A 130,611-nucleotide genomic window follows, 5' to 3' on the forward strand; every position below is an offset into this window, starting at 1 on the left:
TTTGCCCCTCATTTTACTTTTGTATATTTCCATTTCCTTATTGATGTACCAAAAAATACAGTTAATGAAATCATTTACAACATATATCTATCAACTCCTTGAATGACTGTACTACAACATTTTACATCAATAACCTACATTAGTCGCCCACATTCTGCAGGTATAAATTTCTCTATATATACATATATGTGTACATGTGGTCTTTATATTTAAGTAGTTATGAGGAGATGATATGATATATCGTTATCCATGCTTTAAATGGCAGTTACCGTTAATTGTTTACGTATCGTTTCAAAGAAAAGAAGTTTCTCAAATGATATAATACGCCTTCCCCTGTATTAAAAGTAATATCCATTGGATGGATGTTGACGTGTATATAATTTCTTAAAATTTTCTTAGTATGGCTCAAATTGGCATCAATCTGCCGCCTATCGTCACTCATTCGGTTTAATAAATTATTTGAGATTGTAGCGCCAAAGGTTAATGAGTAATTTGTCGTCGCTCGGCCATGTGTTATATGGATATGAACTAATATGCACTAAAATAGATTTGCTATTTTCACACCTGCATTCTACATGGTTTAGAGAAAGAAGCAAAAACTTGCAGTTATTTACAAATTGTTCACACTTTCAAACGTGTAAAAGAACTGAATATACATAAGTCGTAAGAGAAACTTTGCACTGATAAGTGTAGAAAACAATGATCACACTTATAATATTTTTGACTTCCTGTATTATTTTGTATCGCTTATAAACGTAAGCATCTTTTACAAGTAACTACAAACAATATGTCAATATGAAAAAAGAAACCAACACGTATCACAAGCTGTGTAGAAAAGGTGTGTGCAAATCACATGGATAGACTTTTCTTCCCATGTTGTGATCTTGATCGTTTCTTCAAACCAAGTAATGTGGATTCCTTTCCAAAAAAAAAGATTGTTGATCAGGGGAGATTGTTGTTTCTATTCTTCAAGAAGCTGCAAACCAGTGATGTCAACCATGTTGGCAGAACTATAATGCCAAAGGTTAGGTTTAATTTTTTGATTTTCTTACCTTGAACAGAAGCTTCATTGTATGGTAATCAGTAAGCTTAAGAGATCGTTTACGTTTCATTCTATTTATTGCAGATACCAGTGGAGACTCATCTACCTAGGCTCTTAGACAACCAAAGTATAATTTTACATATGCTTGACATGGACGGTGTGGATGCATGGTCATTCAAGTTTAGGTTGGTCTAACTTGCTCGATTATGCTAAATATTTTGAATTAACAGGGGGAAGAAAAACAAGAAAACTTGAAGTAATTATGTTTGTGTACAATTTTGGAATCTTCTTTATCTGCATCCTTTTAACAGGTACTGGGCAAATAATCAGAGCCGCATGTATGTGCTTGAGGGCACAGGTATGTCATTTGTACACCTTTCCGATTTTATTTAATAGCTTAATCATAGCGGTGTCATTTTGCGACATGCTTACCTATAAATAAATCGATTATATTTAATACCAAATGGGTTAAATATAATACGGAGTAATTAGCTAAAAGGGAAACCGGATAAATAGGTTGAATGGGTCAATTTGGTTAGAACTCTCTCAAAAGGTAATTTAATTGTATACAACCTTCTAAACTGTTTAAATACGAGATTAATATTTGTTGTCTGTAATATTACTGACACAACAACGATATATCATAAATTCAGAGGAAAAAAAGCGGACAACTGTGTTTTTGGTTCAACAAGACCCGACTCAACTGGTTACCCGACCTCTATGACCCGCCCATCTAATACCTCTAGCAGGGGCGGAACTACATTTATTAAAGGGGTAGCCCGGGCTACGGGTCTACTAAATTCATGTAGTTAAAATTTTTCAAAAAAATATGTATTTTTTATTGGTGCTACGGGTCAAATAAATATGGGATACCGGTCTTGTAACCAACTTTAAACTTTTGAAACATTTTTCATCAATAAAACTTATAAAGATATATCTATACAACTAAATCATAAAAAAAAACTACTAAAAATGCCAAAATTTCTTAGAATTAATTAAAAATAGCCAAAAATCTGTTAAAAAAATGCTAAAAATCGTAACAATTTAGTCGTTATCATTACTTTATGCCGATAAAATGTTAGTGGAAAAAAATTTGTGCTAACAGTCACTTCCGGTTCTGGTTCTCTAGTAAATTCTTATGCGTTTTATCTTGTTTATACATTGATCTTCTTCAGGAGAATTTATCAAGAAGCATAGGCTGCAAAAGGGTGACTATATGCTAATGTACCTCGATTTGGTGAATCAGGAATATGTATGCATGTTAATCCAAATCCTTAAAAAGTTGAAAGTGTCTTCATCTTAATTAGCTTAATATATTCATGTTTTTGCTTTATAATCAGGTGATTCGAGCTGTTAAAGCTTGTGAATTTGAAGGATGTGTGAACCAAGAAGTGACTGCTCTCATAGAAAATAAAGCAGACGATATGCTACCAAATGATGCTGACTTTGATGCCTACACTACTGACTTTCCTAACATGGATGATCTGCTGGGTACGACTTTCTTGAATGATGACTACTACTTCAGTGACATTCTAAACTCATTTAGTTCGTGGGAAGGATTCATGTCGGGCTACCCAGCAACTCAACCGAGTATTTCCTTTGATAATCTGTCTGATGAGGATCTCTCCCAGTTAAAGGTGTGATGCTGATCCAGTTTATCTTGTCATATTGTGTATATTATCTATACTTAATACTATCTGTAACTGTATATTATAAAAATAAGCAGCATAAGACTATCATGTATGTTTTGGCTATATCTTTGTGACCATTATATACATGAGTGTGGATATTTTTTTTTCGCATGTACTTCAATAAGTGACATTTGTGTGGATGCATATAAGGCAAGGTAGAATGATATAAATAGCGAATCTTGAGGTTATTCCTTGAGGATTTTGCTGGTTCCATGTGTGTGTTTGTGTGTTTTGAACATTCACTTTTAAAATAACGAAACTAGCGAGAAGCTAGGATACAAGAGTGTAAGAAAATACATTACAGGGAAGGATCTATATTAAAACAATTCCATTTATTCCATTACAAGTAGAGTTCTGTCAATCGATTGAAGTGCCAGGAGAAAACTTAATGTCTTGATTTCCTTGAAAGCAAACCGGATTGATGGAGCTCTATCGGAGAATATTGAGTCATTTTTGCACTTCCAGATTGTCCAACAATTAGATGATAAGATCAGGTTAGATAGCTTTCTTTTCTTCGTGTGTAGCTTAAGTAGTTCTCGACAGTTGGTTGGCTTAGGTAACGGAATGTTGAACCAAGACAGAATAAGTTGCCATAGTGAATCCACAATGGGGCAGTGGATCAACAGATGATTCGCGTTCTTGTTATGGTGTTGGCATAGAGAACAGGTTGGTCGGATTTGGGGGACATGCCTGAGAATCAATTTATCTGCTGTAGGTAGTCTATTCATCTCATGTCTTCATCCAAGAACATTCACTTTTAGCGATGCGAATGTTGCACCAAGACAGAATATGTTTTATGTTATTCTATTATTCTACTGATGATTTCTGGACATTTACTTGGCAGATTGTGCTCTGGTTTTTTTCGTTTGGTAACATGTAAACACGGAAAAAAAAAAGTATGACGAGTAATATGTAAAGACCATTATGTAATGACTTCTACAGTTCTACATGGTTGCTCATTTTACTAGTTCTAATATTGAGAAATTAATTAGCAATCGCCATCAGAGACATTTTGGAGTGAAACTCCAGACGAAAGGTTCAACTAAATGCAAAAGTTGTACATCAACCTGAGTTCACAGTTCTAGTTATAGCAACAAAAACAATCATTTACCATATTTATAGTCAATTTGTGCATCATAAAAAAAATGGTTAATATCCAATCTATAGTTAGCAAAAGCCTTTATAATGGTCGTATATCGTTCATATCATTTTTGTACCATTTCACAGCCCCTACAGCCTACTTGGTAGTTACAAGTTACAACAAACCACCTCACCAAGACAATCACTAAGAGTCTAAGATCATTCACCCCTGGCAATTTATTAAGCCACACCCTGTCTTTAGCATAAACGGCCATAGCCCATCAGTTACCACAACAGACATGCCATTAAACACAAGATCAATAGAAAATAGCCACCTTATAGTCTTAACTTAGACGTCATAGTAGGCCTGGTCTACTCAAATTTAGAAACTGTAAACATGTGTATTAATCAAAGAACATCACCATTTACCACCATAGAACAAAAAAGCTTGGTATTGTTCACAACCTAAGATGTGGATATGGAACCTACCAAGCTACCAATTTACCCATGCATGCATCAGTTTACCTTAAGAGAATAAGAGCACACAAACAAAAATTACAGAAACAAAAGAGCTTCTCACATTCATCAAGGGGTGATGCAAATAGTAAAATTCTGAACCCTTTATTTCCAAAAGGGTATCCCGCCTTTCAATCACAACAAAAATTTCTCGCCTGATAAAACAGAGGACAACATGATCCTCTTGAATACCAAAAGAATCCATTAGCGGTATGATAGAGAGAAATATAGAGATAGGAGAAATGTATTGTATTGATTAAAAACTGAAAATGAATTACAGAGATATATCGTTTATATAATCCAAATCAACAACTTCGTAACTAACTTCTAACAGACATTCAAACTATTTCTAATTGTGACACTTTCAGTCCCTGTACTTCCGAGTTTCTCCATTTCTTCCTTAATTTGGATAATATGTGTAACATTAGCTCCCCCTTTAAGCATTTTTGCCCTCAAAAATGAAATTGTGGAAACCTCAACTGCATGTCTTCCAAGAATTCCCAAGAAGCATCTGAAACATCCAAGCTTTCCCAGTGAACTAGAATTTGAACAGCCACTTTACCACCTCTCTTGACCATTTTTTTTATCCAAAATGGCTCTGGGTTGTAATGTGAATCTGTGACCTTGATGGTGATGGAGTTGGTAATGGTCCTACAGCCCTCTTTAACAATGATACATGAAATGTATGATGGATCTGGGTTTCAGCTGGTAAGTCCAATTGATAAGCAACCTTACCAATTCTTTTTATGATAAGAAATGGTCCAAAATACTTAGGACTCAACTTCCTGTTATGATGTGCCTTCAAAGATTGTTGTGCAAAAGGATGTAATTTCACATAAACTCAATCCCCTATTGCAAACTCTCTATCACTTCTATTTGCATCTGCAAACTGTTTCATACGATTCCTTGCCATTCCCAAATTAGATTTAAGCTTTTGTATCATTGCCTCCCTTTCTCTATGTAAATCTTCCACTGCTGCAATATCAGTATCTCCAGGGATAAAAGGAATATGCAAACTGGGTTTGATTCCAAAAAGAGCTTCAAAAGGTGTCATTTTTATGCTTGAATGCCAAGAAGTATTATACCACCACTGAGCTTCAAAGGTACCCAATTTAAGGGTGCATCTAAACACATGCTCCTCAAATAAGCTTCCAAGCATCTATTTAAAACCTCAGTTTGACCATCAGATTGTGGATGATAAGCACTGGACATAGACAACTGAATACCTTGCAGTTTCATGAATTCTTGCCAAAATTTGCTGAGAAATATAGGATCTCTATCTGATATAATTCTGACAGGATTGCCATGGATTTTGAAAATGTTATCCAAGAAAAGCTTTGCTACAGTCAACGCTGTAAATGGATGACTTAGAACTAAGAAGTGACCAAACTTTGTGAGCCTGTCAACAACCACCAAAATAGTATCTTTACCCTGTATTTTGGGTAATCCTGAGATAAAATCGATTGATATATCTGTGAAAATAGAGGTTGGTGTAGGCAATGGTTGCAGTAAGCCTGGGTAAGGTACTCTTTCATATTTAGTTCTTTGGCATGTAGAACACTCCTTAATAAACCTTTGCACATCTTTATGGCATCCCTTCCAATAAAACATTTCTTTAAGTCTAGCCAAAGTGGGAGTAATACCTGAATGCCCTCCTGCAGTAGAGGCATGTACTAATTGCAGAATTTCAGTCCTCAAATTTGGATCCTTTGGAATTAGTAGTTTGGATTTCCTTTTTAATAACTCACCATTCCAAGATTTATTTGGAATGGTACAACCCTGCTCCAATTGAGTGATCAGTTCTTTGGTTTGCTGGTCTTCCTGCCAAGCCACTTTTAATTTCTCCAATAATGCAGGATTAAGGGTGCTAATTCCCATTTGCAATAATGTCATTCCCTGAATTCTGGACAAAGCATCTGCAGCTACATTTTCTTTCCCATGTTTGTAGCAAATTTCATAACTGTAACCCATCAATTTACATAACCATTTTTGCTGCAGAGGGGTCACTATTTTCTGTTCCATGAGAAATTTGAGACTTTGGTGGTCTGTTCTGATAATGAAATGATTTGTGATCAAATAATGGTGCCAATGTTTGACTGCCAAAATAATGGCCAACAATTCCTTTTCATAAACTGACCAACTCTGTTGCCTGGCAGATAATGCTTTGCTGATAAATGCCAAGGGATGATTATCTTGCATTAATACAGCACCCAATCCTTTAGAAGAGGCATCTGTTTCAATGACAAAAGTCTTTGAGAAGTCTGGTAGGCTTAAAACAGGTGGAGAACTTAAAGCTTTTTTCAGATTATCAAAAGCTATTTTTGCTTCTGATGACCACTTAAAACTGTCTTTCCTTAGCAATTCATGCAATGGCTTTGCTAAAATTCCAAAGTTCTTGATGAATCTCCTATAGTAGCCTGCAATTCCCAAAAATCCTCTTAATTTCTTCACATTATTTGGTTCTGGCCACTCTTGTATGGCTGCTATTTTGGCAGGGTCAGTGGAAACACCCTGCTTGCTGATAACATGGCCTAAATATTCCACTTGATTGCTTCCAAATGAACATTTAGATCTTTTTGCCTTCAATGTATTCACCCTCATTAACTCCAGATGTTGCTTCCAACTGCTACTATATACCAATATATCATCAAAGAAAACAAGTGCAGATTTCCTCAAAACCTCCTTAAATGTAGTGTTCATTAAAGATTGGAAGGTAACAGGTGCATTAGTAAGGCCAAAGGGGAGTACCAAAAATTCATAATGACCCTCATGAGTTTTAAAAGTTGTTTTATGGATATCCCCTTCATACATTCTCACTTGATGATAGCCTGACCTCAAATCCAACTTTGAAAAAATTTCTGCCCCTTGCAATTCATCTAACAATTCTTCTATTAATGGAATTGGAAAAACATCTTTTTTGGTGGCATCATTGAGTTTTCTATAATCTACACACATACGCCAAGACCCATCTTTCTTTCTCACCAACACTACTGGTGCAGCAAGTGAACTATTACTCTGCCTTATTACTCCTGAATCCAATAATTCTTGGGTCATTTTCTCAATGATATCTTTCTGTGTACCTTGATACCTATAAGGTTTCAGATTTAAATTCACCTTTTCATCCTTCAATTCAATCTTGTGATCACATGGTCTAGGTGGTGGTAATCCAGTTGGTACCTCAAATATATCTCCATATTTTTCCAATAAGAATTCCAAGTCTTTATTTCCTTTACTTTCTCCCAAAACTGGTTGCATTCCATTATTGCTTGACCCATCATTTTGCAACAAATATAACTCTGCTTGAGTTATGCTGCCTGCATTATCCATCATGTTGGACAACTTTTCCATTGAACACAAACTGACACTTTGTTGTTTCATTCCTTTCAATTCAAAATGCTTGCCATTTAATTGGAACTTCATAGTTAAATCCTTGAAATTCCATATGATATCATTCAAGGTTTCCAACCATTGAATGCCCAATACAATATCATAGTTAACTAACTCCAATAACAACATATCCGCTTCAAACCAATCTCCTTGCATCATCCACTTAAATTTCTCACATAATGCTCCAGTAGCCATATTATTTCCCCCTGCTACTGCTACCTTAACATTTGGAATGTCCAATAGGAAACACCTCAGTTTAATTCCTAATGTTTGACTCATGAAATTGTGTGTTGAACCACTATCTACCAAAATATGCAACCTCCTTGTTCCTATAGTTCCCACAATTTGCATTGTTGAATAAGAAGGAATTCCTCTAAGAGCATTTAGACTTATTTGTGGTTCACAATGCATCACAGACCTTTCTACCACTCCTAATTCCTCTTCTCCTTCTTCTTCTTCCACTTCAATTACAAACAATTGTTTTTTACCCTTACAAACCTTACTGTGGCCAGCAGTGAATTTTTCATCACAGTAAAAACACTCATTCTTGGCCCTTTTTTCCTCCATAAACTTGGTATTTACCCTCCTTAGAACCAATGCAGTAGAAGTTGTACTATTAATGGGAGTAGCCAATAGTGGTGGTTTTGTGGCATTGGGCAATTGATTAGTTTTATACCCAGACCCCTTGTAACCATTGTTGCTGCTAGTACCCACCCCCACAGTATGATGAAGCATTTTATTAGATTGATTTTGTAATTTTGCTAGAGAATAAGTGTCTTTCAAAGTCTTGGGTTGAAACATCTTTAATGGACACTTAATTTCGGGTTTTAATCCCTCAATATACAAACTGATTGTATATTCCTCACACAAATTTACTTTATTCAAAAGTTTATCAAATTCATCATTGTATACCTCCAATTCACCAGTCTGAGTTAGTGCCTTCAAGGCTCCCATAGCATCCTCCATCGAAGAATCTCCAAATCTGGCCATAGCTGATCTTGAATATTCGTCCCATTTAATCTGATCAATTGTTTTCCCACCCGATTTGATGTATCCTTGATGCCAAGAAAGTGCTCTCCCATCCATATGAACTGCTGCATACCTCACCTTCCTGTCTTCTGGTGTATCATCAATGGTGAAGAAGTGATCACACTTGTATAGCCATCCTTCCACATCATCGCCTTCGAATCTTGGAAAATCTAATTTTGCCAAACGGTTATTGCTGAATCTTTCCCCACCTTCTGTTCTAGTCACCATTGTTGTTCGTTGTTTCTCCATTTCCGCTATTTGTGCTAACAAGGTTTGCACCGTTGATCGAAGAGAAATCATTTCATTTTGCGTAATTGTAACTTCTTTTGTTAATCTTTCGTTGTCTTTAGCCAGTTTTTCCATTTCTTGGCTTTGATTTCTGGTTCCCATGGTGGAATTGTTGTGAAAAATGGTGGATTTTTGTGTTTTAAATTGTGGAATTTGCTTCACCGGAAAACAGAGCTTGCCGGAGAAGATGATCGGAATCTAACCGCCGAGGAACGGACGGCTCTGATACCAATTGATAGAGAGAAATATAGAGATAGGAGAAATGTATTGTATTGATTAAAAACTGAAAATGAATTACAGAGATATATCGTTTATATAATTCAAATCAACAACTTCGTAACTAACTTCTAACAGACATTCAAACTATTTCTAATTGTGACACTTTCAGTCCCTGTACTTCCGAGTTTCTCCATTTCTTCCTTAATTTGGATAATATGTGTAACACGGTAGAATAGTACACAAAACTGCACCCTTTCCAGTGTTCCAAAAGAAAAAAGTTAACCCTCCAAAACTACTGTTGCTACTAAGATAGATCATCTCCTATATTTATTGACTCATTCAAGTATCTCCTCTATAGGATTGGGCCGCTTGGCAGCCTCAATAGCAGCAGGAAGTGCAGCACCACCGGTTGTTGGTCTGTACAACAAAGAGTTCAGTTTTAGATTCAGAATCAAGTGAGCGGGTCAAGAACGGAGGTGAAAATTTCGACCCTCTACTTATGAAGGGGTTGATTTTGGAATTGTTTTATCTCAAACAGATCAAAGTTATAAAAAAGACAGCTAAGCAAAAATGGGGCAAGATACATGTGGTGCACTGGTGCAACGTGCAAGAGTAAATGGCAGATAAACTTACAGTCCAACAAACACTTTAAAAGCATCATAGATTCCCCATTGAGCCCCAGTGAGAGTTCCGATCATGACAATACGCAGGGGAAGCCCACGGGTGAAAAGACCCATTAATCCAAACTTCTTCAAGGCCTGACATAAAAATGAAAAGAAATATGCATTATACACTAAAGCAATCTTAAGAAGGATAAATGGGACTAGACAATGTTAAAGTAGAAACACGCACATCTCCAACACTTGCTCCCTTGGCATTATTAAGGAAAGAGACAAGATTGTCAGCAGGATGACACAATGGCGCATAGAACACCAGCCACATATCCACCAGCAAAACTAACTCCAAGTTGCAGGGATTTGCTGCACTCGTTCTTGGGTGTAGGGATAACATACTTGTACATAATCTCAACAATAGTCTCAAATGAAGCAAACTTCATCATAGTATCTGTGAGAGCAATCAGTCAGAACAATATTATAATGCATATACAGTGATAAAGCCCAGCTTTGCACTACCAGCTAATAATATGTTGTCACTTATTTTATATTATACATTGTACAACTTCCACAAAGATGTCCTAGCGAAAGTGTGGCTATAATCAAACCCCTTGCAATTTTTCAATTTTTCCTCAAATTACACTTTGACCCAACCAAAACCTATGCAACCACTTTCTGGAACTTAAAGAAGGCGGATTATAAAATATTTTTGATAAATCTACATAACATTTTTACTACATATCCATCACATCCTTGACTTCTTCATAACATTTTTATAAAACTCGGAGGAATTACAAGTTAATTGATTGTCCCCACATAAGAAAGGTAACATCCTCGCCACATAAGAAAGCTAACATCCTCCCACAACTATTTCACTTAGGGGAGTCAAGTGACAAATCTACAACAATATTTAATCATCCACAACACATGCTTTATATACTTGTACAATGTGCAGTATAACATATACATTTGTTGTGGATGGCCAAAAAGTATTGTAGATTTCTCACTACCCTTTCACTTTTGAGCCCACAATGAAGGATGGCTTTTGATATCCTAAGGAAGGCTCTCACCTCGGTAACTTCATTTGATATTGTTCAGTCATTTCCTTCCAGCAGTACACAGAGAAGGGCACAGAACCAAACAGAAGACCAAAAAGTAGATCTGACCATATGACCTCAAGTTGTGGGCATAAGCCAAGTAACCATGCATAAGCAAAGAATGATTCCTAATTCAAACTATACAAAGTTGATATGATTAATATTCATTGTTCTTTATACAAATCAAATGATCTTGCCTCTTTATTAGTCGGTAAGAAACGAGGGAGTAAAAGATTACTGAAAAACCTTGCATCTCAAACAACTTACATGGTATCTGGCGTCCCCAAAGTGGTATCAATCCCTTGTACAACCTACATGAATATACCAAACTCGATGAGGAAATCTAATGTGGCTCCAAAGAAGAACAAAACAATAAGTTGAAAATATGTATACCCAAGTACGCCTTCGGATATGACAAACTTTGGTAGTCCATCTCCCAAACCCCTGGCAAAGCCAGGTTGTGTCTGGACACGGACCTTCACTGCCTCCATTGGACAAAGAGCAACGTCAGCAATTAACTCAGCAGAAGCTGAACCAGCAAGATATATCAAAGTCTTGTACTTGGCTGCATATTCTGGACCAGCAATGTCAGAGTAATATTTCTTGAAGAACTCATAGAAGCCAAACTTGCAGGCACCCTGAGCACTGTAACCAAGCAGAGTAGGAACCCATCCCCTAAAGAACCCTCTGAAACCCTGCTCCCTCATCAGTACCCCAAAACCAGATGAGATGCTCTTGTATTTAGCAGGGTTAATCTGAGTAATGAATAAACATGAGTTAATAAATATGTTCTCACAAGAAGTAATGACTATGAGATTTTTTAATACGCAAAAAAGACCATTGCAAGAAATACATGCGAACAAAAATTTAATGTAGCTCCAAACGCTAAAGCTTGGAACCAAATCATCTACAACAATACATGCACGTATTTAGTTCAGCATATGTACAGGTCTTATTTTATTTGTAAGACTGGATTGTTTAAATAAAGTAGATACTAAATGACATTATGATACCAAGTCGCAGCCCGATAATTACTAAGTAACTTGAATGAACATGCGCTTCTTTTTAGCATCATGTAAAAGTAAAGTTTCCTGTTAAACAACCAAAATTCATCTTACAAAGAGACAATGTTGGACGTTGACTTTTACATAAATTTGAATCTCATAAGATATTTAGCAGGTACAATATGTCGAAGAAGGTAAGTGAATCTAAACATCTTTGATCAAACTCTTTATAGGTGTGGTGTCTCCTAAAATGTTATCATGTAAGTCATTGCAAATACCTAAATGCAAACTAATGAAACTCAAGCCCAGCTTAAGTAAGCTAGACAAACTACCAAGATTGAGTGTTTCAAATCTATCTATCATGTTCATTTAGCACAAGAGAGTTTAACAAAGTTTTCCATGCTTCATCTTAGTAAAATTTGATAACTGCACAGGTTTCAGCATTGAGTACCAAACTACCAACTACGCATGAATAACACACACTTTATTCAAATATTCCATGGAGGATGGTAAACCAAATTAGATAACAGCAGTTGTTGGCAGTTCACTTCTAGGATTGCAGAAATTATTGATTAATTCGAAATTTCCAATCAGTGTAAACCAAAACGCCTAAATAGATGTATGATATTGAAATATTATGATATTGAAATATTAGGTTACCTAAAACAGCTCAAATTCTCAAGTCTCAACAAAGTTACCTTTACTTGATTAATCTTTCAATCCAGTATGGATCTGGTTGTTTAGATCAAAAATCACATCCGCATGAAAAGCAATTGAAATATAATGACGAGTTTAAAAGATATTTATGTTGTACCAACTCAAAGCTATCATAAACTTCTTGTAAAATAGTAGTAACATCTGATCCTCAGAAGCCAGCAGTAAAGACTTATACATAGAGAGAAATAACATGATAATAACATACAATCAATAATTAACTATTGGGCATATAATATGGAACAAATCTAGCTAAGTAATGACCAACTATACTGTCACCCATCCACTAAAATGAGCAAAAACTTTTCATATATGAATAGATAGACAATAATAATAACACTTGAGCATTTGATAAGAAATTAACTTAGTGATTAAATGACCTACTATACCACAAAATATCCACAGAAACGAACCTAAAATTGTGCTATATACATAACAGTTAACAGATGAGCATAATATAAAAAATAAACGTTACCTAGCATAATAATATGTAATTATGACACAACTGATACACATGAACGAATAAAAAATAGTGTTATATACAAAGTTACAAACGCCCTAGCATAGAAGTAGAACCTCTAAAATTTAATACTCGATAAATTAATAACCTCGATATAACTAATAATTTGTCCGGTCCCAACTTGGGACCAGTACAAAATCGGACCCCAATCAATAAAATAATAAGATAATAACTTTTTTGAAACCCTAATGTAAATATATTAGTCCCAATAAAACTATAAATTAATAATTTCTTAAATATTTCAAAGTTTTAACATTGTCTAGTAAAATAATGAAGCTATAGTCACTTGTTGTTTTTGAAACTTGGAATCTAAATTGAGTTCATCTTTAAACTTTCTCATCGCATGTAAGAGTTGACGCATTATCTTCTCGTATTGTAACAAAAAGTTGCGAAGTGTTCAATGATCTTTTGAGAGTGTTTTATATTGTAGTTTGACTAACTTTCAGATCAAAAGTTTTGTCAACTCACTGCACTAAATTTTGTTTGGTACACCCTTGATGATCTATCTTATACTTGTATAACAATTTTTGTTGTTGATTCGTCATGGACTCATGGTTGATTTTTTTAACACCTTTTAGTTTAGAAGTCATAGTTGATGTGATTTTAAAACTTATCCTTGGGCATTTTATAGTGAGAAATCTAGAATCATGTATATTGAACTATCTTTAATTCAAAACAATGCACTTGACAAGTTCATTTAGTTTAATGTGTCAACATAAATTAAAAATGGAAATTAAAAACGGAAATTTTGAAGGTAATATATGAATATCTTTAAATTAATAATTTATTAATTTATCAATATAATAATATCTCGATAAATTTATAAAAAACCCCGGTCCCGACATTATTAATTTATAGAGGTTTTACTGTATGACATAACATCAAATCCAAGTAAACAAACAGACAACTGTTATATATATATATATATATATATAACTCTCAGTCATATGGATTGAAATTACTCTAGTGATGACAATAACCGACTATATATTCTGAGGAGCGATCAGAACACAAGCTACAAAAATAACAAAACAAATCCTAAAAAACAAACAGTAAATCATTTATATATACATATATAAAACATTATAAAAACACACAAGCATAAGAAATGAAAATACTCTACAGATATGAGCCTTAAACGGCAACATACACATATCTAAACAAACTAACTAACATACAGGCATAAAACACACACACAAAAAAATGAAATTGTTATACATATGAAAGTCACTATTATATATACATAACATTATAGATTAAGACGAAAATGATGACAAAATAGAAAATGTACCTGCATGTTACACTTAACAAGATCAAGAGGAGTGACAGCCATATGAGTCAAACCACAGCTAAGAATACCTCCAGCAGTACACGCAACATAAAATGGAGACGTATACATTTCAATTTTTCCAGACGACGGCTCACTAGGCGCCGGAATCACAAACTTATTATCATTTTGCGCAGCTGCATTTGAAAAGCTAGGGTTTAAAACGCTGTTATTATTGTTGTTGTTTTTTAATAATAAGCTGTTTGTTGAAGAAACAGATGAATAGTAGAGGAAATTAGGGATGACTGATTGACGATTAACGTTTTCAGTTAGTGCCATTTTTGATCGGAGAAAGAAGATTGAGGTGAGTTGAGTGACAGAGACTCAAATCGCTCCGATTTCTTTCTTTTTGCATGAGGGCGTGGGGACTGATGGGGTGTGGTATGCTCTTTATATTTAAGTAAATGAAAATGATTGATCAAATCTAAAAAAACAAACTAATATTATAATGACATTTGCCATAATCAAAAGGAAAGTGAAAAATCCATATTTGTCATGTGATAAATATTTTAAGTTGATTATTAGGTTGATTTATCAGATTAATATATACAACTAGTTGGTGCTCCCCTAATTTTTTTATTGGCCAATGGTGCATTGGTGTGTCTGATTCGCGATGCCATGTCATTTTGACTTTTGAGTCTCAATGGCTCCATGCTACAAGATTTGTCTCTGGAAATGAGAAAATATAAAACGATAACAATTGCGAGTATTACGTATTAATTATTAGGAACGGATTATTCTGATTTTACTTATTACTCCTTCTGTCCCAATTTAAATGTCCTATTTTGACTTTTGAAATCTTTCTTTCACAACTTTGACCATAAATTGTTTCGTGTGTGTTATACAATAGTTGATGTAAAATATATGAATAGATTGAGTTTTACATGTATTTTTCATTAATATAACTTTCATTAAATTCGGACGGGGGGAATATAAGTTAATCCAAAACCCGAACTATATAAGGTTTCGAATACTTGGATTGATTATTCCGATTTTAGTCTATCATAAACTCATCCAAAGTTATGCATATATATGTATATTAGAGTTATGTCTGCACGATACGGCGGTGGTGACGGGCTGTGGTGGCGCACAAAGGTAGTGGTGGTGAGGACGAGTAGTTGTGACCAAGTTGGTGGCGAGTAGTTTAGGTTATTGATTTAATGTTGTTTTGATGAATTGTTGAAACTTAAAATACATATTGAAATTTAAGTTCAATGTTGAAATTTAAAAGGAGATTTGCTTTATAATATATAATAGTATAATATACGAGTAGTATAGATATAGATATATACTAAAAAGCAAGTTTGGTTTGTGAGAGGAAAAGTACGGTAGCTAAAAGTACAAGCAGAGCACCATGCAGTACAACCCCTCCAAAGCATATTACCCTATAGCGGTACTGTTACTGTAACAACACTGTAGCAGTAGCGGTACTCAGTACTGTAGCGTAGCAGTACCGTTATCGTAGCTTTTTTTTTTCTGGTAGTTTCTTTGTTTTCTTATCCTTATTTTTATAATGTCTTAAATTTAGTTTTAATTTTAATCTATTTGTGAGTGTAGATCTTTAGACTGTAAAAGTTGTAACTCAATTTTCTCTCATGAGCTATTTGTGTCAATGGATTAGTTCGATTCAAAACGAGATAACCAATTAATCGGCTTATGTTTATTCCTAGATTAACACTGTTAAATATGATAATAAGCGTTTCTCACAACAATGTGCGGGTAGAATTGCTCGTTAAATCTAATATGGTTTGATTGTTGAGCTGTGAAATGATTCAGATTAAATACAACAAACTATTCAAATAAGTTATAAATAGAGCTTTCGAACTTGTCATAAATAGTATTTCAAGAACTAACATAAAAATTTCAAATTATGAGATGTTTTACAATGAGTTTTAACAATTTTTAAATTTTAAGAAAAAACTCATATTTTCGTAAGACGAGCTAGTAAGGTGCTTGATTTCAAAAAGTCTTATCTAATTAAAGGAGTTTTTTTTCTAATTTGAACAATACAAGTTTTAATCTAGGAGTTACATAAACAAGCTTCTAGCTTTCAGTTTCTCGTTTTTAGCTTTTAGAAATCAAATTACATTAATACCTTTCTTAATTCAAATAACTACCAATTAATTCCATTATTATTTATTTTTTTACGGCAAAAATGAGATTTATAAATAACAACAAACTAGTAAGGTGCTAGAAGAACCGAATACAAACTCCAATTTCATACACAATTTCAATAGTTTATGGACCTTAACTGCTAAGGTTGAAAAAGAGATGAAAAACTTATGATGATTACAAATAGTCTCGAGACATAAGAAAAAAAAAACACTGTCAAAGTCTGAGCCATCGATTTTTACTCCGCGGTTGTTATGGTAGAAGCTCCAGAAACCAGATTACAAAGACACCGACCACCAAAAACATCGAAAACCAGTAGCACGCAAGCTATAATGACAACAAAAATAGCTAAAAAACACCGAGCAGGAAGTAAAATTAGTGGAAACCCCTTTGGATCTCCAAGATAATTGAGAATAAAACTTGATCTCAGCCATAACCAATTTAGTTTTATATGGTTAAAAAGAAGCCTATTTTTAGCCAAATGCACCAAATGGTAGTTAGAATGACAATATGATGGATCACTTTCTTTTTCTTACCGCATCCTTTATGAATCTCAAATAAGTCTCGGAAGGAAATGCGAAAATAGAGAAAATATTGCACTGATACTAACCTTACCTCATATCTCGCTTGCCAAGGAAATGTAACAAACGCACGCTCTAAAGCTTAGAGGTTAGATTTACAGCTCAAACACAAGTTATTTCTAATGTTTATGCCTTTTATTTCAACTCAACTCCCGTCGCAATCCTGTCTAAAGCTACTCGCAAACCAAAATGTTCATATTTTTGGGGACCTGATTATTCCAAGTAAAGTTGTTATCGAAGGTAAGCCCTTGGATCTCAGAAAGCTCATTCATAGAGCCACAAGACCAACGCCAAGTATCCAGGGAATTAACAGTGGTTACTTGAGAGACCTTAGAGCACAGTTGATGTAACTGGGATATACTTCCACACCCCCTGGCCGCCTCAACTGGTCCTGCGCCAATTCCACTTGAAAGTAGGGTCGTTCCACCTATCACCAACTTGGATATGTTTATTTAATTCAAAAGCATACAAACACGGATACTCAGAAGCAAGGGAGGAATTGTCAATCCAAATATGATGCCAGAATGATGTCATTTTACCAGCACCAACCTTCTTATTCATAGCTGAAAACAGGATGTTACCATTACTATGAAGGTCATGTAAGATGCACCCTATTTTATACCAAGGTCCGGTTTTATGAGAACTGCGACTTGAATATCGATAAAGGCCTCAAAATACCATGAATCTGATTGATGAATTTAACCCACATAGCTTCAGGATAGTTATGATACCGCCACCGCCATTTATATAAAATTGCCAAATTGAATGCCTTTAAACTTCCAAAGCCAAGACCACCTTTCTCCTTGTTTGCAAGAATCGAGTCCCAATTTATCCAATGAATCTTATCTTCACTTGAATCAACACCCACAAAAATGTAACTTAATCCCATCCCCGACGAGGATGGAAATTATAAGTGGGAACCCCTCCCATTACCATCGCTAGACTCACCAATTTTGCAGCTAAATGAAGAAGTTCATAAATATATACTTGCAAAGTTGCAAGACAAATTGATTCCATTGGCTTATGTAAGAGAATTAAGAATTTACACAATAACATATACTACCACTTGATTGGAAACATATCTATATCCAACACGTATCAATATGACCAACATTAGTTCATTACTATATCCAAAACCCACCTGATCTAAACATATTTGCCTAAAATTTGAGAAAGTGTTGATGACATAAGAATGGGAAAAGTAGATGGAAAACTGTCAAAAAGAAGCTACACCATATATACTGAATTGACTACTACCATTGCTCCTTTGATTATATGCCAGCAAGTCAGCAACAACATATCTTGGATCCTTAAAGTTGTTTTGAAGTTGTTAATGATTCATCTGCTACAAGATCCTGATGGACGACTCTTCACCTCCAAATCATTATCTTTCCTTCCTAATAATGCACATAACATAATCATTGTTGACTCCCTTTTTTTTCATCGAAAATAAAGAAATCCATAAATATATTAATATTGATGCACCGACCTATTCTTCTCACGTCTCGGCAGTACGGAGCGCCACAATGACATTCAAATGCTTTTATAGGGTGATCTTCGTCTGCAAAGTCAATCCCATAATCCTGGAGTTTTTGACACATAAAACTTAATATGCTAACTTTAAAGGGAAAATTTTGAGCAAGGTACAGTTCTTTATGAGTTTAGGTGAAGGAATGTTTTGGGTAACAGCTTTGTTTTTACCTATATAAATGTAATATTGTAATGTACTTCCATAAACCTCAAATTATGGTAGGCTGCTTTCAATAAAAATTGTTTTAGCCAGGAAAATGAGTCAGGTAATCCGTCAAACTGATCAAGTAAAGGCTAACAGCCTAACAAGTAGTTGACCCTTAGTACATGTAGTATTTAAAACTATTAAACTTACAAAATCTGTTGCCATAACAAAAATCTGCATAAACTACAGTCCTCTTTATGCATTTTCCCTTTAAGTAAATCACAAATTAAAGACTCGTAGTCAGTGGATCAAACCACAACCATTTTAGAACAATGGTGAACCATATAATAAGAGAGCTGCACATACCCAAGTCAGCTCTTCGCATGCATCAACCTCCCTTTTGGTGAAAAAAGCAACCTGCATAAAACCCAAATCAGATATCTTGACTACACTTATCAAAATCTCTCCAAAATTGAGTGTTTCACAAGTTGACCTTTATATAAACACTATATATCAAAACCCAATACATACATGATAGTAGTGATGATCAGGTGTTTCCACTTCAACAGGGATCTCAATTAGATTGGAATCATAGCATCTGAAATTAATACAAAGAACATGAAATAAAGTTACTTTCAAGAGGTTGAAGAAAAACCCAACCATCTCAAATAGCATATTGAACTCCCACGTTCCATAACCGACCAATCAAAAACGTGCAAACTAACAACGTGGCATTGGACGTTGCAGCTTATATGGTTCCCACATATACCCGGGTACATCCAACAACCGAGATTTGAAAGTTCATTACATACAATGAACACCCAAGTAGTTCATTACACAACCTAAACATTCGTGTATAGTTCATTACATTCCGAGAGCCTAAATCCTTATAGTATGTTACAGATAAAAACGCTCCGTGTATTAGAAAGAAGCATTAACATAACACTTGTGTATGCAAGTGTAGAGAGTGTACCAAATAGGTCTTTACATTTTTAGTGTAAACAAGTTTTTTTCTATTTTTGAATGCTAATAAGTGCCAACAATTTTTTTCCTACAACTGTTAGCTCAAAAAATAATATCATTATTATATTATATATATCTATATCTGGGCTTATGCACATATCTTCTATACATTTACAAGGGTCAACAAATGAGCAAAATATTGCATACCTGTGATTGATAAACCTTGCTACATTCCCGTAATAAGTTGCATCTAGGCACAAAGCTTCTTCATCCTTTAGTACTTGTTCAGAACCCCAATCTGCATCCAAGTATATTGGATATGTATGTCTCTCATTCTTTGGACCTTGCCTGTTGCGTTCCCATAACTCAGTATTCGTCAATATCTCTCCAACATATTCACATATAAAAGAACCCTTTGGCAAGCATTCAAGTGTTCGAACACCCCAACCTTTAGCCTCAGTAGAGAACACCTGAAATTTGCATACACACAATAATTAACTTCCAATGTACAGATTAGATATTTACCAGACAACACAACCTTTCAAAGGAAAATATGACATCAATTTAAGTAACAAGCAATTAAGATTGGTGTCTTTTCATATGAATATATATAACCGTATAAAATCATTTGTAGAGGCATGACTTAGACTGCCAGTTATAGTGAATGTCAGTTTGGCTCGTATTTAACTAATCAGTGACAATTGCTTAAATTTAGAATTATTAAACAAAAATCAAATGGGTCAAATGGCTAAATAGGTGAAACTCAAAAGTCAAAAATGCTTTCGATTTTCTTAATCATTTTACTTAAAAAAATTCGTCCATAAAACAAAATATTGACATAAAAAAAGTGTTGTCTTTACCTGCAACTTGTTCCCAACCCACCAATGTTACCACCTCTATACTTTTACGGGCCAACCCGACCCACGTAGAAATTATACAAGTTAACTTGTTACCCAACCAACCAATGTTATCACCTCTATACAGTTACAATGTCTTACAATGTCGTTGGACACTCTGGATATATATATATATATATATATTAACCTGTTGTCTTACCTGCAACTTGCAAGTAATGCCTCTCTGTACCACACGGTTCCCACAATCCATTGAGCAACCACATTTTCTCCAACATTCTTTAATAAACTTCCTCAATAGGTGTCCTTTGCATGCTGGGTTGTGACCATTCATTGCTCTTTCCAATGGGCAATCTTGACAATGGAAGAGGTGATGGTTTTCTGGATCATGATTCATGGACACACAAGCATCTAAAAATTTGTCTTTGAGCAGGCCTTCTGGAGTATAGGCGAATTCACCCCCTGTCTCACTAGAACACACACAAGGTACTCTAGAAGAAAGACAATCACCCTTACACTTTATGCAACAACCATCCTCGGCAATCCGAGCTAAGGAGAACGATACATAAGCATCTTGATATTTTGTATTTTGTTGTATGTATACAAACTTTGGCAGTTCTATACCAACTTCGTCTATCAAAGAAATCCTGATTGTCTCGGTACCTTTCGCTATGTCCTCGACTTTATGGAATTTCTTTTTATGATTCTCCCTTTTTGTGAGTGGGCGCTTCAATTTGGCTACAGGTGTCACATCATCATCCAGCTCGGTATTTTGATGCCGCTTTTTGTAAATAACAGAATTCATCCTTGAAGTTGTGGAGCCAAGCACATTACGGTCGCGTGTCGTGGATGTACCCTGATCTTCACATTTTAATGACCCTTTGGATTTTTCATGCTCCGTTACACCTTCAATCTTCTGCTCGGTATTTTGATGCCGCTTTTCATGAATAAAAGAATTCATCCTTGAAGTTGTGGAGCCAAGCACATTACGGTCACGTGTCGTGGATGTACCCTGATCTTCACATTTTAATGATCCTTTGGATTTTTCATGCTCCGTTACACCTTCAATCTTCTGTTTCCATCGAGATTCATAACACCAAAGAAAGGAACATCAGAATTTAAAACAGAAAACTTATCCCCAAGCAGCTGTAACTTTATAAAGCAGTACTAAAAGTATATGCAATTCCACTATGGATTTATAGAGAGCCACATTTTACAGCACACGAAACCACCCAAAATGTTGTATAGATTAAAGGACATACCTTGTCATCCATGGATGTAAGTATAGCATCAGCAAGGTTTTGATAGTTGTCTTCTTCAATGAGCTCCCATCTTCCATCATACAATTTCAAAAGATTTTTCAGCACAGGCTTGACTTTTTCAGGAGGAAATCCTATTTCCTTCATCGCTTCATAAGCCGCCGAAACTTTTTGATGATCTTGAACTGGAGGTCTTGGATCTGGCGCTTTTAGAGCTCTTTTTGTTGGCGCCATTTACCAAATAGAGATTACAACTACTTTTCTCTCAATCTGAAAAGGCAAATTCAAATCATGCATGTCATAAGATAGACATTCCCACTAGCAAGTGCTTACAATAAATACAAGTTCAAATTCTAAAATGGTATAACAATGAGAGCAGGAAATAGTCAACCTGACGAATTATGTTTTAAAGAAATTTGAGCAACCAGTTAATCTTGTAAGCAGATCATTTAATCGCATAAAGTTAAACGTTCCAACAATATTTTTAGCAGAAAGGGGGATGGAAAACACATACAAGATTCATGTACAAAAAGCATAGAACATATATATGTATAACAGTATAAGGTATACATATAAATATATACACATTTATTCTACCCTAGATAGTATATCTCATATACTGTAACAGATAATTAATCAGAGTAAAAAGTAATAGAAAACAGTGGACTGGCAACTAAATGTGAAATGCTCATAAACTCCAAATTCAGGGCACACTTAGCTTAAGGAACATAGTGGTAGATTGAAATATTCTAACTATATGAAATGACATAAATTAAAAAGATATATGATCTATGTATAGTTGCTTTTCAAACTTTTTCTGCAGTGATGATGAATAAAATCACCAAATACTCACAAGATTTGATTAAATTCAACTCAAAGATATACGGGTTTATTGCTAACTTTTGGACTACCAAATGAGTATAACAATACTCGAGTTGAATTGGTTGACTTGCAATTGTAAACGGTGCCAATGTGGGGTTACCCCACTGGTAGAGGCTTTTGCCTCTTGGGGAGAAGACCATGTTTTTTGATGTTTATTGGATTAATATAAGGTCAATGTAGATTTTCTGATCAAAAGATAAATGTGAATGGCGATTACGGTGGAGATGAAGTGGTGGAACCGAAATGAAGAGACTAGCTCTGCTACCAAGTTGAACTTGGTAACTGTATCTTGTATCATTGTATCAGTAATATAGAACACATGGAGTATATATTGACTACATAATTACAATTTGTATCCTTCTAATTCTATATTATAAAGTTAACTGTCTAATATCAAAACATATACAAGTTCATATATTCTATAATGGTAAAACCATAAGATTTGGGTAAGGTCAATCAGTTAAGTTAAATGTAAGAATTTTGAGCAAATTGGGTAAATCACATTCAGTTTTAAAGCAGATCATCTAATGCAGAAAGTCAAGTGTTGCAATAATTATATTAGAACGAAAGAAATCATAACAATACATCAAGATTTATGTATAGGAAGCATAGAACTTAGACATTGTTTAGGTTTTGCATATTTAAAAGTGCTTATTGCATTCAAATAAGCCCCCTCTGAGATGCTTTCAGAAAATGCAGATTTTCTTCTTAATATAAATTTAAAAAGCACAAGTTGATTTTCATATCCAAACACTTTTTCTTACGTTTTAAGAAACGCAATAAGCCATTAGCACTTAAAACTATGCAATGTTAAACAGCTTATTGTATCTATCTATACTAAACTATTATATAAAAATATATAAAAAAAAATGGTTATCCTTCCCATTTAAGATTAAACACCATCAATCAAATTCAGCTCATCCTTTCTTATATATACCTATGTAACCAAACAGAAACAACCTCCTCTCATTTCTTTATATATATAATTAAACACTCTCCTTCATCCTTCTTAATTTGGATACATGCTACTAAACACCCTGTGTTCCCTATATTACCATCACCACTTATAACTTCCGGAAACCACCATAAACCGCCTGGTAAGCGTCAAAAAAATAAAGAAACCGCTAGAAAGCCGCATAGTACCGCTACCATACTACTTACCCTTTAAATAAGTAGAGTGTTCAAATGAGTACAGTAAGAACACTCAAAGTTAATGCTTTTGCATCTAAAATTCACAAAATTAATGTGTTTGCATCTCAAATATACACTAATACATGGACGCACCAATGGGGAATTTCATCATTTGTCGAAAAATGATACTTACAAAGGTGGTGTATGTAGATGCACAGTAAAATCAAATATTAATAATAACTGAGTACTCCATATAAAATATGGACTCATCATGCATCTAACTTGAAATTTTTCGGAAAACAATATATCTCAAACACCTTTATGTTTATGTATATATATACACATATACATACATTCTACCACCAACAACAGTTATTAGGTTCAAAATCATCTAGGATGGCCAACAGAAGGTTCGTAAATGGTCCGGAATTACATCCAAGTCAAAAACCTCCCTTCCTTAATCCAAACACAAAAATCCTCTTCCATTTACACATACATTCATAAAAATAGGGTGAAATTTTCAATAATAAATAGATAAAGGAAAAATCAATAGCATTATCGATTGTTATATGCAATAAAAGTCATAAATCACATTAAATACAACAATAACAGAAATATAGATATAAGTATAGAACGTTTAAATACCCAAATTATATGTAGACGATGATGAATGTAGTCCCTTTCAAGCTCCTTTTGTAGATACTATGAATGTATAAAATGACTATATATATTTACTCCGTATAAAATTTGACGAAATTCAGCTCCGAGTAGAAAAAATAAGAAAAAGGGCGAAATTCAGCTCAAAAGTAGAAAAAAGGGTTTATGAAAGGAAAAAAAAGGGGGTTGTCAAAAATAGAAACAGAGTGAGGAGAAATATAGGGAGAGTCAGAGAGTATCATGTATATATATCTGTATCTGTCTATATATATATATATAGAGAGAGAGAGAGAGAGAGAGAGAGAAAAGAAGGAATATTACTCGCATTTATTATGATTATTATGAAAATGAGGGATTGGTGAAATTGCGAGGGAGAGCACCAATGGTGGCTCGGGGAAGTGAGTCGTGTTTCTGCATGTTTGTGACCGGGCAATGCAGAGTGAGTGAGTGAGTAAAGCAGGAGAAAATCGTAGTGAATCGTTTTTTTCACATATATGGACCCTGGAGGCCTGGACTTCGTGTCTATTACTCCATTTAACAACCTAAGAGCATCTCTTTTAAAAGCTTTTTTTAAAGTTTTTTATTATTTAAAAAAGCTTTTGTATCACTTTTTTTCCATTGGAGTGAAAAGTTTTTTACTAATAGCTTGACCATCTTCAAGTCTTTGGAGAACTATGACACTCTCTTTCTTCTTAGTTTTATTATTAAACAGTCTTTGAAAGACTTTTTTATAGTTTTTACCATTAGAGTAATAATTTAATCAAAAACTTTTTTATAAAAAGCTTTTAAGAAAAAGCTTGACCATTGGAGATGCTCTAATAAAAGAAAATTCACATTTAATTCCAGGCAGTTAGATATTAAAAAAAAAAATCCATAAACATACCACCTGATAAATTTATCAGTGAATGAAGCTTACTTTTCATTAAAAAAATATAAATATATATATATATATAACTTTTTTTTATAAAATTTGTACTGATAATTTATTATAATTGATGGTAACAATATGGAGACTTATATTTTAAAAAAAAATACATATATAATTACATATAGACTTTTATTTTTATTTTTCAATGTACCATATGATATACTATAATTGTTTTACTCCGTATCAAATAATATAAGTACATTAGCAACGGTAGGTGAAACTCATAGTTGAAATGACTAAACAAGAATAGTGAATGGTTATAGAGAATAGGCGAAAGCTAAAGTGAAAGAAGATAAGTGAAACTTTTCACCTAAGGTGAGTGAAAAGTGTATAATCATTTTTATTTTATTTTTTTGTATATTAGATATTTTATTTTAAACCACTCCTTAAATCCAGTGGCCAGTGGTATCTTCTAAATCCACTATGTGGGTCCGGGATGAGTTTACCCAAGGTCTCAAGTTCGAGTATTGGGGTTCTCATCTCAAAGGAATTTTCCATGAGGAGAGGTTGGGGTCCTACAATTCTCTGGTTAAAATTGTCTCCAATACATCTGAATCGAAACTCACTTTATAAAAAAAAAAAAAAAAAAAGATATTTTGTAGCTTGTATGGCATTGTGGGGTACAATGAGATATTAGATTTAAAGGAAATGATCAATCCTTTTAAAATAATAGCCTAAAAATCCTCCTAACTATTAGATTAAGACATGTGGCAAAATTAAGAGTGAGATTAGAAAAAATAATTATCAGTGAATGAAGCTTACTTTTCATTAAAAAATAATAATAATAAACATATATATATATATATATAACTTTTTTTTATAAAATTTGTACTGATAATTTATTATAATTGATGGTAACATTATGGAGACTTATATCTTTTTTTAAAAAGAAATACATATATAATTACATATAGACTTTTTATTTTTATTTTTCAATGTACAATATAATATACTGTAATTGTTTTACTCCGTATCAAATAATATAAGTACATTAGTAAGGATAGGTGAAACTCATAGTTCAAATGACTAAACAAGAATAGTGAATGGTTATAGAGGATAGGTGAAAGCCTAAAGACTGTATTGTTAAGATTTTTTTAATGAATAAAGAAAAATATTGTGAAGAAAAAATTTATAAAATGCATTCTTAAGATTTTTTAAAAGGTGGAAAGGAGAGGCGAGGAGAGGAGAAGGATGGGAAGTTACAGTATAAATTGTTCTACCATTTTTCCTCTGAAAATTGGGTTGATTTGTTTCCCTCCCCTTTCCTTTCTTTTCTTCGTTAACCAAAACTAAATAATACATTGAAAGTGAAAGAAGATAAGTGAAACTTTTCACCTAAGGTGAGTGAAAAGTGTACAATCGTTTTTATTTTATTTTTTTGTATACTCCGTATTAGATATTTTATTTTGAACCACTGCTTAAACCCAGTGGTCAGGGGTATCTTCTAAATCTACTATGTGGGCCCGAGATGAGTTTACCCAAGGTCTCAAGTTCGAGTCTTGGGGTTCTCATCTCAAAGAAATTTTCCATGAGGAGAGGTTGTAGGTCCAACAATTCTCTGGTTAAAATTACCTCCAACACGTCTGAATCAAAACGCACTTAAAAAAAAGACATTTTGTAGCTTGTATGGCATTGTGGGGTACAGTGAGATAGATTTAAGGGAAATGATCAATCTTTTTAAAACAATAGTCTAAAAATCCTCCTAACTATTAGATTAAGACATATGCCAAAATCAGGGGTGAGATTAGGAAAAATAATTAGTGGATAACACTTGTCATATTTTATAGCTTTTAGGAGAATCTTTAAGCTAATTTTTAGGAGAATTAATCATTTTTTTAAATTTAAAGATGAATGATTAAAAAGAAAAATAGAAGATGAAAGTGAAGGTGACAAGAAAGTGATGTGATGTGACAACAAAAAATATAAGTAAAATGATAAATATTAGACTGGATTAATGACAGACAAATTCAGTTTTTAAACTGAATTTATAAACAGAAAGTAATTTTGTTGATTTTTAAATACACTTTAAGTTCATAAATTAGACACTAGCTATTTAAAACTTTTTTAGTTTATCATACTTTACATAGTTACATACGTTGTCATATTTTTTCATTTACTAGCATGGTACCCGCGTGTTGCAGCGGATACCATTGACAATGCGTTCGATGTCGTGATTACCAAAAACAGTATCAGTGAACAATTAATTAAGCGAGATACCACGATGATACCGTATCTTCAATATCAGCCAACATTAACAAAAAATACATGTATTTTCAATATAAGTGGATATTCAATTGAAGTAAGAATGTGAAAATAGTTTAAATAGGAATTCATTTGAATTGAAATAAAGGAAGGACACTTTCTCGCATGGTTACATTTCAACATTTGATGAGAGAGAGTGTTATTTCTTTTATATAATAGTATAGATGTACTAACTACTAATTATAAATATAACATGTTATCTATACTTCATGTATCGTCAACGTCAAAAACTTCCAAAAACTCTTCATAAAAAGTTCGTAAATAATTTAAAATATCAAGAAATTATCATAGTGTTATACATACCCGGCTACCTCCAATACTTTTACCTTTAATGATCACCTAATTCATCAAAACATCTTTTTTTTTAACATTCATCAAAACATCTACCGCAACCATACGCAACTTCACAATAACTCCGGTCAATATTCACAGAAGCTTTAATTACCTGGTAGTAGATCATAGAATGGGCTAATGCCACTTACACTAGCCATAGCATTGATTAACTTGTTTTTAACATCAAATATTAATAATAAATTAACTTACTAATAAAGTGCCTCTCAACAAAAATAAAAATAAACTTACTAATAAAGTCATAAAACATCAATCCAGTTAAATGGGTAAGCCTAAAAATAAGTCTATAATATAATATGACATCAAATAATCATCAATAGTAAAAACAAACTAACTTTAAAAAAAATAAAAATTAAAAATAAATGGAAAACTTATAATACAAGTTAGGGGGAAAGGAGTGGGACCGGGTTGGAGCGTGGGCTGCTCAACCCTTTGGGGGAACACCGGCACCATGACCTAGGTTGGGAGCGGGTTGAATGTGGGTGAGTTAAAAGCCAGCGGCGGGTTGGAAAAGGGGAAGAGAATCTGACAATTGGGAACGTGTATCTTGAAGGTGGGGACCCCCTTTTGGACCGTTACATCAATTTAAAAAAATCATCTTGTGAACTTGAAGGTGGTGGCGGCTCAACTTGTGGGTTTTCAAATGAGGAAAACGATGTGCAAATCTATTCTTTTATTTTTCGCACCCATTTATACCAAAGCCCCTTGTACTTACGCATGGTTATAGTTTAAACCTCCAACTTTATAAACAATCTTAAATATGTAGTTTAGTATCCATTTTTGTAAACTTTTTATCAAGCTGTTTTAAAATACTTCATGATTATTATATAAAATTATTAACAAATGAAAATAATATTTAATTTAATTATGAAAAAAAAATAATTTGGGAGGGTTGAAAAAATGATGAATGCCATGGAAAATAGTTGGGAGGGTTGAAAAGGAAAAATGAGTTGTAGGTATTTAATTGGTGGTATTTGGGAAGGTTGAGAATTTAAGCTACATGACTCCCTTCCCCCTTATACATAGGTGTAATTATGGAATTATAGTTGGATTGGAATCCTTTAAAGTTAATCCAAGTTAACTTTAGCTTTGAATTAAAGGCTATTTATTTGGAAAGTACTTCAACTTGTCACGAATGCCTTTTTTAGGACCAAACTTTTAAAATATATATTCAGGGGATTCAAACCGGTAAAAACTTCTATTAAGGGTCTTTACCGAATAAAGACTTATGTGTATCCGGTTATATGCCACTTCACCATCCACATCCCCATAAATCACGTGCCTCGTACACTTTGACAAAAAGTTTCTGCATTTAAGTCTTACAATAATAATAATAAGGGGAAAATGATTCATGTGGCTCAAATTCTCATCCTTCCCAAATTCCACCAATCAAATACCTCCAACTCAATTTTTCTTTTCATCCCTCCCAATTATTTTTAATGGCATTCATGACTTTCCCATCTCTCCCAAAAAAAATTTTTTCTTTTTCATTTAATTTAATCAAACACTTTCTTTTTTAATAAAAACTTCAAATATTTCATTCAAATTAAACTAAACATTACATATACATAAACATAAATTTAAATTCTAAATTTCTAACATAAAGACAACTAAATCAAACTCGCAACTGATGGTGGTTGCATCGCTGGATCGTCAAGGAATGATAAGTCTAAAGCCGATACATGCGCCGTGAGATCGTATCAGAGCCGATGATGCACGTTCTCGTCCATTATCTCCCGGTTTGCTTCCGGGTTATAAACTCTTGGCACCGGTGGATCCATAATATGAACCGGTGATATCGCCCGCCCGTTGTCTTTGATGATCATGTTGTGAAGTATCGTACACGCAACGACGACTTTTTTGATCTTCTCCTTTGTCCATAGCCGGAGGGGACGGTCCAAGATCTTCCATTTTCTCTTGAGAACACCAAAGGCTCGCTCAACATCCTTTCTTGCAGCCTCTTGTAGTCTTTTAAATTTCTTTTCATCTTGTTCCACTGGATGAGGATAAGCTTTAACAAACGCAGCCCACCTAGGATAGATTCCATCAGTAAGGTAGTAACCGCGCTTGTACTCATGTCCATTTACGCTAAATGAACTGTCTGGCGCGGATCCATTACGCTCGTTTTGAAACAACGGCGACTGCTGCAAAACATTGACATCGTTGTTCGATCCAGCGGGACCGAAAAACGAATGCCAAATCCACAAGTCATAAGAAGCAACACACTCAATCATAATAGTAGGTACCTTGTGATCACCCCTCGTGTATTGCCCCTTTAAGTGTTTAGGGCACATCCTCTATTCGATGTGTGTACAATCAAGACTACCAAGCATTCCTGGAATGTGGTGTCTTTCTTCATGAGCTTGTGTGATGAGAGCCAAGTCATGAGATGTAGGCCTACGTAAGAACTCCTTTTGATACAAATTGACGACCGCATCACAAAAGTACTCCATGCTCTCGCGTGAAGTTCTAGCAGCCATACATAAATACTCGTCATACGCGTCTGAAGGTTCACCCGTAGACAGTTGCTTGATCGCCGATGTGCACTTTTGAAGAGCGGTGCAACTTTATTTACCCCGTGCGTCGTACCCCTCTTGAAAGTAACTAAAGTTGGCTTCAATATCACCAACAATCTTCAAAAACAACCTCTTGCTCATGCGAAAACGATGACGAAAAAATGGTTCGTCAAACTTTGAGTCTTCAACGAAGTAGTCACGCATTAGTATGGCGTGAGCTTCTTCCCGGTCTCGATCGATATACCTACGAGTGTCGGTAGAGGTGCCGGTATCTTCAAGCTCGGCGTACACTTGGTTAAAGAACTCAAAAGTACTCCCCGTAGACGATTCGTCTAACTCCGGGGGAACACAAAATGAAGAAGATGAGGAAGAGGAATCCATTTTTTAGTAATGTGGTGTTTGTTTTGGTGAAAATGTGAAGATATGTTTTTTGTTTGGTGATTTTTTGGTTAAAAATGATGTATATTTATAGATAAAGATGTAGGGGAAATTTTATTTTATTTTTAATAGTGTTCAACGGTCAAACTTGCTGGACCCCAACCCCCACTCCGCTCCTCTCCAACGTTCAAATGTGCCATGACTTGTCGGGCTTTAATGTCGTTCACCACCATGTCGTCCTCATGCCGGAGGGATGACGGCGGTGTGCAGCCAGCGGCATGGGCATGCCACCATCCATGCCGTGACCACTCCTCTCCCCCTAAAACACATCCATAGATCTCATCATTATCATCATAAAAAAAAAAAACAACACATCCATAGATTTCACCTACTACCATTCTACCAATAATCTTCATGAAATTATACATACATATACTTGAACAAATCTCGGTCTATCATCATAAAACTCATATAAATCTAATATATTAAATAAAATATTAGTCATCATGAAATACATAAAAACCATTGGATTTGGGAAAAATATGTGTTTAGCACATCCACAACCGTAACCATCTTTTTCACTGGCCACATCCACCACCGTGACAATCTCCGATAGATACGTCCGACCATAGTGACTGCCAAACTCAACCACTCCAACGGTAGGGACCCCACTTGATTTCTTACACTAATCGAGGTCGGTGGCTGGTTATTGTATTGATTGGATCTCAGGGTTTTGAAAACCATAGTGCTGGTGGAGATGGTGAATGGACCGTTGATCCATGGTGCCGGTGATGGTTGGAACGTTAAAGCTTATTATTTTAGAACATCGGCAATGTCGTGCACTTTACTCGCATACATGACAGATCATATACACGATGGAGTGAAACCTTTGGGAATTTTTGAATAGAGGGGCTTTAAAAATTAATGTAAGTTAGTTTGGGAAATGAGGTATTTGGTTTTCATTCAGCATCAGTTTCTTTTGCTAATTATCAAGAAGATAAATAAAAGATATATATATATATAGGGGGGGAATATGAGGCTGTTAGGCATCTAAGTTGGATGAAAAACTTCTCACATACCTTTTTTTTAAACCATAAAAATCATGTGGGTCAAACATTTATTCAAAATATTAAAAAATTAGTATGTGAGGGATTTTTCACCCAAGGTGGGTGCATAACAGCCTCATACTCACTTTTCTCATATATATATATATGGGGGAAGGGAATATGAGGCTGTTAGGCACCCAAGTTGGGTGAAAAACCCCTCACATACCTTTTTTTAAAGGGTAAAAATCATGGGGGGCCATGTATTTATTTAAAATATTAAAATATTAGTATGTGAGGGGTTTTTCACCCAAGTTGGGTGCATAACAGCCTCATACTCACTTTTCCCTATATATATATATATGCACCTAACTTGGGTGAAAAACCCCTCACATACTAATATTTTAATATTTGGGTGCCTAACAGCCTCATATATATATGAATTAATAGAATGGAATACCCACATAAGCAATAATAAAAATAAAAAATGAAATTAAAAATAAAAGATAACCGGCTACTTGATCCCGGACCCCAAATAGAAGTTTTTACCGGTTTGAATCCCCTGAATAGACATTTTAAAAGTTTGGTCCTAAAAAAGACATTCGTGACAAGTTGAAGTACTTTCTAAACAAATAGCCCTTGAATTAAATCCAATTGTCAAGATTAAAGTTTGATATTTAAATTTTGGCAATCCATTGGTTAAAGTTGATTCAACTTTACCTATAAAGTTGAATTAACTTTATGTAACATCCCGAACTTTTAATTAACGGTTGACTTGAGTCGTTAAGTCAACACAACGTGTCCGTTAAGTCTCTAAGAAATTTAATGTTTATGTGTGATTAATGTGCATTATGTGTAAGGTTTTAAAGCCTTAATGATTCATGTGTTAATGTGTTTAAGATGATTAAATGTGATTAAAGTGTTAGTAAGTATTCCCGTTAAGTCGTTTAAGCTTTAGATGTGAAGATGTAAAGTTGAGGGGCTTAAGTGTAAGCTTTAGAAAGATTGGTCCAGCTGATTGGGGTTCCTTTAGCCCTAATCATAAACAAAAATATCAGTTGTTGGCCTCTCCAAACTATTCCCCCTCCTCTCCATTTGATTCTTTTGCAAAAGCCTTCAAAACGTGTGATTTCGGGTGTGTTTGATCAAGTCTTTTGCATCCTTCTTGTAATCTACATGTAGTAAAGGTATAACAAAATTGTTTTATGTTATTTCAATCATATAATCAGATCCATAACTGATTTAGGTCATTAGATGATCAATTGATGTCTTAAACGTTGATTCGTTGACCTGAAACGTTTAATTATGTGATGCAAATCAAGTAAGGATTAATCAATAATTTCATTGCATCATTAGGGTCTTAAAATGGTGAATTTTGAGGTACAAAATTCGTTCATAAGGTTATGGGTCGTTTGGGGTGTGTTTGGTTAAGTTTTGAAGGTTAAACAATGAGGTTTGTGCAAATTCGGGGCTAGCCGTGGCGCAGCTACTAAGCTGCTGCGCAACTAGAAAACAGTGACATATAGCTGCGACGCAACTTGGTAGTTGCGACGCAATAGCGACAGAATTTTCAAAAGGCCATAACTTTTGAACCGTAACTCCGTTTTTGACAAATAAGCTATCCACGGAATTGTGAGAGAGTCTACTTTCTAATGGTAATACTTTTAAAAGATGATGGTGATGTAAAGTTTCCAGAAAGGTTAATTTAGTGGGTGAATGTCGAGTTCCGTCGAGTTATGTAAGCCTTAAGTATTAAACGAACCTCCGATGCATCAAGCATTGTCATGAGTCATGTTTATAGGTATTTAGACTTGAGTCATGACCATAAGTGAGTGGGTACTTATTAGCTCATTATGTCGTTTAATGATTATAGGTAGTCGGGAATACTTGCAAAGCTCGGTAACTTACGTTATCATTTGTTGTGTGCTTCTACGAGGTAAGATACACTACTTTGACACGCTGAGGGTTCAACATAAACATAGTTTTCATATAATAACATCCCAAATGGTATCTTGTTTGCTTATGGGTATTCGGAATTATACGGGAGGTGGTATGGGCTATGTAAATGCATATAAAAGCCTGAAATGCTACCCCAATGATACGTATTCCTATGAGATGTTATGTATGCTTAATAGATGATATGATATGAAATGATGTACGATCTAAGATGATAAATGTTATGCAATGTTGTAATGATATACGATATGCAATGATATATGACGATGTACGTGATGTAACAATGTATGCGATGTGATGATATGAAATGAAATGCTATGAAATGTGATGTATGATGATGATATGTGAAATGTGCATGATTAAATGGCTTGTTCATCTAGTTCACTAGACTTATTAAGTTGTCATGACACGTGCACGTTTAAGGGCCCAAACGTAAATATGTATATATATGTGATGATTGTTTAGGTTGTGTAAACACCTAAACTATATGTAATGTGAAATCGAGCTCGTAAATTTAACGTGAAAGTGTTAAGCTTAACCCGTACTTTCCCTAGCCCGGTTAAGCGCGTTGATGTGGTTGCTCGGGTGGCTCTTTGCAACGAGGTACAACGTGAAGTGTAATACGGGAGGTCTTACCAGCCCCATTGTCATTGAACATACGGATTACTCCTGGATTGGCTTGCCATTCCTTAACGACATTGATGTACTACTGAATGGTGGTTCATCTAGTCGGGTGCGACTTATGTCACACTTAACGAGATGCTTATGTTATATGAGATGCGTGACTTTTGTCACAATTATAAAGATGTTCAAATGTGATATGTGATGATGCAAAAGATGACTAGGCACATTTAGGATGACCCATCCTGATATAAATGATGTTGATGATAAGATATGTAAGTGTGATGATATGTTTGAGGATATGTGCCTTAACGACTTAATATGACTTTTATATAATGTTTTAAATGGACAAACGTTTTATAACTTATGTGTTATCTTACTTAGCTAATTCGTGAGCTAACACTTGCTCTTTTAAATGTGTTGTGCCCCCAGGTCCAACAATAGTGAGCAGGTAGATGTGAGAAGATGTGAGGCATAGGTAGATGATCTTGAAGCTAGCTATAGTTTATCCATAGTGGCTGCTCGCTTTAGACATTTGCTTTATGTTTAAATATTAATGACTTGTATTGATAATGTACTCAGTTGTTTAATGTTGGGCAACCGATGGATTTCCATTTAGACTTATTTTGATGATATGGTTAGTAACACCATTTAATGAATAAACCAAACAGATTTTTTACTGATTTGGACTTTTAAAGTTAATTCCGCTTCTTTTAACGCCGTTAGGCAAAAGTTTTTGGAAATCCTTTTTTTTAAATGTTGGGTGTTACACTTTAAAAGATCAACTTTATCAATAAAGTTGATCAAATTTTTTTAAAAAGTAAAAAATTTAGTTGATTTAATGAGAAAGAGAAAAATGTATTTTGATTCTATATGAACCAATAATGCTCGGAAGCATCCGAAGTCTATAACTTTAAATAATTTTTAAAAATATTTTAAAGATTTTAAGAGGAAGGTTTTGAAAATGATCATAATATTATCCTTATTAGACTTTATATATTTTGAAAAATACTAAATGTTGTCTTCAGAGTTATATTTAACGTGCATAAAAAATTTTATATTTTATATCAAAAATATATCGCCTAAATTTTATGGTAAATGTATAATTAATTTATAACAAAACCATATATTTTAGTCAAAAACTCATCCTCTTGAGCAATCTTAATATGTGTAGGTACACAAGTACAAGAGGAAAGAAAACGAAAATTAAAAAGTCGTCAAAAGGATATCGAATTGGATCTCTAATGAAGGACGAAATTTTAAAACTACTCATGTTTTTTGTTTCGTCTAACGATTTACGGTTTGTGAGATAAAATATTTTGAATGATTTGGGTGAATTTTATTAATTAATTAAAGAAAGAAAGAATGTGTAATCCAGAATAGTTTCTGAGTTATTTTATTTTCATGAGTTCTCGAAATAACTTAACCCTGTAGTGTTGGTGCACATTTCGTCTTCCCTTTTCTATTGATGTAAAAAGTAATTTCCATGGCTTATTCCACACATCGCTACATCGGATGTGTTGAACTTAATATATTTACACAAAGAGAAACATAAGAGTGTGTATATTCCTTCATATTGGATAAATCGAATCACTTGTGTCCAAAATATTAGCTTTGAGACATAATCCATATATGGTGCAGAACAAAAAGGATCACCAATAATCCCCACAAGAACACAAGCCCTCACTAAAATGATGAAACCGCTTTGAATCTCTAACCACAATTCTCCGGTTAACAATCTTAGCTATTAACTTGATGGTTTCATGACAATCGCCACAAATCCTCAAATTCTTGATCACCTGAATAGTTGAACCGGGAACCGAGTTCATAATTGCATACGCAACAGCCAGCTTCTCACTATGAATCCTTAACGTCATTTCCTTCTCTTCCTTATCAATGTCATGTAAATCTGATGTCATATTCGGTATATACCCTGCTGCTTGTACCTTCTCACATAATTCATCCAAATATAAGTATATTTTCTCATGATCAGGATGTTCTTTATCCCCAACCAGAAATACATGTACCCTTCCTTTTAATTCAACCAAACTAAATCCTGGAGTTTTACTTAATTCATGGTTTTTCATATGAATTCGCATCTTAGCTACGTCTTCCCACCTTCCAGCTTCAGCATAAATGTTGGAAAGTAAAACATAATAACCACAATTCTGTGGGTCTAGTTCAAAAAGTTGTCTTGCAGAGATCTCCCCAAGCTCTACGTTTTTGTGCTTTCTACAAGCAGCAAGAAGAGAACCCCAAATAACAAAATCGGGCCTTACCTTCATGTTCTTGATTAGATCATAAGCCTTGTTAAGGTAACCGGCTCGCCCAAAAAGATCAACCATGCAGCTATAGTGCTCCACCCCTGGCTTGATACAATATTTATGTTCCATGGTTTGGAACCAGTGCCATCCTTCATCAACCAGACCAGCATGGCTACAGGCTGATAGGACTGATACAAATGTGATATAATTTGGCACTAGCTTAACCCGAATCATCTCATAAAAAACATCTAGAGCTTCTCGAGCATAACCATGCATGCCATAACCAGCAACCATGGCTGTCCATGACCTTACATTCTTGTTCTTTATGCGATCAAAGGCGATCCTTGCGGTTCTTACCTGCCCACACTTGCAATACATGTCCACAACTGATGTACCCACAACCACATCTTCCTCCAGGCCCATCTTTATAATCTATACAAAGAAAAGACGACGTCATGCTAACATGAAGTCCACACACAACTGCTTTATTGATTGTGGCCTTGTAAGGTTTATTGCATTTAAAAAATACTATGTAACAAACTCTCATCTGCTTTATATTTTAGGTAACAAACACTGTTTTTACTATAGCAAGGTTAAAACTTTTAAAAAGGTTTTCATCAGGGTAAACTTGTAAGCTAGCCAGTTTAGGCGTCACTTTAGATGGAAAAAAAAAAAAAAAGCTTGACTATAAAGTCAAAAGGCAAACATTCATGAACTGTATTATAAGTTTATAACACAATAAGCAAGTATTTTTCTTCTTTTCCAGTTTATCCATTAGACATCATTCTTAAGTACTTATTGCAGCTAAGGCAAGCATATGATTACAAAGATGCTAAAGTTACTTGCTTTTATAAGTTGACAATCCCATTTCAAAATCATGTTGTTTACATAGAGATAAAGATGATTGGAAAATAAGAGTCTGAATTACCTGATCATGTACACACTTTCCAATTTGTAGAGCACCTGAATGGGCACAAGCAAGAAGAACAGCAGACAATGTCACGGCATTGTAATTAACATAACTATCTCGCACCATCGCATGAAACAACTCCAACGCTTGTGTAGACATCCCATGTTGAGCACAAACCGCAATCATTGAATTCCAAGTCGTTACGTCCTTATCCATTATCTCATCAAACGCCTTCCTTGAAAAACCTAAAAGACCACATTTAGCATAAGCATCCACCAAAGTATTCCCAATTTTCGTATTTTCCTCAAACCCCTTTTTAACAACCACTCCATGAACCCCTTCAGTAACGTTCTTATTTGAAGTACTAGAACAAGCTGCAAGAACCGTAACCATAGCAACCGCATCAACACACGCTTCATTTTCATTCTGATTCTCACTTTCTTGTCTTAGAAAATCCTTAAACACGTACAAAGCATCATAAGGACGTCCATGTTGAACATACCCAGTAATCATGGAAGTCCAAGAAACCACATTTCTCACAGGCGTTTCATCAAACACGTTATATGCATCATCCAAATACCCACATTTAGAGTACATGTCAATCAAAGCAGACGAGACAAAAACATCATTATGAAACCCGAAAACAAAAGCTTGTAAATGGATTTGTTTTCCAGAGCAATGATCAAACAATGCTGCACATGATTTAATAGTGCAAGGGAATGTGGACCGGTTTGGGGTGAGGGAAAGTTTTCGCATTGCCGCGAATGCGAGTAGGGACTCGACTGAGTCCCCGGCTCGAGCCAGGTCTGCAATGACCGAGTTCCATGACCATACATCGGTTGTGTTTACGTATTTGTTGAAGAATGTTGTGAGGTTTGAATTTATGTTTAAGTTTTGGTTTATCGTGGGTGCTTTGGCTGCGTTCAGCAAAACTGATTTTGTGATCTTCATTAATTCATTATTTTTTTTCATTTCGTTGGACAATATGTATAAAAAATTAAAATTATTTATTTTTGGAGAATAAATAAAATCGTCACTTTGGGAGGATGACTCATTGAACTTTTTGAAGACTTTTGCACTCTGGCGTCAGATTCAGAAGATTATATGGTATGAACTTATAAATAACTATAAATTTTTTTTAGTACAGAAACAGTTTCCATAACAAAAATATTTCTCATTACAAGTATCATCCAGATCAAGATGTGAAAGTATACAAACAAGCCAACCATCATCATAAATAAATGTTTCATGCCATATTACACAATTGAAAGAATCACCTACTACATAAGTCTAAGGTGGGAAGTATCATTTAATCTTTTAATCTGCCAACCCGTTTTCCAAGAATGTTGCAATACCGTCACAGACGAATCATCTATGCACATCTTGTTCGCCATCATAGGGCTGCAGCCAAGAACACCAGTCAACAGACATTTAATAGGTACCGAGTGACTAAACACACCTACGCACGAAGATGCTACAAAACATGGACTACTGGTGATTCTGCCATTAAGCCCACCATGATGGTTAGGTGGGTCCCGTGGAGACATTTCATCATCTGCTTCAAGATCTCCGTTTGTCGTCACCATTTGTAATCTGCTTTTACCAGATTTCTTTCTTGCAAATATTTGTTTGGGTCTTTGCAACAGATCCCATGGAGGTCCCTCTACCGTGGGTGAATAACTAGATTGAAGCTTATCTGGCAAAGACACGAGTGTTCCATTTAAGAATTGGAGCATTCGGAATTCCACTTGGCGGAGAGATTCTCCGGAAGGTGGACAGAAATCAGGTTGGAGTCTTTCCTTTAAAGTTAATATTTCAGGGGTGTATACATCGGAACGCAGGCAGCCTTCCCACAGTCCATGACTCATCTCCTGTAACGCATCTGATGACTGTATCAAGTGTTCTGAGAAATTCATCTCCTGCAAGCATATCACCACAATTCAGACTTGCAGAAATTCTTGACTAATGAATGATACACAGTAATGCACAACTTAGCAGAGTCAAGCAAAACTTTCTCAAAGTCTATTGATGCAACATTCCCACCTAAAAATATTGTTTAACAAGTAAATTGCAATATTGTACTATGACACCTTTGACATGTGAAAGTGAAACATTCATAATAACACTACAAGGTGGTTTCCCGGTCAGCTGTCACTCCCAAGTCCTAGAAACTAATAAAAATTTACTATAAACCCAAGCTACTACTCAGTAATTAGAGAAATACTATGAAATAGCTAGCTGAAATGCATTAGACACTTCACATCTTGCACCAAATGGCATTCATTTTGCATAAGACTAGCAAATGAATCTGGCGTCATAAAGATGAATCAGAAAGTGAATTTGAGAACGTTTGAAAATGCTCATGTAACTTCAATAAATTGGTTGGATATGTGGTCAAGTAATTAAAATTCTCACCGAATTTAACAAACAAACTTCCTTTAAAGTCTTCTGGTCCAAGTGTGGACATTCTTAACTCTTACTACACCTGGTTCATAGAGTTTTTAATGTGTTCAGGGCACATTTTTGGAAACGAATTAAGGAAATGATTAACTTTAAGGAAAAATGAGACGCCAACTAGGTTCATTTTCTCTCTTACTGAAGAAAAGAATCGAAGGGAAACCTTTAGCTAAAATTCTCTCCAAATTTTCCTTCCAAATGTCAAAATTTGGTAAAAAGGGAAAGCAAAGGCTTTATAACCTTTTTGATGACCAACTTACCCTGAAGTCCTAAACTAAACTGTTTAAGGCTAATGGTATAATTGTGAGCTTACAAGCTTTCCTACCAATCCTCTACAAGTCGAGACATGATTAAAAAAACTTTAATTTCTTTTCCACTACATACTCAACACTAAGACATCACCACTATTAGATCTCCTATCCTGGAAACGATATAGAGAGGGCAGTGAAGTGAACAAGTCATTCAACACCAACACCAACGAGACTTTCAAACCACAAGCCCTACACCTAAGACAGGACTAGACAATTAACTGCTGTAATGTAAGAGAAACTAACATGAAACCTGCAGGCCTAAGACTTATTTTAACTAATCCCCTTATGCAACTTCCGCTACCCTAGTTCTAGTCTTCTATACACACAACATTCGTATTGCTTATAAAAGACGTATCCTAACAGATTTGCAATACTAGCTAAAACAATTACTAGAATGTGGTACCAATTCTAAAGACAATATAACAAACTTCAGAGGGTATATCGAAGACTACTAATTGATCATAGAGCTATTTTCAGTTTTCACCAATGTACACCACGAACCCCAAATAATACCAATATAGTCATTGAACTTGTTATTGTAATTAATATCAACTAAGCAACACTTTATTTTTCCCAAAAACATTTTGGCCAAAACCTACACAAGGCACATGTTTCGCCAACACTTCCAACTGTACAGGTTCTACCACAATGACCATATATACTAAGAGTACATTGTCAAATATTGTTACATAGCTTAAATCTCCTTGATGAAAATCTAAAGCTACTACCATGGTCATAATTCAAAGCATTTTGTCCAATGCCTAAGTAGCTGAGGCGTGGCACATGTTTCGCAGACAATTCCAACTGTACAAGTTCCAACACAATGACTATATACCGGAACAAGACTACAACTACATTGTCAAATTATTGTTACATAGCTTAAACCTCCCTGAACAAAATCTAAAGCTACTAATTCAAAACATTTAATTAAATTATAAATAAACTAAAGAAAAGCACCTGACAAATGGGAAGGGCAGTGGATCGAGCACGATCCAACGGAGAACAATAAACCGCGTTAAACCCAATCCCTTGAGATTTCAAAAACACAGCCAGAGCTCTCGCTTGCCTTCTCCCATTCACAGTCAAAAGAGCTTCTGGGCATCTCCCAGATACCAAATCAGGCCTTAAATTCACATCACATTCACCTTCACATATCAAATATACCTCAATCCTATTATTAGCATAATCATCAAACATGACGTCACTGAATTGGGGAGGTGGGGACAAAACATGGCATGGGTCCCACACCTTGATTGATGGGGGTAACCTGGGTGTGCCAAATGATGATGGTTGTGGTGATAATGGTGATGCGGATGCGTGACATGGCAGTAGCTCTGGTTCCTGTTCAACGTTTTTTTTCATTAAATTTTCGTTGCTACTATTGTTGTTGTTGCTAAGGATATGTCGGATGTTGTTTGTCTGTTGGTTTTGTGTGTGTGTTTGTAGTTGTTGGTGTTGTTCGTCTTCTTCTTCTTCTTCTTCATCATCATCTGCTGCTAATTGTACGGATTCTGAAGCGCCCATTTTGTATCGTGTAATATGTTGATTTTAGATCTAACCGGAATTGAGACTGTTGATAAAATTTGACATTGAAAAAAGTGGGGGGAATTGAAGTAGATCTGAAGTTGTGTGTGTGTGTGACTGATTGCGTGTGTTGATTTTTTTAGGGCGGAAAACAGAAATATAAAACAAGTGGGAGGTTTTTAGGACTGTCATTGTTTGGGTTTTTTTTTTTTTAAGAGAAATGATATAATTATAAACAAAGTTTAAAAACCCATGTGGACCAATAGTAAAAGAAAAGTGAATCAAGAAATATAAAATAAATTTAATTTTATTGATAGTTATTAATGTCGCATGTGTTTGTAAGTTTTGTTTGTAAACATTTGTTAGTGAATGTAGTATTACTCTTTTTTTTTAATTTACTATTCATTGCTACGTATCTGTTTGTATTGTATTCATACGGATGACAGTTAAAGTTTTTGTCTTAAGTTTTTTGCTTTTTTTGTTTTTTTTATTTTCCCTTTCATTTTTACTTATGCAACTCTAGTCTTGCAAGGTGCAAACATCTTTTTCATGCGAATGAATTAAAAATATAAGAAAATTTTGACCTATTTATTTTTACCTTTCTTGTCATGTACGAGTATAACTAGATAGACGAATATCTGCTCGATGCAACGGTAGTGGTGGTAGACTAGTAGTGACAGCCTGATGATGGCAATAATTATGACCGTAGTAGTGTAGGTTATAGATGTAAAATAACGGTGTAATCATTTTAGGATTTTGTAGATATATATTTTAAATTAATTTCATTAAAGGTATACTAGGTATTTAATATGTTTATGGATGATGTTAATCTATTATTAAAGGCATTTAAATATTTTTAATGTAAAAAGTTTGAATAAAATGGACTAGCTTGTTTTACATAGTAAAGATAAACATATTTCCTTTATCCAAGTTTTTTTGATTGCGCATAGATTTCAGAACCGTGAAATTTTTAATGCCAATGTTGTCATTTATCCAATGATACTAAGTCACGTATGTTCTTTTTTCAAATAAAAAAAAATCATGTAAAATGGTTACTTTTATGGAACTTGCCATTAATTTAATTATTATTAATTTATTATTGTACAAGTAGTAAAAAAAGTTTAGTGTTTATTTTAAAAGTAACTTTGTTTTTATTTTTCTCAAAATAGGGGAACGAAGATTTGGGAATTGGTTAGGTAGTGAAGAATGGCTGGGATTTAATGAAACTAGCTAGGGAACCAACTTTCCATATGCTTTTAATTTGTTTGTCTACTTTTGTATTAAAATTGAAACAAGGTAAAAATGCATTGGAAGGTTTTCCAATTTAGTTGCGGCCATATAGTTGGTATGGGGTTTAAATTGGATTGGTGGAAAAGTTGGGAGGTTTTATGATAAAAAAGGTGGTTGATTGGGACGTTACCTAACTAGTCGAGTTGTATGTCGCAATTTGATTTTACAAATTACATGTTGACTTCAGGTATATACCTTTAATTGTAGGATTGTATGTTGTCGCATTGGGATCTTCTTTCTTATTTTAGCAGTCGTTTTAATTTTTCGTCGTTAAAAATTTTATTATCTGTTCTAAATCAAATTGACTATTTTTTTTAGTTGGCTAGTTTCTTACTAACATTTTTAATATAATGTTATTCAAAAAATTGTTTAAAGACATATTACAAATAAAATTTTACAAACAGAACTTCCATTAATAAATGGATTGTGGATCATAATATCATGTTTAATATTGTATAAATTGTGGATCATACTTATGTTTTAATTTATAAAAATTACTAGAATGGTCAAATTTTAAGATGTATATCTAGATTTAGATACTTATAATTTTTTTTACACATTTGATTGATTGTTTATCTCTACTCCTTATAAAGTAAAAGGCTTCTTTTTTAATTTTAGTAATTTATGTATTTGAATTACCAGAATTGTCCTCGACATTTAAAAATTATCACACCCCCTATTTTTAAAAATAGTTACACAATAGTTACATATGAAATTACTAAATTATCATTAATAAAATATCATTATGGAAAGAATTAATTTACACTTTAAACTTTTATTTTAATAATTAGCACTTTATGCCATTATTTTTAAAAATTTTCACTATCACAATTACATCAACCCACACCACTTAATACCGCCACCATCACCAATAGTACCATTACCGACACCGTCACCGCATTGCGCAAGTACCATGCTCACTAAATAGGTCAACAAAACTCTTGCCATGTGTTGCATATGCGCTAAAAAATTGTACTTATCTTGTTTATAGACTATGTGATTTTGTCTAAAAGTTGTCACGTGTTGAAGAAAATGGGATTGTTGAACACAATATTTCTTGCAACGCTGGAAGCTTGCAATGACATCCAATGGCAAAATCAAAGCTTCACTAAATAGGTCAACAAAACAGTAATGTGTCACTGATTAAATAGCTTTTATAAAAAAAAAACTTTTAGGCGAAATAAAAGTGTTCCACTCTTTAAATTTTAAGCGGAAGTGACAAGCGCTCGAAAAGCACAACCTATCACTGAGGCCAGAGCGGAGGAGCAGGCCATCTTGCTAAAAAGGAGTGAGAGGGTTTGAACCCCTAAGAAGCCTGCTTTGCCGTAGGGGCCTCTACATGAGCTTCGGGTAACCAAATATGAACTGGTACCATAGGCACTTTGACTGCGAAAGATGTGAAAAAAGCAATCCATGGAAAGATTTAGCGCCACTCATTAAAATTCTAATGGCAAAATTGTTGATCCAAAAAATCAAAAAGGTTCTTAGGCCTCATGTTGAATTCAATTCAAGGTTAATCAATACAAATAGGAGGTTCTTAGGCCTTGACCTCAAATTAGGCCTAACGCCGAATGACCGAATCGATTATCACATACGGAATTCACCATCATATGGTAATCGACCCAACGCACATAAAATGCAAAGTTACTCACCTTCCCCGCGAAAAACAACAATCAAGATAGCCACAACACAATTGACAGAGCTTTCAACCTAACAAATCATCACAATGTACAAATAAAATTATATTCACAATCTTGGTTAAATCAACTTAACCATACTAATAATTTATTAATATTTCCTAACTCACGTCAAAACTCACTATCTTTGTTTGCTTATTTCCAAATCTCATTTTACAAAATTCCTTCTTTTCATAATCATCGATCTCAATCTATTTATCATTATGCTAGAAATCTCATTTTACACAAAACCATGTGGTCATTCCATTTAATTACTCAAAATCACCAAATTCTCGTTTTAACCATATGGTCAAACAACTTTAATCAAAACATTTATGCAACACTATAACCATATACCAAATTACAAATAGAAAATGGGGAAATGGTAGCAAAAAATCATCCAACCCTAAACCCCAAAATTTAGTGAATGCATGAACCTTGATTGTAACACTCCGCCTTACCACAACATAATATTGTTCGCTTCGTCCGCAGGCTCTCGACTTTGTTTCTGGTTGCTTGGGAAAAATTCCAAGAAGGGTCACACATTTGACATTGCTGCACCTGAGCACGCTTAACTGTGGAGTTTTCCTAAGCATACATCGCTAACATACAAAGGAGTTCCTGACTATAATTAATATCATTGGTCTTACATAAAACAACGCATTTTGGGCGTATTGGTTGTGAATGAGGGGAGAACTTCACAGTTAAGTGTACTCGGGTGACAACAATGCCAAGTGGGTGAACCTTCTAGGAAGTTTGCTAAAGCAACCAGAAACAAAGCCGTGAGCATACGGGCAAAATGGACAATATTGTGTTGTGGTAAGACGGGGTGTTACACTAATTTTTTAAACAAAAATCAAAACTAGGTTAAAGGAATTCTTACCTCGAAGAACAATAATTAAGATGGAAAATCACAAACTTCTTATGCTTTTACTCACAATTTTTCTCAAATTAAATTTCTCACTATGATATGGTCATTGTTATTTTATTTGAAAGATTTTTGATTGAATTGAAGATTATAGTTAGTTAGAATGAAAACGAGGAAGAGGTCTGAGAATAAGAAGTGAATTGGAAAATGAGTCAAAAGTTTGGAGGATGGGTGAGTGCCACACCCCATATCTATTTTTAGTAGGTATTTTACCGCTATTCAGTAAAGTTTTAACTAAATTAACCTCGTTACTCAAAATTAAAAGCTAAGAAATTATTTTAATATCAAAATACAAAAAATGATTAAATATATCACTATATTATTAAAAAAGATACCCCGTATGTTGAAAGCTACATAAAGGTAATTGTCTAAAATACAATTAATGATTAAATTACACTATCAGTCATTTATTTTATAAAATATATCTATTAACCTTTTACATCAATTATTTATACCACTTGACGCTGCATGCACCATTAACAGTTGTCCCCACAACCACACCATCGCCGCTATGATCACCGTTGCATTGCGCGAATACCTTGCTAGTTTATCTTAAAAATCGTGAGATGTTATAGTAAGTGCTGAGAAGTAGGAAGAACAACATTTGAACATTTTTTTTTAAATGAATTTTTTTTAAATGAATTTTTTTAAATAACACTAATGGAAAAAATCTATATTTTATTTGTGTCGATTATTTTTGAACTTTTTATTGTCTACTTTAGACCCCCGAAATTTGGCGGGTAGTAAATCGCTAACTTCACAAACCCTAAACCCATTATTAGGGTTTTTTTTCTTTCCATTTTCTCCTCCAAAGCCATTCATTTTTAAACTTAAACCAAGAAATCCGCTAAAATGGGCGAAGCCAGCCAATCAGGAGAAAAGAAAGCTGCAGCAGACTTTCAAGAGGATTCAAGAGCCCCTTTAATCGAACTAAATTCCACAGATTCTACTGAGTTGTGGCTCATACAATGGCCTAAAGATCAAGTAATTATGTTTTGTTTTTGGGGTTTGTTTCGTTATATGATTATTTGAGCAAAGAATTTTGTTGGTTGGGGTTGCAGGTTCCTAATTTCGATGGGCAGCAGATACCGTTGGATCTTCTCCGTGATAAGGGGAAGCTGGGATCTTTTGAAGTTTCATCTGGTGAGACCATAATTAGTTGAAAAATAAAAGTTATTTGCTTATAAATAGCAGTTATCGACCCGCTTATTTTCAAGTGCTTACGCCTTGTACAATGATTAGAAAAACAGTTTTCGACAAGTGATTGTTATTGTTCATATAATTTAAAAATAAGCATTAAGCAAATAAACACTAGAGTAAGCAATTCCAAACACCCTTTTATATAGCTGGAGAAAGCTAGTTAAAAAAAGGTCACTCAGTTTCACAATTATAGAAGCGTTGACTTGGCATCCTTACTATATTATTGTTATTTAAATCCCTAGTTTACATCATAACTGCAATTGTGGAAGGAACATTTGGTGTTTTTTTCAAGTTCTTTAAGCTCTTAGGTTGAAACTTTAGGTGCCATTTTGTTTGTTAATGGGTATAGGCTGAAAGAAGTAAGGCAGAGAGAGAACCCGTCTCTCAAAATTTGGTGGAAACTCATATTTTTTGGGTTTTCTCCTACGGCTACAATCACCTTGATTTCTTCTTCTTACTGGCCATATTTTATGTTGCCAGGGAAGTCGTATGATGTTGTCAGTCATGCAGCAGATGAACCAGCCACGGTGTTTCTATCTTCTGCAGGGGATTCGAAAATAGGTATGCCACCATAAATTTATGTTAACTTTTATTAACCTTCTGATTGTATTGTTAAAAGTAAATGTATATATTTCGTAGTAAGATGCAAGTAGGTGTTGTCTACCTAAACATGCCTGTCAATAAAAGACATCCCTTATTTTATGGCTGGAATACGTTTCAGATCTAATAGACGATATACATTGTCAATTTGGCCTGTAATTGTAGCCATATGATATATGCGGCCATGCCACTAGACTATCTTGGTATTAACATATGAAATTTTCATTATAGTTTGGTGGACAAAATATCCAGGCACAAAAACAGTTACGTCTATGACTCCATTTAGAAAAACAGTCATGCACATGACTGAAATGATCGACCCAAAAAACTGAAATGATCAAAATGGAAGAAGTCTTGTTTGTTTTGTAATGTGGGTGTTAAGGGAACTTAAATGGTTTTTTATTTGAATAGAACAATCAATTTAGATTCCTTTTTTTGCTTAAAAAATTTATCCAGTGACGGAAAATAGGATATATATATAGATAATAAAATAATAAATTATAGATGACTAAATTCTACCAAATAATGTAGTGGCCAGTGCCGGGTTGTGTACTTAACTCTAATATTGACATCCATTTTCTTCAATTTAAGATGAAAGTTTATTTTTGAGTTCTGACATGTTTCGGATTTATTTTTTAAGCAGCTTATACTTATTCCTTTTTTCGGTATGACAAACACAGATAATAAATTGTTTCGATGAAGGGAAGTGCTTATGCTTATCTGTATATATTAAGGTGTTTGAAATTCAGTTTGAGATTTTGATGTAGGGAGAAAAAGAGATAAACAATTGAAACCTGTTGATTCAAAGAATACCCAGGAACAATTCTTCTAATAATCGTTCATTCAAAAGAATACCGATAGTTAGGTAATTTCACACACACTAACACACACTTGTGTATAGGGAGGAAAGAAAAGAACTTTTCATATCATCAAAAACTATTCATACAAAAACATTATCACCCAATATATATAGGCACACTTACATTTTACAATACTAACATTTCACCTTCCTAATTATTCAAAACCCCCAAAATTAATTATGAAAAAAAAACATCGAGTAATACAATTATAGAGCCCAAAAGATTATCTTCTTAAATTATGTTTCAGCTTTCAACTTCAAAGAGTTGATTCATATGATTGTAGAGAATTTTGTCTAACTTTCATGATGTCTAAAATCATCGAAAACTTGACCCTCGTCAGATTTCTTGTCTCAAACTGATTATTCTTGGCAAATACAAATTTACAAGTTTACCCTATATAAGCTGTTTGGATAAGCAATATGCTAGACCGTTTCTTATATTTGTATGTGCTTTCAAGAAAGTAAGTTATAATTTTTAATATCTTCTGTTTGAAGCTATGAAAAGGATCATCTTTTCACATAATGCCCTCTAAGTATACTAACTTTTCATGTATTCTGCATTAGTTGATTCAGCAACATAGGAAAAATAGAAGCTTGTCATGTGTATTTATTAAAGTGAATCAATCGCTCTTGACCGGATTCAGTTCAGTGGTCTAAAGTTAAAATGTTCTTGTTTTGTTGCTATCACGCAACGGGTTTGATTCAGTGTTATCTGTTATAAGACTTTGTATGTTTGGGGAATTTCTGTCATTATAAATTTTGCCTGAATTTTCAGGGGTACTTCTGTAAAAAGATGATCAACTATCTCTGATTTTTATTTTGGATAACCAGCTTGTTTAAGGCTAGAAAATGTTATTTACATGTTCAAAGTATCATGTTCAAGGTAATTACGTTAGAAAACTGGTTCTCAAATGCCACATTGAAGCCATGTTAGTAGAGCACCACATCAGGAAATAGCTACTAGCAAGGTCATCTGCCTTGCTATCGTATTGACAGTTTCTGAAGCTGCTTAATAAGTTTTGAAGTAGGATACCTGAAATCATTTTCTTTTTCTGCTTTAAACAGTTAGCTACATAAATATGGAAATTGGATCAAACTTTATTTTTAAAACCTTTTTATGCAAGTACCACTAATTTATAAGGGACCATCTCCATTGACTTTTATAATTTTGGTGACAGTTGGTAAGATCACAAGGCGGGTTTCTTTTGTTCATTATTTGGAGCCCAGTGAAGTTCCGAAAGATGATACCAAGAAGCTAAAGCAGCTTCATGAAAGGTCTGCTGCAACTTCATTGACAAATTCTGTTTATACCTATTCAACTCCTGCAAAGAGTAGAAGACCAGGACCATCAAGTGGCAGAGCCTCTACTCATAGTAGCGGGCATAAAAGCTCAATATCTGAAGAAAAACCCCGATCCAAGCATTCAAAGCGTAGGTCTAGTCAGGTGGACTCGGGAGGACATTCTGAAGAGAAGAAAGAAAAGAAGAGAAAGAAAGATGTTGCTTAAGATATGTTATTTGTGAGATCAGATTATTAATGTTTACTTGTAAGAGCTTTTTTGTGGGGGTTAGCTACCTAAAATTTTCGAGCGTTATCAGTTTCTTTGCCAGTTCTTGTTTTACATATACAAGTTTGATTTATGGAGAAGGCATATATATATATATATATATATACAAGAATTTAGTTAGATTCTAAATTTTCCTCTCACAAACTCCCCTTGTTTTTCACGCGTGTGAATATAAATCTCCCCCCACCCCTGAAAAAGTATGCTGTGCTAGCAGCATTTTTGTTACCACTGTATTCATGTAGTGATTGTAGTTAGTAACCAAATTTAGTGGGCTCGGTTGTTTGTTAAATTTTTATTAGCTTGGATGTATGCAAGTAATTGAATAATGATCAATCACCATTTAACAATAGTTGTATCAGTTAACTTTACTTGCTTGGAAAGACTACAAAATACTACTGTACATAAATATATGTATAAATTTATAAAACAAACAACTTGCAAATAATAAAAAAGAAAGGTAGATTAGCCTGTCACATTCACAATCATGTTGGAGAACATTAAAATCGAAATTATTGTATATCTCTTGCCCCAGTGTACAAGCAGCATAGTTGGATCAGTAGGAAACACCCTTGCCTCTAAAGACTGAGCTCATGGTTCGATCTCATCCATGCAAAGTTTGGAGTGTGAACTTACTTTTCTTGCCCCACTATCTATGATAGATGGAGATATATACGTTTTATTTTGTCAGTTAAAAGCTAAGAACTTTCACCACGTTTTTTCTTTGTTGGTTAAATAACATACTGCCAGGCTCCGTGACTCAAACCCCCAAACCTAAACCCTTGTTTTTACTCAGGTACGTCCTTCAATTTCATCATTTCTATCGATCTCTTTTCAATTGTCTAGGTTGTTGTGGGATTGAGTATCGTCGTTGTTGTTTACAAGATGTTAATATAAAACTTTAAAAATGTAACATTATAAATAGCTTGTTAAGAATGCTAATGTCCCCATAAGACCATCAATTCTCTGAAGTTAAATATTTTTGTCCGTGTTATATAATATTTGATGAAAGTTTATGATAATGCAAATACATCTAAAGTCCATTTCATTTATATATTTTGCATTACATAACACATACAACACAATCAAAGTTGAAAAGGAAAGACTTCAAAAGGTATTATTGTTGTGTTATTCAAGTGCATTTTTTACGTGTGTGTTTCTATCGATTCTGATTGTTCATATTTGTAACGTGCAGATCCTTTTTATTTTCGATAACAGTTCAATAAAAGAAATCTCAGGTTATCGGATTTAATAGTTAACTTTTGTTTGTAGTTGGGAGAGCTAAACTATTTAGTTATAGCTCTCTCATCCTGCTATTGTTATAATGGCAACATCCACACACATGTATGGAATCAAGGCCTCTTATTGCTTTTCAAAACTGACCAAATCTTTGTGTTCACGGGCGCAATTTAGTGTTGGCTCGCTTGTTGAAATGTGCGGAGAGATGAGGGTTATGTCTGTAAACAATGGAAAAGGTACGCGGGTCGTCTGTGATGCGAGAAAGAATGATGTTTTGGTACAAAGTGAACCCAAAATGCAAGGTTTAGAAGCGACGAGTAACCAATTATCGTGTGTGATGAAATTTGGTGGATCATCGGTAGCGTCTGCAGATAGGATGAAAGAAGTAGCTGAGCTTATTCTCAGCTTTCCGGAAGAGAATCCCGTGATTGTTCTGTCTGCTATGGGCAAAACTACTAACAAACTTATACTGGTTTGTGCAACTACCGGTTCTTTTTTATGTTGATCTTTTTGCTATTTTGTTAAAAACGGTTTATAGTTAGATATGCATTGTGTCATATAGGCTGGAGAAAAGGCTGCAAGCTGTGTTTCTACTGTGTCTGAGATCGAGGAGCTGAGTTTCGTGAAAGAACTGCATAACAGGTGAAAATCTGGATTGAGTTTTTCCGTCTTATAAAAAGATTATAGGCATTAGTTTATGCTGATTAGTAATTGCTGTAAATGCTCAGGACAGTGGATGAGCTTGGATTAGACAAATCACTCATTACAGGTAGGCCCTCTAATATTTATGATTGTTTAATCGTACAAACTTTCTTACTTTTTTATTAAAAAAAGTATTGAATAGGTAGGTTGCTAAAGCTTTTCCTGATTTCAACTTTTAAGCTATGTCCCTTATTGCTTGCTCACTCGTTCTGATGTTATTTTACATGTATGCATTTTCTTGTTTTTTAATTGGCTATGTGATTTCATATCTTATGAGGGATTTTTTGTAGACCACCTAGAAAAGTTAGAGAGACTTCTGAACGGGATTGAGGTACTTAAAGATATGACTCCACGTGCAAGAGATTATCTAGTCTCATTTGGAGAGTGCATGTCCACAAGAATATTTGCAGCGTACTTGAATAAGATCGGTGTCAAGGCTCGCCAAGTATGTGTCTTCTTGATTACTTGCATTACGCTTAGAATATCTAAATACTGGTTATATTTTTATCCAAATTAATAGGGTCTAATGTTAGTGTCACTCTGTGATCAATGAGAATTTTTTTTATCAACCTGCCATTGTTTCATACTTCAAATTATGTTTGATTGGATTAGTTCTGCAAAATGAAAACAATTGGCCTTTAGCAAATACTGATGTTTCCATCTTGTTTTTATCTTCTCTAAAAAAGTAGACAAAGTATGTTTAATGAACATTATTTATAAATATCTCTATTAGGTTAGATAAAGTTAATGCTCCGTGCTCTTAGGTTTAAATATTTAGAAACTTAATGCATTCATATATGAAGCTCTGATCTGACTTTGTACATCATCAACTGTTATTAGTGTGAAATATTCCCCTTGCTTTAGTGTAAAACTAAATGGACTGCAGAAACTTTACTTTCCATGAAACTATCAAAGCTTCTGTTGACAAACCATTGACTAGCTACATGCTTGAGCCCACCTTACAGTTACTTTCCACACCATAAGCGAGTCTATGGACTATAGGCAGATAGCATTCTTTTCTTTTTTCTTCTTTTTGATTTAGGTATCAGGTATCATGGTTGTCATTGTACCCTTAAGAATTAGGAGCATATGCATTCAGGAAATCTTCTCCATATATGATGAATTTCAAAGTTCATTTCTCCTGAATTCAAAAAGTTTTGACAATTATTCATTGAATTTATTGTCATTATTACTTATAAGTCATGATAAATTATGTTGGAATTGAACTAATTTTGCACAAACGAACTGAAAATCTTGAGGATTGAGAAATGATGAAGTTTGCTTGACATATAAGTGACCAAATACTTTTTAAATATTCATCAACTATAACATGAAATACTTATATCTATGCTGAGATAATGATGGACCTCAGAAGTCACATAGGGATCAGCTCCAAAGGGAATTCTTGGTATTAACATCATAGAGAGAAGGTAGTACGTGATTTGTGATGTTTGACTAACTGTCAATGGAAGAAAGATTCTCATTGTAGTTATCAATTACATTAAGAAACAAATGTACTTAATGACGTGCATATAGCCAAATATTCTTCCTAATATATACTAGTAAACAGTATTATGAACTTCAATATGACTATTATTTTAAGCATTACTCTCTGCTGAAATCTTGCTTTTGTTATTGCTTCTTCTTGCAGTATGATGCATTTGATATTGGTTTTATAACAACAGATGACTTTACTAATGCGGATATACTCGAAGCTACTTATCCAGCTGTGGCAAACAGACTTCATGGTGATTGGATAAGTGATCCTGCTATCCCTATTGTTACTGGCTTCCTTGGAAAGGTCTTCTATTCTTTTGCACCTTTAGAATATCTTCTGTGGTTCTACACATGTAAAAAGTGATTACTTAAATCCACATATTGATTTATAGGGTTGGAGAACTTGTGCAGTGACTACATTGGGCCGAGGTGGTAGTGATTTGACAGCCACAACCATTGGTAAAGGATTGGGCTTGCGAGAAATTCAGGTTGTTTAAGATATGAGAAATCAAATGCAAGCGTAATTAGTTATATGTTCCATTGAAATGAGAATTTATATCATTGTTGCCTGTTTGTTATAACTTATAACAGGTTTGGAAAGATGTGGACGGCGTTTTGACTTGTGACCCTAACATATATCAAGGTGCACAACCTGTGCCATATTTAACATTTGATGAAGCTGCTGAACTTGCATATTTTGGTGCTCAGGTATATACTTCATTTTTATGTTATCTGTATGGCATAAAAATGTTACATTTTATGTTACGATAAGTTGATAACCAAGCAGATGTCATTATCTTCATATGCACAATTACTTTTCAGTTATAAGATGACAAGTTTAAGGAAATTTGCTATTTTGGACATTTGACTGTCATATTACTTTTTCCCTCTTTTCTCTTTATGTAGGTGCTGCATCCACAGTCTATGAGGCCTGCAAGAGAAGGTGATATACCTGTTAGGGTTAAAAATTCTTACAACCGTAAAGCTCCAGGTACTCTAATCACTAAATCAAGGGATATGTCAAAGGTCAGTAGCACGATCTCACTAAAATCTAAATTAGTGGTGGCAAGATGCATGGGTTGGATGATGGGTCGACATAGTTCTAGGTTAAAACAGGTCATCTTTGATAGACGCTAAAATGAGCTGGGTCAGTTCGGTTGACCCACAAACCCATGTTTGTCCTATCTATAAATTTTTTTTATAGTTGATTAGTGCATTCATGATGGTTGCACAAGTTAGGAGGTTGTATTTATTAATTTAAGACCGTGGTCGACTTTCAACCTGTTCAATCCATTTGAATCATTCCTGCTGAAGTTAATTTATTGGTTTAACCCATTTGACCTGTTTAAGGCATAGCTTAAACTGGCCCGTTCATAAGTAAACGGGTCAAACTGCCACCACCAAAAGCTCTCATCAGCAGTTGAAGTCTGAATGTCTTCCAATTTAAATTTCAGGCAATACTGACTAGCATTGTTTTGAAGCGTAATGTAACCATGTTGGACATTGTTAGTACTCGCATGCTTGGGCAGTTTGGGTTCCTGGCCAAGGTAACAGGAATAAAATTGCTGCTTTCCTTCATTCTTTGAGCAGCCTGATGTGATTTTTAACAGTAATTTTTTGCATGAGTTAGGTATTTTCCACTTTTGAAGATTTGGGTATATCGGTGGATGTTGTAGCTACTAGTGAAGTTAGCATTTCCTTGACGCTGGATCCTTCCAAGTTTTGGAGCCGGGAATTGATTCAGCAGGCAAGTATATGATATCTTTCTGAATTTCTCCATGCATGTAATTAGTTGACAAATAAAGCTCCAAATGAGCTGTCACAGTTACTTCCCATTTTTTTAACTCATATTATTGCACAGCTTTAAATTGATAACGTTCGTGCACAACCTTTGAAAGCCACGAAGCAGTATCATATAGCTACTGAAGTATATTTTTTTCTTTTGGTAGCAACTAAGTTAGTGCAAGAAACTAGTATCTCATTTATTGGTATTTGTGGTATAAAGGTGTGGGTTTTTTTGTTATATGGAAAAAGATGTCACCGTTACACTCTGGACGTAGTTAGAGGTGGCAATTTGAACCCGTGTACGTATGTCTGAGCCAATAAATTTGGGCGATGTTGCATTTCTAACATTTGAACACCTGTACTTATATCTGTGTCAATAGACACATAGTACCAAAAATTTACCTCTTTTGACCTGTTTCCTGACCCATCTGTTTTGCCACTAGATATAATATATCTACTTCTGTGCCAATCATAGATCAGTAAATCACAAATGCGCATGTGTCCCAAGTGGTAGCGGTTAATGGTGTTGGTATTTTGACATGTAGGAACTTGATAATGTTGTGGAAGAACTTGAAAAAATTGCTAAAGTGAATCTCCTACAGCACCGATCAATCATTTCACTGATTGGGAATGTTCAGAGGTCATCACTAATATTGGAGAAGGTAGAGCGAGCCTCAAACCTACTTTATTAATAAAGTTTTTCTGCTGACACTAATGCCAATGAGTGCATGACCACCTTTCATGGTAGAACTTGCATCGTCGTTTTGTGTGTAAATTTTCTTGTATATGGCCTTTTTGATCTATACTGTAGGTGTTTCATGTTCTTCGCAAAAATGGAGTCAATGTTCAGATGATATCTCAAGGAGCATCCAAGGTATTCCACCCATCTCATAATGTTCAATGACTGCATGTGGTTATGGCTTAAGGTGTTGACTAGAGGTGGCAAATTAGTTGGATGGAACGGTTGGTCGGATAATATTTTGGTGTGGGATGCAACTTGCAAGTTGCAACACCTTAGATCAAATTGACCCGAAAGGTCTTTTGTCCTCTAATTTCATTTTGCTTTTATAAATGTTCAATGTCAGACTTTCTATCCATTTGATCCGTTTGACCGGCTAGAGATTAAAAAACAAACATACTTGACCCCCATTTCACCAGTAAATGGGTCAAATACTCAAATATACCATGTCATGTCATGATAGGCATGAGATTGTGTGTTAATGCGTTTTGATTGGTGCAGGTGAATATATCATTGATTGTTAATGACAGTGAATCAGAAAAATGTGTGAAGGCTCTTCATGAGGCTTTCTTTGAAAGTGATCTGGCTGACGTAGTCTTTGAAAATGGTTCACACCACCAAGTATAGGCTCTAATATTGATTGTTTCAAGTATCGAAATTTGTCAGGTTTCTTCTTTTTGGAATAATTTAGATTTGTGATATTTTATGTTATAGAGGTTAATGGTCTCAAGTTTCAACCTATAACTGCTAGTCCGGCATTTCAATCCATGAAAGCTATGTCTGGAATTTCTTAATGAACCATGCAATAAAAAATTTAAATTTTTTTCTCTAGTTGTATACTTGTATAGATTTCTTATTCAATCTTTTGATCGGTGAATTTTTAAGTAAAATTTTTTCCCCCCATCTTCCTTCCTTCAGTAAAGTTTCCTCTTCTCATTTGAAGTCGACTGTGGAGCAAGCTCAAATTGAATCGTGAAACTTTGAACTTTCAGTTTCGATGATGTTATGTAGCAAATTAAATATATATGTTTCTATTTTTGTTTACAGGTAGCATAGGCGCATAGCATATTTGTTTACCATTAATCTTTAATCGAAGTTTTATAAATCAAGTTCATTTTTAATACATAAGTCAAATCAGCATTGGAAGAAAAAAAACCCATAACCTGAACCAAATGAAAGAAATGATACACATAACTAATATTGTGACAGGTAAGATTTCTAAATGTATAATTGAAAAACAATGATAAAAAGTAATCTATGTATAGTATGATGTGACAAATTTTTATTTTTTTTTGGGTGGGGAGCGTCTCGCCACCCCTCCCCTAAAGCTAGGAGCACTTTGCCACCCTCCCCGCCCTTTCCACCTTTTTCTATTTAGTTTACTTTCTATTTATTTTTATTTTAAATAATAACTAACACTAATTTAAAATAGTAAAGTAATAATAATAATAATGTTTATAAAACAAAAACAAAAAAATAAATAAATAAAAGACTTTGGACCAATATTATAAATAACTTAAACTTCAGGGTATAAATTGTAAAACTAAATTTACTTAATATTATAAATAGATAGATATGTGGCCTATCTTCTTCCCACACTCCACCTGCAACCTATATATATATAAGTAAATATATGTATATGTATGGCGACTTAGTTAAAAAAAAAAAAAAAAGAAAGGGGACAACAGAGCCAACGGTCGCCAAATCGGCACCACAACCGGCACAGCCCTCCCCAAAACCCCACCCTACCGGTATCGGGGGGTCGGCGCGGTGTGCCAACCGGTACCCCTCCCCTCCCCAGGGCGCTCCGTCCAACCTTAGCAACATTAGTATGATGTAACAATTAAAACGGCGCGTATGTTCACATAATGTTTTTAGAATTAATTGAATTTGTCAAAGGAATTGTAATTTGATGAAATGGAATTTGACGGAATTTTTTCATTTTTTAAAGATTTAAGTGACATACAAAATGAGATTCATTCCACGGCCCGAAAGAATGGAGATTCCATTAAATGAGAGAATGTTTACATTCCAATGGAATGAGATTCCTTTTTAGTACACAATATATGTTTTTTTTTCGTCTTAAGTTTAATTATGCATAGTTTAAATAAGGGAAATGATTAATCCTCATAAATTAATAGCCTAAAAATCATCCTAACTATTAGATGATGACATGTTGAAAAATCAGAGGCCAAAATTAAAAAAGAGAATTAGTAGATACCACATATTATCTTCTTAAAACGCGTTTGGTTCAAAGAATGTTTTTATAATGAATGAAATCCTTCAATAGAATTTAAAGGAATGAAATTTGACAGAATGATTTTGATATTTTGAAGATTCAAGTGACGAAAGAAATGAAACTTCTTCCCCCACCCTCAAGGAATGTATATTCCATCAAATGAAGGAATGTTTACATTTCATTGGAATGAGATTCTTTCGTATTTGAACAACCAAACACACTAAGGAATGAAATCTCATTCTAATTCTATCATATTCCATCAAAATCTGTGAACTAAACGCGACCTTAGAGTTTTAGAATGATTTTTAGACCAATTTTTGAAAGAATTTATCATCTAATATCTAATAGTATCTTATAAAATATTTTGCTCTTTTTCAAATTCCCAATTAAGGATTTGGACTACTTAAATTACCCCTTTTATTTATTCACTAATTTAAACATTTCTACCTAATATACCTATAATACCCTTAAATCTTAACCAATTATTTTTTTCTCCCTCCTGAAGTTTTAACCACTCATTGTTTTTTCCTCTCATCCATAAATCAATTTTTTCTCTAATTCATTTAAAAATTTTTATCTCAAAAACCGTATATCAATAAATTATAAAAATTGCATGGGTGTTCTTAAAAATTCATTCTCTTTCATTAGAGATATCATTCGATATACTTTTGACAAAATTTTAAATACTCTATGACTTGACCTATCACCTCCACCATCTCACTGCCGCAACGCGCAGGCACTATCACTCGTTTTCTTTAATAATACTCCGTATTAAGTTAATACGAGTACCAATAATGTCTATCTTTTACTTTCAATATTGTGCAAGGACCAATTATGTAAACTTGAGCAAAAAATACATACATACAAAATATTTATAATAGAGAAATAATCCCTACACAACACAATTTTACTATACACAACAATATATGCATTAAAAGACTGTACAATACAACTTTCTGATGAGTGTGTATGGCAAAATTAATATATATAAATACAAAACCCTCGCCTATTTCTCTTACCCTTCCATTTCTAGGGTTTAGAAGAAACACACAAAAAAGCGGCGATCCTTACCATCAATCAATGGCGTGCACAATCGATTTCCGTCGCTTAGATGAAGGATTCGGCGGCAAGACCTTCAAGCGCAAGCGCGCCGAACAACAGCTCGAAATCGATGCCGCCATGGAAATCGAAACCGAACCAGAAATCGACACTCAATCTTCAGCAAAACGACAAGCGGTTTCATCAGCAGAAGATCCTAACCGTCCGATCTTCGGAAAACCGACATACGACGGCGTAATCGCCGGAAGAGTGTCAGGACGGAAGTGGAAGGAACCGAGAACGAAACGATCGTCGGCGGTTAGAGTTAGTTTGAAGAAATCGACGTTTGAAGAAAGAGCGAAAAATAAGGAGGTGAAAAAAGCGTACAAGGAGAGAATGACGGAATTGAAAGAAGAAATAAGGAAGAATAAAGTGGAGAAAAGAGAGAAGAAGAAGGAGAGAGAGAAAAGGAAGGAGGAGAATATATTAAAGAGTGGAATGAAGTTGCAGAAGATTACGAATCCGAAAACTTTGAAGAAGATTGCGCAGTCTAAGAATAAGAAGAAGCTTTTGAAAGTTGTTCCTGATACTTTGATTAAGAAATAGGCTGCTAATGAGAATTTGTTTGTTTGGCTATGTTTTAAGATCTTTTTATTTTTCTTAATGCTTTTTGTTTTGATATTTATGAGGTATTGAAATAGAAATGGATAATTTTTTGTTTTCAAGAATTTAGTGACATTCCCTACTGTATGTATGTTGGGATTGCAATGCTGCATTGTTGTTACTAGCTGAATGTTTGGATTGCGATGCTCGCCGGTCCATACATATTACATGTATGATATATTAGCAAAACACATGATACAAACTCCATATGTAAAAAAGGTTGATGGTAAATTATCAGTTATGCTGTAGGAAGTTGGTGTTCTTGTAACTATCAGGTAAAAAATAAGTCTCAAGACTTGGGTTGGCAACTTCTTTCAACAACATAGGTTCAGATTTTATAATAGGACTGGCAGCCGGGAATGATAACTGTGGTTTACAAAGGCTTTGAACTTTGAGACTCGAGTTGAGAGCAGTTACCATTGTCATAACTTGTTCATTCGGTGGCTTCAAATTTGCATCAGCGGAGTTATATTGTCAACAGGTTTTAAGACAGTCATGGAACATCCGAATTTTGTTGCTGAAGCTAGGCTGTATTGCGAAAGTTGTGTGTCTAAATCTCTAGTAGATGTCATATGCTGTGTTTTTCTTATTTGTGTCAATGTGTGGTCTATAGGTATGTTGCACATCAAAATTTAATCTCCTAATGTTATCAGATTCAGAAGGTACCTCAGGGGATTCTGTTTTAACTTCCTGAGGGGTACGGGAGGTTCTTCAGATTTCAGAGATTGAGCCCAGTTTATAAGTCTCTAGCATTCAGTTACAAATTGTGAGTAAATAGATGATGCAAAGGCAATGCTTTTCATTGTCAGTGTCAAACTGTCAATTTTAGTTTTAGTGTGATAGTCTTTTCTGTATATGTTGCTCTTTTACTTGGCATGTCAAACATTTCTTTTCTAATATTTAGCAAAAGGCTGCTGAATTTTTTATGACAATGTCTTGGATCAATTCTAGACCATTGTTGACAGAACTAGTAAGATGAACAGGTTATGTAAATAATCAGCACATATGATTCTTTGAATGACTTTATTTAAAATAAAATCAATAAAAACATTGACTCATATGATGACAAAAACTGTACATCAAAGTGTGTAACTGTGTATATATACTTTCCATGACGGGTTTTGGGAGGTCTTACATGTTGAGGATACAGTTCGGGCATGTTTGCTCATCCAAGTTTTTTTCCCCTTTTAAACCTCCTTTTTTGTTTTCCCACTTGACTCGTTAAAAACAGAAGTACAGAACACAAACTAAATTAACCAGTCACAAGTAAATGAGTCAAAATTCTAGTTGTTGGATGATATCCGTAACATCTATGATTCACAGATTATAACTCACCTATGTAAAAAAAAAAAATACAATGATATGGCATATACCTATATCATTCAGCAATAAATGTCAAAAGTAAAAGTCACTATATGTATGGAACAAGTATCTTGAAATTCTCTTCGGGTTTCTTTGCTCTGTTTACAGCATGTTCTTGAAAATTCTTGACCATGATGGAGGACTAAGAGTACACAGTTTCTGTTTCTTCTTAGGTAACTCCAATGGATATTTGCCTTTCATCTTGAATTCACACAAGTGGAAAAGAAGTACTAAGCATGCCCAACTGAATCATCCATCCTCGAAGTTATGGCCGTCAGCAGACGGCAAACGTACCCAAATAAATTACAACACCACAATGCACACAAAAACTACAGTTTGGCTATGCTTCAGAACTTAAGGGATGTTTAACGCACACTAGATCGTCTAATTTGTTACCATCCATTTTATACAGTGACACACCTTCCATCTGGTTATAATGTTCTTGCGCTTCTCGCCTAAGGCTCTTAAAAGGCATAACTTCCCATTTATTGTAATTCGAATTCCTCCTTGTGTCACTCATATCTTTAGACCCTGATACAGGTCCACTACCATAGGGACCTGCATTGCCCCATACCTTACAGTTGCCAAATTGTCCTACTTTATCATAAGCTCCTTCTTGCCTTCTCTTTAGGCGTGTGGCAGCTGCATGAGCACTGCCTATCTTCTCACGACTTGGTACATCAGACCAATCTTGTGCCCTTTTTGCTCTCATAGGAGAGTGTATCCTAATGACCTGAAAGATGAAATGTCAGATGTGCCAAAACAAACAATAAACATGTATACATTTTACTCCATCAAACAAGTGCAACACTATTGCAGGTATTATAAAGACGATGCTTGGATTGACATTTCAGAACTATCTTATACTAGTTTAAAGTTGTAATTCTTAGTTTTCTAGCGTTTGTAACTGATTATTTCAGGTTTGAAAAAGCAGTTTTATACGGACAGCAGTGAAACAAACTGATAATGTAAGGGTAAACTAAAACTACCGTTCTTTTAACATAACTTAACAACTTCGACTAACATTTCACACAAGTCTATCCTTTATCGCAAAAAATCACTTTTGGTCAACTACCCATTAATTTTTTAAATAATCAGAATCTGGCAAGCACTAAATTTTTTTTCCATGATCATCCGACCATTACAACTTCAAACAGCAAACACATATCTTAACATTATATTCTATATTTCAACTGAATGTTTGTCTACAGCTAATTATTCAAGGTCATACAAGCACTTCCACATCGCACATAGATACACCTCTAACGTATAAATGCCAACTATGTTTTATCAAGCCCTTATTCGAATATCTCTTGCAAAGCAAGTAGCCTATAAAAGGCTTCCAAAGCTTCCAGAAAATATAAGTTTAAAATGGACTCCCAAATTGGTATTGGATTGATAAAAATCAAGATATGGGTATCTGGTCAAACAATAGACTGTTGCCATCAATATGCGGGAAGAAGAATATTTGAATACAAGAAATAATTCTTTACTTACACCGAGGCATTCTAGGAGTTGGTAATACGCTCTTCCTTGAAGTGGATTGTGACCTTTCCGTGGTTCAGAGAAGTATCTGGTCCTACAGAAACATCAAGATTCACAGGCAAATAAAAGAGTGAGAAAGACATAGAGTTCCCCTGTCTGATTACATTTTAATTCTTTGTTCCTTAACATTACTTTGCAGGTGGTCGTCGGAGTTGTGAATGGTAATTCTAACACGAGATAGATATGCATATTGAGTATAATTATGTATGCGACACTATTTTTCCTCATATCAAACTATTATATTTATGTATTCTCAGATGGTAGATGCATGTGTGTGAGTGTGTGGAAGTGAGTAAACTTACCATTCAGTGTACCCAGGATCGACAGTGAAACCATATATGTCAACAATATCACACATAGAAAGCGCCAACTCAACTGATTTCATCCCAGTTCCTTTGGCACCTCTGCGTAATACAATACCCTGGAAGAGATAGACTGGATTTGGAATCGTCTGGAGAAAGAATTGGATAGAAGGATCTGTTAGTTTTTACCTAAAAAGGGATTCAGACTTACAATAACATCACATACAAACAAAAAATTTCCAATTACATTTCCTCTGATCAAGCGCACACCTAAGTTTGGTGGCTCATTGCTAATGTTTTACACAAGGGTCAGTCATCAACTTTCACCATACTAATATTAGCTGGATATTGTATAGCCAATCACGGAACCTAATTGGGCATCCTATGAAACTGCTCATGCAAGGAAACAGATATCAAAATAACACATATGATGCTACATAAATAAAAATAAGTGAGTATAAACAAGCAAGATACAGGGGAAGTTTTGGCAACATGCTATGTGATCTTTGGCGATCCACAGAAAAATGTGAGAAATGCATGCTATACAAACATCACATGATATCAAGAAGACCATTTCTCTCCCTCTCTCTCTATATGTGTGTGTGTGTGTGATGTTTCTACATTTGCATTTTACACTGATCATGTCCTAGAATTTTACTAACACCATGGGTTGTCTTAGATAATAGATCTCACATGCAACAAGTGACGTATCTCGTCTCCTGTCCCAGTTACAGTTCAGCCTTTTTTTAGCGTGTTCCAATGTTTTTACCTTGCAGAGGCTTGGGATCTTGATTATTTCCAACCATTGATATTTTTTCAAGGAGGGGGATATAAGGTACAATTTGAAGGCATATCTTTAACCATGTTAATTATTGTAGGGGGACAGTTTAGGAAAATGACTAGGAACATTTTCTGTATTTCTAATTTCTAGCCTCTGCTATCTTCCACAAAAGGCGGAACGTATAGAATGGGTTCATCTAATATACAGCAAATAGCATACTTCTTGTAATTAACACATGTGCGAGGAAAATAGGGACAAGTAAATGCCAAAATTTTCAAATATATCTGCATAACACTACTTACATCGATCATCTTGTTAAAGTCTCTGTGTGTCACACTTTTGATAACAAGCACCTCGGTATCTGCAGGAAATAAGAACAATGAACCTTGTAAGTAGCTTTAAGACAAATAATATCCTGAAAACTACATTCCCCCCACCCCTTTCCCTTCTCCAGTTTTTCCCTCTGTTCATTTACGATCTCCATAGAACCTGAGACGCCTTTCTACTTGGAAAGGGATGGAAAGACATACAACACATGTCCAACATTAGGGTGTACATAAATAACTAATAAATGGGCAACTGCATACATCCAGAATTCACTTTCAAAGACAAATGATGACTGATTATGATAGTTGTCTTGTAAATAATGTATACCTGATCCATTGAGGATGGTGACCATGTTACGAGCAGTTCCCCTAACTCCGAGACGAAAATCCCTCTTCAAACCAACATGCTTTGCATATTTCTGCAAGAAAACCGTAAATACAGCAGAGTAACGTAGACCATATAATATAGTAAATCTTCAACTAACTGATCTAAATGACTGGCAGCCACCATTAAGACGAATGAAAACTAACTTACCTCGTTGACAGGTGCCTCATTGTCTCTTATAACTGCATCATGACTGTCAATTTCTTCACCAAATTCAGTCTTTAGCAGATCACCTGAGTTTCCAACAACAGCACACTTGTGAAACTGACGAGGGTGAAATGGTGGTTTGGCTGGCAAAACTGGATTAAGGTGCTCCTCACAAAGCGACCGATTGCTGCAATCCTTAGCACCTCTATGATAATGAAAGCAGTCAAAGTGAAGAAACAATTAGTGCAACTCATCAGAGGTTTGAACCACTCAACCAAGTAGATAATACAAAAATGACAATAATTTCTCGAATCCAGATATCTTTCTTCGGTAACTAACACGAGAAAAAGAAAAAAACAGGCATACAGTTGTGCTATTCTTTTGGCTGCATAGTCCATCCAGCCATCAGGCCGTGCATCTAAATATTCTCTAGTCAAAACCGTGGTCATGTTACGGTACTGCATTTCATACAATAAAAAAGGATTACAAAATCCGTTGCATAACAATATACAAATAAATAACCCCAATAATCACTAACCTGTTCCCAAAGCAGAATTGCCTCACAAATATCATACGTGTATTCTAACGGCTCATAAGTCTTAAACTGTGGATTTAACTGCAAGCATATACCAACACAATGGTCAGTGTAAGAACACCTGATATCAATAGATCAATCAATCAATATCAATATCGATATATAGATACATAACGAGATAAAACGTACCCAGGTGCTATTAGTCCCTTCAGGAAACTTAAGAACCAACTTGCAGTGATCAATTACATGTGCAGTTAGTCCAAATCCTCTATTTGCCTACATAATAAACGATACGCATTCTAAATAAACCTCGTCGGATTTCAAATTCCTAACTGACGTTATATCGATAAACAACCATATACAACTATATATATATATATATCACACAGTGACTAATATTCATTCTCAAATGTGAGTGTATAATGATTGAGTCAAAAACACTAACCACGCATTGCTGAATATCGGATTGGAAATCGGATAAGATACGGACATCTTGTGTATTTAAGGTTTTGGTATCAGGACCTGAAATAAGAGGTAATGATTACAAAAAAATATTGACAATAATAAATGAAAAAGGTGATAAGTAGAATGGAGAAAGGTTACGAGTAAATATATAAGATTGAGTGGCGAAAACAACAAGAGAGAATATAGTGGCAGCACAAATGAGATGAATAAATGTTGGTCTTCTTGTTGAAGTTGTTAATGATGAGGGTTTCAGATGTCTGGTCATTTTTAATTGTGAAGTTGATGATTTGATTGCATCAGATTGATTTATTATAGATCGGGAGCACGCTGTGAAAGAATGAAATCCACTCCCAGTGTTCTTCTTGACTGTGCGAGATGTATCTTGCTGCAATAATAATAATAATAATAATAATAATAATAATAATAATAATAATAGTAAAATTGATAAATCAGAATACAAGTTTTTCTTTTTTTTGTATTTTTTTTCTTTTAAGAAATTACCCAAAATTCCACAATTGTCTTCCCACAATTGTCGCCACATCGTATGGATACCATACTCGTAAAATAAATAAAAAAATCACAATTTTATAAGACTTAGTTGCTAGTTTTTGTAGAGCTACTAGTGCTTAGACCCCGTGCGATGCACGGACAACCCTAAATATTTTTTCTTAAACTTTATTTTAAGATTGTATCAATGAATAAATATAACTGAGTTGGACATAATAAAAATATTCTTATGAGTTGATTAATTTAAAAAAAAAGAATGCTAAATATACCTTGGGATTTATTAATGATACACGAGGGCTTAAAATGCGTACATTGCACGCCGGAGAGAAATTATAAAATTGATTGCCCATAGTAGGCGCATATAAGAAGGATTATGTTGGTTACCTATATGTGATAGGTATTATGAATTTCCCCCTACTTTGATATATAGACCCACGTGGATGCGCTATAACCTTAAAAAATTTCTTTAACACATGTTCAAGCATGTATGTAGCGAAGTAAATGTACTCCTATTACAACTAATGACCATTTTAAAAAAAATTAATGACTTAAAATGCATAGAAATATCTTATTTAGCACTATAATAAACCAAATATACCTCATAATTTTCATCACAAATTTGATAGGTTGTTCTTTGTATAAGATTTGAAATTTGTTGATCATTCATTTTAACTCCAATAGCACCAGTAGCATCTACAATCCTAATTTGCACATTAAACCTACCAAAAAAAAAAAAACAGAGATACAATTTTACCACATAACTTAATGATTATAGAGTTTTAATATGAAATATAAATATATACCTAGGATTGATGAGAACTCCTTCCTTGTTACATGAACAACAAATCCACATTTTGTTGTCCCTTAAAGCATCAATAATGTCGACTGCATCCATGTAGAGATCGGTCAACTTAACTTCTTGAGAACAGTTCACACATTCTGTTGAATACCATAACTGGTCGGTTGGAATAAAACCGATTGTTGCAACAACAACCACTTTATCAAGCTGTCAAAAATGAAAATGTTTATACATTAAAATGTTAAAAAGCTAGTTATAAATTCGAAAGAAAGTTATGTTAAAAAGTAATCTAATCAAAAAAGAAAAATTCACAAACAATGAATACTTACATATTCGTCCATCAGGATCATCTCAATACTACCTATGTTATTAACATCTCCATATAGAGGTTGCTTCCATAGCCGCAAATTCTAACCGTTATCGTACATGGCTTATTATTTGGACGCAAATTTCTAATTGACACATGGTTTAGTGAAGCCATGCTAAAATTGATCTATTATGTGTTTACGTTTTGAAATGCCTTAAAACTGAATCAAAATGGCCTTATATAGACATTGACATGCAAGGAAGTAACCGCCACAAGCAAGACACAAACGGTTACATATTCAAATTTTCGAAAATTTGAACTTCTTGAAAGCATAACTAGTCCGTTTTTGAAAATTTGAACTTATTATAAAAGTAACTAATCCGTAGACCTTCCAAGGAGCAATATTGTAATGATTTTTGGGCTTTCTTGTATTTTTAAGCATGCTACATAGACAATAACTAACAAATTTTGAAATGAGATTTATATAATGTAGGGATCATGTAGTTTTTGTCAAACTATGCTAAAATATGTCAATTTATACTGAGTATATGGTATCCAAATAAAATGTTGTTGCTTTATTATATAAAAAAAATGCAAAACATCCCATGAATAATTTTTAAAAATAAAAATCAAAGAAGCACGTTGTAACAAATATATATTTTGAAAGAAAGAGAATCGACATAGTAATGTCAATATGAGACATCCATGCCGCATGTTGTTGTATGTCGATGTCCCATGTTGATATATCTTTGTCGATCACACTCATTGCCAGTATTCATTTAATTTAATCTATTGATATCATTTTTTTTTCTTTTTATCGTCACACTGACTTACAATCATCTCAATTAAGCCACATAAATCATTCACGAATTTTGAGTCATGTTAATAATTTCAAATTTTGTAGATTATAAATGCGGCTTAGCTGGAATGACTATGCATCAATTGGAGCGATTAAAGCCACATGTTTAGAATCCGGTTACAACATTAATATTTCTACAAACAATATAAATACATGTTTATTACGGAATATTTCCAATAGTAAATATGTACTTATATTTCTAAAATTATTTATAAAAGTTATATAAAACAACTATGATAATTATAAAATACACAAAATAATATATACAAATTTTATTAATTAACTTATTTATTAATATAAAATTATGAAGAAAAAAACACATATAAATATGTGACTAACTGACCGACAGTTAGTTTGACTCCGTCTGACCAAAATTGGGAATCAAGCAAGCACGTTATCTGCCTGTCGTCATCCTCCTCAATTCCCCCTCATCTTTGTTTTCTTATTTTAGTTCCCTGCACCAATAAAAAAAATACCAAAATACTGCATATAACTCTCACCTCGCTTCATACTTTTCTTCTGCCTTAGGTTTTACTCACTCACACAACCAAAAAAAAAAGTAAAATTAAAATCACACAAAAAGTAAATAAAATGGGAAGCGCCAGTAACAGCAGTAAAAAAGACGTGATTCGATTGGAGCGTGAAGCTGTCATTCCTATTTTAAAGCCCAGACTCGTTATGAGTCTGGCCAATCTTATAGGTAATTATTTTCTTTCTGCAAATTTTCATAATTTTTACTACTGTTATAATTATACTACTTGTTTTATTTTTGATTTATGTGAACTGTAAATGATTGGCAGAGGGATAATTTAGGAATTGAAACCCTAAGTCTGAATAATTATTAAGTAATGTTGTGTTTCAAATAGTTACCTTAGGAGTTTGTTTTACGGGTACCCACTAAAGCACACAGGGGTGCGTTTTTTGCTAGTGTATGAGGAACCTGTTGCCCGTAGAAACCGCTTCAAAAGTTTCGACTACCAAAACCAGTCTGTTTGATTAGGGCCGCTGATTGTATATGCCACGTTAACTATTCCGTCCACTTAAATTGGCAACTAGTTGTTGGATCACATGATCTTATAAAATAACTTGTGAAAAATTTAGTGAATTTTATTATTTTATGATGTGGTATACAATAACGTTTAAACAAGGTTTGCTATTGCAGAACACAGCTCTGACCGAGCAGAGTTCTTGAAGCTCTGCAAGAGGGTTGAGTACACCATTCGAGCATGGTATCTTCTTCAGTTTGAAGATCTCATGGTACTATTTACTTTTAGCAACTTATGCTATGCAACCCTTTGTGGTTCATAAATTTCGAGTTTATGAAAGTCATAAAGTGTTGTTTTATTTGTTTATTTATCTGTTTCTTGCACTTGCAGCAACTTTATTCACTCTTCGATCCTGTACATGGGGCTCGGAAATTGGAGCAGCAAAACCTATCAGAACAAGAAGTTGATGTTCTCGAACAGAATTTCTTGTCATACATGTTCAAGGTAGTGTGGTTACGTCAAAAATGGATCAGTTAACTTTTACGTCTTCAACTTAGTGAAATGATCAAGTAGTTTTATCTTTAAAGCATAATTTCGTGACTGCAGGTGATGGAGAAGAGTAATTTCAAGATTGTTTCTGATGAGGAGATTGATGTTGCACATTCAGGACAATATTTATTAAATCTTCCTATCACAGTGGATGAATCAAAGGTTTAGTTTAGTGATATATTGCTTAAAGTCATGCAATTTAAACAAGATTTTTCATGATAATGTCAGATGTTACCTCTATTGTCATATCCACTTAAGTTTTTACTTTTTGCCCCCCACCTCTAAATGAAGATCGATAAGAATCTTTTGAAGCGGTACTTTGAAGATCATCGTCATGACAACCTGCCCGACTTTGCTGATAAGGTATAGATGTTGTATATCCTTCTTGATGCTACTATGCACATCATTGTGATTTAATAGAGTATCTTGCTCTTTCTAGTATATAATATTCAGAAGAGGCATTGGAATTGATCGGACTACTGATCTATTTATTATGGAGAAGTTGGACATGATTATATCACGGCTATGGGGATGGATTATGAGAATAACAAGGCAAGTTTTCTCTTAAGAAATCAAATGCCCGAATTAAGTTACCTACTTGAAATTCTGGATGTCTTATTTTCTATCTTGAGAGTTCGTTGTTTTATAATAAGTTATGCTTGCAGGTTAGGAAAGCTTTTTTCTAGAAAAACCAGTGTGCGAATTAAGAAAGACCCAAAGAAAGTTGATGATATTACAAATGAAGAATTTCCGGATGATCTGTATGTTGAGCGGATCCGGATTGAGAACTTGGAGATAAGGTCGTGAGCTAAGTCTAAATTATATATTCCCATAAATGTACCCAATGCATCTAAAGCAGACAATAAAAACCAGTAAACTACGGTTACAGTATTTCTATTATTTGTTTTGCACCTCTCGTCTGTTATACTTTTTATTGAGCTTGAATAAACTCTAGTATGGTAGTCAATTGTTTGGAGTAGCTACTAATGGTTGCTCATTTACCTCTTTCTTCATTTTCGTGTAACCAGTCTAAGGAAGTTGGCGAGTAAGATCACAATCCAAGAACCTACATTTGATAGGATAATTGTTGTGTACAGGTACTCCTTTTTTATTGGGTGTATCTGTCAATCTCTAACTTGGATACAAAATTTATTAATAAGCGTTCGTATATGCACAGTTATAATTATGTTATTTCAAAACGCAATGTGTCATCATTGATATGCAGACAGGCAAGCACCAAGGGAAAGAAGGAGCGGGGAATCCACGTGAAGCATTTCAGAAACATCCCAATGGCTGATATGGAATTAGTCCTAGTGGGTGCCTTTTATATGTGTCTGTGTTAAGTGTTAACATATATTTATTGTTGCCAGTTTGGATTAATTACGTGTGAACGGGTCGATTTGGGCAATATACGGGGTCAAATGGTGAAATGGGCCAAACCAACAAAATCAGCTGTTAGGTAAATAGATCAAATGGATCAGACAGATTAAATAGGTTGGTAGTGGCTCACTTGTATTTCTAATGCATACAAACTTCTAATCTTTTATGCAAAAAAGATGGACTAATATTGTTTCTGCAATATATTTAAAACACAGATTCTTATTATAGTAATATGGTCAAAGAGTTCTCAGCGTCAAACCTACCTGACTTAAATCGTACTAAAATTACCTGTTAGCTGCCCACACAATTTGCCACCTGCGTGAAGCTTTTCTTGTTTATATAATTTGCCAGTTGGATTAGCTCTCCCGGTTGGATTTTATTTTTAAATTTGATTATGTTATTGACAGCCAGAGAAGAAAAATCCAAGTTTAACTCCAATGGACTGGGTGAAATTCCTCATTTCTGCTGTACTTGGGCTGGTCAGTTGTTTTTAATCGATGGCATTTTTTACTCAGTCAGATACATGCATACAGCAACCAACATAAATTGCCTTTACAGGTTGCTGTTGTCGGGTCTGTTGAGACACCTCAAGCTGATTTTTGGGTCATGTTTGCCGTGCTCTCTGCAGTTGTTGGTTATTGTGCTAAAACATACTTCACGTGAGTATCATTGTTCTTAACTTCGTATTAAGTGGCTAATTGTTATTCAATTATCTGTCTTGTAAATAAAGACCTGTTTGAAAGTCTATTTTTAAAATTTTATGTCATGAATAGTTAGCTAATGATTACCATATGTTGTAGTTTTCAGGCAAATATGGCTGCTTATCAAAACCTAATTACACAATCCATGTATGACAAACAACTGGATAGTGGAAAGGGCACTCTTCTTCATTTGTGTGATGACGTGATTCAACAAGAAGTAATTGCTCGTCAAACTTATTCGTTTTTGTTTTCATCTCCGGAGGTTTATGATTCATATAGGGGTGGGAGTTGGTTATTTCTAGTGTTTAGATGTTGCGTATGATTAATTTTTGAATTTAGTGTATCTATTAAAACACAACCTATTATAAATCCATTTGCAGGTAAAAGAGGTGATTATCTCTTTCTTTATATTGATGGAACAAGGCAAAGCAACGTTAGAGGTATTGATATTTTAGGCATACATGAATTATTATCCGCAAGTTGTTTTATCCTTACATTCGAGTTGGCAAAATAGTGGATGGGTGATGAGTCAAAACATGTAGTTTTAGTATGGGTCACAACTCACAAGGGTTTGATTTAGGCCAGGCCAACCCAAAACACTTCTTTCCTGAATTTTGAACAATTTTGTAAATACTTCAGTATGATTACAAAAGGTATATATCATTTCAATAATAATCTATTCATCTTTGAATTAAGTTATGACTTGTAGGAGGTTCTAACCAGTTCTAATTAACCCAGTTAAAAATAAAACATTACCCAAATTGGCTCATTTATAATTAGATGGGTCGAAAGTACCACCTCCAACTCATATGCTATGCTATTTTAAGATATACCTAGTTGTAACTCTGGAGATTTATTGTAGGATCTTGATCTGCAATGTGAGGAACTAATCAAAGAGGAGTTTGGGGCAGACTGCAACTTTGATGTGGATGATGCAGTCCACAAGTTAGAAAAGATGGGCATTGTCGCTAGGGTGAGATTGCATCTTTCTTTCTTTTTTTTGTTCTCTTCCATGCAAATGTGTTACTTAATATTCTTCCTTTTATGCATGGTGCCTCCGGCTACTCTAACTATCAAGTGTACCCCATCTTGGGTTGGAAATAGGTTCTATCTTTAATGGGTCATGTGTGTCAAACAGGTCCAAAGTAAACAAAAGTGTACTTTTAATGCGTAAAGCCTCCATAATCATCTATACTTATATATATTTATATATAAAGATAAAGAATATATACCCTTGTTGAAAAGTTGGAAAAATAAAAGATGCGAAATGACTATCTTACCCTTAATGAATTAAATTACACCATTAATCCCTTATCTTTAAATTATCTCCACTACCCCCTTTAGATCAATTATCTTTACATCAATTACCATTACCAATCGCCGCCGCTGCCACCCCCACCATCACCAAGGGTCGCTGCCACCACCACCACATCATCACCGCATTGTGTGGGTATCATGATAGTGTTATTTAAAGAACTATTCCTATTGTATTTATTACAACTATTGCAATTGTATATGAAACAAGTAAGCATAAGAAGATGCTTATATTCATGTAGGATTCAATTGGAAGGTATTACTGTGTTGGTCTCAAGCGTGCAAATGAGATTATTGGTACCACTACAGAAGAGTTGGTACTCAAGGCAAGCCAGGAGCATGGTGGTTCATGATGTTGCATGTCCCGTCTTCTAACTTTCTACATGGAGGCCTGGATAGTGAATTCTACTTGGGTGTGGTGTGCAATTTGTTTCCATTAAAAAAGCCTTGTCTTGTACCAGTTGTATGCGATATGTGTTGTATCGCTGTTATAATTGCACTGCATGATCAAATTACAGGTTGATTGTTCTCTCCCCTGCTGCCACCACCATAGGCATTGCTGCGGGTGGTGGTCGGTTCCAAACGTATTCATTGTACAATATAGATTCATTTGTACAATAAGTATTGAAACAAAAGCTAGTCATAAGTCATTGTTTAAATCCATGTGTAGTTTGTAGTATTGTAATGCATATAGCATTAGTATAACCATGGTTGTGCATATAACATAGTTCTAGTGGAGTTATTTTGGTTACTTTGTACAGAGCAAGCCTTTCTTTCACTAGAGGTAGCCTGGTCTCACTGCAAAGATTCATAGTTTAAGACTTTTAGTATCGAGTGGTGGGTATCCATCCTAACTAATCCACATGAAAATTAGTTAATTTTAATAGTACTCTTGACATACTATAAACTACTGTATTTCATATTAGTTGGATTAGGAAATCTAGTAAAAGACGAGAGTAAATACCTGCGCGTTACGGCGGTGAGTGTGATAGCCAATGCCTTAACCATCGCCCTCGGATTTAAAAATTTGTCGAAAGTATATCGATGTACGGTTTTTGAGATAAAAGATTCTGAATGAATTGGAGGAATATATGATTTTTGGAGGAGAGAAAAAAAAAAGATTGATTAAGATTTGAGGAGAGAGAAAGGGTATTATAGTTACTTTAGGTAAATATATAATAGATGGGGGGGGGGACATTTTGAAGAAATACTTAAAATTAATATTGAAAATTTAGAGGAAATCCGTTTTATAATATAGTATAAATTAGGAATGAAAGTTGTTCTCATTACGGAGAATGTAACTAAGTATAGGTTCTACAGAAGCATACATGAGTGTAAGAGTGTTCACAAACTCATGTTTTTAAGCAACTGTATTACGAGTATTACTTTAATTACCAGTCTTTATACAATCATACTTAAACTCACATATCAAAACTCTATATTTGTAAATTCTTCTACTAGAAAAGATAAAATTTTAATGTTAATAATAACTTTAGGGTTAAGTAAAAATGTTTAAAGTTCAAATGAATAAGATATGGATTCTACTCATTTGCTCTCTTAACCTTCACCTTTGATTATCATGTAAGTAAGTAAATAACTGCTCAGTGCCGTTTTCCGCGGGTTTTGAGCCCCAATACCTCGATGGTGTATGGGGGAGGTTAAGATGTAGGCAGACCTTACCTCTACTTAAGTAGAGAGACTGCTTCCAGTTTTTACCTAAATGGTGGAAAAGACCTTCCAACCATGTGTCTGGATCAAAATTTTAGATATGTTTGTAGGCGTACAAAATTAGTCTCGTTCATCCTTTTCTCGACAAATATATAATAGATGGCATCATGTGGCAGATTGAAAATTGAGAAACAAAAGAAACTTTTGTCCCTTCTTACGAGCTTGGATGATCTTACCCTCTTTTCGAATAGACTAATCCCAAGACGACTCGTTTTGTGAGCTCGGAGTTTTAGTGGTGAATCTTCGTGGTCACTAGGGGGTTTATGTCAAGGTTATAACTTGTGACCTATACATTGAGGGGTCAAAACTCAAAAACCACCACCCTAGTGGCTTAAATATTCTTGTTGGTTTAAGTATTTTTGTTGATTTTAGCTTGTATTTTCGCTGATATCTTGAAGATTTAATTTAAATAGTTGTTCGATGTTAATATTAAAGGTGAAGAAGATATAAAGTTTACACACAGAATTTTCATGTCGAATATTAACAAGTTATGGATATTATATTATAGTAACTTTTGAATATATCTATCAGTTACAAATGTTTGCGTAGGACGACGACTATCACATCTATTAGTCTTTTTCTAGCACGTACGCAATGTGGATGTAATAGTCAAAATGATACAAACTATATTGTTTTAGTTTTAATAAAGACAAGTTCAAAAGGTAATGGTTTTGTTACTTTTGTGTAGAAAAACCTAACCAACTTCTAGAAGTGTAGTATTATGTTTAGGAAATTTAACTGCGAGAAGTTATAAAGAATAGTAATAAGTTTTTAAGCTACAAAATGGTAAAACTTAAGTCATATCACAATACAAGTATAAGTTGCATCACAATACAATTAGTTTAAATTCTACTTTGATAAACATATTATTGAGTATAATTCTAGCATATTATTGAGTACCTATAGATTAAAAAAGAATGTTTATCATGTTTGTTAAGTACAAAATTGAAGAAAGCGACCATATCTTTCAACCTGCGTCTGACACATAATAAGGTTGGGCGTGTCGAATTGGTTATGGAGTAAAGCTTGGATCATGGAGTTTCTGATGGGATGGGCCTATCTTGTAAGTTTTAACTCTTTGTGTAGTATTCTATATACTTCTTTGAAATATATTATTTTTATATATGTTGTATGAACTCAATTTTCTTTGTCTTTTTCTTCTTCGTTTTTTTTTTAAAGTGGGAAATTTATATTTGAATATACACCTTGTAGTCATATTATAATTATATTCGACAAAATTGTTGAATAGATAAGATGTGATATTATTCGGCTTTGTGAACTTTGTGATATTGATGTCAGGGTACCCAATGACTCTAGTTGCAAATTGTTTAAACTTCTAAGAATAAGTTACAGGAGAATTTTAAAGTTTAAAACTAGGGGTTGAGACAAGAGGCCCCGAAAAACACAATGGTCCAGATGAAGGTGTAAAGTTACATGCAAGTAGTGTGAATCACACAATTGAGATAGAAACAAAGATTATTTTTTCCTAATCTTAATTTTTATTTTTATTTTTTTCATTATCTTATAATGAGGAGAATTATTAGACTATTTTATTATGGAAATTAATCATTTCTCCTATTCCATTAATATATTTTGCAGAAAACCGTACGAATTCCTAAATTATGTATTGAATCATATGTTTTTAAAGTTCATCTATACGTAAAACTTTTTAATAATGTATGTTGCTGAAGAACTTTTGTTTCAAAACCTTTAAAATAATCTTTTGTCAACTTGTAAACGAATTTGTTAGTTTTCGTTCATATATGAACAAATGGCTAAATATAAGGTTTTAAAACTTATACTACAACATATATTTTCTTATAATGTTTCATGTGTAAATGAAATTTAAAAACATGTGATTCAATACATATTTAAGATTTCTCATAGTTTTTGCTAAAAAAGAGTTCTCTAAAAGGGTCTTTTATATATTGCATTTATTATATTATTCGTTCCTAATCTTACTTCTTGAAAGAGGATTAATCGATTCCTTAATTTGAAAAAGGTAAATCATTTTAAATCACTAAGGGGGTGTTTAGTATTGCGATTACAAAACAGAATCAGCGTTTTCAAAATAGATTATGCGTTTTCAAAACTGCGTTTTGAAAAAGCAGGTAGGTACATGCTTCTCCAAAACTGCGTTTTCATAGCCGATAATCACTTTTTTATATAAACACTTTTCTAGATTATTTGCGTTTTACAAACGCAATAATCAGATAATCACTTTATAACTCAATCCCAAACACCCTCTAAGATAATAATATGTAGATTCTATTAAATCTCTTTTTTAGTTCGATCTCTTAATTTTTCGCATCTTCTTAGGCCATTCTACTAAAAACATTTTATCATGAAAAATGAGCGGTTATAAGTGGACCAAAACGACTAACAAAGTAAACATTTAAAGTCTAATATAGTCCGATCATCACTAGCTTTAAAGTTACCATGTACAGCATTCACGTTATCCAGATATAATGGATAAGCTACATTTCTACTATAATATAATTCTTCTTATTATTGTTGTTATTATCTAAAAAATATCGAGTCATTAAGTATTTGTTGTTCTAATCTGTTTATTCCTTTCGTCTGAATTTAGAAAAAAATGTTACTTATCTCTTATATAAATAAAGGAAGATTGTGATGACATAATATTTTCTAAAAAAATCTTATTTGGCATCACTAGACTTTTTCTTATTAATTATGTATTTTTTATCTAATTAATTTATGACATCATCTTTTGAATTTAAATTTTTAGTTCCTTCATTTAAAAGTTTTTAAATCTTTTTTAAGCCTAATATAATATAAGCCTAATGTATAATAACATTGCTTACTTGCCTTTAAAATATAGACATTTTTACTTGCGATATATTTTTTTATGTTTCATTATGATCATAAACATGTACATAAAACAAGATTTTGATGACATTCATTACGTTTTAAGAAAATCTTATTTGGCATCATTAAGCTTTTTCTTATTAATTATTTATTTTTTATCTTACTAATTTATGACATCATCTTTGAATTTTAATTTTTAGTCCTTTCATTTTAAAGTTTTTAAAACTATCAAGTTTAATGTATAATAACATTTTCTTTTATACCTTAAGGGTTTTTCTATGTTTCATTATGATAATAGACATGTATTTATGAAACTTGTTTAGAATACCTGAATTAAACCCGAATTAATTAGCTAGTTTAAACTGTATATATCAATTTGCTTTAAATTCATTGTACCTTACAAATCTCTATATCTGTATTATTTTTAAGTATAGTAGTTATACGGTGAAGGAATAATTTTGTCAATAAATTGACAGTTTTTTAAGACTAACAAAACAACGGCTAAGATTACAACATAAAAATGATAAAGGTTACACGTAAAATGATAAATGTACTTAGCTCTACTTACAAACTACTCCGTATAACTTAACTTGAGAAGTTGTAATATCTAGTTTTTAAACACTTATTTAAAACCTTATAATTTATACTTCTATATTATATTATAAATAGAATATTTTAAATGTTAAAAGTTATATGAGAAAAATGTCTAAAATACCTTTAATGATTATATTACACTATTAGTTCTTTATTTTTTTAAAATAATTTCATTAACCTTTTACATCAATTACTTATACATCAATTATCAACACCACTCGACGCCGCCTCTACCACAAACAGTCGTCCCCACCACCACACTCTCGCCTCCACGAACACCGCCGCATTACGCGGATATGATGCTAGTAATTTCATAACCTTTATTGAAAAATTAAAAATGCGAAATGATCATTAAAAAAAAATGTTGCCCATAAAATACGTTTACATTATTCTAAAAAATAATTTATTTTTAAATGTCAAACGACAATTAGTTATTTACATATTTTTAGAAAATGAAATGATAAACACAACACTAGGCTATACTTAATTTGTCATGATAGGTTTAAAAATGTTGTACATTTTAATTAACCACCTCTTGAATATATATAAAAATATCATAGTACAATAATATAATAAATGTATAAACAAATTAATTATAACCCAAAGGCTATGTTTAACATAAAGTTTACATTAAGGGATGATTGGTACTCCAAATGATTGTTCATTTAAAAATGCGAAAAAACAACAATATGGGTTAGGAATACTTGTAAAATATATAACGGGTTCTTTTACGATTAATAACAAATTCTTTCACGTCATAAACATCACCTTCTTATTGTCTGGGTATCCTTCAATTCTAGTGTTGATGATATGTTCGAACGATCTTGTGTACACACTGATGTTGTTGTCATCTGCATTAAGATCTTCACATGTTGTCTGGCAATATCCCTCCTGTGCTCATAATGTGTACACACATATCCAATTGATTTTCTTATCACGTCGTTCCAAAAATAGTTGACTCAAGTAAACGTGTATGTGTACACTATATATTCTTATTTTATACTCGTATTTATTTATATTTAGTAGTTTATAGTTTATGATTACTCATCTCTTTGTTATTTAGATATTTAAGCTATAAACAATAACAAACCTTTTCAAAAAAATAACATTTTATAAAAAACGAGATATGTCACCCGGACGTTGCCCCGGGAGACATTACATTTGTTAACGATTTAATAAAAAATATTATTCAAGAGATAATGTGCCATAAACTTTTTTGAAAGAAACACGTATTATTCAAATTATTAAAAACTGACATTTGTCATTTAAAAAATGAACTGTAAAAGTTTTGTGTGAAAGTGAAAGTCGTTCACATAAAAGTTTAGTACTAAAAGTGTAATAGACTTAAATGTTGTGGTGAAAATAAAAGAAAATCAAAAAGTATAAAAATTTGGTGCTAAAAGTATAAGGGGTTAAAATGTTGTGGTGAAAATAAAATGAATAGAAAGTTTATTATTCCTTACAAGTTTTCCCGTACATTTCTTTTTAATATATGTGTTAAAAAATTTGTTGCTAAAGTGTAAGAGGTTAAAATGTTGTAGTTAAAATAAAAGATTATCAAAAAGTAGAAAAATTTAGTGTTAAAAGTGTAAGGGGTTAAGATATTATGGTGAAAATAAAAAGATTAAAAAGTTTACTAAGAATTATCAAAGTTTTGTTCTAAAAGTGTAAAGAGTGAAACTATTGTGATGAAAATAAAAAATAAAATAAAAAGTATACTATTCTATACACGCTTTCCCGTACCTTAAAATAAAAGAAAATTAAAAAACTATAAAAGTTTAATGCTAAAAGTGTAAAGAGTTAAAATATTGTAGTGAAAATAAAAAGAATACAAAGTTTACTAAAAAATATTATAGTTTATTGCTAAAAGTGTAAAGATTGAAAGTTTTGTGTTGAAAATAAAAAGAATAAAAAGTTTACTAAAAAGTATTATAGTTTAGTGCTAAAAGTGTAAAGATTGAAAGTTTTGTGTTGAAAATAAAAAGAATAAAAAGTTTACTAAAAAGTATTATAGTTTAGTGCTAAAAGTGTAAAGATTGAAACTTCTATGTTGAAAGTAAAAAGAATAAAAAGTATATTATTATTAAAAAAATATTATAGTTTAGTGCTAAAAGTGTAAAGATTGAAAGTTTTGTGGTGAAAATAAATAGAACAAAAATTTTACTAAAAATTATAGTTTTCCCGGCTAGTGTGCCCCGGCTTCCCACAAGTGTAACAACCCTTGTCCGCCGCTCTACAAACCCCCGGATGATTCTTCTTGCATTGACGACAAAATGAGACATTTCTTTTATTGGAGTGGTTACCGGAACTACCCTCTTGTCTAGGCCGCTTGCTTGGAGAATTTGCATCTTCATATTTTCTTTTCAAAACACCTTCATCAACTCTTGACATCTCAATCTCATGATCCCGGGCCACATTTGCCAACATGGAGAAAGACTCCATTTGGCGCAAACTAATCTTCTCCCGAAGATTCTTCCTCAACTTCAAGTAAAATTGCTCTTTGAGCAATTGGTCATTTTCAAGGAATTCTGGACAAAATTGAGCCTTGTCCAGGAATTGAGCTCGGAATTCATTCAAGCTCATGTTGCCTTGACAATCATTGAGGAATTCACTCCTCAATTTAGTTACCTCGGCCTCCAACCGAAATTCTTTGAAAAACATGTCTTTAAATCCGGGCCACTCAACATTATCTAGTGCTCCCTTCTTGATAGCCAACAACCCATCCCACCATCTTTTTCCACCACTTCGAAGCATCCCCACCGCAAAAATAACCTTCAAATGTTCGGGGCATTGACTAGTGCGGAACGCCCCTTCAATTTCCGAGATCCATCGAGTACAAACAATAGGATCACGATCACCGTGATACTCAGGTGGGTGACACACTTCAAAATCTCGAAAGGTGAACCTCTTTTTATAGATTCTTTCTCCGGTCACTTCCACCTCCTTTTCATCTTCGGTTTTCTTGCCTTTATCTTTGGCATCACGCTTCTCGAATTCCCGTTGCACATTGATTGCAACTTCTTCTTTTATCATTTGAGCGATGTGATCATTCACCGCTCCTTCTAAGGTTTAATTCAATCTCTTGAGCAAGATAGGAGTATACTTTTCGAGTGCCCTCCCAATTTGATCCGAGATATCCATGCTTTCCTCATTGAATACGGGTTCTTCTTCGTTTTGTTCGATTTCTTCATGACGGGGTTGCTCTTCCACACTATAATAAGAATAGATAAACTAATTTAGGCACACAACCTATTTCTCCTCACGAGCTATGGTCGAAACCTATAACTTTACACAAAACCGTTCCAAGGTTTGATGCCGTTAGTTTATAAATCTGTTAGTATTCCAACCACAATAAGGCCGGTTTCTTATTGTGCTTTAAATACTAGCAAGTGGATAAACTAGCATCATCAAACGCATCTTTCGGTCCCATATAAAATTTCGATCACCTAAGGTCGAGTCTCAACTAAAGTTTAAGTCTAGGCACTCTCTACACGAGGGAATACCTAAATCCCTTAAATCTCGGCTCTGATACCAACTTGAAAGGACCAAACTCGATAAAGATTGAAACTTATGTGGTGAAAATAAAAGAAATAAAAAATATACTATTCTTTACACTTTAAAAAATATTATAGTTTAGTGCTAAAAGTATAAAGATTGAAACTTCTGTGGTGAAAGTAAAAAGAATAAAAAGTATACTATTACTAAAAAATATTATAGTTTAGTGCTAAAAGTGTAAAGATTGAAAGTTTTGTGGTCAAAATAAATAGAACAAAAAGTTTACTAAAAAGTATTATAGTTTAGTGCTAAAAATGTAAAGATTGAAACTTAAGTGGTGAAAATAAAAAAATAAAAAATATACTATTCTTTACACGCTAAAAAGTTTAATAAAGGTATTATAGTTTAGTACTAAAAGTGTAAAGATTGAAACTTCTGTGGTGAAAGTAAAAAGAATAAAAAGTATACCATTACTAAAAATATTATAGTTTAGTGCTAAAAGTGTAAAGATTGAAAGTTTTGTGGTGAAAATAAATAGAACAAAAAGTTTACTATAAAGTATTATAGTTTAGTGTTAAAAATGTAAAGATTGAAACTTATGTGGTAAAAATAAAATAAATAAAAAAGTTACTATTCTTTACACGGATTACGAGACTATGTTTTAAATAATATTATAATAAACATTTTTACATGTTTACTTTTTTTTAACACAATGCTTTAGGCCTAAATGAGTGGTGTTTTTCCACAATAGGACTTTCGTTATGTGACTTCATCTCATTCAGAAGGAAGCCACTCAAAATGGGACAGTGAAACTATAGTGGGAGAACTTGCGCCATGTGACATATATAATCGTTTGAATACTAGAAAAATGAGAAAGGGAGGTGTTAGGCCATCTCCAATGGTATTATCAATTTGCCAAAGTAAACTGATCACCTCAGTAACATGCAGACAAACTATTTCAGCACACTGAGTTTATTTTGTCTCCATTTCTACATATCGTAACTTAATTTTTTTTATGTCACATCATTATTCATATTAAGACTATCTCCAATGTGGATGTTTTTGGGTGCCCTTAGGTGCCCTTGGATATCCTTTGTGGTTGAAGCTTGTTCAAAACTAAAGATTTTTTTGATGCATGCCCTTACCCAAGGGCATGCCCTTAGGTGTCCTTACTTATACTTTTTTTTTTTTTTTTTTAGTGGAGTTAAAGTATATGTAAGGATGTTTGTATGGTTGGAGATAAAATTATAGGATTTTAAAGATTTATAAGGATTTGTAAGGATATGATGTGGTAGCTCAAGGACGCCTAAAGGCGTCCTTAGCATTGGAGATAGCCTAAGTTAAATAGCCAATATAACATAAGTGGGCTCATATATGGTTTGTTTTTAATTTGCTTGAATGCAAAATGAGCCTATAAACTATGTAGCAAACTGAAATGCAACAAGCTGAAATCCAGTTGTCCATCGGTTTGCAAATTAGCATGGGATATAAATCGGACATAACCTTAAAGGCGTGTGGAGAAAGTCGCCTAGTATAAAAATTAGGTTTGGGTTTTTAAGCGAGCAGGTATTCTTGACGTTTAGACTAAAAGGAGTGGGGGCAATCCCCTACCAACTCAGATATCGACATGTGGCACTTTACAATGATTGGAGGCATTCCCTTAATTTTGGGGCATTTCCTTGGAGTGGAGGCATTCCCTCCAAGGGCATTCCCTATTTATTTTTTTTAATTAACTTTTTTTTGCAATAATGAAATTAAATATAAAATATAAATACATAATTTGAATATTAACGGATATATTGAACAGTAACGGCTACTTTTCAAATTTATAATTTTTCACCTATAAATACCTTCACCCTCTCATTCTAAAAACACAACTCAAAATTTCATAAAAATCCACATACCACACACTATAACCATGAACTTTGGGCGAGGGAGAGCACGAAATGAACCAACCCATCCTATCGGACAACCGCAACCCACACGAGGCAAAGGACGAGGAAGAGCACGAGGGCAACCCACACGAGGCAGAGCACGAGGCGGACCAACTCGTACCCCTGTTTAGTCACCCATTCCAGCACCTGTTCAACCTCGAGTTCAACCTGAAGGACTGCCTCGTCGTCTGGATTTCATCATGACGGCGGAGTTTCCAACCCGCGTAAACCTGCAATCAACAGACGACTTCACTGATGAAGAATTGAACAAGATATGGGATTCTACCATGGCTCAAATCGAAAGCGGACAACTTAGGCCATGTGCTCCAGGGTAGAACCGAATCCACGGTGACGGGAGACCTGAAGGATACGAGATTGATCCTGGTGAAGAGTACGTCAACGATTTTCAATCGGAAGAGGAAAATTATCACTACGAATACCAGCGCTGTAATGACGGTGACAGTGACATTTCATCGACCGATTCCCTTTATTGCTTGCGTACCCCATAATTCGTGTTAGTGTTTAATTTTTATTTAATGTATTTGTGTTAAGTACTGTTTTAATTTTGTGTGATGTGTTTAAAATAAATATAATGTTTCGTGATTAATAATATATTAAATAAACAAGTTAATCGCATATAATAAAAAGTAAAACACACATTAAAGCACATTTATACATTAAACAAATAAAACATAAATCAAATAATAAAACATATATTTTATTTTATTTTAAACATACATTAAACACACATTTAAACATAATAAAACATACATTTATTTTAAAGACAAACAAAACGTAAAACTGAATAACATAAATAGATATGAAACTAAGACATCTTTGATAAAATCACATCATAAATCTTGGACTAGCTCGTAGCAATGCCCACTCCGGGAGATAGAAGAAAATCAGGATGCGTCATACGATACTCCTCTAAAGCAACTTCGACACGCCTCAGGTTTATTTCATTGTTCAGACGAGCATAGATGTGCTCGAACTCGTGAATTGAGTGGCGCATCTTCCGCCATTTTCCTTGCACACTCTCAAGGCTCCTTTGCTCGCCTTGATGATTTTTGGAGATTAATAAAGACTTTCCTTACACGGCTCCAAATGTTCTTTGTTGTTGGAAAGCCTCTACGTTTGGATCTTCGGCTACGTCAAGCTAAGTTCTCGCTAAATTAATAGTCTCATCTGCTGTCCAAGGTCTAGTCATTTATTGTTTGAGTGTATAAATATTAAGAAAAGAATGAAAAGAATAAGAAGATTTTGGAGATAAAATGAGAATTGATTTGTTAAATGGTAATGTATATGTATATATAGTGTTTAAATTTAAGGTTAAAAAAAAATAATAAAAATAATATGGCCTTGGGATGGGGGAAAACAGAAAAAAACAAAACTTGCAAGCCCATTTAGACGCGTTCAAAATCGGAAGGGTTTGATTTTTTTAACGGGCGGAACGCCCCCGGGACCGATGTCAGGCGTTACGGGGGCGTTTCCGGATGGTATTTACGAAAAGGAACAGGCTACTCCGGACGGTCTTAGTAGGCAACTAGGTTAGGAGTCTTCACATAGTTCGCTCCATTCGCTTTAACCTTATAAAACAACAATCGAAACATCCAATCTACGGTCATATGAGTTTACTTTATTCAACCTTTATGAAATTTTTTATGTGTATATTTTTTAATACGGTCTTGTTGAATACAATTTTAGTGTAGTAGTTAAGGTATACAAAATAATTGTACACTTACTATAAAATTTAGGGTGAATTTTTGATATAGATATGCACGTTAACTACATATTTTAGCGTTGTATTTAACATTATTCATTTTTTAAAATTATTAAATTATAAATTCATTGTCTAATATATCGTTATTATATGTATCATTTTGTACATACTACATAGACATTAAACAAGCATTATACAAAATCAATGTATTTTTGTTTCTAACCAACACGTCATAATAAGTAATAACTATATTTGAAGGAGTTTGTATATCATGAATTTCTTATCTTCGTGATGATACAATAAACAGTACGCATTTTTAATTCAAAGGTCCCTCCCTCCCTCTATATATATAGCCAGTAAGTAAGTATACGCATTTATTACTTTCATAATTTCGATCTGATGAAAGTTTCACTACTCGATTCTTCAATTTTTGATCATCATCATCAACAACGGACCGCCATGTATTTCTCGCTCTTTCATTTTCCATCCACACAATAATTACGGTATTTATAATTATTATATTCTTGTATCTTATTATTATTCCCTCCCCCTCCTTTTTTTTTTATAATTATAATTATTATAATTTATTATTATTATCATTATGTTTATCATTACTTACGAATTACAATGAACGATTGAACGAACGAATGATATATATTTGATGATTTTGGAAGGAATCATTGGCTAAATCATGTCGTCATCAATTGTAGCGAGAACTGGGCGACAACTTCAGCGTTATGACAACAATCTTCGCCTTGTTTCTGGGTAGGTATATATATATATCTACTCTGTAATTTTTATTTTTTACCATGGTTAAAATTTCAATGTATGTTAATCATATTTTAATTTAACTTCGTTACTAGCTAGTATTATATTTGGTTTTCACATTATTACAATTAACTTCATCCACATTTTGTTCCCATTAGCTTAAATATAGAAATCACCATTCATACGAAAAATAAAAATAATATGTATATGTATATATATATATATATATATATAGAAATTTGATGCTAAGGTAAAAATACAAAGGATAGTAGTTGATAATTGTTTATTGAATTGAGATCGTTTCAAGCTGAAACCGAGTCCTCTTTGGTTTGTCACCAATGGCGGATTTAGGAATTCGTATTAGAATATGCAATATCCGTTTTAATACGTGTATACGGTTTGCACTCTCTATCTACACTATCCTTTCCCCAAAACCCGAAAAATTAACACTGATATTTTTCTTTGGAGGGTGTGCAAGTGCATACCCACATATTTCTATAAATCCGCCCCTCTTGGCACTTATCAAATAAAATTGGTGGTGATTTGTAGACCGATGCTTTTAAACGTATACATGAAATTTATGCATATACATATATATTGACATGATTTTAATTGGTGTACACATTGAAAAGGTTGGGGGTGCAAATCATGAAAATCATTGATATTAATGATAGGAGGAGGTCGTTTTGGAAGCCTCTTTTAAGCCTGTCTACATCGTACCTCTGTCCTACCTTGCTCCCCAGCGGGATTTGTTATTGTTGTTCCTGTATTTAATAATAAGTGATTCGAAATTTGTAAATAAATATTCGTGTTTAATTATAGAAGATCCAAGATATAACCCGTCACGATTCTATATCCTCCATGTCCCACTTAATTAGTCATACCTTTAATTACATGTTGTCTTTAACTCATTATTGTTTTTTTCTTTCTTTTGGACTTTATTGGTCCTACTAATAATACTATTATAGCTTGATATCGAAAAAAGAAGAAGGTAAGTTTATACTTTATATCCGATGGTTATTAAAAAGAATTAAGAAGAAAATAATTGAAGATATAACAATAGTTTTTGCCATACAATATGAGTGATGAGTGATGACTCACTTGCTTCCTTATCCTTCCCTCACAAGGGCCTACTTTGATTAGTATGGGAAGAAGAATTAACAATGTTAGGTTTTTGACATATGAGGATAACTATTATAGAAAAATTGTATACGCTCTCTAATATGACAAAACATAATAAAATTATAGTTTAGATATTGCTTACTCAGACAAGAAAACAAGAAAGGTTGATTTCTTCAATATTTAAATGATGGGCATTCATGCTTGGAAAAAATGAAATTTAATTACTATTTTTTGTTGAAATTCTGCAACTTTTTTGTGGAAGAACTTTTTCTTAGATATTGCACTGAGTGGATATGTTATTCTAGTTTATGTATGTATGGTACTGGGTACTTTATAAAAAGGTTTAGCAAGTTATAAAAGTTGATACCTTGTTCAATTTAAGAGTCTTGATGAATTAACGTAATTAAAGTGATAGGATGAGAGCTTAAAGATTTATATTTTGTATCTGTTTACACCTTTTTCTTGTCTGGGTAAAAGAGAAACTCAAAAGCAGATTGACATAGAATTTTGGATGTTACTTTGTTAAGTAAAGAGGGTAATTGCGACCCATTGTGTAAAAGTTGGTCTATTTTATTATAGTTCTATTTGCTGACGGGTTAAATAAAAAATAGCTATAAAGTAGACGGGTCAAGTAAGACACACGATTTAGACGTCACTTGTATGTTGTAGCTTACTTGAGTCTATGCAGCAACCTGAATTGCTATAATCAAATTTCTGTCCAAGTTAATTTACAGGCCAAGCTGACCCAACCTGTTTAACCCTTTAGCCAACCTGCTTAGTTTGACACCTGTAACAACCAATATCTGGTTCAGTCTTTTATCTAGTGATAAATCCTTTCATGCCTGTTGTCATTCTGTAGAATTAGCGTGCAAGTACAGAAAGTTAAGCCACGTACATGTAATAAATTGCTATGTTTCTTTTTGAGATAATTAAGTGCAATGACCCTTAGTCAACCTTTTGTAACAGATCATACTATATTTAGTGTATGCTTACTATCAACATCTATACGGCAGGTGTATCCCATATAGACTGGCCAAGACTAAAGACCAGAACAGAATAGAAGTATTGATGGTATCTTCACCAAACCGTGATGACATGGTATTCCCGAAGGTAGAAATTTTGTACTTCTTTAACATGGTTACTTTTGAAAGTAGAAATGGCGAGATGGGCGGGGCATGCTTATTTTGATAAGGGTTGAAATAGATTTGGGTCAAAGCATGTGGCTTATCAGTGCAGTTTTCGCCAAGTTGGGCTGACCCACAAACACTTTTTTCCCATTGTTTTGAGCATTCAAACTTTATCATGTTAAAAACCATTTTTTGAAAATAACTTTATTTAATTCATTTAGCATAGTGATTTACGAAAGTTTATGCATTTAAGAGGGTGTCTGGCATTGCTGATTGGAGTACATTATCTTATTATTACGTTTGCTAAATGCAAATAATCAATAACCAGTGTTTGGAAATAGACATGAAAAAAGTTATTATATGCATTTCTAGAGCGAAATCTCTCTAATTGACCAGTTTTCTTTCTGGTCAAATACTTAAGCATAATATATTTAACCCTTGCGAGATAAAATATAACCAAGTAAATGTTCAAAATTGCTACACTGATTTGATGGCCGTATGAATATGTCTTGAACCTGATGTCTTTCAATGTACCAATTCCCCAGGGTGGATGGGAGAGTGACGAAACTGTCGAAGAAGCTGCATGCCGTGAAGCTTTAGAGGAAGCTGGAGTAAGAGGAAATCTTAAAGTAGGTTGTGTGTGCTGTATGCTTATTCTTTCAAGTGCTCAATAATTTTTGCCAGCCAAGTAATGCATGTTACTAGTGTGCCCCAACCTGACATCATTGATCCTTTTGCTTTGTAACAGTTGACCATATTAAACTATACACCACTTTTCTCCCAGGAAAACAACCATCTAAGGAACTGTTTGGATTTGTGTTTTGGAACTAATAATAGTGATTTTAGTTTTTAATGCTTGGATAAACAGATTCTGCATACGATTTTCTGCTACAAATTCAGTCACATACCAACTGCTACAAAGTTGATTTATAAGAGTTGGATTCTATACCTATTCAACTTTTCTTAAACCTAATGTAACGGGACTTTTCTCCCAGATTACGAAAATCTCACTCTCTCTTTTTTTTTCTCACCTAATGTCAGCCCTTAAAACTTCCAATTAGCTGATCATTAGAGCTTAAAAGGCTGAAGCAAGTCCAGACATGAAGTTTACGCCACCATTCTAGTAGAACTGGTTATCTGATTATATGTTTATTCAAACCACTGGGTAATAGCCCAGTGGCCTCCAGCCGCCACTTACCAGGGGGATAATGGGTACGAGTCTTGCCAAAAGCAAACTTGAGATAATCAGGGGATTATTAAGTGATTATTAAGTGGTTGAGATTCACCTAGACACTAGCCTGGCTGGGGGATTAGTGGGTACCAAATGGTACATGGGATCAGGGGGTCTCCATCCAATTACCCCTTTTTTATAATTCAACATCATTGTATTCAAAAGGTAGCCTAAACACCACCTAAGTCAGTTTTTTGATGTGTAGGGAAATCCCCTTGGAGTGTGGGAGTTTAGAAGCAAGAGCAATGAAGCAGCTTGTACCAAGGAAGGGGGATGCAAGGGATACATGTTTGCATTAGAGGTAACTGAGGAGCTTGAAGTGTGGCCAGAGCAGAAAAATCGAAGCAGAAAATGGGTAAGTATATAGTGACTTTTTCCTAATTTGAAACAAACATTTACATGTGTAATGGGCCACAGGTGGTGATTGATGAAGCATTTGTATTGTGTCGCTATGAGTGGATGCGCAGTGCACTAACGGAATTTGTTAGAATTTTGGAAACGGGAAAACACAAAAGTGAACATGAGACTATCATAAAAACGAAAGAAGATCAGCAAGTGACACAAGACGATAAAGATTGCCAATTAATGTCAACAAGTTGCCATGTTAATGGACCTGTGACTATGAGTACTTCCTATGGCATCATGCTACCCGCTAGCATTTTCTTGTAGCATGTGCATCCAATGCTTGATAAAAGAAAAAAACATCACCCCACTGGTAGACGAAGTGGGTTTGTGAAGGAGTATAAAGAAATGCTCCTCGAATCTCTAATTGTTTCCCTTGCACATATATTTAGAGATGTATAGCCCATTAGAGAAGATTTAGTTGTTTAGAGGTGTGTCTTGTGTGACATAAATCTGTTTTTCAAAGTTTAACCAAGTTGTAAAGTTTGGGTGGATTACTTCGTAGCATAAATTTGTGAAATGAGAATTCTTCCTTTGACATGGTCACTTTATACCGTCACATTTCCATATTATGGACGTGGGATATTTAACTTGCATTGTGATCTTGTTTTCAAGATTGAGCGTACACTAATCTTAATTAAAAGATGGGGCTCTTGACCACTTTGATTTTGCACTTATGTGCTTAACTAGAGAGGAACACGGTTGCATTTGTGACTGCATTTTTAAGACCACCATCGTCGACAGCATTTGGTTTTTCTTTCCCGCATTTCGTTTCCTTGTGCAGTTTGAGGTTGGTATGTTTCGAATGCATTTCCAATTACTTACCAGTCAACTTAGACTATCTCCAACGGGGATGTTTTTGGACGTCCTTGGGTGCCCTTAGATATCCTTTGCGGTTGAAGCTTGTCCAAAACTAAAGATTTTTTGATGCATGTTCTTACCCAAGGGCATGCCCTTAGGTGCCCTTATTTATATATATTTTTTGTTTTTAGTGGAGTTAAAGGATATGTAAGGATGTTTGTATGGTTGGAGATAAAATTATAGGATTTTAAGAATTTATAAGGATGTGTAAAGATTTGTAAAAATATGATGTGGCAGCTCAAGGACGCCTAAGGACGTCCTTAGCATTAAAGATAGCCTTAGTAGTGTGTTCTTGGCAAAAGTTCAATATGTGATTTGTTCGACTACTTGATGGAATCCATTTCAAAATTAGAGGTGGGATATTGACATTTGAATCATGCTAATATATCTTTCTCTAATTCCATCTTCATTGCATGACGACAACGACAACAATAACGATAACGATAACGGTATTCAATCCCGGCATAAGCCGGAGTACGGGGGAGGTATGATGACCTTACCCCTACATAAAGTAGAGAGGTTGCTTCCAGATCCACCGAAGTGAAAGGGACCTCCGGCCCAAAGAGTGTAAAAAATAGGGTTAGATCCACCGGAGTTGAAACTTTAACCGGATGAGAAAAATCTTGATCTCAAACTCTCAATCTCAAATACACGATCTGAATTTCGAAATCATAGGCTCAATCTCCGATCCAAGATCCAAAAGAAAGAGCGGTGAGAGGTGAAAGAGCAGAAGGTGGAAAGAGAGAGAAGCAAGAGAAACCCTAAAAATATTGAAAGATTCAAGAATGCTATTTAATACAATATTTGGTTGCAAGATCCATCTTCATTGCATCTTGTAACCAAATATTAATAGCATTCTTGGTGATGTTACTCATAATTTAAACAACCCTAAAAATATTCTTCAATTAAAAAAAATCCTTTTTTTTTTATTGTTTCGGATTTTTTTTTGAAAACCGTGACTTACAATAAAATATTATAAATCGTTCTTACAAATAATCTTTAACTTTTATGTATAACATTTCCTAGAAATTAAGTCAATTATATAGCACTAACATAACATTAATATAATAAGTGTTTGGGATGATAATTTGAAATGATTACTAGATTACTTTATGAAAATAACTAGATTTTAGACCGCTGTCTAACACTGGACACGAGGTTTACGATATTATTAATATTAAATCATCATACATTTAACTAATAAAAGCTTAAATTATGAAGATATACGGTTTTAAATGTTATACTTTGCAAGTTGTAGTATTAATAATCACAGGTTCCTCACTGTCATTATTAGCTGAGACATATTGATGGAATTGTTTGCCGTAGTCATTCCACAAGACACATGCTACAATAATTTCCCTATTATATAATTTTTTGAAACCAAATTATACTAAAGATAATTAAGAATTAAAATATAAATATACTTGTGATTTTGTATTTGACATTCAAATATATGTATTTGATAATGATGCGAGCCATAACACGAATATGTTTATTTTTAATCACATGTCCTACGATAATTAGATAACAATTAGGATTGTTTTCATATTCTTTGATAACAATTAGGATTATTGATTTAAGTGACAATCATAACTTTACAATTAATTTGATTGGTTAATAAGTCATTAGTTCAACTGTCTTATAGTATATATTAATATAATATATTAAGATTAAGATTAAAATAAGATATATTAAGATAAGATAAGATTAAGATATATTTGATAAAGAAAAGTAATTATCTTTGTTTTCGTATAAATATTTGGCACATGTATTTCATAACTTAGTTTTTAAACACGACATTATTTTACCAAAAGCAATTCCAAATGGGATAATTTCCTATATGCCACTAATAAGCTTTAAAATATTATATATGCCCAACTAAACTTTTAAATATCAAAAATGCCATTATTAAACTTGAAATATATCAAAATTACCCAAATGCTTAAATTTAATTAAAATAAAATATTATAATCATTTAAAACTATAAATAACATTTGCAAATGACAACTACACCCTCTTTGTTATAATCCCTAATTGGATAATAGACTTATAATCGAATGACAGATTCCCTAACTTTTCTTATATTAACTTGATTCACTACCTTCACAATGATATAGGTTCAAGTCTTCGTTTGTATCCGACCTAAATTTGTTCATGATTTTAAATCATTTAAAACTTGAGTTGTTTGAACCCAAACAATAAAAGTTACAGGTTCTCAAAGTCTGCTCTATGTTTTATACCCGACCTCTTAAGTATTGTTTGTTTTGTGATATTTTTATATAACAAAACTAATTATCCAAGCCTAGAATAAGTGTTTACATACAAGTCTATGTTTTCGAATTGTATATCATCGCAATACGTAGTCTTTATAATACAAGGAACATAGAATTTACAAAATAATAAGGAATTAAATCACTTGAACTTTGTTGTTCCCTAAGATTATGAAAAACATCTACCTAACGAGTGCTGAAGAGTTGCTCAGATTGATTGAATCACTTCAACATTGTTGTTTATTAGGGTAACAAAGAGGATATAGTTGTCATTTGCAAATGTTATTTATAGTTTAAACTGAATTAAAATATTTTATTTTAATTAAATTGAAGCATTTGGATAGTTTTGATATAATTCAAATTTAATAATGGCATATTTGATATTTAAAAGTTTATTTGGGCATATATGATATTTTGAAGCTTATTAGTGGCATATATGAAATTTTCCCATTCCAAATACCCCACATTCTAGTAAGAATTTTTATTAAAAATATATCTTTATCTTTACTCCCATGTAAAAGAAATATCCATATAAAAGAAATAGTTTTTTTATTTACACTCTAAACCTTTATTTTAATAATTAATTTTAAGTCATTATCTTTTAAAAATTTCTATTATCATAATTACATTAACCTACACCACTTTGACACCACCACCACCAACACCACTAGACCGCTTTCCATACCACTACCGCCGGAGTACCATGCTTGTATATATATTATTTATATTTATATTCTTATTAAACTATTTATTATTAAAATTTTAAAAATAGAATATATATATATATATAAATGATAAGCTGAAACCACGTCTCTCCTGTGCTCCTGGTCCTGCCTGAGCTTCTTATCAGCTTTCATCAGACCCCTCTCCCTCCCTTATTTTTCCGGCCATGGCCGCCACTCTTATCATAAAACCACCACCATTCTCCACCGTTACTCCACCACACACCTCCACTCTCCGGCCATGGACCCCATTCTTCACAACCCACAAACCCCTCTTTCCATCACACAACTTCTCATCACTAACCGTTTCCAGCGCCATCGCAACCGGCCCAGACCGCATTACCCGGTTCGACGGCCAAGAATCCGAAGCCACCGACCTCATTTCATCATTCAATGAAAAAATCATCAAAGAACAGTTCACCAAACGCAATTCTGGTCGGTACAGTCAGCAACCAGAACCCGAACCAAATTCGGCTTCTGTTACTGATGAAGAAGTTGATAAATACATTCAGTTAGTGAAACAGCAACAGCAGAGAGGACTTAGGGAGTTAAAAAGAGGCCGTTTACGTGCCGCGGGTGGGTCGGGTTTAGAAAATAATAGTGAAGGGGGTTTTAGTTATAAAGTTGACCCATTTAGTTTAGAAGAAGGTGATTATGTAGTTCATAAGAAAGTTGGTATTGGTAGATTTATATCTATTAGGCCTAGTATTCCTGAAGGCTCTACTGTTCCTATTGATTATGTTTATATTCAGTATGCTGATGGTGTTGCTAAATTGCCCGTTAAACAGGCCTCCAAGTTTCTATATCGATATAATTTGTATGTCTATATGTTGTTTTTTTAAAAAAAATTTGTTATGTATATATATACACTTCATTCGAATTGGGTCAAGTCCTTATGAAAATCATCTCACTTTACCTTTGAAATCTATTGTATGCATCTTACTTTTAAACTTATTATCGTATACCGGACTTTTAGTTATTGATCTTGTATGTATCTGGTGAGTTACTTTATAAGGTCGTTTTATGTTGACGTTGCCACCTCAACAGGTTACGTGTCATAAGAGGTCAGGTATATACCAAATCAATAACTGAAAGTTCGATACATGTGATAACTAGTTTTAAAGTAGGATGCATACGATAGATTTCAAAGGTTAAGTTAGATGCATTAAAATAACACTTGACCTGTTTATTTTAGTTATAAGGACTTAGTTAAATGAGAATGTGATTGTTTGTAGGCCGAATGAAAGTGGAGCGCCGCGAGGATTGGGGAGATTGAAGGATACAAGTGTTTGGGAGAAGAGGAAAGTTAAAGGGAAGGTTGCTATTCAGAGAATGGTTGTTGATTTGATGGAGGTTTATTTAAATAGGTTAAGATTGAGAAGACCTCCGCATCCTAAGAATCCTGCGATGGCTGAATTTGCTGCTCAATTTCCATATGAACCTACCCCTGATCAGAAACAGGTTTTTTCATTTTTGTTTTCGTTGTTGAATTCTTAAAGTTTCTGGTTTGATATAATGCCGCAATATTTGTGTATGGATGGCATTTTGTAACTCTCAGGTTAATTGCTAGATAAAGTAAATACACAAACACATAAATGAACAAGCAAAACAGTTAATATAAAATTTAGTTTGCGGGCAATGCCCAAATATTTGACCAAATTCATCATATAATTAGGTAGAATATATAGAAATTTATTTATTAGCTTTTCTTTCACACTCGAATATACCACTTGTATATCCCTTAAGTTGCTTCTCCCCCGAAGACTTATGAATAGACTTCATTCAAAGCCTACTAGGAGATGTTCTGCTAGTTACACTACTGCTTCTCTCAGGCTGAATCTCTATCTAATGCCTACCTTAAAACATTGAACCTGCTGAAGTAGTATATTGATATTATTGCAATGTTTATTTTTGTTAGTTTGAAGATGGTCTCTTACTTGCATGTGTAACAGCTTGTAATGGCCATGATTCTTTGAGGCTTATGTGCATGATTTAGATAAAACTAACTTCATCGCAGTCTCGCGGTGTCTTTGTGAATTCAAAGCTGAATATTTTGCAATTGTATTCTTATCTCATGCTCTGGATTTTTAGATCCAGCAATTCTTAATTAGGTAACTTTGGCTGTAACGTTATAAAACTCTCCATGCTTTTGACAGGCTTTTATCGATGTTGAGAAAGATTTGACAGAGAGAGAAACTCCGATGGACAGATTGATTTGTGGAGATGTAGGATTTGGGAAGACGGAAGTTGCTCAACGTGCCCTCTTTTGTGTGGTTTCATCTGGGAAGCAGGCAATGGTGTTAGCACCCACCATCGTTTTGGCTCGACAGCATTATAGTGTTATTTCAGAGAGATTTTCCAGATACCCCAACATTAGGGTTGGACTTATGAGCAGATTTCAGGTGATGATAACACTTCCTCTTCTGTTTCTTAACTATCATAAAGACGCTACATTGCTATGAACCTAACTTGTTACAGCATGCAGACTAGATCAGAGAGAGAGGAGTATTTTCATTTGATCCAAAATGGCGAACTGGATATAATAATTGGAACTCATTCGCTTCTTGGCAGCCGTGTTACATATGATAACTTAGGGCTTTTAATAGTTGATGAAGAACAGGTTGCCTACTTTACCATTTACTAAGTTTTTCATAATTGTCATTGCCATTAATTTCGGTACTAAGAATTTTTTATGAATGCACCAAGATATCAAGTCGAATGTTAATTAATGTGTCTTTGGTTTACAGAGGTTTGGTGTCAAACAGAAGGAGATGATTGCTTCAATGAAAACCTCCGTTGATGTTCTTACTCTTTCCGCGACACCTATACCAAGAACCCTCTATTTAGCATTAACCGGATTCCGTGATTGCAGGTAATCAATAGTTTTCTTAATTGTTCGTCACCAACTAGTTTGATTTATAAATTTATCTTATTATTTACTTTGCGAAACAAAATTAAATCTTTGTGTGTGAAATAACAACCATTTCATCTAATTTTACTTTGACTGTTGTTTCCTGTCAGTTTAATCTCAACAGCACCTCCTCAAAGAGTTCCTATAAAAACATATCTTTCAGAGTATGGTGAGGAAAAGGTTATATCAGCAATCAAATTTGAGCTGGAACGCGGAGGCCAGGTTTTTTATGTTTTGCCACGTATTCAAGGTAAATCGAGATGCTTTCAGACTTCAACTTTGACTATTATAAGTCAAATTTGAAGTATAGGATAACAGGATTGTTGTTATTTGGCGATCTAGTTAAACATATTCTATTATACTCCAAGGTCTCGAAGAGGTGATGGCATTTCTTGAGAAGTCTTTCCCGGATGTTGAAATTGCTCTTGCTCATGGACAGGTAAATATCTCATTTTATTTTAATGTATTTGTATAAATGTATAATAGTAAACCATTTGCAGAAGGACTTACCATAATGTTATTACCCGTTTATGCTTAAATATGATATAATAACCATTATGTATATTTTGTGCAGCTATATTCAAAACGTTTAGAGAAAACCATGTCAAGATTTGTGGAAGGAGAAATCAAGATTCTAGTTTCCACTAATATTGTTGAAAGTGGGCTTGATATTCAAAATGCTAACACCATCATAATCCAGGACTTTCAGCAATTTGGACTGGCACAACTTTATCAGGTTCGGTAGCTGAAAAGAAAACGTATTAAATAGGGTTGAAGTTCCATAAGCATATTTTTGATGCGTACAACCTTCTATTTTGAGTCTTTATAAAATCAAAATTCAAAATGATTATTGGAACATGTAAATCATATATAATGCATCATGGCTAATGAGTAATTATAAACATTGAACGAAAGTGTTTTGGGTCAATCACCGACCCAACAAGACTTGCACTAAAAAGTTACCGTTCTTGACCTGCAATTTAACCCCCCATTGCACCATCTCTAGTCTATATGTATGTGACTGATAAATTTCTCTAATCTTTTTCTTGTTAACTTTGTTGGTTTAGCTGCGTGGAAGGGTGGGAAGGTCAAGTAAAGAAGCTCATGCCCATCTGTTCTACCCCAATAAGTTGTTACTTTCTCCAGAAGCAAAGGTATCATAGCTATTAGTATTATATTTTCCGCTGTAGGATTTTTAATTGTTATTTTAATTTTGCACCAGATACCATAGTAATGACTCTGTTAATACTTTATAACAACCGTTTGGAACACTACAGAAAAGGCTCGCAGCTCTTGAGGAATGTGGTGACCTTGGCCAGGGATTGCAACTTGCAGAAAGGGACATGACCATAAGGGGTTTTGGTAATATATTTGGTGTGCAACAAACAGGGGATATTGGCAACGTAGGAATTGATTTGTTTTTTGAAATGCTTTTTGAGAGCTTATCTATGGTATATGTTCCGCCTTTGTGATTCACTTGTGTGTTTGACCGCTTTGCTCCATGAACTTAACTGAAAAGTACCGTTCTTGTTGAACACCAGGTTGATGTACATCGAACTCGTCCAGTCCCTTATAAATCTGTCAAGGTATATGATCTTGCCCTTCCTTTTTTTTTTTTGAATGGCATGATCTTATCCTCCTGATAGCAACATTTTAACCATCTTGTAAAACAAGCATCCACCTTTTTACAATAAGTAAAGGCTTGGTTCTGACTTCTGAATGTAATGTAAGTTCTAAGTGAGGCCTGGTCCTGTTCCTAGCCAAGGAATGTCCGGGTAATCCCCATTCCCTGGAATTGTAAAGAAGTCATGTTATGGAATAATGGTCCTACCTGACTTACACTATGTTCTTGAGTTTTTTTGAGGAAAGAAAAGAAAAAAAATCTAAATGATTCTAATATAAGTTGGCTTCTAGAGTTTTTTTTTTTAAAGATGGAAAGGAAATGAATTGATAGGATTTTTTTTTAGATTCCTCCCATGTTTGGGATGATTTGAAAGGATTCTATCTCTTCTATTCCCAGCCTATTATATCTTTTTCTTTTAACCAGGCCGAGTCCTAACTCCTAACCTCTCTTTTTTACATTTTTTGAATATGTAAACTTTTATATCATTCACAAGTATATGGTTATATCATAATCACAAAGTGTTTATATTAAGACTGCAAAGTTTTGATTTTATAGTAATAACTTACATATCCATATTACACAGAAAAAGTACTTCTAGGTACTGGGTCAATGGACTGGGCCTATAGATGGCACATCTTGGCATTGGAACAAGCCTAATCAGGTTTCTAGGCTAGTCAAACTTTATACAGGATACTGCATAAATAAAATATAAACAATTTATGAGTACATTATTAGATATTAGGCATTTAGGTTAATGTACAAACCAACGAGCTGAGCTGAGCCTAGAACTGGGCTTGTCTGATAGGGCGATAGACTCATTATGCATTTCTTAAAAGGGCTTGATAAGTTATAGTCAGTGTGTTTATTTTCAACTGTATGTTGTTTTATGGCAGCTTGAGTTGGATATAAATCCTCGTCTCTCTTCTGAGTACATAAATTACTTGGACAATCCAATAGAAGTGGTTAAAGATGCAGAGAAAGCTGCAGATAAAGACATGTGGAGTTTGGTGCAATATACAGTGGATCTAAGGAGGCAGTATGGAAAAGAACCTTACGCCATGGAGGTTTTACTGAAGAAACTTTATGTGAAGAGAATGGCAGCAGATATAGGAATTACTAGAATCTATGTTTCGGGAAAAACTGTGGTAATGATGACCAACATGAGCCAACAGGTATTCAAGATGATAAGAGATGCCATGATGTCGGACACTCACCGCAATATGCTCGTTTTTGAAGGAGAGGAAATCAAGGTATAAAACCCAATGCTTTCTAGTAGATCTGCTATATAAGTAAATGGCAAGCTGGGCAGGTTGGGTGGGTTGGATAACAGTTCATATGGATTATTTTTAGTGTGTGCTAAATGGGCCAGGCTGACCTGCAATAAGTCTTTTGTCCCTTTTTTAGCTATATCAGTTAATCAACAATGTGTTGAGTATGGTTACACAGCTGGATAATTACAAGAATAATGTACAGTTTTTTAAGTTTGGCTATATAGGAAGTGTATGCATCAAACATACACCATGGGTAAATTTCAACCTGTTTGACCCGTTCAAGATATTATAAACCTTGGAGCAACCTATTTGCAAGTAAATGAATCTGAAATGCCATATCTGTGTTGTTACTTTAAATTCCAATTTTAAGTTGGATGGGTTTGTTACAGGCAGAATTACTTATAGATCTACCGAAGGATCAACTTCTTACTTGGATCTTCCAGTTGTTAGCTGAACTTCATTCTGCACTACCTGCCCTTATAAGATACTAAAGAAAAGAGTTAAGGTATCCTCCCCGGCATCAAGCAATAAAGATGTATTGTATGTGATGGATAAGCAAACAGCTCGGTATGAAACCTAACCAAAGTAAGCTAAGCTAACTGAATCAAACCTAGCCTTTTCTAATGCGTGGGTTAAAACCAAACCCAAACATTGCATATGCTGAGACTGCACATATTGATGATTTAAGCCACTTTGAGTTGGTTTTTGCTTGTTTGATGAATCATTGGTCCATTCAGCCATCGCAGGAACCTACAGATGGGTCAATGGGCGACCGTCCAACATACCATTATATGTGGATGGGTGAGGCATATTCTATGTAGATGGTGGAGTATTATAAATGAATATCTTTGTAACTAATTAGCTCTAGTACTGGCTTATTGTAATTATTATCTGTAGATTTATATATATTGAAGAATTTTTAAGAGCACTTTATATAGTTTTCAACAGAGAATATGCTACTACTGGTCACTGGATTATTGCTAAATGAGGACATTGCAAATTTTTGAGTAAAAAGTAGTCCATTAAACAAACTTCAAATCTTTCATTTTCATCTAGTTATATTATTGGGATTAGTTTCCTCGAATGTAAGAAACTTTGAACGAATGTATATAGTAGGAAATAACTAAAGTTGTGTGTATTGTATGTAAACAACTTTGAAATAATGTTTATTGTATGTAAGAATTTCGTTTCAACCAATTAAAATCTGACAAGTGGCACCTGTATATGGTTGCCACGTATGTTTTTTTACATACAATAAACATTTTTTCAAGTTGCTTACATACAATACACATAACTTTAGTTTTTTCCTACTATAGACATTCGGTCAAAGATAGTTACATTCCAGGAAACTAATCCCTCTATTATTTGGTAACATATATAATTTTATCAATATGAGCTGGTATTCTGGGAAGTTATTTTGCATAAGACACCAAAACACAAAAGTTGGTTCAAGCGAAGTTAGCAGGTGTCAAGTTTGCATATCGGTGATGTACGTCACATTATGGATAAGAGTTAGATAACTTTAAACACTTATCGAAACGTGTTAACTTTTACATTCAAAAGTTATAATCCATATTATATTCGTTTGAGTGTTTGAATTTGGAGCTAAGTTACGTTAATAGAAAGTCAAGGAAGTAAGAATAGTCAAAAGTCAAATGCTTCTAAGAACAAATTAGTGGCACTTTAGTAATTAGGTCCATTTTCAAGGAAAACTAATTGGCTAATCGCATTCTAAGAACGCAATACGACGAGAATATTTTCTATCATGGCATAAATCGGAATTTATATATTTTAATTATTCTCGCAAATAGTTTGTTATGTTATTATAAAATATTATTTTATATATAGTGTAAATGAAGTTTTATAATTTATTTTTTTTAAGATAATTTTTGAAGGTTATAATTAAATTTTAAACAATATATGTTTGTTTTTCAAACATTTCGTCGATATATGACACCAAATACATTATATAATGGTGAAGTCTTGCACGTACTGTATATAACGAAATATTAACTATGAACCTTTACAGGTATACGGAGTGAAAAACCTCAAAATTTGTCATCCATGAAAATCGTTAAAGTTTAAACAATATATGTTGCATACTAAACAAGATAATTATATAAGTCAAAATTCTTATTGTGCAAAGTAATTTGCTACTTTTGCATTTAAGCGTTTTAACAACGCATGATGATGAGAAAAGGAGCATAGATTGAAGCGGTTGGTTATTTCGCCGACGGTTGGGTAGTTGTAAAATCACATGCTTATTTCATTTGAAAGCCCACCGAAGATGACCAGACCCAAAAATATTTTTGACAAATAAAGAAAGGACCATCTAGCAACTAGCCTGCCTTCTTCCTGACTTTTGGTCCTAAAACAACACCCCACCTCACCCCCCTCAATTTCAATTTCAATTCCAATTCCAATTTCTAGCTTGATTCTCATTCCACGCTAATCTCAATTTAAATTTTCTCCCCCTTTTCTTCATTATCAAATAACTGAATTTGTTTATTTATTTTATTCATATATACATACGTACATTCTTACCAAAATATATACGAATAATAAATACAACCTGTAAACAAATTTTCCAGATTTGATTCCCGGCTATAAAAAAAGCTTCCTTCTTGTTATTTTCTCAGGTACAGCTTCTGATCTCCGATCTGTTATTCCAGTTATATTTTTTTTATCCGATCTATACATATTAATTATAGTATTATGTATATGTATTTGTATATGTATATCAATTAATAGTTAATTTGTGATCTGTTATTAATGTTAATCATATGACGATTTTTTTAACCTCTGTAAATATGATGCTTATATATTTAATTTCTGTTTCCATTGAATTCATTATTCACATTATTTTTCTGTAATTAATGATTAATCTAATACTCATTATCAGTAGTATGATTTTTCTTCAATACGACATCGTTTAGTTGACTCTAAAAAAACTACTGTAGTTTCTTTTCTTCAACACAACTAATATGACAGCTAACAAACTGCTGCTTATTTTTTTCGTCATTATTATCTGTAACAAATTATTTATTTATTCTATTTTGTATTATGCCAATAATTCATATGTTGCCTGGCTTCATTGTTTATACACTAATGTGTGTTATGTAAAATAAAAAGCTTGCAGGCAGTTGAGTTTCAGTTGTTTAAGACAAAGTGGACTAACCGATGGATGTTAGAGAACTCATTTCGTCGTTTGATTATCTCCTGACTACTCAAGATCTTTAAACGTTGTTCGGATTTTAAGAAACAACCTTCGTCACGTAGACCAGTTTTTTTAGTAATCTATGGGCGAGTGGGTGATTGGAGCTTTTATTAATCTATTTGGTAGCATTGCCATTAACTTTGGAACTAATCTTCTTAAATTGGGCCATGATGAGGTACTTAGCTTCTTTCTGTGATAACTTCCTTCTTATGATACGAGCTATGAATATTTTGGGCTTAATTTGAGTTGTTACTAAAATGTTATAGAGAGAAAGACATGCATTATTAGGGGAAGGAATAAATGGAAAGACGATATTGAAGCCTATTATAAGCTTCCAGTCTTGGAGAATCGGTAAACTTTTTAAAGGAGTTGGTGCTTATATTTCTACTGTTTCTGCTGAGTTGGTGCATCATTTGAGTTGCCAATAATTCATATTACGTTTATGTCGATTTGCTGCAGGTATTCTATTTTTCGCTTTTGGAAATGCTCTTAACTTTATTTCGTTTGGATATGCCGCCCAGGTCAGTATGAAGATGTTTTTTGTTTTCTAGAATATTACTACGTTCGTCCCAAATTAAACACCTTTATGTTCTAGTCTTCGTAAAACAGAATGTCCACTTCCAAAACAATTCAGCTAGTTTCACATGTCACAGAAGTGTGCTAAATGTACATTCTTAAAAGTGTACTTTATATGGTTTAAATAGACATTTGAGTATTACAGTGCCTAACACAATTCTAAGAATGTGTGCTTTTTGTTTATTTGGGACGGATGACGGTAATAAAATGTTGACTTCTATCATTTGTTTCCCTAATTTGATCATATTACCCCCTATTCCAAGTTCTAAATGGCTTTGTGTATTTATCTATCTTTATTGTCTTGTGTTTGAGCAGTCGCTTCTTGCAGCATTGGGATCTGTCCAATTTGTGTCAAACATCGCATTTGCCTACGTTGTTCTGAACAAAACAGTGACTGTCAAGTACGTCTTAAAATGTGCATCATATTTATCATGTTATGAAATCTGGAACTTCTAGTGACACTTCGATTGTACCTTTTCTTCTGTAGAGTATTAGTTGCCACAACTTTTATCGTTCTAGGAAACACCTTCCTTGTTGCTTTTGGCAATCACCAATCCCCTGGTATAGATTGTTCTCTTGAATTGTAGCTTTACTTTTGAATTTTAAATTTTGGGTCTATTTTTCTGAATAATTTTTTCCTTTTATTTTCTTTGAAATCCTACAGTTTACACACAGGAGCAGCTGGCAGAGAAATACAGTAACACTACCTTCCTTTCTTACTGTCTACTATTGGTGCTTGTGGTTATCTTGCATCATTATGTATACAGGTTAGTAGCATTGTGATAATTTTATCCTTAGGGTTGTTTCATCTATACTATAAATTGACTTATATAAATTGGGATAATCAGGAGAGGAGAACAGTTGCTTGCTATTCCAGGGAAGGATCTTAAGACCTACTGGAAGTTAATGCTTCCTTTTTCATTCGCTGTAGTTTCAGGAGCCATTGGATCATGTTCAGTTCTCTTTGCAAAGTCTCTGTGAGTCTTTTACTCGATGCAATGTTCTTCTACCAGATTCCATATGTGGGGTTATATGTTATTAATGAACAGTTCTTTTCGTATTTTTTCAGTTCAAACCTTTTAAGATTGTCCATGTCAAGTTCATATCGTCTGGATAGCTGGTTCACGTATTCGATTCTTTTAATGTTTCTATGCACTGCTGGATTTTGGGTAATAATTTAGTAATATCTCAGACCTTTTATTTACAATAAATTTAGATTCCACAAATTGGATGATATTGATTTTTTTTCTACGTAATCTTATCGACAGATGGCAAGGTTGAATGAAGGATTGTCTCTGTATGATGCAATACTTATAGTACCTATGTTTCAGATAGCATGGACCTTTTTTTCAATTTGTACTGGATTTGTGTATTTCCAGGAATATCAGGTCTCCTATCTCTCTCATTGAGTACTGGATATTATCTTAGAAGTCGTATGAGGCTAATTGTGTTAATACTCGTTTATATCAGGTATTCAATGCCTTGAGGACTGCGATGTTTATTATGGGAATGATTTCAGTATTTATTGGAATTTCATTGCTGGCACCTGATGAATCGAAAGGTACATAGTTGTGCTCTACTTATGATTATAGTATCTGCATTGGAAACTTGTCTGATTTGTTCGTTTTCTTTTTCAGGAGAAGCCAAGGAAAGTCCTTTATCGTCTGTATCTTCCTCAAACATCAACTCTGATGTAGAAAGGTTAGTTTGACTAGAAGCAAACACACAAATATCAAGAAGGAAGCAACAGAAATAACTAAATGAAGAGTTTGTTGGAGCTATTTTTTCTAATTTATTTCCCAAACATGTAGTTTTTCATTTTGATGGAGACATGTTATAAATGGGAAATAATACGAATGTTCTTTTAAAGGTTAACCAAGCCGATTGAAGACTCACCAATCAAGGATATGAAGTCGCTTTTACGAGCAATGTCAACGAAAGTCTCAGCTGCGGTTGTCAGGGCAAAGGTTGTGCAAATTTTCATTCCTGATTGGAATGGAACCAAAAGATGGAATCTGTGAACTTATTTATCTCATGTATTGTAATTTTTTGGGTACAGAGTACATGCACATTGTTGATGGGTATGGGAGATGATACAATGCATGCTTCCTCGGTTTTTGCAATGCCCATGGTCTCTTCAAAAATGACGGGATTCAGAGGAGTCAGTAATGACCGATCAAAGTTGTTGTCGTTAAGAAGCCCATCAGGCTGGAGTAGGATTCCAGTTGAGGAAAATGTAAATATGCTGGATACTACTTCAAGCGAAGAGGATTAGTGTATGTATGAGACTCATTGATACTCCTTTATGAAAGGAGTATATGTTTGTAGTAAATCGGGAAGAAGAGGAAAGTGCCACTGCCACTGTTGTATAGTTGTTTGATTGGATTGGATTTGGATGTATATCTTTGGATGATTCTTAAAATTCTTTAGTTTGCCAATTGTTGGCTGCATTTTATACATGGGTTTTGCCAACTTGTGATCTAAGGACACATATGTTGGACTTTATTTATCGACTTGTTAGGTTTTTCTGTGGAATCACGAACTTTATTAACCTAGTCTTGGAAAATTATCCACCCTTTACAACCTCTTGTGGTTAAATAATATCATGACAAAGAGCAAATAACAAATATATGGATTTTGCCAACTTGTGATCTAAGGACTCATGTTGGACTTTACTTATCGACTTATTAGGTATTTGAGTATTTTTATAAAGTAACAATCTTTATTAACCGAGTCGGGCGTGTGGGATTTTGTGACCATGTTTGATCTCTAGTTTGTATTCTCACTTTCGCTAGTTATCTCCAAAATGCATAGAAACAAGCTTCACTTGAACTTAGACAAATAGATAAAACGGTTATTGTTTGCAAGTGCAACTTTGGGTTGAGTTTTGTGATTGAAAGATTGGTTTTCGGGGTCTGGTATGAAGTTATAAAATCAATTAGACATACTTTTTTATTATCAATTAAACATACTGCTAATACAAACTCAAATACAATATACAATATATACAAGTATATGATATGCTCACCGCTTCTCCATCTTTATAAACATGCACTCCATATATGTAATCCAGATAAAAAAATGGAGGGAGGGAGGGAGGGAAAGGGCAGTTGGGTACGGGCCCAAATAAACGTTTCCCTGTTGTTGGCTCGCTCTGGTCTTTTTCAACCATCTCCCGTGTGCTAGAAAGTCAATAAACCAGTCGATCTGACAGTTTATCTAACTTTTTACCTCTCCTCATATCTTTCCTTTTTTTTACACATCAAATATAATTAAATTAAACGTACGTATACAAATACATAGACATATCTATCATATCTCCCCACATAATTCGCAACAGCAACAGCAACAGCACGGTATGCTTCATTATCTTTCCTAATTATATACCCGAAATATATCATCTATCCCTTAAAATTCACACTTGCGACCACATATATATATGAATCAAATTTGACTTGTGTTGAAATATATCTGCTGATCTTACATTCCGTATAATTGTAACCTATATATATTTATCTTATTCTATATTTCCCCTAATATAATAATAATTATTATCCTGGATCTAGATTCTTCTTATTTTAGTATTGTTAATAAATAAAGAAATACAATTTGTGTGTGTGTTTGATTGATTGATTTATTAGAAATTGTTCAGTTATTCTTATATATTATTAGGAATAAGAGAGCTCGATACCTTGTGATAAATTTTGGTATGATGAGAAATGGAAACCAAGGGGGGCATTCATCGGATCATCATCATCAGACGAGTGTTGGTGAATGTTCTAGCTCAACTAATTCGTTGAGCAGCAGTCAACCGGATGTTGAAGATGACGGGATGATTGCTGCTATGTTATCTGAAGAGTATGCTAAGATAGATGGTTCCGTTGGTAGGCGGCTTACTAATCTCGAACCTGTTCGGGTAATGATGATTACAGATTAAGTTACTTGTATGGATGCTGTTGGTATATTGCTTGGTTGGTTCTCATGTGATTTTTTTTTATTGTTTGATTGAAATGTTTAGCATGTACCGCGGATTAATTCGTTTATTCCCAATATAAGTGATGCTAGTTTGGATCATCAACGGTTGAGCCAGAGGTGTGCATTTTGAGTGGCTTGTTCTTTTGTACAACAACTATCAATGTTAATGCATAAGTAATATGTTTAGTTATATAATTCTATCTTTATGTTTGTTCAGGTTGCAAGTTTACGGTTTGTATGAAGTGAAAGTCTCTGGGGACGGAAATTGTCAGGTGTGTCTGTTTTTTTCATGTTCTGTGTATTATTTATAGTTCATAAGCTAAGTGTTTATTAAATAGTTTCTTCCATGGCTTTTAGTTCCGTGCAGTTTCTGATCAGCTCTACAGATCACCTGAGTATCACAAACATGTCCGGAAGGAGGTTGTGAAGCAGGTTCGTTCTGCACTAGTTTTTATGTGTCCATTCTGTGCATCATTTCTTTATGGTGCCGTTTTTAGCTATATGTAGGAAGCCACCTCATTTGTGCTAATGTCGACATGTAGTCTCATTTGTGCTCTCGACTGTTATTTTTCAGCTGAAGGACTGCCGTTCTCTGTATGAAGGCTATGTTCCAATGAAGTACAAGAAGTATTACAAAAAAATATCCAAGTAGGATACTTCATTACGGGGTCGTGACTTATCTTATCTGTAAAGAAAATTAATTCAAAATCCATGCGACATGTTATATTTGAATATAAATTTTGCCTTGATTGCATGTAGCATGATCATTTTGATTTTCTTTCATATAAAATGCATATACAGTTTTGTGACTGAATGTTTGCATTTACAGAACAGGTGAATGGGGAGATCACGTAACCCTACAAGCAGCTGCTGATAGGGTATGTTTTTATCGCATGTCAACTCATAATACTATAAACATGTTGCATGAAACTTCTCCATAATTCATATGTATGTGGAGCCAACTTTGTGATTTGTTATTTCTGAAACTCATGGTGTCTATAGATATACAATTTGGAGATAGATGCTTTGTTTATACGATGTTAATCAACGGCATCAAGGATTGGTTTAGATTTAACCTAGTTTAGGTTTAAACATATGCAGAGGTTAGAATGAAAAAAGTAGAAAATAATAGCAATTTGCTTTGAAATTCTAATGCACCAACTTTTTAGGCTGCTTGTTTTCAGGGGAAACTTTGGGTTTGGTCACAAGTTGTCAAGGCATTTCCTGTATCTTGACTTGTATATGATGATGAATCAGTTAATGTTCTATATGTATGCAATATGTAATGTCCTATAATATTTTACGGAATATCTTAAAGTTCATACCAGACTTTGCAAAAGAAGTAAGATGGAAGCTATTATATATACTTTACCATAATGAAGGTGTGTTAAATGTATATACAAGTATATTGGGTGGGATTGGGCACTTTAAATTTTAGAATATGATTTTCAGGATTGTTTATTGCGATGTGATGTGTTTGCTGACTTATGGTTCTTGCTTTAATGTCGATTGTATTTTGTATGTTGATATCAACTCTTTCGGTGGTCCATGTATATGAAATTTGATTTGCTACATAGAGCCTCAAAGTGGTCTATGGTTTATCAGTTATGGTTAGATTGCAAGATCTCATTTTCTTCAATCATTTTTATTAGATGTTTTTTTTCCTTGTATACAGTTTGCTGCCAAGATATGTCTTTTAACCTCATTCAGAGAGACATGCTTTATAGAAATCACTCCACAACATCGGGCACCTGAGCGAGGTATCCTGATATTTCTTTCTTTTCTTTTTATAAACAGGACTCACATAAAGTCCAGTTAAACACTACAAAGGAAAATAGATAAAATAAAAAGCAAGCTAGTCGCCAACACGATAATTGACCAGCAAGTTTTTGGTTGACCTCATTCAGTATCCTTGTATCTTTTTGACACACAGAACTGTGGCTAAGCTTTTGGTCTGAGGTGCACTACAACTCACTTTATGAGATCCGAGGTGTACTTTCTTTGCTATCTATGATTTAGGAAGTATCCTAACTTAGAGGGTGGTATGTTAATCATAGTTTGCTCATTTTGCAGAAGCTATGGTGCAGCATAAGCCAAGGAAGAAGCATTGGTTGTTTTAAGGAGACATATTATAGTATCTGGGACCGGGGTATATTTTTTTCTTTTTGTTGTATTTAAGAATGGAATAGCTTCAATGTTTCGTTTCTGTTCATTGTTATACATTAATAAACAAAGTACCAAAAGCCATACAACAAGGTGATGTACATTCATGTGTAAGTTTTGTTTTAAATACAGTGTCTGAATTGCAACACATTGTTTTAAAAAATGCATCAGCTTGAATTGTCTACATATATAGTCCATCCAAAAGTATATTCGAATACCTAAAGTGTGTCTCCCTCACTTGATACTGTTAAAATATATCAGAATGTCACTATTATCATACGAGTAATTGGCAAGATGGATGGGTTGGGGAAGTGTTCAAAATGGATTTGCAGCTGAAATGCACACTTTCATAGTGCGAGATGAAACAGGGTTTGGTTGACGCCGTACACGCTATTTCAGTAATAATCTTAAAACATTTGATAAAAGATTATAAGGCTGTGTACAGGGGAAATAATCTTTTAGCACTTTTAATCCTGTTTCAACCATTCGACTCATATGATCTGTTTCCTTCTTAGCTAAAATTGTTTTTACTGGCACACATAAACCATCCCTAATAACTATTTAAGTCAGGATCAATGGTATACAAACGGATCATATGTAACTGAAAAACCATATTGACTTCCTTCCAAGCGCATGATTCAAAGGGTTGGTCTCCTGTACAAGATCATTCAAAGGGTTTGGTATACTGTGTATGGTGCAAATTTCTTGTTAAGTCAGTCAAAGAGCAGTCTGTATACCTAAAAACAAAGGGGATAAACGCAACCCTAAAACAAAGCATAACTCCATGAACAGGTAAACATATTTATCATCGGTAAAATCAGTTTACCAGCTCACACATGATGTTCAACCTGCAAAACTGGATGCCTTCTAACCTGCTTTTGCATTCCCATTCGGCTAGATAACAGCATGATTTTATTTATTTATTTATTATGTGTGCTTGTGCAGATCAATAAGGTAACAGAGCAAATATAATGAACATCACAGAAACAACAAAACATTTAATTGGAAAAATGCAAATGGGTCAATGTATTCCAACTCCCAAAATTCTAAATAAACTAGAAGTCAATCTAAGAAAAAACAACTGCAGCCGAACAACACAGAAACCCGAGCCTAATACATGATACGATACACTACAATATATATCATACCCTCAGAATTTGAAGCTTAGACGCAAAAGCAATAGCAACCCAATCAGGCTGAGACGAAGACCACTGCAACTGCTCAATCTCAGCACCAGCAGTATAAGCCAATATCGGATCCAACCCACCTTCAACCGGCTGTCCCATGGACGACAAATCCCAAATCAACGCCTGCGAATCATCACCAGCAGTACAAATATGACACGAACTATGCGGAGCCCACGCTATCGCATTCACACTCGCTTGATGCCTCTGCAGTTCCACAACAGGCAATGTGGGAAAACGAATATCAAGCACGACCACTTTCGCAGTATCCATTATAATTGTTGCCATATACCTCGGATCCTGCTTATTCCATCCTAACCTAACTAAAGGCGTATCGGGTTCAGAACTCTCGTAAATAATCGTCGAATGCTCTTTATCTCGTAAATCGAAAACTCTCACTGATCCATCAGCTGAAACACTAGCAAACACTCCTACACCACCCCATGCAATGTCATAAACCTCCTTATCATGTGCAATTAGCTGCGTATCAACCGTCTCCCTTTCGATATCCCAAATCGTACATGTCGTATCGATACTCGACGTCCCGATTCGTTTCGGTTCGGCTTCGTTCCAATCGAAGGAAGTAATCGGTCCACAAAACTCGCTGTTTCGGTTATTATTCAACAAACTCTTCATCTCAACTTTCCTAGAATTACCATTACTATCAGTCACACCATCATCGGTGACGTCATTGTCGTCATTAATCCGCCAAATGCGGAGGAAATCGGATGAGGTAGCTAAAAGGTCAGGCTTTTGGCATTCTTTATCGGGTATGAAAATGAGCTTAGTGGGTGGGTAAGGGTGTTCGAAGGATAAAGTCGGGTCGGATCGGATATTACCATTTAAGTCGTCAAGCTGGACAATTTCGACCCGGTTAGGGTACTGTTCGAGAAGGCTAGCGATAGCGAGACGATATTTTTTATCACGGCGAACACTCCAGTTCATGGCGTAAACGTGCCATGGGGCTTCGTAAGTGTAGATTTCGGATCGGCGTTGTTGTTCGTCGGATCCTCCGTCTAGGTTGTTTTGATCGGAGTTTGCTACCATTTTTTAATTTAATTAATTTTTTTTGACCTAATAAATTTGGGAATTGGGGGAGCAATGGATGGAAGTGGAGGGGAGTGTTTGAGAATTTTCAATGTTACAAAAGGCGTGAAGTACTAAGAAAAAGGGTTAAAAAGATCAAGTGACGTGTTCAATGAGTGGATGGGGTGGGGTGGTACCTTATCTGAAACAATACAATAAATAAAATACAAACAAACAAATGGGGCAGTGGTAAACATCCATCCTAGTTCACGTCTTTATTTTAGTAAATATAGATTTTTATCTCGCGGGAAAATGCAGAAGGATTTTAAAACAACTAAATTTTACACTAAATATATTAGTTATATATAATGTGAAAGTAATAAAATAGCATTAGATATAAACCGGACAAAGTAGGAGTTGTACATTAGATATTACAGATAGTAATAAAAGATATTAAGCCGATATTTATATAAGACATTATGTGTTTGAAATATCACCATTGCTTAGCATAATCTAAATGCACCATGAACTATATATGAAAAAATTAATAGTAATCAAACTATTAACCTAATTATCGCCTAATTTAACTTGGTTTTGGATACTCACGATATAGTCTTTCCAAAGCTTCAACTTGCATTGGGGTATATCTAAGATACTTCCCATTATCAAGTATTCCACCATTCCCATCTTCTTTATTGCATCCTTAGTGATAGTTTTATGAAGTCTTCCATGTTTGATCTTATATGACTTCAATCTGGGCATTGTGACCTGGACCAAGAATTCCATGACCACCAACATGAACTTTTTCACTGCAAAATCTTAAATCAAAAACTAAAAAACAAACTATTAGATATATCATATATACACATAATATATGGTCAAGTTATTGTGAAGCCGCAAATATAGTGTATATATATGCAAAGTGATATTTAATCAGCACATACAAAATAAGTTGGTACAAGTGTTTCAACATATTCAACCCAACCTATCCCAGCTTAGATCCTACCTGTTATGACATGAACCTATATTCACCCATTACACGACACATCCATTTTCTCCACCTCTACTATTGTATCAAATACCTTTCAGATTGAAACATTTATAATCGTACAAACACCAAGCTTGTTTGCAAGTGGACTATGAACAGAATACTCGTGTATATCCTGCAATCCAACATATAAAAACAAAACAGTGTAATTTAAACATATAGAAAACCACCAGGCTTTTGGCCTGGCAAGTTGTGCTGCTAGAAAGTCACCCATTAGCAAGGCACCCATTGGCAAGAACCCTGGTCGTTGCTTGTTGCGAAATCAGGCAGCAAGGAACAAAGGCTGCCTCACAATAATAACTTGCAAGCATTAAGAAACCATCAATATCAGTAGATTTCATGCTAAATTTATCCAATATTGACTGGAGCTTTGACTGGACCATCTAAAAAACAGATTTGATTCACTTTCTTCATTAGCAAGACCAGTAATGTATATAAGATAAAAATTAAGACCGCATTTGCCATTAAAACTTCTTGAAATCTTTATTAAAGATAGAAAAACTAATTAATCCTTAATTATTCTTTTTCCAAAAGGATTACAAACCAAACATCAATTCACATTGCAAATCAGTCTTTACCCATTTTTTTTTTTTCAAAAATATTACAAACCAAACACCCCTATCAATACTTCTACATTGACTCAAATAAGTCAAATATGTAAAAACCTGAATACTAACTTCGGCAGTCACATTTTGTTGCCCATAAATTTACCAAGAAGCTGACAAGTTGTTTTTCAGAAAAAGCATCAAGACTCTAAGGTCCTAAATCACCCGTGTTGGCTCATGTTCTCTTGGTCATGAAGATTAAAGACCAATACATGTTAAACGGACAGTCAATAAAAGTCTGATTACCATATCCGATACAAACACAATCAGTTTCTCTAGTTAGATATTAGTATAAATTAGTATAATCAAAAGTATTATACCAATTTCTTACGGTTGAGCAGATTTGCAGTCTCCAACTTGAAAATAAGTCCATCTTAGCCTGGTAGTACCACCCATATGCGTTTTGGACCCCTACACAAATGTAAAGTTTCTATTCCATATAGTCTGCCCGTGTCTCGAGTTTTAAAATTAAGACTACGGTGAATTTGATAAAACTGCATGCCACAAGGATTCATCATCATCATCATCCCACAACATGTTTTAGATGTATATAGTGAAAGCACAATGCAGAGAACTTAAATCTTCTAAAAAAATGAAAAGACTACAATAAAATGTCATTTGACTGGTCACAACTTCATCAATATTGGCTACAAAACTATGAAAAGATCCAGTCTCATTTTTGCTAAAAAATAAGATTGATAAGGCATGTCACCATCAATAGATAGAAACTATCTGGTTCAATTTTAAGTACACATTGTAGACTTGGTTTTTGAATTTGGAGTTAACCCATCACAGTAGAACCCATTGCAAGTGTTTATCTATATTTATTTTTATTTTTTTATCAGTAAATAGTAATTAACCAATAAAGTCAACCAGTTCCAAAAAACCTACGCGTTTTCACCTCTTACCCAACCCGCCCGTTTTGACCCATCAAGTTAAGTATATCTCTGTAGTTGTCATGTCAAACAATTATGGTTTCTTGAGAATGAACACCACATACACAATTATATAATGATCATAATTAGTTAAAGTTTCATGATTTACCAGCACTATAGCAGACACATAACCGAACCCTTCATTTTGTATCCTAATATTTATTTTTGCTCATACCTGCAAGCTAGCTGCTAGGTGCAAGTGCAAACTGCAGATTCAGTAAATTCACAATTAACATGTATTTTCATCACTATTAACATGTATTTTCATCACTATATGTAAAGTGAGTTTTCTTCCATCTTTTCTTATACAATACTCGATTAAACGTGCTAAATTATGATTATAAGAGTAATCTAACCTAAATGGGTGTTGTGAAAGAGTATGCTTGTAGCTTCTTCTTGACTGGTCTGCTACAAGATGCATCTTCCATAAGTTTTTCTCCAAAAAGCGATAGGCCTTTTTACCCGAGGATGGGTGGCAGTGTCCTTCTCCTCTTCGGTAGCCAAAGAGCTGCCTGTACAAAGGCAGCATCCTAGGAATGTTATATCAACTATAATGCATGAATAAACAATAAGTTTCATTGTAATTGAAAGGTTGTTATAGTTTCACTGTAATATATACATGGTATAAGAAAACCAATATAAAGAGATAATGTACAGGTATCACCTTTTCTTTGTCGTAGCAGGAGACAACTTTTACAAATTTGTTGTGCAGAACAATTCGAGGATTTACATCTTACCACTTCAAAGTTTTGCGAAAACAAAGCAAAGGACAATGAGCTAGTAACACGCAATTATTATGTTGAGTTTACATGCTATTGATACCTGAAACAATGAACTCATATAAATGAAAAGGCCTTGGTGCTGCATTCTGAACAGGGCTATGTAATTTAAAATACAACCAAAATAGAAAACCTAATTAATGTTAACCGGTCAACCCACCGAATCCAACATGTACTAATATGAACCAGTCACCAGCTGAAGCCCAAGTCAAAGCACCAGTTCATAAGCCAGTGAAAGCCCAGTTGACCCACCAGTTAAGGCCCTGATCACACAAATGTAAAGCCCCAGCTGACCCACCAGTTAACGACCCATTTTGTACCACCGAAGCACAAAAAAGTCCATCCAAATATGAACTACATGATCCATACATGCTGAACCAAAAATAATGATCATGATTTAACCAAGGTAGTACCTTTATCAGTCCATTCAACTTGTGGTAAAGCAATGCAGTTCAATGTGACCAGATTGGCACGCAACCACAAGGTCACATACACACCAGAGAAGAACCAACTTTTTGTTGACGCAATATATCAAGAAAGCATGCCGAACTTTTGTATCAATATAACATTTTTGGTATGAATATCAAATAGGCTCAGACATGTTGAAGTAAGAGTAATGGTTCAACATGGCTGCATCAAAAAAGATTGGCATGCAACCACAAGGTCACATACACACCTCAAGTGCCATGCCAAGGAACACATAACCTCAAACTTTTTTTATTTTTAATGTAAACACATCATCATAGCCAATCAAAAAGGGACAACCATCATATTAAGCTATTAAAAAGATCATATAAAGCACATAATTATAGCCAATTTAAATACACCAGTTGTGGCAAGAAGGCTATCAAACAATGAATTTCCGTATCAAATATCACGATTTGGCTTAAAATAGTCAAAAGGCTCAAACTGTTGAAGTAACAGTAATGATTCAGCATGGCTGCATCAAAGAATATATGACTGCAAGGTCATACACACGTCAAATGCCATGCCATGGAACATAAAATCTCAACCTTTTTATTAATGTAAATACATCATCATAGCCAATCAACCTTTTTTTTGATGAAAAGCTCCATTAAAATCAAATTCCATGCTGCTTGTTCTATGACACTATCATTTTGTGATCCAATGCTTAACTGTACAATTGAAGAAACTACCCAAATTACCATACACCATATGTCAATATAAATGACATTTTTAGAGAAGTAGTTTGACAACTGGTGTTTCTTACCCAATTTACTAAAAATGATTTTATGAAGAGTTACCCAACCCATTCTTTTAACCGAAAGGATTAAATCCAGCGCCACCACTAAAAGAGTTAAGCACTTAAGCCCCTCTACAAAAACACTGTTAATAGTTATCACGAAACTGAATTTCCATAGTACTTCATAAAATAAAATAAAAAACCCCGAAAGTACTTCATTTTTGGGAGTGCATCAGATTCTTTCAATACCGTCTTATTATCTCAAATACCTCAAGTTCGTCATCTTGAACAAAAATCACTCACAAATGGGCAAATCAACAATCAAGATTCCAAGCTTCCCTCTGCACTCAAACATGAAAAGCTTTTAATTAGAAGCTAAAGATGAACTAACAATTGAGATATAACATCCAAGAGCTTCAATAGCAAGCAGTTTATTACATTCAAGATGAATAGTATCATACATGCTCCATAATAGAGAATACATTCAACTAATTAGCTAAATACTTATTAGGCTGAATCTAAAATTAAAATAAATATGTATAGCATAAAATTTTAAAAACCATATACAACTATCAATGAATACACTAAATAAACCCACATACCCTTCACCTTCATATCTATGCAAAACCATGAGGAACCACTTAATTTTCATTCAAGTAATCTAGTCATACCTCTATGTCCATCAAGACTTACTCTTTTATATTCATGGGAACACTTTATTATCAATCTTTCCATTCCTTTGTCAAAGAAAGTTTTGGCATGTCTCTTTCATTCACCTGCAGTCAAAAGAAACAAAAAATAATGGTTAAGCAAAGTAGTACAACTTTAAAATATCAAATGATTTTTTTCTTTTCTGCTTCTTTTACTTGCTTTCACCATTGGCAATGCTCAACTTTAAAATATCAAATGATTTTTGTATATAAATGACATTTTTAGATAAGTGGTTTGACAACTAAGGTTAATAAAAGCTTATGATCATTTTAACACCACAAACTATACTATCAAATTGATAAAAAAAAAAAAAAATCTTTCATACATATTATCAAACACCTTAGATGCATTAATTCTACAATATATATTATGAAATAAATAAATATTCATAAAACAACAAATATCAAAACTTACACATGAATTCCAATCCAACATTCGAAGTCTAATTAGGTTATCCTCATCATCAGCCTTTTATGGTCATTAGAAGCCGCTTCGCAATTTCACATGTCTATATCCTTGATTTTTTCTTTCGTCTTCTTTCATCCAAGACAAAAATAAACAAGCTTGATTTATAGATGTATGTATACATATGGATATACAGATGTGTATATATATATACATATATATAAAATCATCTTCAAAAGTTGGATTGGAGATTCAAAGAAAAAAAAAGATATGAAAGGAAGTTTTGAGAAAAATACACTTTAGATCTGATGATTTGGTCTTCTTTCTCCATTCTCCCTCTATTTATCTTTCTCCTCACTTTCAAAAATCAAAAAGCCTGCCCATTCAAATCCTGCCTTATTCCCCGCCCAAATACACTCCCACACACACCAAATATACCATAAAATACACACCACTTAACATCATACTTCCAATGTGGAAGACTTCTTTGCTTGACAACACACAAGTGATGTCACTTGGGATCTCTTCTTTAGTATGAAAGGAGTGATTTTCTGTGTGTACAAAGTACACATTATAAAGTTTGGCACACAATTCATGTACATAGGAAGGACATGTTTGGGTCAAATACAACCAACGTGCTTATTAGAGGCTGACTTCCTTCTAACATAGTCAATGACAGATCCATGATTTTTTGAAGATGGAAGTCTTGAAAAAAAAATTCACCTTAAATCGGGTGGAGGTTAATAATTAAAATATTTTCTGTTGGGGCTTACTTTATATATCTAAAAACTTACAAACATATTCTTAGTTGAGAGGGGGGTGACCATATTGGTAGCATGTTGGATCCCTCCCCTGATGATAATAATCATAAGTATTACATATATGAATTACATTATATAAATCGACGGTAGATTAATTATGAGGGTCAAATGAAAATATTTTTGGTATATTTGGAATTTCAGCTAACATTTACACAGAAAATCGTGTTGTCTTTCTATAACCCGCCAACATGTTTGACCGTAGAAGTTGGGCTACATATGTTTGTGACCAACTTAATAGATCAATTTGAAAAGATTTGAATCATTAAATTAAAATTAAAGATCAAGATTACAAAATCATTATTAAATCTTAATCATCAATTTTAATTAAAAGGTCGAAATTATTCTAAGTTAGAAAAAATAAGAGATCTTCTATGCGTGTCTAATTTACATGAATTAGGTGTATTAACATTAGAATAATTTTCTTAACATGTTTATCTGAATGAATTAGATAATACAAACCTATGCATCCAAGCTTTTTAATCGAAACTCAATAATTTGTATAGTCATTTTGCTCTTCTATCAAATGTATATCCAAGTTTCATATCCATTACCAATGCTTTAATAATTAAACAGTCAAAACACGCATTGTAAAACTATTAAATTTGACAAAGAACATGAAAATAGACAAAAACATGAACACAAGATCTGAGCTTGTGCCCGTATCTTTTCAATTCAAGATGCATATTATTATATTAAGACAATGTATTGAAAATGAACCAATAGATACTCATGTATACGTGTGATCAACTTAGGCAATCTAAAGAGGTGGTGTTGTCTCCTTCGATGAAAAGTTCCTTTCTTTTTAATAATCGATTGGTCTGCTTAACAAAAGTACAAAATGAACTGTTTTTTGGTTGACCCCCTTATTTCCATTCGGGTTGACCATAATCAAGAAGGAATATCAAAACTTAGTTCACTCACCGAGTCTCATTGCATCCATGGCTGAATGGTTCTTGTCCGAAATACATAGGTTAGGTGTGCCAAAAATAGAATTGTAATTTTTGACATTATAACTTTTTTTTTAAAGTAAATTTCATTTAAAAGTATCCAGCAAAACCGATGATACAACTATTACTTCATATTTACAACAATTACATTATATTAAAACTGTACCCAACATAACTTGTCGATTTTCACTATATTTTTAGAAGGCAAACATTTTTTACACTCTATTTATAGGTAGATGATCTTATCGATTTGTGACTCTTTCAATACAAAACTATTGCTCCCATTTACAACGACGGATGAGTGACTTCTAACTAATGCATTGTGTAAAGAAAAAAGAGGCATTTGCAAACGCAAAACAAATGCCAAATCTATTGTCTCCAAGGATCAATGAATGTCCAATTTCATGCGAAAAGAACCCTCTTTTATATATTCACTCGGTAAATTATATATTTTTCTCAATTTCATGCGAAAAGAACCCTCTTTTATATATTCACTCGGTAAATTATATATTTTTCATTTCCCAATTCTACACAAAATTGTACAGTAGTAATTTTTTTTTATTTAATGTAAAGAAAAAACACAAAAAGACAAAATTATGGGCACAAGATTTCTTGTCATTTTGCATTTTAATTTCCCGGTAAAGATTAAAACAATGTGCAGCAACTGGACCTATAGATACACATGCATACTTTACTTAGCATTTAATTTTTAAATACAGAATCACGGGGTCATATGAATATATGATTTATGAAATAAATAAGCTTTTTCAGATAGTGATTAAGAAAAAAATATGTCAGTAGTTAATCCATGTTTTAATTTTAACTATGATTACAGGCGGAGCTACTGTCATTTTAACAAGGATACTGGTCCGGGTCGGGTCAGGCCCAGTTCCAGTTCAAGTAAGTTCATTTCGTCACTTAACCGGCTTCAGTCGCCGGTGATGGTGAACAATCTGAGAACCGCCCATCACCACCGCCGGAAAGCGGTGGTTCTCGGCGAAGCTGTTGCTTCTGATGATGATCATCTTATCTTGCCCAGTCAAGATTTCTCACAACAAGCTCATATTTCATCTTTTCAACAGGTACCCTTTTTTAAAAATTTCATCTTTTTGTAAACCCACTGAAAAAATTGAATTTTTTTCAAAAAAGATTGAATTTTTTTGAATTTGTGTGTTTGTTTGTAGTATGTGGAGATGTATAAGAGATCAGTTGAAGACCCAGGTGGATTTTGGTCAGAAATGGCTTCTGGGTTTTACTGGAAAGAAAAATGGGGTCAGCAGGTGTACTATGAGAATCTTGATATCACAAAAGGGAATATCAAAATTGAGGTAGTATGATTACTAGCAAGATTACGCCCGAAAAGTTTATGTATTCGTAGAACGTGTGGGAAGGATTTTGGTGCTCTGATTATCCATTTTTACACCTTGATGCACCAATGATTTTGGTATGGTGCATTTAAGTGATTATCCAAAAACATTTCCACACTTTTCGACTTTACGAACTCAATATGTTTAGTTTTTGATTAAAGTGTCATGTTCTGTGAAATTATATTGTCTCTATTGACCAGTTAGTTGAATTTTGTTATTGATTCAGTGGTTTAAAGGTGGGATCACCAACATTTGTTATAATTGTTTGGATAAAAATATTGAGTCTGGAAATGGTGAAAAAATTGCTCTTCATTGGGAAGGAAATGAGCCTGGTGTTGATGACTCATTGACTTATAATCAGCTGCTAGATAGAGTTTGCCAGGTTTGTATCCGTTTTGGACATTTCTTAGCTGAATGTTTGAATTATTTGTTGTGAGTTAAGCTTTTCTTTAAATTTGTGAATTGTGGCAGCTTGCAAATTACTTGAAAGAAAATGGTGTTAAAAAAGGTGATTCCGTGATTATCTACTTACCAATGCTCATGGAACTGCCAGTGGCTATGCTAGCATGTGCTCGTATTGGTGCTGTTCATTCGGTAAATATTGGTACCATTTTTGGATTTTTTAATAACTTAGAAATATATATACTGAAATGCATTTGGATTTCAGGTTGTTTTTGCCGGATTCTCTGCGGAGGCTCTTGAACAGAGAATTATTGATTGCAAGCCGAAGATTGTGATAACTTGTAATGCGGTTATGAGAGGCAAAAAAGCAATTAATCTTAAGGATATTGTTGACACTGCACTCTCACAAGCATCTAAAAATGGAACCTCTATTGGTAGGAGTTAATTGATAACTGTATACTATATCTATCGTTTATTCGCTATAGAAAATTTAGGTTTCCAAAACACCAATGTATTTTCCTCCGCTATCTACCATCAATTATCTGTTTTCAGTAATCGGTTCTCTTTATACTTTATCTGTCACCCTTGGTATGACCTCTTTTCCCTTGGTCACAAACAGGTTTATGCCTGACCTATGCAAATGAATCAGCCTTGAAGAAGGAAGCTACTAAATGGCAAAAGGAAAGAGATGTTTGGTGGCAGGTACTTAAATAACGTGGTCCATCCATGGAGAATGTTCCTTCTAACTTAAAGGACACATCAGCTTTATATGTGACATTAGACTATTCCTCGTTTAACTCATTTGAGAGCTGTTAAATTTTCAGGATGTTGTTCCCAAATGTTCTACTAAGTGTGATGTGGAGTGGGTTGATGCAGAGGATCCGCTTTTCCTTCTCTACACCAGTGGAAGCACCGGAAAGCCTAAAGTATTTAAATACCCCACCCCTATAGTAAATCATCGTGATTTTTCTTTCTGATGGTATCATTTTGTGGATTTGATAGGGTGTTCTGCATACCACAGGAGGATATATGATATACACCGCCGCAACGTTCAAATATGCTTTTGACTACAAGCCATCTGATATATACTGGTAAAAATCTTGATATTAACACAATTTCTTAATTAGTTAATGCTTATATAGAAACAAGAACCAACACTTGTATCCACTCGAATTCTAGGTGTACAGCTGATTGTGGTTGGATTACTGGACACAGTTATGTTGCGTATGGACCTCTGCTAAATGGCGCAACGGTTTTACTTTATGAGGGGGTAAATATCTAATGCCTACAACCAAGTTTTGTGTTCAGGGCTACAAGTATTTTAATGAAGTAATAGCATGATATATTGATGTCATATATACATGCTATTTGCAGGTTCCTAATTATCCCGATCCTGGAAGATGTTGGGAAATTGTTGACAAGTATAAAGTGACAATATTTTACACTGCTCCCACACTAGTGCGTTCTCTTATGCGCGATGGTAATGAGGCAAGTATCTTTCTTGTTAAGCATGTTAAGCTCTATGAGTTACACTGGGGGTGAGGATGGGTAGGTTATGACCCAAAACCGAATCCAAACCAAAAGTTTTGGTTATTTTCAGTTTTCCTATCTTTAATTATTGTTTTGGTAAAGCTTCGGTTTTTATATGTTAACATCAAATGGAATGATTGCAAAGATTTGCAAGAAGTCGAATTGCGTTATGGACCGGTGGTTTTTCACAATTATATAAAAGCCCAAAAGTTAAATGCAAACCAGTTTAACTAACTAAATGAAAACCCATTATACTTAAAACTTCAAACCCATGTGAAACTCTAATAATTGTAGTCTAGTAAATAAGTTCAAAAGGCCAAATTCCAACTTTTAGATCATGATTCGCATAGAATATATATATATATATTCTATATATATATATATAGAATATATATATATATATATTAAGTAAAACATATTAAAAATAATATAAAAAATGTAGTGGATTGGCTTCTAGCAAATCGGTCCTATCCACCTAACCGAAACCGAACCGATCCAGCGGCTTATCAAATATTAACAAAACGAATCATTGGTTTTATAGTGGGTCGGTTCTGGTGGATCAGTTTTGGTGGATTCGGTTCAGTTTCTCGATTTTCCTACTCACACCTAAGTTATACATTGTATAATTCATATATGTATGTAGACTTGCATTTAAGGTACGAAGTTGTGCTCAGATATAGGTTTTGTGTTTTCTCAATAATGCAGTATGTTACTCGATATTCTCGCAAATCTTTACGAGTCCTTGGTAGTGTAGGCGAGCCAATCAATCCAAGTGCATGGAGGTTATATTCCCAACTAACTCTCAATTTTATATTTGAAAGAGCAGTCATCTACATTTTCTTATTAAAGTTTACATTTATTGATTTTTTGTTTATTCATTGATCTGACAGGTGGTTTTTCAATGTAGTTGGAGATTCAAGATGTCCAATATCAGACACTTGGTGGCAAACAGAGACCGGGGGCTTCATGGTATGCATGCTCGTCTATGTTTTTGCATGATACATATGGCACTTTGTGTTAGAGACTTAGAGGTGACAAAGCATAGAGGGCAGATGGGGTAATGTTTTAGAAACAGGTCATGTTTTAGAACACATAGAAGTGGCGTAGGTTGGGTTGACATGGAGACTTTTTTGTCAATCTTTGTAGTTATCTTATTACCCCATAACTGATTTGACTGGTTCCCTTTCAGCTATAAGCTTCCCGTCTGACCTCTTTAGGTAAAAACAAAGCCCAAATCTGCCCATTCATAGTAAAAAGACAAAACTGCTAATTCTCAAACTAAGGGTAACTAGCATTGTGGTTAACCATTCTTAGTTTCCAGATTACTCCCTTGCCCGGTGCGTGGCCTCAAAAACCAGGTTCTGCTACATTCCCATTTTTCGGGGTCCAGGTAGATAATTTTATGAAACTTCATCTGCTTTTTCATCATTATTTACCCTTTAAAATGTAACTTATGTTTGCCTCCAAAACAAAATGGACAATTGGACAGCCTGTTATAGTGGATGAAAAGGGGAAGGAAATTGAAGGTGAAGGCAGTGGATATTTATGTGTTAAGAAATCATGGCCGGGAGCATTCAGGACTCTATATGGCGATCATGAAAGATACGAAACAACTTATTTCAGCGCATTCCCAGGCTATTATTTTAGTGGTGATGGCTGCAGTAGGTAATACCATAGAAAATTTATTTCACTTTTACTTTCAATAGCTAAGACCCAAATAATGCGTAAATAAGTCTAAGTCCATATATATATATATATATATTGTTTCAGAGACAAGGATGGATACCACTGGCTCACTGGAAGAGTTGATGATGTAATTAATGTTAGGTACCTTCTTAAACTTGATCATTTTTATTTATTTATTATTTATTTTGGTAAACCTTGGGTGTCCCACTAGGTTACAAACTTACAATGTTATTGCTTTGCTTGAAATATGTAATATGAACAGTGGACATCGAATTGGCACAGCCGAGGTTGAATCTGCTCTAGTTTCACATCCTCAATGTGCGGAAGCAGCAGTAGTTGGTGTTGAGCATGAGGTCAAGGGACAGTGTATATATGCATTTGTTACTCCAGTTGAGGGTGTTGAATACAGTCAAGATCTCAGAAAAAGTCTTGTGCTTTCAGTCCGAACTCAAGTAAGTTTCCCTTCTTCCTACCAAAAAATGGTGCATTGTCCAAGAACTCTTGCTACATAGATGAAGTATGAGATGCTTGAACACCTCACATGCTTCCACCATAGTTTTACACGAGTTAAGTAGTGTTTGCTGTATTTCCATCTAAATATCTATTCGGTGCAATCAGATTGGAGCATTCGCAGCACCAGACAAAATTCATTGGGCACCTGGTCTACCAAAGACAAGAAGTGGGAAAATAATGAGAAGAATACTGAGGAAAATCGCTTCTAGGCAGCTAGATGAGCTTGGGGATACAAGCACACTTGCAGATCCACATGTGGTTGACCAGCTGATTGCCCTAGCCGATTCCTAAGTAGCAAGGTTTTGAGTCCCCAAGATTATCTTCAGCTTGTTTGAGTGGACAAGTAGAACAGTTAATGGCTTATATTATAAACATATACTACCGAAAACTGGCAACAAACCATTTTGTCGGGTGTCAGTTATAATGAATGAAAGTTTAATATAGGGATTCAACTTTTACTCATAGGAAACTATTTACGGAAATCATGTTTAGTGATTGTCATGTAAAGGGTAACTTTGGTTTAATCATACATGAAATAAGTTACAGAAGTAATGTTCAGCCAATTATTGATGCAGCTATTGAAAGTATATCTTTGATTTTATAAATGATGGAATAAGTTTTACCTTGTAACATTTTGGCCTAACATCATGTTTAGTGATAGTCATTCAACGGGTAACTTTATTTTGATCATTCATAAGTTGCAACATTTTGGCTTAACATCAGGATTTTTGCATTCAATGCGTGATATAGGAACCAAAGGCCGTATAAAAGTACAACAATCTATGTATCTTTTCTCCATTAAGCACAAAAGAACCATATTTTATAGATACAACTTCAAGAACCTCCCTCGAGTATAAAAACTCAAGGGCATAATGGAATATGGTATAGGATCTTCTGTAACATGTTTCATTACAATTATGGAGTAATAATACAAACGTGAATCAATCAGGATAGTGATGCCCTCTCCAATAGCTCCTGCAGCTCTCCACTCTTGTATGCATCTACAAGAAGACATGGTTGGTTATTAACTATGCATTCTCTGTCAATAAAAATCAATAATAAGAATGCATTTTTGCCCAGTATTAATACAATTTTTGACATAGGGCATAGTTTAGTAAAAGCGTTGAGTTGTCAGTCAAACATCAAAATACCCCTCATAAAAGATGCAATCAAGTTTGCAAAACTCACTAATCGATATTTAACCGGTCAGACACCTTGAAGTAAGTATCCCGGGAGGTACTCAGCGAGTACTATGACCGTTGTTTTTTTTTTTATGTATTAATAACAAATTTTGAAATTATATGTTTAAAAAGACGAGTGGATTAGAATTATATGGTTATACATAAACATAATTGGTCATAGGACTTCAGAAATATGTTTAAAACATTAACACGGTTGTTCAAAGACTTGAAACCAAATTTTGAGCAAGTTTGACTGACTTTAACTGAGTACCTGGCCAAGTAACCTTAGTTTTGGAACAAACCAATATTTGAGAGGCCACTGACTGAGTAGCAAGTGATCACCTAGTAGGCCGAATTTTACAACACTGGATGGAATAGATGCGTCTTATAGACCAAAAATTAAAATATCATGGCTTTTGGTAATGATCATTGATCAATGCTACGCTTCATGTTACAAGAGACACAGGGTGGAAATATTCACATGAAAAAGTGGGCAGATTGACTTACCAACAGTGATGTCACAACCGCCAAAGAACTCCCCATCGATGTAGAGTTGTGGAAATGTTGGCCATTGAGAATATTCCTTTAAGCCTTGACGCAACATTTCATTCTCGAGAATGTTAACTGTTTCAAAAGGTACATCAACTGCTTTCAAAATGGAAACAACTGTATTTGAGAAACCACATTGCGGGAAGTCCTTCGTTCCCTTCATGAAAAGGATGACCTTGTGTGATGTAACTACTTGATCTAAAGTAGTCTTCAGCTGAGGACTTAATGCTGCAAGTAGATCAAGTTGTATAAATTATTAAAGATATCTCAAGGAAAAAAAAACCAGTGAAGTTGCTCAACTAACAAGGTTGTTGCCTTCAAATGACACATATTACACTGTGAACATAGCTACTGTTCTACGAAACACACTTTTAAAAGTTTGGAGCAATATCAAAGGATTCAAGTACAACCTTAGTGGTTCAAGGCTGGGTGCAAACCATGTGATTATTAAAACGAACATTCACATCAGAAACGTGTAGCAATTTTTGAAGTAACATTAGCCCGTTAGGATAACAATCTTTAAGCAACAAGCAAGAACCCATATTTTTGTTGTGTGCGGATGTGTTTGTGTCTATGTAAATGAATATATCGTTTGTGATATCATATAGATTTTATCATCAACGTCAATGAGGCAGAAACATTTAAGATGTGAATTATCTACATTTACTGAGGCTACTCTTATACTCTTTAGAGTAGTATGTTTCAGGATGACATAATTTTATTGTTTAAGCATGCACTATCATGAAACCTTAATGATGTTGAATCAAGTAAATATTGTTATAAACTATTATAAACCTCGGAGGTCAATTATATTCACTCCTAATAGCACATGATTAGTATGGATACAATCCAATCACACTTCACTTTCATACAATGTATACGAAAAAGAGGTTGATTATATTCACTCCTAATATCACCCAAAATCCTTCTAATGCTATTTTCCTATCCTTAGACAACGAACGCCAACTTAGGTTCGCTAAGAACTTAGTAGGTTTGCACTCTATATTCAGAAGACGCAATCGTTATCACGGTTAAACCCGTCTGAACTCGTAAATTTATGCTCAAATAAAATGACAAACGAAATGAAAAGGTTGACCAGAACAAAATACACACACATATACATATATAATACAGTATATATATATATACAAAGTAGTAGGAGCTAAAGTAATACCAGCAAAGCATTGAATCCTTGTTGAAGGAGGTTGAGTTTGAATACTGTGAGAACCGGGTTTTGAGATGGTGTGGAAGCGCAGGGCGGAGAGACTGATGGTGGTGGGTCCAGATACAGATGAAGATGGGAAAGATGGAATCCTTGATGATGATAATTGCGGCTGCAGAAATCCAATTGAAGACGACATCATTCACTTCTGATTGGAGGGATTTTCGATCACTACTGCCACACGATATGTTCGATGAAATTGGGGGTCTACACTCTACAGATATATATGATGCGAGTATTCTGGGTCAGAATTGGCATCTTTTTTATTTGTTTCTGGTGTCCAATTTTAATTCTATATCATTTTTCTTAGAGAAAATGTCACAAATGGTCCCTGCGGTTTGTCATATTCGCATTTTGCCCCCTGTGTTTTTTTTCGTTGCAATTGGTCCTTGTCTTTTTCACACTAACTTCTGTTAGTTTTGGCCGTTAAATCCCTCACGTGCATATCACGTGAGGGCAGTTTAGTCATTTTACGTAATAATGAGCCCCACCTATCACTCTTCTTTCTTCTTCCTTGTCTTTCCTACCCAACTTCTTCTATTTTCTGCTTCTCTCTCACCCTCTTTTTCAAGTTTCTTTTTTCATCCATCAATCATAAAAAGCTCTAACCAAAAAAGCTTATAATTTTGTCAAAATTTATAACAATTGAACATCCCACTGAGCTGTACGAGCAACCCATACATACATACATACATACATACTAGATAATGAGTTCAATTTATAACAACTTATTATTATATCCAACAACTAATAAATACAATCCATATAAAGAACATCAATCCCCACAAATTTATTGCAACTAATAATAATCTATGCTATTTCGTAGAAGCAGCAAATTACATTCACAACTAACCGACACTACCACAATTACCACTAATTATGAAAAGGAATTGAATCGGAAAAGGAAAAACAAGTATATGGATCTGACAGCAACATCTTTCACACCCTATTAATTCTTTCTTGCTCTCTTATTTATTCATCCATATCATAAATTATATTCTTCAAAAATCTGGGAATAATCCTTAAAAAAATGTGGCAGCCATGAACATTAAACGAACACCATAATCTGACAGCCACCGCACAACCCTAACAGCCTTTCAACCCCCGGCCAACCTCGTTACACTCCCAAACTCCAACGATCGATTGTAGGCCGCGAAAACGGTGGTGTGGTGGTTAGTTGATTGTAGCAGGTGTAGGCAGAAGTACTGCACGGTTGTAGTTGGTATTGCGCACGACGACAGCCAGTTGTGGCATGTGGATACCCCAATTTGCGTCAAGATCTGATCGTTGGTGGCTTTATAGATGTGGATATTTTTTATAGATAGGTACAGAAATGGATCATTTTTTATAGATAGGTCATAGATGTATACAAGGGGAAGGGAATATGAAGTTGTTAGGCACTTAAATTAGGTGAAAAATCTTTTATATATATTTTTTTAAAAAGTAATAATCATGGAGGGCCATGTATTTATTTAAAATATTAAAATATTAGTAAGTGAGAAGTTTTTCACCCAAATTGAATGCATATAGCCTCATGCTCACTTTTTTCATATATATATATATATAATATATATATATTGCGATTACACTTGTTTGTGGTCAAAAATTTCACTTGCCATTTATTTATAGTTTTTAATTTGAAAGTGGGACGGTGCTATTTATTGTTTGGAGATGGTATATTAGTCAATTAATTGGTTTATATTTGTTAAAAATTTCATCCGCTTATTTACTACGATCATTTAAAGTGAAACTATATTATTTCATATTTGTTAGCTTCATAATAGATTCATGAACAATGATTAAATATCATGAGGATGGAGATGAAGGATTTAAAAGAATGAGAAAATATAAATTTGGATTTAGAAGTGTGTGTTTGGCCGGATTTTGGTGGTGATGGTGTGGTCGCCGGAAAAAGAAGGAGGAAGGGGAAGAAAAGAAGAAATGTGCTTTTTTTTATCACAAATAGTCCATGCAATTACAAAATGGACAAAAATGCCCTCACGTGATATGCACATGAGGGATTTAACGGCCAAATTTAACAGAAGTTAGTGTCAGGGGCTTCTGGCAACGAAAACGAAAAAGGCAGGAACCAGTTGCAATGAAAAAAAGGTACAGGGGGCAAAATGCGAAGATGACAAACCACAGGGACCATTTGTGACATTTTCTCTTTTTCTTATCCTTTTCTTATTATTTTTTTTTATAAAAAAATACATAACTAACACAAAAATAACTTTCTAACTCGTGTTACGCGACTTGAAAAACCTGTTATTATTTCACTTTTAACTTGAATCGCTACTCAAATGGTAAGATTTTAGATATTATATATTCTTAATAATTTACCTAAATATTATATATTCTATAGTTTTGACTTTTGAATCATAATATTAAAGTATATTTTCAAATTCACACTAAAAGGATTAAAAATACATAATTAACACAAAAAATAATGTAACCATCACGATTTTCGATTATACAGTACAATATAAAATTTTGTATGGGGCCAAACATGTATTCATTAATA

The 130,611-nt window shown here is 34.0% G+C and overlaps 18 protein-coding genes and 1 pseudogene across 20 annotated transcripts; 9 read left to right on the top strand and 10 right to left on the bottom strand.

Annotated features, from left to right (window-relative positions):
- Positions 1–9,587: 9,587 nt before the first annotated feature.
- On the bottom strand, positions 9,588–14,807 carry LOC122604770 (annotated as a pseudogene).
- Positions 14,808–17,394: 2,587 nt separating this feature from the next.
- On the bottom strand, positions 17,395–22,206 carry LOC122604771 (histone-lysine N-methyltransferase SUVR4). The gene is made up of 8 exons (XM_043777638.1): positions 21,976–22,206; positions 20,916–21,569; positions 20,067–20,329; positions 19,428–19,494; positions 19,263–19,313; positions 18,711–18,804; positions 17,695–17,784; positions 17,395–17,648 (listed from the first exon to the last, which is right to left on the bottom strand). The coding sequence occupies exons 1-8, from the start codon at positions 22,204–22,206 to the stop codon at positions 17,395–17,397; spliced, it is 1,704 nt and encodes a 567-aa protein (XP_043633573.1).
- Positions 22,207–29,883: 7,677 nt separating this feature from the next.
- LOC122604772 (protein ALP1-like) lies at positions 29,884–30,417 on the bottom strand. The gene has a single exon (XM_043777640.1). The coding sequence runs from the start codon at positions 30,415–30,417 to the stop codon at positions 29,884–29,886; it is 534 nt and encodes a 177-aa protein (XP_043633575.1).
- Positions 30,418–30,480: 63 nt separating this feature from the next.
- Positions 30,481–31,080, bottom strand: LOC122604773. The gene is made up of 2 exons (XM_043777641.1): positions 30,759–31,080; positions 30,481–30,686 (listed from the first exon to the last, which is right to left on the bottom strand). The coding sequence occupies exons 1-2, from the start codon at positions 31,078–31,080 to the stop codon at positions 30,481–30,483; spliced, it is 528 nt and encodes a 175-aa protein (XP_043633576.1).
- A 5,151-nt stretch (positions 31,081–36,231) lies between these two features.
- LOC122605760 (pentatricopeptide repeat-containing protein At3g26782, mitochondrial) lies at positions 36,232–38,842 on the bottom strand. Its single transcript, XM_043778715.1, has 2 exons — positions 37,890–38,842; positions 36,232–37,393 (listed from the first exon to the last, which is right to left on the bottom strand). Exons 1-2 carry the CDS (start codon positions 38,820–38,822, stop codon positions 36,350–36,352), a joined length of 1,977 nt encoding a protein of 658 aa, XP_043634650.1. The 5' UTR covers positions 38,823–38,842; the 3' UTR covers positions 36,232–36,349.
- A 182-nt stretch (positions 38,843–39,024) lies between these two features.
- On the bottom strand, positions 39,025–42,303 carry LOC122605679. The gene is made up of 2 exons (XM_043778632.1): positions 41,597–42,303; positions 39,025–39,790 (listed from the first exon to the last, which is right to left on the bottom strand). The coding sequence occupies exons 1-2, from the start codon at positions 42,161–42,163 to the stop codon at positions 39,152–39,154; spliced, it is 1,206 nt and encodes a 401-aa protein (XP_043634567.1). The 5' UTR covers positions 42,164–42,303; the 3' UTR covers positions 39,025–39,151.
- A 4,488-nt stretch (positions 42,304–46,791) lies between these two features.
- LOC122605352 (mediator-associated protein 2) lies at positions 46,792–50,325 on the top strand. The gene is made up of 4 exons (XM_043778278.1): positions 46,792–47,041; positions 47,119–47,200; positions 47,738–47,818; positions 49,895–50,325. The coding sequence occupies exons 1-4, from the start codon at positions 46,910–46,912 to the stop codon at positions 50,221–50,223; spliced, it is 624 nt and encodes a 207-aa protein (XP_043634213.1). The 5' UTR covers positions 46,792–46,909; the 3' UTR covers positions 50,224–50,325.
- A 631-nt stretch (positions 50,326–50,956) lies between these two features.
- LOC122603751 (aspartokinase 2, chloroplastic-like) lies at positions 50,957–57,073 on the top strand. Its single transcript, XM_043776545.1, has 14 exons — positions 50,957–51,076; positions 51,476–51,991; positions 52,082–52,161; positions 52,248–52,288; positions 52,512–52,666; positions 53,873–54,022; positions 54,111–54,206; positions 54,310–54,426; positions 54,625–54,744; positions 55,173–55,265; positions 55,349–55,465; positions 56,049–56,165; positions 56,315–56,377; positions 56,744–57,073. Exons 2-14 carry the CDS (start codon positions 51,605–51,607, stop codon positions 56,867–56,869), a joined length of 1,662 nt encoding a protein of 553 aa, XP_043632480.1. The 5' UTR covers positions 50,957–51,076; positions 51,476–51,604; the 3' UTR covers positions 56,870–57,073.
- Positions 57,074–59,485: 2,412 nt separating this feature from the next.
- On the top strand, positions 59,486–60,247 carry LOC122604012 (nucleolar protein 58). Its single transcript, XM_043776895.1, has one exon. The coding sequence runs from the start codon at positions 59,562–59,564 to the stop codon at positions 60,123–60,125; it is 564 nt and encodes a 187-aa protein (XP_043632830.1). The 5' UTR covers positions 59,486–59,561; the 3' UTR covers positions 60,126–60,247.
- Positions 60,248–61,430: 1,183 nt separating this feature from the next.
- Positions 61,431–66,431, bottom strand: LOC122603445 (sialyltransferase-like protein 1). Its single transcript, XM_043776149.1, has 11 exons — positions 66,169–66,431; positions 66,011–66,087; positions 65,755–65,841; positions 65,569–65,646; positions 65,397–65,488; positions 65,034–65,235; positions 64,827–64,917; positions 64,475–64,533; positions 63,392–63,540; positions 63,042–63,123; positions 61,431–62,277 (listed from the first exon to the last, which is right to left on the bottom strand). Exons 1-11 carry the CDS (start codon positions 66,293–66,295, stop codon positions 61,885–61,887), a joined length of 1,437 nt encoding a protein of 478 aa, XP_043632084.1. The 5' UTR covers positions 66,296–66,431; the 3' UTR covers positions 61,431–61,884.
- A 2,445-nt stretch (positions 66,432–68,876) lies between these two features.
- On the top strand, positions 68,877–74,183 carry LOC122605685. The gene is made up of 15 exons (XM_043778639.1): positions 68,877–69,202; positions 69,665–69,759; positions 69,879–69,992; positions 70,095–70,199; positions 70,329–70,400; positions 70,477–70,589; positions 70,703–70,837; positions 71,066–71,134; positions 71,263–71,350; positions 71,825–71,896; positions 71,976–72,076; positions 72,218–72,335; positions 72,499–72,558; positions 72,981–73,091; positions 73,675–74,183. The coding sequence occupies exons 1-15, from the start codon at positions 69,094–69,096 to the stop codon at positions 73,783–73,785; spliced, it is 1,473 nt and encodes a 490-aa protein (XP_043634574.1). The 5' UTR covers positions 68,877–69,093; the 3' UTR covers positions 73,786–74,183.
- Positions 74,184–80,746: 6,563 nt separating this feature from the next.
- On the bottom strand, positions 80,747–81,616 carry LOC122604774. The gene has a single exon (XM_043777642.1). The coding sequence runs from the start codon at positions 81,614–81,616 to the stop codon at positions 80,747–80,749; it is 870 nt and encodes a 289-aa protein (XP_043633577.1).
- A 4,438-nt stretch (positions 81,617–86,054) lies between these two features.
- LOC122605661 (nudix hydrolase 13, mitochondrial) lies at positions 86,055–90,925 on the top strand. Of its 2 annotated transcripts, none has more exons than XM_043778617.1 (6): positions 86,055–86,238; positions 86,410–86,504; positions 88,639–88,735; positions 89,298–89,381; positions 90,189–90,338; positions 90,401–90,925. In XM_043778617.1, exons 2-6 carry the CDS (start codon positions 86,473–86,475, stop codon positions 90,650–90,652), a joined length of 615 nt encoding a protein of 204 aa, XP_043634552.1. In that variant the 5' UTR covers positions 86,055–86,238; positions 86,410–86,472; the 3' UTR covers positions 90,653–90,925. The 2 variants fall into 2 exon arrangements, with proteins under 2 accessions (XP_043634552.1, XP_043634551.1); XM_043778616.1 differs by having other exon boundaries at positions 86,056–86,238; positions 86,410–86,500.
- Positions 90,926–94,327: 3,402 nt separating this feature from the next.
- LOC122603414 (ATP-dependent DNA helicase At3g02060, chloroplastic) lies at positions 94,328–100,972 on the top strand. Its single transcript, XM_043776106.1, has 13 exons — positions 94,328–95,055; positions 95,474–95,699; positions 96,395–96,640; positions 96,724–96,858; positions 96,986–97,110; positions 97,260–97,399; positions 97,518–97,588; positions 97,724–97,885; positions 98,217–98,303; positions 98,427–98,600; positions 98,691–98,735; positions 99,667–100,023; positions 100,434–100,972. The coding sequence occupies exons 1-13, from the start codon at positions 94,406–94,408 to the stop codon at positions 100,533–100,535; spliced, it is 2,520 nt and encodes an 839-aa protein (XP_043632041.1). The 5' UTR covers positions 94,328–94,405; the 3' UTR covers positions 100,536–100,972.
- A 1,377-nt stretch (positions 100,973–102,349) lies between these two features.
- Positions 102,350–106,346, top strand: LOC122603260 (probable magnesium transporter NIPA8). Its single transcript, XM_043775923.1, has 14 exons — positions 102,350–102,683; positions 103,177–103,436; positions 103,528–103,612; positions 103,721–103,782; positions 104,153–104,238; positions 104,325–104,398; positions 104,502–104,604; positions 104,686–104,814; positions 104,907–105,006; positions 105,106–105,225; positions 105,308–105,398; positions 105,475–105,538; positions 105,708–105,804; positions 105,897–106,346. Exons 2-14 carry the CDS (start codon positions 103,344–103,346, stop codon positions 106,110–106,112), a joined length of 1,320 nt encoding a protein of 439 aa, XP_043631858.1. The 5' UTR covers positions 102,350–102,683; positions 103,177–103,343; the 3' UTR covers positions 106,113–106,346.
- A 613-nt stretch (positions 106,347–106,959) lies between these two features.
- LOC122603818 (OVARIAN TUMOR DOMAIN-containing deubiquitinating enzyme 12) lies at positions 106,960–110,155 on the top strand. 2 transcript variants are annotated; one of them, XM_043776638.1, is made up of 10 exons: positions 106,960–107,193; positions 107,490–107,753; positions 107,856–107,929; positions 108,030–108,084; positions 108,170–108,244; positions 108,387–108,460; positions 108,642–108,690; positions 109,488–109,572; positions 109,746–109,802; positions 109,886–110,155. In XM_043776638.1, the coding sequence occupies exons 2-10, from the start codon at positions 107,547–107,549 to the stop codon at positions 109,930–109,932; spliced, it is 723 nt and encodes a 240-aa protein (XP_043632573.1). In that variant the 5' UTR covers positions 106,960–107,193; positions 107,490–107,546; the 3' UTR covers positions 109,933–110,155. The 2 variants fall into 2 exon arrangements, with proteins under 2 accessions (XP_043632573.1, XP_043632572.1); XM_043776637.1 differs by having other exon boundaries at positions 107,510–107,753.
- An 803-nt stretch (positions 110,156–110,958) lies between these two features.
- Positions 110,959–112,288, bottom strand: LOC122603191 (WD repeat-containing protein LWD1). Its single transcript, XM_043775831.1, has one exon. It carries the CDS (start codon positions 112,204–112,206, stop codon positions 111,118–111,120), a length of 1,089 nt encoding a protein of 362 aa, XP_043631766.1. The 5' UTR covers positions 112,207–112,288; the 3' UTR covers positions 110,959–111,117.
- An 8,107-nt stretch (positions 112,289–120,395) lies between these two features.
- Positions 120,396–125,701, top strand: LOC122604073 (acetyl-coenzyme A synthetase, chloroplastic/glyoxysomal-like). The gene is made up of 17 exons (XM_043776974.1): positions 120,396–120,722; positions 120,825–120,968; positions 121,234–121,389; positions 121,479–121,601; positions 121,675–121,843; positions 122,029–122,111; positions 122,234–122,335; positions 122,412–122,500; positions 122,589–122,679; positions 122,784–122,897; positions 123,645–123,721; positions 123,830–123,908; positions 124,261–124,329; positions 124,429–124,604; positions 124,710–124,766; positions 124,888–125,077; positions 125,244–125,701. Exons 1-17 carry the CDS (start codon positions 120,432–120,434, stop codon positions 125,427–125,429), a joined length of 2,196 nt encoding a protein of 731 aa, XP_043632909.1. The 5' UTR covers positions 120,396–120,431; the 3' UTR covers positions 125,430–125,701.
- Positions 125,702–125,909: 208 nt separating this feature from the next.
- On the bottom strand, positions 125,910–128,346 carry LOC122603708 (uncharacterized monothiol glutaredoxin ycf64-like). The gene is made up of 3 exons (XM_043776490.1): positions 128,043–128,346; positions 126,827–127,096; positions 125,910–126,139 (listed from the first exon to the last, which is right to left on the bottom strand). Exons 1-3 carry the CDS (start codon positions 128,230–128,232, stop codon positions 126,084–126,086), a joined length of 516 nt encoding a protein of 171 aa, XP_043632425.1. The 5' UTR covers positions 128,233–128,346; the 3' UTR covers positions 125,910–126,083.
- Between the last annotated feature and the right edge of the window lie 2,265 nt (positions 128,347–130,611).

The sequence above is a fragment of the Erigeron canadensis genome, chromosome 6 (assembly GCF_010389155.1).
Source record: "Erigeron canadensis isolate Cc75 chromosome 6, C_canadensis_v1, whole genome shotgun sequence".
Lineage (NCBI taxonomy): Eukaryota > Viridiplantae > Streptophyta > Magnoliopsida > Asterales > Asteraceae > Erigeron > Erigeron canadensis.

Coding starts and splice junctions, on each gene's coding strand:
- LOC122603751 (XM_043776545.1), top strand. CDS start 51,605: ATGGCAACATCCACACACATGTATGGAATCAAGGCCTCTTATTGCTTT. Junction 54,745..55,172: donor AATCAAGGGATATGTCAAAG/GTCAGTAGCACG, acceptor TTTAAATTTCAG/GCAATACTGACTAGCATTGT. Junction 56,378..56,743: donor TATCTCAAGGAGCATCCAAG/GTATTCCACCCA, acceptor TGATTGGTGCAG/GTGAATATATCATTGATTGT.
- LOC122604012 (XM_043776895.1), top strand. CDS start 59,562: ATGGCGTGCACAATCGATTTCCGTCGCTTAGATGAAGGATTCGGCGGC.
- LOC122605352 (XM_043778278.1), top strand. CDS start 46,910: ATGGGCGAAGCCAGCCAATCAGGAGAAAAGAAAGCTGCAGCAGACTTT. Junction 47,201..47,737: donor ATCTTTTGAAGTTTCATCTG/GTGAGACCATAA, acceptor TTATGTTGCCAG/GGAAGTCGTATGATGTTGTC. Junction 47,819..49,894: donor TGCAGGGGATTCGAAAATAG/GTATGCCACCAT, acceptor TTTTGGTGACAG/TTGGTAAGATCACAAGGCGG.
- LOC122605685 (XM_043778639.1), top strand. CDS start 69,094: ATGGGAAGCGCCAGTAACAGCAGTAAAAAAGACGTGATTCGATTGGAG. Junction 70,401..70,476: donor TGCCCGACTTTGCTGATAAG/GTATAGATGTTG, acceptor TGCTCTTTCTAG/TATATAATATTCAGAAGAGG. Junction 72,336..72,498: donor ATGACGTGATTCAACAAGAA/GTAATTGCTCGT, acceptor ATCCATTTGCAG/GTAAAAGAGGTGATTATCTC.
- LOC122604073 (XM_043776974.1), top strand. CDS start 120,432: ATGTCAGTAGTTAATCCATGTTTTAATTTTAACTATGATTACAGGCGG. Junction 122,112..122,233: donor AAAGAGATGTTTGGTGGCAG/GTACTTAAATAA, acceptor TTAAATTTTCAG/GATGTTGTTCCCAAATGTTC. Junction 124,330..124,428: donor TCCCATTTTTCGGGGTCCAG/GTAGATAATTTT, acceptor ACAATTGGACAG/CCTGTTATAGTGGATGAAAA.
- LOC122604773 (XM_043777641.1), bottom strand. CDS start 31,080: ATGGATTCCTCTTCCTCATCTTCTTCATTTTGTGTTCCCCCGGAGTTA. Junction 30,687..30,758: donor AGAGGGGTACGACGCACGGG/GTAAATAAAGTT, acceptor GTGAACCTTCAG/ACGCGTATGACGAGTATTTA.
- LOC122603191 (XM_043775831.1), bottom strand. CDS start 112,206: ATGGTAGCAAACTCCGATCAAAACAACCTAGACGGAGGATCCGACGAA.
- LOC122603445 (XM_043776149.1), bottom strand. CDS start 66,295: ATGACCAGACATCTGAAACCCTCATCATTAACAACTTCAACAAGAAGA. Junction 66,088..66,168: donor TCAATCTTATATATTTACTC/GTAACCTTTCTC, acceptor CTCTTATTTCAG/GTCCTGATACCAAAACCTTA. Junction 65,236..65,396: donor GCCAAAAGAATAGCACAACT/GTATGCCTGTTT, acceptor TCATTATCATAG/AGGTGCTAAGGATTGCAGCA.
- LOC122604772 (XM_043777640.1), bottom strand. CDS start 30,417: ATGATTGAGTGTGTTGCTTCTTATGACTTGTGGATTTGGCATTCGTTT.
- LOC122605679 (XM_043778632.1), bottom strand. CDS start 42,163: ATGGGCGCTTCAGAATCCGTACAATTAGCAGCAGATGATGATGAAGAA. Junction 39,791..41,596: donor CTGCCCTTCCCATTTGTCAG/GTGCTTTTCTTT, acceptor ATATGCTTGCAG/GAGATGAATTTCTCAGAACA.
- LOC122605760 (XM_043778715.1), bottom strand. CDS start 38,822: ATGAAGATCACAAAATCAGTTTTGCTGAACGCAGCCAAAGCACCCACG. Junction 37,394..37,889: donor GAAAGTGTGTACATGATCAG/GTAATTCAGACT, acceptor TTCTTTGTATAG/ATTATAAAGATGGGCCTGGA.
- LOC122604774 (XM_043777642.1), bottom strand. CDS start 81,616: ATGATAAAAGAAGAAGTTGCAATCAATGTGCAACGGGAATTCGAGAAG.
- LOC122603818 (XM_043776638.1), top strand. CDS start 107,547: ATGATGAGAAATGGAAACCAAGGGGGGCATTCATCGGATCATCATCAT. Junction 108,085..108,169: donor CTGGGGACGGAAATTGTCAG/GTGTGTCTGTTT, acceptor CATGGCTTTTAG/TTCCGTGCAGTTTCTGATCA. Junction 108,691..109,487: donor TACAAGCAGCTGCTGATAGG/GTATGTTTTTAT, acceptor CCTTGTATACAG/TTTGCTGCCAAGATATGTCT.
- LOC122603414 (XM_043776106.1), top strand. CDS start 94,406: ATGGCCGCCACTCTTATCATAAAACCACCACCATTCTCCACCGTTACT. Junction 95,700..96,394: donor CTACCCCTGATCAGAAACAG/GTTTTTTCATTT, acceptor TGCTTTTGACAG/GCTTTTATCGATGTTGAGAA. Junction 98,601..98,690: donor TTTTTGAGAGCTTATCTATG/GTATATGTTCCG, acceptor GTTGAACACCAG/GTTGATGTACATCGAACTCG.
- LOC122605661 (XM_043778616.1), top strand. CDS start 86,427: ATGTCGTCATCAATTGTAGCGAGAACTGGGCGACAACTTCAGCGTTAT. Junction 86,501..88,638: donor AATCTTCGCCTTGTTTCTGG/GTAGGTATATAT, acceptor TCTATACGGCAG/GTGTATCCCATATAGACTGG. Junction 90,339..90,400: donor AAAATCGAAGCAGAAAATGG/GTAAGTATATAG, acceptor AATGGGCCACAG/GTGGTGATTGATGAAGCATT.
- LOC122603260 (XM_043775923.1), top strand. CDS start 103,344: ATGGGCGAGTGGGTGATTGGAGCTTTTATTAATCTATTTGGTAGCATT. Junction 104,605..104,685: donor TTGCATCATTATGTATACAG/GTTAGTAGCATT, acceptor TGGGATAATCAG/GAGAGGAGAACAGTTGCTTG. Junction 104,815..104,906: donor GTTCTCTTTGCAAAGTCTCT/GTGAGTCTTTTA, acceptor GTATTTTTTCAG/TTCAAACCTTTTAAGATTGT.
- LOC122604771 (XM_043777638.1), bottom strand. CDS start 22,206: ATGGCGCCAACAAAAAGAGCTCTAAAAGCGCCAGATCCAAGACCTCCA. Junction 19,495..20,066: donor GCAAGGTTTATCAATCACAG/GTATGCAATATT, acceptor TATTAATTTCAG/ATGCTATGATTCCAATCTAA. Junction 19,314..19,427: donor CTGATCATCACTACTATCAT/GTATGTATTGGG, acceptor GGTTTTATGCAG/GTTGCTTTTTTCACCAAAAG.
- LOC122603708 (XM_043776490.1), bottom strand. CDS start 128,232: ATGATGTCGTCTTCAATTGGATTTCTGCAGCCGCAATTATCATCATCA. Junction 127,097..128,042: donor AAGGATTCAATGCTTTGCTG/GTATTACTTTAG, acceptor ATCTACTTGCAG/CATTAAGTCCTCAGCTGAAG. Junction 126,140..126,826: donor CGGTTGTGACATCACTGTTG/GTAAGTCAATCT, acceptor GTCTTCTTGTAG/ATGCATACAAGAGTGGAGAG.